At 41.2% G+C, this 144179-nt stretch overlaps 3 protein-coding genes across 5 annotated transcripts in view; 1 reads left to right on the top strand and 2 right to left on the bottom strand.

Moving 5' to 3' along the window:
- The window catches only part of POLA1 (DNA polymerase alpha 1, catalytic subunit), a 206134-nt gene extending 187549 nt beyond the window's left edge, over positions 1-18585 (bottom strand). Inside the window, exons 1-12 of one of the 3 annotated variants that reach the window (XM_082050694.1) lie at positions 18045-18585; positions 16099-16223; positions 15074-15170; positions 14511-14591; positions 13618-13733; positions 13301-13363; positions 12202-12300; positions 10078-10273; positions 9688-9856; positions 8615-8793; positions 5055-5167; positions 4484-4600 (exon numbers count right to left, since the gene is read on the bottom strand). In XM_082050694.1, coding sequence (XP_081906820.1) covers positions 4484-4600; positions 5055-5167; positions 8615-8793; positions 9688-9856; positions 10078-10273; positions 12202-12300; positions 13301-13363; positions 13618-13733; positions 14511-14591; positions 15074-15170; positions 16099-16223; positions 18045-18075 — 1386 coding nt within the window. In that variant the 5' untranslated portion in view covers positions 18076-18585. Of the gene's footprint in view, positions 1-4483; positions 4601-5054; positions 5168-8614; positions 8794-9687; positions 9857-10077; positions 10274-12201; positions 12301-13300; positions 13364-13617; positions 13734-14510; positions 14592-15073; positions 15171-16098; positions 16224-18044 lie in introns of those variants that run through there. The other 2 variants (XM_082050693.1, XM_082050695.1) reach the window with 2 other exon arrangements.
- A 15343-nt stretch (positions 18586-33928) lies between these two features.
- On the top strand, positions 33929-71272 carry PCYT1B (phosphate cytidylyltransferase 1B, choline; the record flags this gene model as incomplete). Its single annotated transcript, XM_082052965.1, has 8 exons — positions 33929-34045; positions 50947-51046; positions 52461-52577; positions 55026-55177; positions 56394-56472; positions 63103-63245; positions 65422-65610; positions 71066-71272. The coding sequence occupies 8 exons, from the start codon at positions 33929-33931 to the stop codon at positions 71270-71272; spliced, it is 1104 nt and encodes a 367-aa protein (XP_081909091.1).
- An 8976-nt stretch (positions 71273-80248) lies between these two features.
- PDK3 (pyruvate dehydrogenase kinase 3) lies at positions 80249-139182 on the bottom strand. The gene is made up of 11 exons (XM_082076121.1): positions 138899-139182; positions 119563-119704; positions 109449-109520; positions 102492-102676; positions 100787-100876; positions 96661-96738; positions 94326-94402; positions 93072-93173; positions 92375-92485; positions 86504-86617; positions 80249-85517 (listed from the first exon to the last, which is right to left on the bottom strand). The coding sequence occupies exons 1-11, from the start codon at positions 139002-139004 to the stop codon at positions 85374-85376; spliced, it is 1221 nt and encodes a 406-aa protein (XP_081932247.1). The 5' UTR covers positions 139005-139182; the 3' UTR covers positions 80249-85373.
- Positions 139183-144179: the final 4997 nt, after the last annotated feature.

Genomic DNA, 144179 nt, shown 5'->3' with positions numbered 1-144179 from the left:
AATAATCTGCACCACTGTTATATATTATTGTTATTTTGTTGCGCCTAACTATGCTAGAACATTTTTACTCTTACTACAATAATTCCTAGAGGCCTCTTAAGTTAAAAGTCATATTTTCACTGGACAGTGCACTAAGTTCACCACATTATACACGGAGTCAACATAATATACCACTGAAGTAAGCTTAATAAGAAAAAACAAAGTCACCATAGATTGGAATCAAATTTTGCAGAGCAATTAGATACATACACAGTTAGGTAAACTAAAAGTTATTTGGTTTAGGGGCTAGTTTGTGTTCATCTTTTTTTCTTAGTTTTGTTTGGTTTTTCCTTTAATTAAGAGCATCAGCTATAGCTCCATTGGAGCATTACAATGAGCAGTTAAGTTTGCTCCTGCTCATAACACTGCAGTCCTACTGGGGTGAGAAAAGAGAGGGCCCTCTGCTACCCACAGGAAGAAGGCAAATCCAGAAACAATTACAGCATCAACAGCTACATGGAAGCAGAAAAGAGTATGAGAGCACCACTGTGAAAGTCAGAACAGCATTACATATTAGCATGCAAATGTAGATCTGAACTGCTAAGCCAAAGCAGCACATCACACGAGTGCCACATCATAGCTGTAACATAACAGATGGCGATGCACTGCTTTTAGCACATATTACTGGTGCTTCCCCCTCCTTTTTTTTTTTAACTAAAAAAAACCTCTCTCAGGCTTCAAACAAGTCCTTGTCGCAAATGCAAGCCGAAGATCATGTAAAAATAGTATGCTGCAGTGATTCATCTGTGTTATTCCACAGAGCTCAGCTCAATTACACAAGCTTCTGGTCATAACTGCAGTGAATGAATGCTTTGCTGCCGAGTAATCTGCCCTTCAAGTGGCCCTTCACAGAGCAGAAATGAGCAGCAGTGATTAGCTGCTAAGTTCATAAGTGGAATAAGGCTGCTTTCAAATTGATTTGTGAAGACTTGCTAACTTGGCAGCAGTGCAACCCACTGAAGCTGCAATTAGCAGCAGGTGCAGGAGGAAGCGATAGGGCTTAAGTGTATCTGTTTGCAGGGACAAAGTTTGGTGCTGGCAAGGCCAAGATGCACGCACACATCCACAGAGAATAGCCTGTCTCAGGGTATAAATACTGCCCTCTCCACATCATCACAAAACTTGGTATTCTGAATGAAAGAATTGTCACTGCATGGCAGGTATGCCTTTCTGATTTCCAGCAAATGGTGGAAGAATAAAAGTTTCTTGGTTTCACAGTACTCTATCAAAACTGAGACATAACTGCTACATGTTACTCTGAATACACGACAGACAAGTGCTCTGCTCACACGAGCAATATTGCCGTTAGCCTTTGCAAAATCTTTTAAAACACCAATCCTTAGCAACACAGTAGTGGAACACTGGCTGCACATCACAGAACAGAGAAGTTCTTCTAAAGCAGGGGTGTCAAATTCATTTTCACCAGCTAAAGCATATTAGCTTTTAACCACATACAGTCACAAGTGCGTGGAGATGACTTTTTAGAAGCATTCACTCAGCTGAATGCCACCACCATTTCACTCTGAGAGCCCTGCACACCCCTATGGAAACACAGATTGAAGAGCTGTAAACTACACAACATCTCTGGTGGTACGCCTGCAAGGAAAAGAAAGATGACAACTCCTTATGAAAAACAGATTAACAAGGTACACAACCAAGCAAACTGAGGTCTCTCATACAGGAACAAAAGTAAAGGAGGGCCCAGTAATGGGACAACCCCACTACTTTCACAGTTATCTTGCAGGCAACAAAAGGCCAGGCTTACGGAGATGCAAGCCTGGCCAAATTTGGTTCACAGTATCCTGACACTTCGTTCACAGTCAATTTTGTGTTAAGCTGGAATACCTGAGTTACTCTAATATTTTCCTTGAATAGTTCTACAAAGGTCCCACCAACAGCTCTGCTCTCCAATACTATCTTTTCTCTTATTCCCCACATTACTAGTCCCATACCGTCCTGCCAGCTCCCGCTTCCACTAAACCCTTCCAGGAGGCTGTAACTATCAAAATCAGCAGAAAATTAGGCCAGAAAAATAAAGCTAGATAGCCTTTTACTATGCAACTAAAATTGAGTTTAGTGAAGAGTCTGATTAATTCAAAGATTATTTGAATTCTTACTGTTTAGAAACACTTTTGGTAGGTTATTCCAGAGCTGCTCTGCACTTCCAACTATCCTGCCTAATTTATTCACGAATTAAAATTTACAAACTTGTTCTTTTCCTAAAACTGTCCTTTAAATAGCTTTCTTGTTGCTCATCCCCTTTTAATGTTTTTAGAGAGCAAAAAGGTCTTATCATTATTCTTCACTAGGCTAAAAAAAATTCAAGTTCTTTCATAGTTATCTCTGATATAAATGATTCTCCTTTTGTCTCATCCTTCTAATTACCATCTTTTGTACCTGTTGTTGCTTCAGTTAATCTTTCTTCATCAGGGTGATCAAGTGTTACAATATTCTAAGTAAGATCTGAATGGTGCCTTATGGCTGTGACTTGCCTGTTCCTGCTAGGGATCACTCCTGTGTTACACCCAAGGACCTCAAATGTGCTGTAGTCATATCCAGACAAAAAAATTGGGCCTTTCATCTCAAGCTCTGTGTAAAGTTGGCAAAAAATAGACAACCTTCGAACTAACATCACAAATAACAGTTCCAATACTTCCTGTATACGGTTTACCTCGATTTCAAAAAGCCATCTTTGAAGGTTAAACTATATTACTCCATTACCTTACTCACACTGTCCTTTCTTAGTACAACGGAGCAGATGGAGGTTTCCTAAGATGCTGTTAGCAGATCTGCGTCTTTCCAAAGGCCTTTCCCCTCCTTCAATTTCTAGAGTACAGGTGGTGTTGGAATCCTCTCTTTTAATCAAGAATTTATTTGCCCTGAGTTTCCTTCCTCAGTCCTGAAAGCACCTTTGACCAGTGAGATATTATAAGCTTGTTTTTTTACCTATTGTTAAATTCATTCCTTTCCAATCCCCATACATAATTGACTAAGTTATAAACAAATACACAAGAGAAATAACACTGATACAACTGAAAAAAGCTAAATTTACATCAGTTTTGAGTGAAAATAAGCTAGAACAAAAAATATTTTTTTTACAAAGTTCTAATGAAGCATGCATTTTCCCTGAATGAGGCAAATGATGCTACATATTCATGAAAAGACGTCATTTCTTGCATGAATTTGTCATTTGAGAAACACTCCTCCCATTTTCACTTTAACACTGAAGTACTCTAGCTTTGGATTAGATGACCTCCTGAGGGTCTTTCCAACCTGAATTACCATACGAACTTCTTTTTATTTTCCCTCACTTATATACTGTTAAATTCCATTCTTCCTGCATTTTTACATGCCATCCCATTTCCTGATCAACTATTCAGGAACAAATCCTATGAAGTCACAAGACTGCCAGCCTGGGAAAAGTTACCACTAATTCCACACCACCCAGTAATTACAGTGAAAACTAGCTTTGCCAGACTAAAGACAACTTACTTCACAAAACCAAAAAGTTTCTGGGCACTTCACTCTGAACAGATCTTTTCCTCTAACTTGTATGTTAGCCATCTTTGCCCTCACATAAACTCTCACCCCCCCACCAAAAGACAAATGTTCTACGTAGATGAAGAAGAAGGCTTTCTCACACTAGCAAACTCATTCAGTCCAAATCTGCAACACCATCAGTGACATCAGCTTTTTTCCTGCAGATTTACAAGAGGTATTATATTACTGTGTGTGCAAATTTTCCATTTAAGCAATATTTTGCTTTTCCAAATGTTCTTTTAAGGATTTTCAAGCAAACAGAACACAGAAAAACAACACTATAAGACTATTGCCCATAACTGCAAGCCCACAACTGTTTAAGTTTCAAGACTGGTTGACAGTCCTCAACACTTGCTACCTCCTATATAAGCACACTGTGACAATTAATGCTCCGAACAGCATGCATTCTAAAAAGATATATCTGTAAGGATGAAACATGCCAAGAGATAAAGTTCAACACAATGTTTGGTCAAATGCAAAGACAGTCTAATCTCAGTGCACTGACCTACCTTCTGGACAATACAATCTTTCACTTTAAACTGACACCATGAGCCAATACCCAGGCTTTAGGTATTGGAACTTCTATCTGTTCTGTATTCTCAAAAACAGTTCAGCAAGCAAAGTCCAACATTCAACTCAGTTTCAAAGAAGCTAACGAACAAGTATTTTCAAACACAGTCTGTGTAAACTTCTGGTGGAGCAATCATGTCATAGATTTACTCTTCTGAAAGGAATATGGATATTTGGGAAGACACTGGCATGGCTTTTACAAGTAGGTACACTTACACACGTCAGGAGTTATATATTTGCATTTCAGCATTAACCTGGACAGTGTTTCAAGAGACTTCCTACCTTATAAACCAGAACAACAGAAAATGACCAAATAGTATGCTTGTAGACAAACCTTGGATTTGAACTTCATGATCTTATACTTTGGTGAAATGCAGTCATTAAATTCCTTGAAAACACTCATTATAGTTACCGGAGTCTCTGTCTCTTTGCCAGTGGACAGGTCGAATTCCTCAAAAACAGAAGTCAGGTTTTACAAATTAACAAAAAATGCAAGCAGACATGATTAATGAGTTGAATTTTGCTTTGCTCTTATGAATCAGGTATCTCTTATTTAAGGTAAAAACTACAATGCAATCAGCCACGAAACCCCAAATCTAAACAACATTATTTGAAACAGAGTGTATAAAAAGCACTAGGTTTTCTAATAACACCTCAAGACAACTTTATTTCCCAAGCAGCAAGTCTAAAGGTAACAATTTGTCTGCAGTTGTTAGGGTCAGAGAGAAGCAGCAATGCTCTACTCTGCATCTTGCATGTGATACACCATGTATACATTGTACTTCACCACCTACATCAGACAACACTGGCTTTAACAGTTCCCATAAACACACTACTAGAACTCATAACCTGCCATAGCAGAATGAAAGGTATTTACGTTTGACATGTTTAAAAGATATACTTACTGTCTCACGTGGCAGTAGGTAAACAGTTCTCTCAATATTTTTCACTGTCACACAACAGCTAACGTAGGTGTTCGCAGATTCAATCCAAACTTTGCCAAACAAAAACACCACACCTAAGGAAGAAGGGCAGAGCAAAGAATTCAAGATGCAATTCTTAAATTAATCACCGTTTATGTTGCTTAAAGCAGCTTGTTATGCATTCTTGCATAGAAACACAACCATTTCTCATTTAGGTCCTTGAACAGCAAATCTTCCTGATGTATCAGCATATTCTAAATTGTTTTAAACACCAGATTTACAAATAGGTAAGTTGTATAGTTCTTCATGCCCCTACCTCCATCACTATAGTAACACCTTGATACGTGAAATTCAAAATGGCATCACATGTCAATCTCAGAACTCTGTTCTAATATTCCATTTCTGCTTACATTAGTTCGATAATTCATGGGGAGAGGGAGAAAGGAGATAAATCAGTGAAAGCTGAAGATAATCAGAACGCCTGTGCTGTCAATCACTCCTGAAACGTGTTATCTAGAATTTTTCATTCTTCAGCTAGACCAGTACAATTAACTCATTTTTCCTACACTTCAATACCATGAGAGCAAGACTCTACTACTAATAAAACCTGTAGAAATACATTCTTAAGACAACAGCTAGAAGCTGATCAACTGTAAAAAGTTTTCAACTATTTTTAACAAATGAGGATGCCGAAAGATGCATGACATTGCAAGAAATCTTGGATGCCAAGACAGCAGTTGTAACCAAGGTAGACATTCAGAAAGCACATACAGAACAGGACTAGCATGACTGACTTCCCTGTGGACTACATCATCATTTTACATGCACACTTCTGAGCCATGGAGAAGACGGTGTTAGCACAAAATGCTGCAAACTGCTAATCAAGTGATGCTAAACTTTGAAGTAACACAGAACAAAGCTAGCTGACTTTCACATACAGTTTGTGAGTTACAAGTAAAATAAACTTTCAAGTACAACTCAAAAACCTGGCTTCACCAGAGTTCCCTTTGAATTCCAAATAATTTGGAATTTGATTACATGACAGACACTATTCCTACAGTACACTACTATTAATGAAATCAGAAGTATCAGAGCAGAGACTGGCTCTGAAACAGTGTTTCACATAAGGAAGATTTTGGAACCTGCGTTTCTCCTTGGTCTGACAATGCACAAACAAGTCCTTGGTTAAGAGTTATAATTTAACTTTACCACGCAATCTATCAGAAGGCACCTTTCTTACTCCATTAGACCAAAGATAAATCAGTGAAGATGCACTAAGATGGATGACAGACTTGGAGTGACAGGCTAAGAAAAATCATTTCTTGAGTGCTTGGAATAGGTGGTAACAAGACTGCTTTTGTCAAGGACAGAGAAGAGAATGCTGCAGTTTTGAAGATGATGAGAACAAGGATACAAGTGTCAGCTGCACAAAGTATCTTAGAGATTTTAACACAGAGGCAATCTTCAAGATTTAGACAGTTTGAATAAAAGGATCTAGAAAGAGTTCAAATTACAGACCTAAGTGACAGGGCAGATGAAGTTCTTCCCAGTAATCTTTTTTTTTTTTTCTTTTTTAAAGGGATAAAAAACTCAAATAGGTTTCTATACTACAGAAAGATGAAAGTATGGGAGAGACCACAAAACAGGAGTTGGTCGCTTGAACAGCTGGCAATATTAAGAGCATGGAGAAGTTAACCTGTCAGAGGTAAACATACAAGCTAGTGAGACAGAAGGATACATGAGCCAGTCAAAGACAGGGTAAAAGCTTGTCTGGATTGCAAAGACAATCTTCAATCAACTCTAGCATGGACAAATAAGTGGTCTTAATCCCCAGATTTCACAGAATCAGAGTAGTTTAGAATGGAAGGAACCTTTGGATGCCATCTAGTCCAACACCCGTACAGACAACACCTCCCCCTGGCACTCCACCCCACCACACCCCCTAAAAAAAAAAAGCAGAGTGAACTTCAAAAAGTTTTCTGAGACATTTCATATGTAAAACCAAGAAATGAGAGAAGAGATATCAGGACCTATTCCCTGTAAGCTTGATTATGAAAAGAAGAAAGAAAAAGTAGAAGTAAAGCTTATAAAACACAAAATCTGAAAAGAAAAAATACATTACCAATGAACCAAATTGCAAGCAAAGTCAAGAGACAGGGAAAATGTCTTGCAGAGGGGAAAGAAAGGGCAATTTTTATTCGTTATTTTTTTAACATGTTAATAGGATTACAATTCTCAAGTTCTCTGCCTAAGATAGTAAAGGGAGTTATGAAAACTAAGCCTCCAAAAAATCATTAACTTCCAAAGAGTCTTATGATCATGCTATAGTATTTACTCTTCTGGCAATGCATTTGATATCACAGCAAATGAGGCATAAAGATCATGAACATGTTAAACAAAAAGCAGTATCAGAATTTTCCCTTCTACACTACTAATTGAAAACAGGTGCAGTCTTTATTATTCAATCCTGAAAAAGTCATAATGAGAAAAGAACACTCCTTGCATACAAGGAACAGAAATCCTTTCAAAATTATGTTCCATTCAGCAACCACTGACTGAAAGACAAAAAAAAAAAAAAAGAAAACAATAGTGGAGTCTTTAAAAGTAGCAATTTTATATAAGAACCATTGATTTCATCAAGATATCTATGATCATTACCACCCCCATCACTAAGCTGTTCATCCCAGCACAGCCTCATATTTGTTTGGCATCCCAACTCACAACAAAAGGTGTAACAGAGAAATATATCTAGCTCAGTGCTTACAGCACCAACCCAAAGAACCTTCAACAACACCTGGAAGAACCTTCTGGTAAGTCTACACAAAGCACAAATTAGAAACTCAAGATCCTAAAGCTGCTGACAAAACAAGAGGATGGATGGGAAGCCCTTAGAACAGACGTGAACACAGCTTCTCTCACCAGGGCTGAGATCAGAATGCTGCAGTTTTGAAGACAATGAGACCCAGGATTCACTGCACAAAGTATCTTAGGGATGTTAATACAGAGATAACCCTCAAGATTTAGACAGTTTGAATAAAGGAATCTAGACAGAGCTTATATTTTTCAGGAAACCTTCCTCCCTTGATAGGCACACCTTTCTTTCATATAGAATCGTGCAACTGCTATCGTACAGGCTTTTTAATAATCCACCAGAATTTTAAGTTACATTTCCAGAAAGAAGAAAAAAACATGCTCAACTGTTGCAGTCCTGAGTAAGAAATTAACAATATCAGCTTATTCCTGAAGCACACAAGATTTCAAGGCCAGCGGGTCACCAACACTGAGAAGTGCCAGTAGCTCCCTTTGTACCTCCCTACTACTATCTCAGACCAAGAGACAACAGTGTAACTTTGCCCAGTCATAATGCTCTGCACTGGGGACAGAGGCACAGAAAGAAAACAAAACAAAAAAAAAGGAGATCAATGTACAAGTTATAGAGCACAGAGAGACACAGTATCTAGACATAATTTAGGGAAGTCAAAAAATCCCCGTTACACAAAAAGAATCAGAATGGCATTTTCTGCCTTTAACTGAATAGTTACCTGGCTGACTGTACTGATCTTCGTAAGCATCCAGCCAATAAAATCTTAAGACTTGATCATCATTTTCCCCATTCACAAGTGGAAGGAGATCAGGGTCCAGCTGAACTTCTGCCACTACTAGATCAGCTTCATCTTCATCAATTCTGTCCCAACATGAGATATCTGGGAGAGAACAACTTCTGCATGGTTTGCAGAAGAAAGGAACAATAAGTAAAACTGTGCCTTTTCTATAACCACCATTGTTTCTCTTTTTCCAGCCCTATACTCTCAGGCCTTTTGTTGCTCTTTCCCCTACCAAGCAACATTCCCAACAGGTGGGTTTCTTCAGATTTCTTCTGAAAAGAAGGATGGAGTGACAAAGAGAAAAACCCACATACAAGTATGGTGCTCAACAAAAAACACAAAGGTTTTAAAAGTCATTCACCTGGTATTTCAGCCTTGGTCATTCAAGCCTTCACATAACAAATATATTAATCTATCTGTACAAGTTGCTCAGTGGGAACAGATTTTTTTCAACAAAACTACCTTTTTAGTCATTAAACATTTAAGTCTTTTTGATCATTCAAATATTTCACAGTTTAAAGTTATGGAAACATGTTATTCAAGATTCTTCCAAAAAATTAAAAAAGGAGGAAAAACACCTTTTTTTTTTTTTCTATTTCCAAAGACACACTGTTCACCACATGAAATTACTTCTGGTGACAATACTTTTATCTACAACTAAAGTTATGAAATACCTTCATAGTTGCTTAGAATAAGCATTGTTAGAAATTTCTCCTTGCCATCAAAATTCATTGTTCAACACCCACACTGGGTCACCTCAATGTACTGAAATGTGTTACATTGTCATGTCCTAAATCCCCGAAACATCAAGGATTTTTCAATTAAGTAGCTACTAGCATGTTCAACATTACTATTTTTAACATCACTACAAAAACAAAAGTCACATAGCATTATCATAATTTTGTCTGTTTCATAATTATCTCATTGGCAAAGACAAATATGAATATAAATCTAAGGCTTGTTGGTGGAAGAAAAAACTAAAAAGAAAAAAAAATAAAAAAGATTCTTACAAGAGAGATGTCTCTTTCTTCTCTGATTCCAGCTGCTCTGTCTCCTTCTTTTCAATTTCCTTGTCTCTCTCTAAGCTTTCAGCAGTCTCAGGTATAGTTTCCACATGCTCTGCCTCCATAGGTTCATCAAAGTCCTCCTCATCAAAATCCATCATTCCCTGATCATCATCTGGAAGTGTTGCACACAGAACTAAAGGCTTAAGCCATTCAAATGACACAGTTTACTACAGCATACTATATGCATTAACGTAATATACAGTATTAATGTACAAACAAAATATCACATTTAAGCTGCTAAGCATCTGATCAGTATAAACTAAGAAGTGTTTTAACACTAATATGCCATATTTAAAGAGTTTCCAGAACTAGGTTTTGATTTCTCTTTGATACCTTCAATAGCTTTCTCTTCTATTGTTTTCACTGTTCCCCCATTTTCTGTAGCTTTTTGCACATACTTGATATCCTCATTTTCAGAGTCTATGGCAGATTTTGCTGTGTAATTTGGATGTTTAGGACGAAATGAAGCTGCAGGAACAGCTTCCTTTCTGAGATGAGCAGGAGCTTTCTTTGATATAGGGGTGATTGCCTGAAAGACATTTTAGCCATGAGTTTAAAACAAAACAAAACAAAACTCTTAAGAGCAAAAAAGGAAAAAAAAAAAAACAAACCACAACAAACCAAAAACAATCTAGCACTTGTTATTTGCAGAACTAGTAATCAGGGCTAGAGGAAAAGCTCCACATATTTCGCAGCATGATAGCTAAAACTCCTCAAAAGTAAATTTTTAATTCTATAGTATCAGTTCTGTTGTGATATATTTCTACTATAATTTTAAAAAGCCATTTACAATAGGCCATGATTGATACTTAATTAAGTTTGTGGTTACTTTCATTTTTTCCCACCATGTGGCACTACTCTATTCCTAAATGAAAACCTCTGTATCAACTGAGTATGTGACAACATATGTCAGGCAGGGATAGAACCTGGAACAACTGGGGAAAGCCAATATGGCACTTTACACCTGTTCATATCAGTAATGAGTTCAAGATGTCTACAGGACACCATAGGTCTAGAGAAGAAAGTGCTTCTCCATTGGATTTCTTCATGCTACACACTTTACAGGGAGAGGGAGGAAAACAAAGAAACAAAATTTCAGTGTGCCCTGCAAGCCTGAACTCTGAGGCAATAACTACATAGTTTGTTTTTCAGACAGGTACCACTGCAGCAGCAGGTACAGAACCTCTTAGGGATGGTGTATATGAAGTGGGCTCTACTATCACCAGCAATAGGTCTCTGCATCTACAGGCCCTTAAACCTGCAGCAAGGTCCAAAACCTTTCTTTGGGGAAAGCTGTTATTTACAGACACAGCATTTAGAGCTGCACACAATAATTTCAAGAGTTTTAATCTCAGTACAGCTACTTCTGCTGTGGTCAACACCAAACTCAGGCCTTCACTCACTTTAAACAGAAAGCAAACATTACTTAATCTACCTTCACCAGCCAAATTAATTTATCCAAACTTATATTTCTGCTCATCTCCTGATGTAGAAAGCCTCATTGCTTATATGCCCGTTTATTTTCTACGGTTGCACTCTTATCCTCTTCATCTGTTTCATTGCCTAAAATACCCAATTCTTCCTCCTAGGATCACAGAAGCTATCATCTGAACAGACTGTCTGGGAATTCATTTCATTCTCAGTGTTTCCTACTAAAAGTGACCAGTGTTTTGCACAATAAAGTCAAAGATTCTCTCTTACTATATCTCCCCCCCCTTTTTCTTTTTCAATTACTCCTAGGCTTCAACACAACTGTTGAAATGAGTGCCGCTAGTTATCATTTTCGACATAAGAGTTGATGTCAGTATTACACAAGGCTTCACAAATCAGATAAATCTACTTCATTTGCCCTCTACAAACTCTCATTATATAACAATAACTCATTATATTTCCAGCTATAGAGTCCTTCTCATTTACCAGAATTCTTTAACAAAATGCTAGCCTTCCATCCTTGGCAGCCCATCTCTCCTTTCACTCTAAAATCTTCCACTGGGGTAAATTTCTATCCATAGCTTTAATTTTACATTTGCTTTCCATTTCTGCAGAAGATGAGTTTATTATCCTTTTCCACACCCACAATTACTCTTTTGTCTGCTTATTTCAGTTCCCACCATCCTTTCCTTGCCACAAGGATCTTTTCTACTCTTGGGAAAAAAGAGACAAAGCAGAAGCTCACCTTCCTATGATGCACCTAACATTTTATAAAAACAGTTTCACCTGTCAAATATTAACAGCTATATACTACTATTGCACTAAAGATACAGAAAGAGTTGTAATCTGCTTATGTACTAACATGGAAGGGGAAGACAAAAAATGCATGAAGTTACACAGTAACATTGAAAGGAAGCTAATGAGAAAGGTAATTTCTAGAAGCAGAAATAAAAGACAACGGTATTCCAATCAACCAATACAGATTAATACTTCTTAACAAGAACTTTTTTGATTTTTTTCCTTTACCTTAGGATTTTGGGACTGCACAGAGAAAGGATTCAGTGGCACTCCAGCAGATCTTTTCCTTTTCAGTGTTATAATTGGTGGTGGACTTATTTGAACAGTCTGAATATAGAAAGGAAAGGGAAAGTGACAAAATGAAGAGGTGTTGTTTAGTGTTTTCTTTTGCCTTCATTAGTAACATTTTCCATCAAAGAGAAAGAAGGCCACCAGCACAACAGCATTAAAATGCATTTGCTTAATGATTTGCAGGTTTTTGATAGCCTAATGTATTATAAGTCTAAATGAAATGTCATAGGGAGGAGTAAAATAGTAAGTGCACAAGAACAAGATAACAAATTTATATTGGAACATCTATACCCCTCTTATTGATCTCTAAAAACACACTATGCTTTTTATGATACAACATATTTCAGTCCAGTATCTCACCACTACAGCAGTTTCACGGTTTACATGTAAGCAATCCTTTCAGTTTTAAGAAATCCTGCTAAGGCGCATTAACTCATTGAAAAGTCATTAATGATGAAGAATAGCTTCATTTGAGACAGCCCAACCCTGCTACAGCAGCCATCTTGCATTCCTAACTCAGAAGAAGGGTTAATCTGGTTCTCTGTAGCAAACTGTGGAAAGCTGGAGGAGGCAGACAGAAGTTCAGGCTACGTCATCTGCTGAAACAGTCCTCCCTCAGCTCTTCTCATGAATCCAAACACGCCAGATGGAAACATCCTACAGTACACTGGCTGGAGTGCAGTGGTACACATACCTGCATCTGAATCGTGTACAGCATATAAGTCCTATTCCACCCCAAGCTGACTAAAACCTAGAAGGCTGCAATAGCACAGGCTCTACATCACATTCATATAAACCATCTCCAATCAGGACACAGTAGTTTTGGCTTATCAAACCAACAGTCATGCAACTTCTGCACGGTGGAGATGACAGGTAGACTGCATACATATGTGGAATAAACCAAGCAGGTGTGCTACAGGAGGAACCAATCTTATATGGTCTAGTTTTAGGAAGAACTTTATTTTCTTGATATGTTCCACAGCAAGAAAAACGAATGGACTAAGGTTTTTCCAGCAGATTTTATTAATATACTTACTTCAGCATTAAGGTCTTGTAGAATATCGCCTAGTAAATCATCTTTTGACAGGTCCACAGTTTTCTGTAAAATAACAGATTAGCCAAACAGTTAAGTTAAATGTGCAAACCCAATCAGGAGACCAGCAGCAAATGAATAAAGGGTTCCTACAAAACACATACAACATTTTCAAGAATGATGCATACACAAGAGATTGTAATGGGAGTTTATGGCTTGCTAGACACAAGAAACTGAGATGAGCCCTTGCTTTATTCCATTCCCACTAAAACACTGCAAACAAGTTAGAAATCTTTAAATTCAAAAATGTAAAAACTTACATCTGTGCTTTTCTTCCCAGCACTGGCTATAAACATAGACTTAATTGTGTTTGGCTTTGACACCACAGATTTTTTCACATTCTTTTTATCAACTGTAGATATTTTGCCACCTTTTCCTACAGGAAAATATAAAATTGTGAATTCCACATTAGAAAAGCTTAATATTTTAGGGTCCAGTTATTAGCACGAATAGATAGTTCAGGTAGTCTATTTCTTCCACCTTTACACTGCCGGTTGAAACGAAGTCTAATCACCATTCATTTGCTGCCAGCTTTCTAGCAGCTGTCATGCACACACCAAAAAAGCAAAACCCTGTCAGCACCCCATCTTTCCTAGTCACGTCACAGATGATCTTTGCATACTCAAGTTCATTCTCCAGAAAAAGGACAAAGATGCTTTACATGGAAGCTTCTCCAGAAAAAAAAAAAAAAAAGCAGAGTATCCAGGAGTTTAGCACTAGGCTTGGATTCTCAACATCAGACTAAGTTTCTCAGTTTGCCACCAACTTCATAGAAGTTGGCAAAATCATCTGACCCCAGATCCCTAAAAGAATGCAAGAGATCACACATCCTTTAGACAGTGGCTTTGGAAAACAAGATCATTCCTAGATGTATTTGTTCTAGAAGTGAATATGTATCCCACAGAAGACCATAAGCAAAACTGCCCCAGTAGTGTTAAAGTAATCAGCAGTGATTTGACCTCAATTTGTGGACCTCTGTCTTCTGTATCATGGGATCCAAACAAAATCCACAGTCACAGGCATAGAACTACAGAGCTTCAAGTAACATATCATTTGGCCACACTCATCACATACTGATGCCAAGAACTTGTCCATTTTAGGTACCCTTTAAAAGCCACTGGAAGACATTCTACAATAGTCATGTTCAACCTACCTTTCTTATTGGAACCAAGAGCATCATCATCCAGATCTTCATCAAATATTTCCCTTCCATCTTCTACATAACCTATCCCATCTGTAGAAAACCAAATTGTTAACAATTTGTATTTTAAATTGTCTTCTGATATTTCTAAATATATTCATAATACGAAGTTTTATATATTTAAACACTTTCCCTCTTTAATATAGAGCAAAAGTTGTAAATACAAAAGTGTTAAAAATTACAGCACTCTCAGCTATGTCTTCTTTTAGACTAAATATATTATTACATGTTTAATTAGAAATTCTCAATTACAGTACTTTTAAAGTTACATCACTGATAACTGGAAATAAAATTTCAAAACCAGTTCTTAATGGAAAAATATTTTCATTACCAGCCTAATACTGCAAGAACAATGCAAAAGATTCATTTCCATATAAAAGCTTATTTTTCTTGTCTCCTAAAACAATTTGTAAGAACATACTAACTATAACTTAACTCAAATCCTGAACATTATGAAGCCTAATTAAGTTACAACACTATAATCAAAATAACCCGCGAAATTAATCTTAACTTACCATCATCAACAATCCAGTCATCATCCTGACGTTCTCTGACCCTCTTGGAGTATTCTTCCTCATCTATTTCATCATAAACACCTGTGAACTCCTCAACCTACAGTTAAGGTATACTGAGGATTAACAGCTCCCATACCATTACTTATTAATATAGATCATCACTAAGAACATAAAAGTTCCCAAGAAATGCACGGTTTCCTACACTGTTAGATTGTTCACAACTAGTAAGCGCAGTTATTCATTCAGCTTAAGTTTCATTTTTGGCAGTGACAAAAGACAAATTATAAATTTTTAATATCATCACAGTATACTGATAGTCAAAATCTACCAATGAAAAAAAAATCCTACCAATGGAAACTTATGACCTTTAGCCCTACTCTCAAACACCAAGATGAGTGATCAGTGAAAAGGAAGGTGATTTGATGTGCCTAAGCATAATGCTGAAGATGCTCTTCTGCGCCTCAGAGTACATTTGCATGTTAACAATCTACGCACTTCACACTTCTTTAGATTTATCCACCTCAATGTGGAAGTCACTTCCTGTTGGCATTACAATTAACTGGGCAGTATCAATGTTACACTGCCAGATTCCAGTTCTACCAGTTAAATACTTAAATTCTGGCTTCTGGAAAGAGCACATCAATATTAATGGATTTCAGTCACATAAACCTTTGAAATTAATTTTAAATTTTTTTTTAACTTCAAATGATTTTAAAAGTCCTTCCTACCATAACATTAATTATGCAATTAGATGTTAAAAGTTGGTCCTTCCCCAGTGGATAGTTCTCAAGCAATATCAAGCATTTGACTTACATTTACTAAAATTGTTTTTGCTTGGAAAACAGAAAGAAATAAATGATACTAGAAAGCAGCAAAACAACTACAATTACATTCTGAAAAAACATACACTTTAAAAACAAAAGCTGATCTGAAAGGCAGGTTTTGTTTCCTATACGTATAAAGGGTAGTTAAGCACCTTATCTCACATCCACTTTTTATTAAAAAGAAAGATGATTAATTTTCACCTCATATTTTATTTTTTCACCAGCTTTGGCTTTTTTCAGACGTTCCAGTGCTTCTTGCTGGCCTCTTTTAGACTTCCTCTCACGCCTAGAACGTGATGCTGCAAAATTTCCAGACTCATACATAGCTGCAATTAATTAAAAAGCAGGGAAATAGGCTTAGTAATGAGCTGCTGTTAGCTTTGGTACTTAGTGTTCAGTGACATCCTAATAGATGGTTGCAGTTTTGTTAAAATCGACATAGAGGAATACTTGGCTAAAACCACACATTCATGGGTGGCTCTTGATAAGCCAATTCTGGAATTATACTGAGGGCATAGTCTCAGACAGACACAGAGATCAAACAGGCTTCATGCCAGTTCACATTTAGTGAGAAGCTACCACCTAGATTTCCAAAGCATGGCTCAAATCTCACCACCCCTTATCTGAAAAAGATCCCCCCACTCCTTCCTTGGGAATTTCCAGCTCCTTTTATTTTGCATGTCTCCATGACAACTCAGGAACAGACTTAGAAAAGGCCTATATTGCTACAAAGCAGTAATTTTTTTAAGCCGTTTCACAATGTTTAAGAGTACAGCTAGACTGAGACAAACTAGTAATTTTTTGGCAGAAGACTGCCACCCTATTTCCTTGCACACTTTATTCCCTTTGCAACACTCCCCCAAGCAAGGTGGCCTCCACTTCTTTTTCTCTCTCGATTGGCGGGATGGTGCATTTATCTGACCACAAAGAACAAATGAGCTGAACCAAACTTACAAAAGCAGACAACACACAATTAGCCCAGGAACAAGACTAACGGTTTTACATGACAGCTGAATCCCCCAGCTGCAGGCAGAGGAGACCCAGGACGAATGCACGCATCCAAGCCAGGCAGCCAGAAGAGGCGGCCAGTCCCTTCCTGGTGACAGCCTCTACCAAGTCAGATGAAATCTGTCAAGGAGCTCAGAAATTGTTAGGAGGATCTGGGGCTGAAAAAGGCCAACAAAGCCTCACTAAAAATCTTGTTTCATGAGAATACAAAGATTTTATTTAGATGGGAGAGATGTTACCAAGATTCTAAAAGAGCAGAATCATAAAATGTCCTGAGTCGGAAGGGACCCACAAGGACCATCGAGTCCAACTCCTGTCCCTGCATATGACAACCCCACAGTTCACACCACGTGTCTGAGGGCCTTGTCCAGTCTCTTCTTGAACACTGCCAGGCTTGGGGCCGTGACACCTCCCTGGGGAGCCTGTTCCAGTGCTCCACCACCCTCTGGGGGAAGAACCTTTTCCTCATGTCCAACCTAAACCTCCCCTGGCACATCTTCCTTACTCTGGGTGTATTTATACAAGACTTTCTGTCAATTGTTTGCGTTTACCATGAGAAAGCACCTAAGGCAACATGTTCCTTCCGAAACAAACGTATTTCCCTTCCCGGCTGGGACCACCCGAGTGTATCGGTGCCCTCAGCAGCGAAACGCCAGGGAGTGCCCAGGCTGCAAGTGCCCAGGCCGGTGGCCGTGAGGGGGAGGTAGGGCTACAGCCTTTCCTCCCCTCCTGGGACAACCTGGCCTCACCGCCGTGAGAAAACCAGCTCCGGGGAGCAGCGTGGGGCAGCGGGGGCAGAGCAGAAACCGTCCTTCCCGGTGTGCACCCCCACCCCCCGCGGGGAGAGGGTCCCGACGCTTGGGCAGCGCAGCTACGGCCCCGCTCAGCGCCGGCCCCCGCAGGTGCGGGACCCTCTCGAAGGGCTGCCCAGAGACACGCGCGCACGCTCCCGCACCCGCGCGGACACCCGACGCGCGCGGGCTCTCCTCCTCTCCCCCCACAATCCCCGCACCGAGCGCCGCTGCCCCGTTGCACACACATTTCCCCCGCCCCGACCCCCTCCTAAAACCGAAACCACGGCAGCCGCCGCGGGGAGGGGGACGGGGACGCTGCCACCCCGGGCTCCCCGCGGGCCTCACCGTCCCGGCTCTGGGCGCCGCTCTCGGCCATGGCGCCCGCGCGCTCCGCTCGCGCCAAGGCTCCCGAAAGTGGCGCGAGACGGGAGTCCCGCGAGCCGCCGCCAGGGCGGCAGCCAATCAGCAGCCGCGGCGGCACCGGCCGCCCCCGCGCGGGGGCGGGCCCGGCGCCGCCGTCCGGGGCGGGGGACGAGCTGCGGCCGCCAGTGGGGCGGAGGGGGAGCGGGGGCCTGCACGGAGCTGCGGGGTGGGGCCTCAGTACACCTCCCCCCCCGCCAGGAGCCGAGCGCGGGAAGGAAGCCCCGGGCGAGGCGATGCCACTTCCTGGGCGAGGCCTGCGCCGCTTGTCGGGTCCGGCTGAGGCCTGGGGGGGCGTTTCCCGCCGGCCCGGGCAGTTTGCGGAGCCGGGGCCGGCCCCCGTCCCGCGCTACAGCCCCGGCTCTGCGGTGGCAGCCGTGGCGTTTTCCAAGGTGTTTAGCGCAGATGGGCTCGTTATTTCGCACCAAGGCCTCAGGGCAAGGGCGGCAGCAGGTCAGCGCCATCCCGTGAGCTGCGCCTTAGGGGTGTAACAAGCAATTCCGAGAAATGTTTGTTCATTAAAGCTCCTGGAGATGTTTGCTTGAGTTTTTTGTATGCTTACTTGCTTTGTCCTGCTTGATGTATTTACCTGACAAGGAGATGTTTGTTTGTATGTTTACTTGCTTTGTCCTGCTTGATGTAATTACCTAACCAGGAGATGTTTGTTTGAGTTCTGAGAAGTCTTTGCATGCTTGCTTGCTTTGTTCTGCTCGATGTATTTACCTAATAAGTAACCAAAGTAATGCGACCGAAACTGGCTACACAGCAGTCAACCTCACGTGATTGAAAAGGCACACCGTGAGCTGGAAAGTTACACCGGAAGCTATGGACCAGAGATGGACTATAAGAACCCAGAAAACTGAATTAGTGTGTGCGCGTGCCGTGAGAGAGACTGAGGTCTCTAGGCCGCACCCAGCGCTGTCTTTGCTTATTGCCAGATTCTAAATAAATTCTTGTTATTTACAAGATCGAGTCAAAATTTATTACAGGGGGCTCCAGCCGGGCTCCCACCTCTGCTGCGGGGATGTAGGGGCCCATAAACCGTAGTGGCACGGTGCCTTAATTAGAGCAAAATAGCGTAAGCGCACACTCCTGAAGTGGGAGAAGGTGGTGGTTGATTTCAACCGTCTGAAAACAAGCCAGGCTGCAGCATGAGGGTCAAGGACCATATGCAACAACATTGTCTGCAAATCAGTAGTTTCTGGTAGAAATGAGTATTTCCCACACTATTTTAAACAATATAACAATATATATAGGAGGCTGATCGTGGCAGACTATGAATAACATCCATAACAGCCATGGTTTTCTTCTTGTATATTTAGAGTACATAGCATTATGCTCTGTCACAAGTTTCACAAACTCCTTCAGTAAATTACTCCCTAGTCTTTCCAGAGACAGGTTGTGGTTGGTCAGCTTGGGGAAAAAATAGATAATGTGTTGGATGCCTTCCTGTTTCCCAAATCCTTTTACCTTTTCATCATGGTTTAACCCCAGCCAGCAACTAAGCCCCACACAGTTGCTTGCTCACTTGCCCCCCAACCTTCCCCACCCCGCGCCCCCCCACCCGTGGGATTGTGGAGAGAATTCGAAGGGTAAAAGTGAGATAAAGACAATTTAATAGGTAAGGCAAAAGCCGCACATGCAAGCAAAACAAAACAAGGAATTCATTCACTACTTCCCATGGGCAGGCAGGTGGTCAGCCATCTCCAGGAGAGCAGGGCTCCATCACAGCTAATGGTTACTTGGGAAGAAAAAGCCATCACTCCAAATGTCACCCTTCCTTCTTCCCCCAAAATATATGCTGAATACATCATAATATGGTATGGAATATCCCCTTGGTCAGTTGGGGTCAGCTGTCCCAGCCGTACCCCCTCCCAACCTTTTGTGCACTCCCCACCTTCTCCTTTGCAGACCAGTATGAGAAGGTGAAAAGTCCTCAACTGCTTAACAACAACTAAAACATCAGTGTGTTATCAACATTCTTCTCATATCCAATCCAAACCACAGCACTATACCAGCTACTAGGAAGAAAATTAACTCTATCCCAGCTGAAACCAGGACACATTTTTTCCCTTCCTTGCTAGACATGAAAAAAAAATATATATAGCCTCTTAAGAAATCTAGTCTGAATCTATGTGCACAGAGGGATCAGAGAAAAGACCGGTTAACTTTTTCCTTATGTACAGCTGATTGGGTGGTGAGGGGAAAGTGGGGTATGTTGTGCTCATCTGGATCCTACAGCAACACCTCATTCACGTAAGTCCAGAGTATTACATACCAGCCTTCAGCCAAGGAGCAAGAGCTGTGTCTGGAAAAGGGTACGTTCCAGTCTCAAGTGTAGTTGAAAAGGTTTCTAAAACTGTTGGTTAAGACAACTGGAGATTTACAACTCATCTTCTCTAAAATGGCTTAGGTCTGCTTAGAACCTTGATCTTTTTTTCAGATGTCATCAGTGTAGGCCAGTCTGTAGCTGTGGCAAACTCACGTCCTTTCAAACACTAACAGCAGTAGGAAGAAGCTTGTCTGACCTACAGACAGCTTTCATCTGTGTATCTACTGTTTTGTTTTGTTTTCTTTTTTTTTTTTTTAAACACGTGCAGAAAACAAGATCACACCACTGGGCATGATGTGCCGTTCAAATTCAGAAGCTACTCAAATTTTTAAACTATTGTAGAGAAACATTTATAAAACAACAATGCTTGGAATTTTGAAGTGACTTGATTTTAATACTGATTAAAAATAAAACAATACCCTTTGTGAGCTGTTAAACAAACAGTGGCATGTTTGTCATTCAGGTGATGCCATGATTTGAGCCGGTACACAGTGATACAGTTAATTTACCAAACTGAAGTTGTTGCCATAGCTCCACTGTGGGACAGCGCAGATCAAACAAAAGCCTTTTTCATGAATGCTAGTTCAGTCCTGACATTCATCTCTAGTCTTAACAAAAATGCATCTGTTTCCCACAGCACAGCATAACAAGCATATTTAAATGCTGCAGGGGGAAGAAAAAAGAGAGGGGAAGGTGACGCACTTTGCTTTGAAAAGAAAAATAACCCAGCACTTGCTCTTCTAACTGGCTTTATCACAGCAGATTACTTTGAGCTGATTTTCAACCTCCCTTGGGACAGACACACAAGAACAGTTTGGCGTGACCTTTGCTTAATTGTCTTTTAAGTACAAGAAGTGGGAATTCTGCTGTGCAGCTCAGGGCCACCCAAGGTTCTCTCAAGGAAAGTGTGGTAGCTGCAGAGAAAAGTGCGAGAGGTGCACAGTGGCGAAGATGGTGGGCAGCAAAACACACGGAACAGAGGAGGAAGCTCAGGAAACTGCCAGATTTCAACGAAAGGTGACAAAGATGTATTTTCCATGTTGTTTTCTTAGAGCTGTAATTTAAGTACATAAGTTATGAATAGAAAATATTGTAAACTCATTGCAAGAGCTCAAAGATAATATAAACAGTAGTATATATTAACATATGAAAGTACAAATGGACTATAGTATCAAACCTAAGTTGAATGGACGAAATAATTACTGTATTGGTGATTCTTCTTGTCTTCCTTTTTATGTCTATGGCATGCTTGATCTGTCTCAAAGACGGTGGTATTAGAAGCTAAAGCTCTCAGATTCAGACATTACACATGGAATTAAGGTTGGTAATTTTTGGATGATGGAAAAAAAATCCGTTGAAACTAAGAGGGGTGGTATAAAAAAACACAATGTGAGTAAACCATGACCTATAGCAAGGTAGCCAATTCATCTGTACTATGGCTGATGCAAAATGCCTAAACATTGTCATATCATCTTTGTGGAGAATTGTGTGTGTGTCTGTCGATGCTAGTGCTCAGGATATAAGTGTATATACTCTATGTGTATGTTTCCTACAAATATGGAGTATTAAATTCTCTTACTTTTAATCATTATATTGGTCTGTATGAATTCATGTTATCACTTAATTTTGTTTTTATGTCTAATATGATCCAGCTCTGACTAACTCATTTCAACAGCTGCTTACTAAGTCATGCTATTCACATGACATTTCAACATTAATTACTTAACTGTATGAGGGACTAAACTCCTAAAGGAGCACAGATTACATAAATTAAACATAAAAAAATCTCAAATTAGTACTTACCACAAGGCCTTTCTTTTCAAAACTCTTCAGAGGTAGTTAACTGATAGAAATGTGAAGAAATAGATGCTTCTCCATTTGTTTATCAATAAAGATAATGCAGAAATTTATGTTCAAAGGGCAGTTTCATTGCTTATCAGGCCTGAAAATGCCTTTTATTTCACCGCACAGTTCTTTTTCATTTCCTACCTGAGTTACCTGCTAACCTGAAGAAAATAAAGTTGCTATTAGGATGTTGAGGCTCTGAAATGCAAATGTGAAATAAAAACTGGAACAACACTATTTCCTTTCTGACAGAGAAAAAAGGTCTATGGAATGAACATCCAGACATACTTCTTTAAAATATATCTATATATATTTATTAAATTCTAACTGTAGTTATATTACACCAAATGTAGTAACTCAACCAGAATTGATGGAATTACAATAACCAGAACAGAGAGCAGAATCTCATCACCTGCTTGCCTAATACAATATTCCTATTCAAGCCTAGAAGAAAAGTACAAAATATTATAATCTAAATTAAATAGGGAAGACAAGCTAGAGCAAACTCACAGAGAATGAGCTCTCACGTAATTATAATGTCTAAAAATTAAGTCTGATGCCAATGGTATTCAAAAGCATACAGTTATTGCCACAGCATGAAAGTCTCTGTTTTAACTACTTTCAGCACTCTTGCTTTACAATTGCACAAAAATGAACAATTATTATATAAGCAGAACATTACTGCAGACAGGCTGTTACATTTCAAGACCTGGCTGAAGTTCAAATGTGCTTCCATTGGTGAATACTCTCAGCATCCACCATTTCATGTCTCTTGGGCAGAAAGGAGGAAAGCATCATTATATGCTGCTAAGTGTAGTTGTAATCCTGACAACTCTTTGTTCCTGGGTTGGTGCTGGTAAAGACTGTGCTCACAGATTGGGGGAACAGAAAGGGTCAACTGCTCCATATGAGCATGGTGAGGCTGGCAGGACAGTTGTGGCCCTGTTCCCCAGAACCTGAGGACCACAAGCAGGTTGGCCTGGGGATGGGAGTCAGCCCAAAGCAAACAAGTCCATGGAAATTAAGCAGGTCCAAGGCCAAACAGAAACTCAACTCAGGGTCAGATCCAGTGATGGTTATCTGGGTCAGACACAGCTCAGTGATCACTGAGAAGAGAAGGGAGAAGAGGAGGTTCCAGGGAAACCTTATTGCAGTCAGTGCTTAAAAGGGGCCTATAAGAAAGATGGGGATGGACTTTTTAGCAGGGTGTATCATGACAGGACAGGGGGTAATTATTTTAAAATAAAAGAGGGGAGATTCAGGCTAGATATAAGGAAGACTTCTTTTTATGATGAGGGTGGTAAAGTAATGGCACAGGGTGCCCAGAGAGGTGGTAGATGCCCCATCCCTGGAGACATTCCAGGCCAGGCTGGACAGGGCTCTGAGCAACCTGATCTAGTTGAAGATGTCCCTGCCCATTGCAGGGAGGTTGGACTAGATGACCTTTGAAGGTCTCTTCCAACCAAAACTATGATACAATGATCACCAGGCAAGTCCATGATGATAAGGCAGGTCCTAAGCCAGAGCAAGAAGTCAGTCAGTGAGTTGAGGTCAAGTCCAAGAGGGTCCATTGCCAGGCTCAGCTAGAGACACCCACTCTTACAGTATGGTTCAGGCACGGACTGAAGGCCAAAGGCTGAACTGAAGTGTGGCTCTTTGGTCCTTGGGCAGCAGGATATGGGAACACCCCAGCTGAGGGTGGTCAGGCTTATTAAAGCCTATTAATGCATTCAGGGCACTGACACAGAGCCCATGTCAACCTAATCTTATGGCTAAAGCCTTTCATTTATTATAACAAAATCTTACATACTGAATCACTTTCCATATTTATATTTATATATCATTAACATTTCACTGTACTAAGGCATCGAGACTACAGAAGTTTAGCTGTTACTAAGGATCATTCATTCTCTTGCTCTTACAGGTGCTTTTCAAAAACTCTTGACCTGCTTAGGAATTATTTAATCCACAAGTAATAATACAGAAACTGGGAAATTACTTTCCACTTTCCCTCCCATCTTTCAGCCATAACTACTTTCCCAATTTTTTCTGCCTCTCCCAGATTTACTGAGGCTTCTCTGCTCTATGCTGTTTCTTCACCTTAAGGCAACATAGGCATAAATAATTTTGCCACCTTGCTGTAGCTAGCTTGTCTAAGATCTTAGAATACCTCAGGTGGGAAAGGACCTCTGGAGATCTCTAGTCTTCCTCCTGCTCAAAGCAGGCCCAGATAGAGGAGACAGTCAAACGTTAACTGGACACAGGCTGAGCAGTCTTAAGGATGAAGACTTCACAGCATCCTGTTCCATGCCTCAGGACGATCTGTGGGATGGATTTACCTTCTACCTGTTCCCCTGTCTCTTTATGCTCCACAGGCCTTCTAGAAGGCCAGTCCTGAAAATAGTGAAGCCTCACTCCTTTGAGTTGTCTGAAGATGAAAAGAACATGCCACATGCCAGCCCATATCACCTTCTTTCAGATATGGCAGAGAGGCCACAGAAATGCCAGTGCTATCTTGTGCTTGAATATGAGAACAAATTACTGTAATCTCATTTCAGTATCGTATCTGACCAAAGTGTGAAAAATTAGTCCTAGGAAAAACCCATTTCCTTTCCCCCTTTTATTTAAATTAGTCTGTTAAAAAAGTAGCAAATGTAGCCTTTGGTTAAATGAGGTTTGAAGGGTTTTGTATTTGAAAAAAAGATGTTTTGTTGTCCTGTTTCCTAGTACTTTTTCTACAGCTTCACTCTACAAAGTGTGACCTAGTTTTTCTTTTACTGCATGCTACTCATGCCCCCACTTGAAGCAGAATGATTAGCCTCCTTATGTCTTATATCTTGGAAAGTATTGGTGCTTTTTTGTTTAAAAATCTCGTCACTACAGTGTACAAATGCCTCAGAAACAGCGTAACAGTTACCATAGTAAAGGAGGTGCTGAGATGATCTTTTCTCACAGGGAAGCGAAAGCAGAAAGTTTTTACAAATGGCAGATGACAAATTTGGGTTGTTTGTGCCTAATCTGCCTAATAGTTAGCATTCTGTTGTGCTTTTCAGGTGTCTTCCTGTTCCACTGGCATCTGATACTGCTTCCCAACACTAGACAGTCACAAATTTTTCCTTCCTTTCAAGTCCAACTAAGATGCTTTTGGTTATTCCTTGTGGACACTAGCAGGAAAGTAATTGTGAACATGAGAGAATAAGTCCTTCCAAGCAGTTCTGGTGCTTGGTTGCTGGTTGCAAAGTTATAAGCATCTGAAATGAGATCCTAGGGTCAAAAGATCTTAATAACTAGCAAAAGCTTCACTAGCAAGCAAATCATGATTTTATAGTGCATAAGTACATGCTTCGTTTTAAATCAAGTGTGTATCTCTACCCAGATTATGAAAAGCTCAAGTAATTAAGTTTTTGGTACCTAAAATATTAAATATTAACCCCCAAAAATCACTTGAATGCAGTTTACAGTACGATTTTTTGATGTTTTACTTGTCAGGTTTGTATTTGAGATAGTATGCAAAAAATACATGAAGGTATTTGCATGAAAAATTGACAAATGGGAAGATAAAGGTTGACAAGAACAGCAGAGGAAAGGAAAGTATTGGAGACTTATAATACTGGAAAAGGTAGTGCGACAGGGTACTGAAGATCAATGCAAGAAGTTTGAAATTGGGCTGGGGAAAAAGGAAGGCACCGGATAGACTGACATAGGGTAAAAGTGAGTGCAATACCAATATGTGCAAGAACAGCAGTGTCAGCTTAGTGTGGGTTTGAGGGGATTTGTGTCAAATCCAGAAAGCCAGAAGAGGAGAACAAGAGAAAGGAAAGTTAACAACATAGTTTAAATGTAAGTAGGAAAGATATTTTTTCTTAAATTATCTTTTATCTGTAACAATAATAAGAAGGACAGATAGAATATGAATCATTTAGGCAAAGTTTATACTGAGATACCCTCAGTTCAAGGACAGGGAACTGCTGGAGAGGGTCCAGCGTAGGGCAACAAAGATGATTAAGGGAGTGGAGCATCTGCCTTATGAGGAAAGGCTGAGCGAGCTGGGTCTCTTTAGTTTGGAGAAGAGGAGACTGAGGGGTGACCTTATTAATGCTTATAAATATATAAAGGGTGAGTGCCACGAGGATGGAGCCAGGCTCTTCTCGGTGGCAAACAATGATAGGACAAGGGGTAATGGGATCAAGCTGGAACACAAGAGGTTCCACTTAAATTTGAGAAGAAACTTCTTCTCAGTAAGGGTGACAGAGCACTGGAACAGGCTGCCCAGGGAGGTTGTGGAGTCTCCTTCCCTGGAGACATTCAAAACCTGCCTGGACATGTTCCTGTGCGACCTCACCTAGGCGTTCCTGCTCCAGCAGGGGGATTGGACTAGATGATCTTTTGAAGTCCCTTCCAATCCCAAACATACTGTGATACTGTGATATAAAGGAGTGAGAAGTAAGATCTGTAATACTCAGCATTATATTTCTTGGTAGCAGTAAAGTTGCAGCTGTAGGAATGTGCTTGCACCACTCAGCAAGAAATCTATAGAGAAAGATAACGAGAAGATCTGTAAAATATGACCTATGAGAAACTATTGGAACAACAGGGCAGTTTCATCTAGAAAAGTCACAAGAGACATGAAAAAAATACCAACCTACCTTCTGAATATTGGTTCTCTGCTCCAAATCATCAAACTATTGTTTCAAAATCTTAACTATACAAGTCATACAAAAAGCAAAAGAGAGTACATCTGTTCCCTGTGCCCAGTAGAAAAACAAACAGGGGCAACAGATTGCTGCAATGGAGGTTCAGGTTAGACATTAAGAAAAACTTTTGAATAAGAAGGAAAGAACAGGGCTGCATCAAAAGAAGCATGGCCAGTGGGTTGAGGGAGGTGATTCTGTCCCTCTGCTCTGCTCTGGTGAGATCCCACCTGGAGTCCTGCATCCAGCTCTGGGACCCACAACATAAGAAAGACATGGACCTGTTGGAGTGGGTACAGAGGAAGCCACAAAAATCATCAGAAGGAGGAAACACCTCTGCTATGAGGACAGGCTGAGAGTTGGGGTTGTTCAGCCTGGAGAAGAGAAGGCTCTGGAGAGACCTTACTGTGGCCTTTCAGTACTTAAAAGGGGCCTATAAGAAAGATGAGCACAAACTTTTTAGCAAGGCCTGCTGTGATAGGACAAGGGGTAATGGTTTTAAAATAAAAGAGGGGAGATTCATGCTAGATATAAAGGAAGAATTTTTTTACGAGGGTGGTGAGGCACTGGCACAGGTTGCTTAGAGAGGTGGTAGTTGACCCACCCCTGGAAACATTCAAGATCAGGTTGGACAGGGCTCTGATCATTGCAGGGTGGTTGGACCAGATGACTTTTAAAGGTGCCCTCCAACCCAAACTATTCTATGATTCTATGATTCTGTGACAAGAACGGATCATCTGGATAGTTGGGGTTCTGGGAAGGGAATGACCAACAGAGGTTAGCTGATCAAAGTGCTTCCTAACATCTGTGCATCTGGCAAGGAAGTCCAACTGCCAGAAATCTCTCATCCTCCTCTGACAACCCAATAATAAAAACTTAATTATTAAAATGGACAACAGAACAATCTAATAATGGGACAGACAGATCTAACTTTTCCCACACTAACTGACCATCTCTCTGACTGCGGAAAATAAAACTAAGACAGATAGCCTCTTGGTCAAAAACCAATCACAATTTCTCACTATCTTCTTCAAAAGTGCTTATAAAAGTAGTTAATGAAATAGAAAGAACACAAGAAAACTACCCAAAAGTGGATAGCCCCACTTGTTCAAAACAGTGCTATAAAGCATGGATGAATGGCATCATCAAAGGCCACTCTTAAAGAATTTATGGATTTCAGGTGATTCATCTATAAACCACACTGGAATTAACATGACGTTTTAAATTAAACTGTTATATAACAAATGATTAATTTGATTCTCTACAAGTATCCTGAGAATATAGCATTTATTAAAAAATCACATCTCCACAACTGAACTATGGAAAGAACCAGATGTAACACTATGTTATACCAAATCCTGAGGTTTTGCTTTTCATAACGTATGGACTGTCATTGAATATATATATTAAAAAAAAAAAAAAAACAAAAAACAAAAATCAACCTTGTGGATTTAATTATATATAATTCTGTAAGACTTTTTCATAAATAGGAAATATTTTGGATTTATTCTAAAAAAAATGAGTTAGTCTATAAGCACTGCGTGTTCCACTGGAATGATGAATTACAGCTTGAAAATGAATTAAAGCTACAGCATCAGACATTACATGGGAGCAGCAAAGCAATGATGCTGGAGGTGGTGAAAACCAATAGGGTGCTGTATGGGGATATAGCGGAAAATTTGGCAAGGAGGTTAGTTAAATGTAAATACGCTCAAGTGACTTGCACCTGTCTGTAGAAAAAGCACCTACTTCACACTAATTGTTTTACTGACCTTGTGTGCTTGATGAGTAGAACCTCTGTGTTGGATAACATAGGCCTGTGAGAAACTCCAGGCACCTTATCACCACGTCTGAGATTCCTGCTTTGTTGTGAGAAAGAGCGGGAGGCTACTCCTGCCTGAAGCCTTGAAATACAGGCGAGCTCAGCAGGCCCAGTGATCTTCCAGCAGGGCTGGACTGACCAGCGCCTGCATCCTCACTTGTGTCACCTCTTCCCGGGAGCTTAGGTGTGGCTTCAGAGATCCCCCAGTAGAGAGGTAACTAGAATAAAACTTGCTCTTTGCAAATGCATTCTTGGCCTCTGGCTTTTCTTGCGATGTGCCTGTGTATGTGTACACAGGTGTATTTAAATTTATACCTTTCATCCTCTCGTTTTTTCCCCCCACCAATGCAGGTAGGGAAGATATTCCACCATTACAGAGTTTTAATCTCAGTCTAAAATACGTGATTTAACTAATTGGTCATCTCAGCAATAATGTATTTTTTTCTCCTGTTCTTGTTTTTTTGTTATTTGTTTGTTTGGCTTTGGTTGGTTGGTTGGTTGGTTTTGGTGGTGTTGTTTTTATTTGTTTGTTTGTTTCCCCCTACTAATTCTAGCATGTCTATGATTATTATGACATAGATAGATAGATAGATAGATAGATAGATAGATAGATGATAGAGAGATAGAGAGATACATACATGCATAGAAACGTAGTGCTTTAACTAAAATGCTCCAGACAAAAGACATTTCTCCATCTTATAAAGTCTTGTAGTTGACAAACATTAAAACCTTCAGGATCCAAAATAGATACACTGAAGCAAAATTCAGCTTATCTGTTAAATGTTCAAGAATTTATTCTATTATATTTTCTGTAGATGTTTGACTTTGAAATCAAACACTATTTAGCTATACCACTCTCTGTTTTTCCATAGTTTCCTGCTGAATTTTGAGTAGAAAATACATGATTATTTAGTTATAAGTTAGAAGGCTCTTGCAGCCCCTCTCCTGTGAAGACCATTTTAAATACAACTTCTGCTGTGCTGACAGGTGCTTGAGATCCACTCTGGCACATCAGACACTTGAGAATATCCTCCAGGGGCTGCAATACATTCCAGTCCCTGCTTTTACAAAGGACATCAGAATAATGTAGTATCTTTGCTTTAATAAAGCAGATGTTGTGGTCCTTAGCCTGGAGACTTTGTTGAGTATTTACAGACTTCTGTGTAGTAGTAAGATCTCTGGACAACTGTGGCCACCTAAGCTAAAAAACCTTGTTAGTAAGTGGGTTGGATGTAAGTCATTATACTTTGCTGCAGATAGCAGGCTATACCATTGCTTCACCATTAGAAGGAGCAGAAAACACTCTTTGATAACTAGTGGTGAAATGCATATGATTTCCCTGCTCAAGCAGTTTGAGGCCTTTAATGGGGTTATTCACAATTTCCAAGTACGGGTTGCTCCTTCTAGGGATTTTGCCTTAAGATGAAGATGGAATTAGTGTACACTAAACAGCATAGCTATGAAGCTGGATGTAGTAACTCTGATGAAGTGTGCTTATTGCTTATCTTAATCCATCAAATACAGAGAAAATAACTCCTCTGAGGGAAGCAAACACATTGAATCATGTTCAGATTTCAGCCATGTTGGCCTACCAATGTTGCTCTCCCAGAATCATTTTAACATGCATAATATGGTAAAAGCACAACAGAGGTTTTATAGATGCTGGTGTCCACATGGAACTGAAGTATAGTTACAGCTGTGGGCAGTGATCCACACTAAAAGATTTTAAAAATACGAATGGCCAACTAGAAAAACAAAACAAAATGGGGAGATATTTAAAAATGAGGGCTTGCAGCTGTAGAAGAATCTCCACAGAATATTTGTCACTATAATGTTCAGCTGCCCACAAAGCTCACAGAGAGAGAATACTTTCAGTTTGAGAAAGGAGAGGATTTAAATGTAACACCTAAAAATATTATTTTAAAATATTTTTTATACTTTGAGAATTAATTATTTCAGCTTGCAAACTTAAATTCCCTAGAGAAAAATCCCCACCACGTATCAGAGGGAACCTTCCTAAGTGCTAAGATTTTTCGCTCTTTGCTGACTAATCAGTTCAGACATCAGAATTAGTGTTAAGAGGATTGGGATCATGGTTTCCTGGCTTGTTTGCATGTAACATTAATTTATGCACCCTGGGACAGGATTTTTATGCATCAGATGTCTATTCACACCCAAGCAGCTGTTTCCAAGAGCTCAGTCATTACAGGCAGTGGCTACACATCCCTGTTACTTCTGAAGGAATGGGAGGAGAATACCCAGGAGACTGTGCACAGCCTGGTGCAGGATATTTGGTTACATAAAAGAAATCAGATGGGTGAACCTTCCCACCCATCATTCTTGCTCCACTGTTCTTTTAAAAGTTGTCTGACTTGTAAGGATTTACAGAAGACCATCTGATGAGCTTCTCTAGTCAAACCTAATTTTTATTTATTTATTTTAGAGGCTAAAGAAGACACACACCAGCCTTTTGAAAGCCCATTTTGCCACTCCAGCTAGAAGAAAATGCAATTTAGGATATCTTATTAGAGATATCCAGTATGTTTAGTAAGATTATCAGAGCCAAGGTGGCATGTGAAAAATTCCATTTGGATAGACATGACAGACCCCACAGCCTTCCCTCTGCCGTTATTTCATCTGACGCTATTAATGAGGTACATGACATTTTTTAATCCTGATGTTCAAAAAGAAGGGGAAAAAAATTACAAAGTATTTCACAAAGCTGGAAATAAAATAAGCAGAAAGTGTTCCACTCCCTCTTTGAAATGCTGGCACAACTTAGGCGTTAAGCCCACTGCAAGAGAGATATCGTTCTTTAATGCTACTTGTATATGGAAAAACTTATCTCTAGAAAAGAAATCAAAATGCGGATGGAGTCAATAGCAAACTTGCAGCATGAAAGCAAAGATGAAATTCACTCTTTCATGCTCAAAATAAATAAAAGGCAAGGGAATTCACATTTCCAGTGTATTGGCAGTCACCCAGCTGCACAAAGGCCCATTTCCCTTTCACCTCTATTCCCATGCATCTGCCTGGTCAGGGAGGGCTGGACACTGACCTTGAATACATCTGTACCTCATGCCACTCCTTCAGCACACCGGCACCTGTCTCTGAGGAGCTGGTAGATGTGGTTGGGTTTATGAAAGGGCCACCTGCCTCCTCTGGCTGCTCAACTCCTAAGGCTGCTTAGCCATGCTGTCCAAACATTCCTCTAACAGCTCAACACTCCCGCAAATATTTTTCCTAAGAAAACAAGCTACAAATTTCAGGCAGAGTGCTGCATTAATCATGGTTTAATCATTTCCCTTGAGTATGCTTTCCTTAATGTGTGAGTAGTCCTCACAGAATAACTGATAAAGGGACTTAGTTATGAGAAAAAGAGTCAGCTGTGAGGTTTAGTTAGTTTGGCTACCTGTTTGCCTGTTCAGTCACCTGTTTTGGCATGTATTTTCCTTTTTTCTTGACTGCTGTCTCATTCTTGGTTTTTTGTTTTTGTTTTGTGTTTTGTTTTGTTGTTGTTGTTGGTTTTTTTTGGTTTTTGGGTTTTGGGTTTTTTTTTTAACATCCTGTTTTCTTTCTGCTTTCTCATCTCCTTACCCTTTCCCTTTCACATAGCTCATATATTTTTTGTATTGCACTCTACCTCCCTTACAGATGTGCAAAAAATAAGACATTCGAAATCAAGCTCTCAAGTCCTAGGGAATTACCCTGAAGCACAATTCTCTTGTAACTCCTCATGGCTTTGGACAGCCTTAAATGTTTGTGTCCATTGATGAAGTCTGATTTTTAAAAACAATGCTCACAGTGCCTACCACAGCTAAGTACTACAGGAATCCACTGTAACTGATCTATCAAGGTTAACAATAGCCAATGGAGTCTCTCTGCTCTAAAAAGCATTGGCTTTATATTCTCATGATTGTATTCTCATGCTCTTTAAGTGTAAGAAGACCAGGTATTTCACTTCAGCAGCGCAGAAGCCACGGCCACGTGTGGTGAAGGAGCCGCACAGCACAACTGAAGGTGTAATTGTGACTCCTGGGCAGGCATCAGCCAGGTTCCTCGCTAAGGACCTGGAAACTCTCTCATGTATTTGGCTGTGACAGAAACGCTTTGCTGCCTTTAGACGGAGCTGCTACCGTAACAACTACATCCCTTAGTCCATCTCTTGGCAGAAAAGAATGACATTTTTACAGAAACTGTTATAATTCCTTTCACAAAAGAGCAACTTTATGTCTTTAGTGCCACAGATTTGCAAAAGCGTTGCCCAGAAACTCAACCCAAGCCGAAGTGAATATGTGCTTCTGAAAGAAAAACACCCCTGTTCCCTGAATTCTTTTGACGTCACTAACTGAAAACCACGTAATACACGGCAACGCGTGGGGGGCGCGGGGCGCCCCGCGGCGCAGCAGGGGGCGGTGCGGCTCGGGCGGGAGCTGTCCGTTCAGCACCGCGCCCGCCCGCGCCGCCGCTGCTCCGGGCTCCCGCCGTCAGTTTTGAACGAGTCAAACCTCGCCGCAGGTCACCGTAAGGGTGTTGCCGAGGCCGACCACGGCCGGCGGGACCACTGGAGGTGTACGCTGAAGCGGCGCCCGGCCTGGCCAGAGAACGCTAGTGTGGCTCTTGGAGCGTCTCTGCCTCCCACGCCCCCACCCCGTTCCGGTACATCCCTGTGCGCGGCACTAAGCTGGGCCTGCCCGCGCTCAGGAGGGCACACCCCGCCCCGCCCCCCCCCGGCGCGGGGAGCACACGGTTGGGGGATCCTTTAGCGGGCACCCCGAGGGAGGTGTCCGGCGGCGGGATCCGCAGCTCGGCTGGACCCGCCGCTGCCGCGGGGGCCGGCACCGCCCGCGGAACCGCCGGGGGCCGCGGTGGCGCGGCGGAGCTGCAGCCAACCAGGAGGCCGCATGTAAATAAGCGCGGCGTCCCCAGCGCGGAGGGGGCGGTGGCGCGGCGGCCGCCCGGTTGCCATGGCGACGCGCGGCGGCAGTGCCCCCGGGCGGCTCCCGGGGAGACCCCCCGCGGGGAGGGCACACGCGTGACGGCGGAGCTCCGCGCCGGCGGGCCCGGGCGGTGGCGGCGGCGGCAGCGGCAGCAACGGCGGGCGAGGCTGCCGCCGGCCATGCCAGTGCTCGCGCCCGATGCTGAGTCAGAAACAGGTATCCCGAAATCCCCCTCTGAGGCGCGGCGCTCGGAGGCCATGGAGGAACTAGAGCACACCTGCCCCCAGCCTCGCCTGGTGAGTGGGGGCCGGCCCCGGGCCGGGGCTCGGCACCACCTCGGCACTCCCGGATGAGCCTCCCTCCCGGGCGCTGCGGGACGAGTGCGGGGTGGGGGGCGAGGGAGGGAGAGGCCGGTTCCGTCCTACGGCGGGTCCCTTTGTGTGGCGGCGCGGCTCCGCGGGGAGCGGAGAAGCCCAGGCTGCTGTGGGGGTGGGCTGTCCCCGGCCGGGTCCCGTCCGGGCTGCCCTTGCTGTGCTTTGTCGTTTGGGGACTTCGGGGAGTATAGTGACAGCGAGGCAGGATTCATATTTCCCTCTTGGAAAGGAAAAATAACCTCCCTAAGCCCCCGCGCAACCGAGGGTGCATTTGAATAATGGTGGGGCAGAGGCTGCCGCGTTTGGGAAGGGCTCGCACCGAGCGGCCGGAGTACAAAGCCCCAGTTTCAGCTCAGGTGATGGGAGGCATGTGACTCGGTAAAGCCGTATTACAATTGGAAAAAAAAAAAGCTGCATATCTTTAATAATGAATGCAGAGGAGCAGCGCACACTCAGAGGAGGCGGCAGCGGAGAGCGGTGTCCGGTCCCGGCCTCTCCCCGAGCCCCGGCCCCGGCTCACCGGCGCGTCCCGCCGCACCGGCAGCCGCCTCCGCTTCCCAGAGCCGCCCGCGTCCCGCCGAGCACTGCGGGCCGCCCCCCGGCCGGGTCCGGGGCACCCGGGAATGGGTAAATCACACTTCTCTCAACTTCAGAACACAGGGAGGAGTTTCCTATTCGATGGTGGTTGTGTGAGGAAGGCAGTCGTGGAAGGCTGTGTTTTTTGGGGGAATGGGAGCCTCAGGAAAGTGACAGTAAAAATGAACTCCTTTGGTGGTCTTTTTAAAGGTGAGGGAAGCCTCCTTCAGATCGTGCACGCAACTTTACAAGGCTGCTGCTCCCCTCGAGTTAAGGTTCTGAGAGCTGCCCTTGTTGGTTTTTTTTTTCATGTGCTAATTTAAAATAATTGGAATGTTTCCTTGCTTTTTATTGAAACCTTTTATTATTCCTGTCAGGAATGAGCACTCCTTCCCCCGGCCTGGTTTGCACCATTGGCAAGGTGGTAGAAAAATAATAACAATACCTGTTTGCATACACAGAAATGCAGAGACAGCATCAAAGTGTGAAAGTACATGACTGATGCAACAATTAGTACTGGAAATCAGATCATTTAGCGCTAGAATTCAGTCACAGTCCTAATTAAAACATATTTCAACATTAAACTTGAGTAATTAAATTCAACACTATAGTTGAGACATTGTTCTGGTATGACAAGAAATAGCAACAGTTGTTGGAGCTGACCTAAATTAACGTTTTCTACTTATAATTAGAATCAATTTTGAAGAAGACTGTTAATTTGTTTGTGGAATTAGCTCACGTGTTCTTACTGCAGTGTGTTCGTACAGGCTGTCTGAGATTTCCCTGTCAAAAGCTCAGATATAACAACCCGTTTGAATATATTACTCCATGTAGTCTGACATTTTAAAAGATTTTAAAGAAAGAAGTGACAATATGATGCCAGTATTTACAGTATCACGCATTCCAGTGTAATTTCTGTGGAAATCAAGGTGACAGCTAGAGTACACGAATTAAACAAGAATTCATTATGATATTTTAGATTTTCCTGAGTATCAGTAAATTAATAATGGACAATGGAGACATTTTGAATAAAGATTTATGGAAAATGTATTCTTATAAAGTGATATTTTGTCAGTCAGCAGATCTACATTATCTTCATAAAATCATAGCATTGTTTGGGTTGGAAATTACCTTAAAGATCATCTAGTTCCAAGCCCCTGCCATGGGCAGGGACACCTTCCACTAGACCAGTTTGCTCAAAGCCCCATCCAACCTGGCCTTGAATACTCCCAGGGATGGAGCATCCACAGCTTCTCTGGGCAGCCTGTGCCAGTGCCTCACCACCCTCATGGGGAAGAATTTCTTCCTTATATCTAATTCACATCTGCCCTCTTTCAGTTCAAAGCCATTACGCCTTGTCCTGTCACTACATGCCCTTGTAAAAAGTCCCCTCCCTTCTTGTGGGACTCCTTCAGGTACTGGAAGGTCTCCCCAGAGCCTTCCGTTCTCCAGGCTGAAGAAACCCAGCTCTCAGCCTGTCCTCATAGGAGAGGTGCTCCAGCCCTCTGATCATCTTTGTGGCCTCCTCTGGACTTGCTCCAACAGGTCCATGTCCTTCTTAAGCTGGGGACCACAGAACTGAACACAGGCAAAAAAAATTCAGTTGAAGTATAATGTAATACACTGTGCTTTGTTAAGGACATAAGGAGTGATGGAGGCAGGCAAAATCAAATCATGTATTAAGGGACAAGAATTCAGAGCTGGTGTCCTGAAGAGTTAATCGCCCCTCAACAGGTGATCTAATAACGTGGATTTTAAGTTCCTATCAGATCTTTTATGATCTTCAGTACTTTTTTTTCTGATTCCACTTCTTTGAAGGCAGCATGTACAGTGATAGGCCAGTAACCTATATTTTAGGCTGTGGAGTCTGCTAGTTTGGCAGGAAGTGTCACAGTAAGACTAAAGAAAACTCCTGTATCCTTCAAAAAGCAGGAAAACAGGGGACATTGAAGGCAATTCCCAGGTAAGCTTCAGTGAAATTTGATGTTTTCCAGTGCCTAGGACTGTTGTGATATAAATTGCCATTAATTTTTTCCCAAGACACTCTTTGGGTTTTCTTAACCAACTAGAGCATTAATGATCCATCATGCTCCAGTCAATTCCCCTGGTCCGTCTCACACTTAATCTTTTCCTTCTTTATGTTCTCAACTTCAACGTGTCCGAATGCCAGAAAAATATCTTTCAGATGACACACGTACTTTAGTCTCAATGCACAATGGAGAAACAAACCAATTACAGTTGTAGGCTTTATCTATAGTGGTGATTTTAGCAGTTCTGTAGTGAAGAAAAAAACCACAAATAATGTTTCTCCAATCCTGATTTGTCTATTTTTACATTTGTCTGTTTCTTATCCGGACCAAACTGCTGGGTTTGGCCACTTTCTGATTTACCACTGTCTCATACTCTAGGGTGTACCGCTGTACTGCTGCCCCTAAGATACCCATGGTTTGGTCATGGGGCACTTCATTGTTTGAAATGGGATAAACAGCGCTGTGGCTCATATCAGACCACACATTCAAGGTACAGCAGTTGACCCCAGGTAACTCCCAGCAAGCCGCAGAGCACTGCTGGGCAATGGAGCTCAGCCTGGCAACCCCAGTATTAGGATTTGCCTGGGGGCATCTGTACTACAAAGGTAAGTAAGCAGGCAAGTTCCTAGTTTAACTATATGGGAGAGATAACACAGGAGGAAATAGCAAGGAGTAAGTACAAAGCCTTGTGAAGCAATTAGCTTATTTTTTTGTAATTTATTTATGTCCCTTGGTTTCAAGAGTTTGTTTGATCCCACAAGACTTTGGTCCCGCATGTGGGCAGCTCCTTTGAGGGATCAGTGTGCACCTCGAGAATTACCAGTCCTCACTCTGAAAGGAGCAAATGAGCAGTTCGACACACTTTGTTCAGGAAGACAATTCCAGATAGTGTCTTTCATAAAAGGAAACTATGGCAATTTAAAAGGACAGTGCTGCTGATAAAGAAAAACCAAATACACATCGAAACTTACTTTCAAAACCTACTGCTTGGTCTCACCTTTCCCTTGAACACACTGACTTCTTCTCTTCCTTGCATTTCACATATCTGTCATCCAACACAGGCCTCAGTGGGAACATCTGGGAAAGTACTGTTGGGAGGTGGGTACCAATGTCTTGTTTTCAAAACTGGCTGAAACCCTTAGGCTTAGCTCAGCTAAGGGAATGCAGGGCAATGAAACGTATGCGTCCATTGCAGTTCCTATCTCGTTGTGCTTTGAGTCTAATGTGAGATTGAGCCCAAACCAGGAATACAGTCTCTTCTGCAACACACAGGCAAAATCAGGCACAGCTTGAGGAGCCTGATAGGCAGAAGAGCACCTGAATTAGCCAAGGTGAACTAGAGGGAAGGAGGGGGAGCAGACAAGTGAGGTGGTTGGTTTGACCTGTGCTTGTGGGGACGTTGGTGGGTACAGGGCCAGGCGGGAATTAAGCAGCAGTTTTCATGAATTTACAGTAATGTGAGTCTTATCTTTGAGGTGACGTAAAGAAGCAGATAGGTGCTTTTTGCTGTTTCTGCTCTGCCCTTGGCAATGCGATCCCAGGAATACCGGCCTGTTCCCAAGATTGCGGTAACGTGAAATCTGTGCTAGCAGTGGACGCCTGCTCTCAGGCAGCTCAAGCTGTGGCCAGATCCCATTTGCCTGTGCAGGAAGGAGCATCGGGACCCTGTGTGGAAAGTACCCAACTATTTTTTTCTGCTTAGCATCACCCTTGCAAGGACAGGCTGGCTGGAGGCTTAGGACCTATCCATATGGCAGATAAAACACATCCTGCCAAGGCACTGTAAGCATCAGGGCCATTTGAGGTTCACCCTGGCAATCCCAGTGCCAGCTCCCAAGCCCAGATTTACTTCTATTGCTTTTTGATTCAGCAGCTACAGACATTTACAGTTCAATAGGAATTAGGTATCAAATATCTTGGGGACACTGAATCTACAGTACTTTGGAGAATGAGACTCAGGTACAACTGAAGATCACAGCTCTCATGTCATTTTAGTTATCAGCAGCTTTAACCATTTTGTTTATTTTATCCAGTTTTTAGAAGAAATGAGAGTACCTGAATTCATTTTTTCAAATTATTCAAATACATTTGGAAAACACTGGATTCTTTTGGGAGTTTTGTTGTTGTTGTGTTGGGGTTTTTTGTGGGGGTTGTTTTTTGTTTGTTTGTTTGTTTGTTTGTTTTTATTGAAGGATAGAGGAGAACATTTCAGTACTTTCACTCACTGGAGCTCTATAAAGGTTTAAGGGGGCACTAGACTCCTTCAGACAATTTCCCTATTGCTGCTATTAAGCAATATAATCTTAAGCACAACATTTGAAATAATTGCAAGAAGAGTCTCCATGCCTTGGATTCCTTTATTTTAATCCCTGGATGCCTTACTCCCTTCATACTTGTGAGCAGTGTTTTGAGAGGTCTGCAACCTCTAGAATTATTTCAGATTGTTTTATTCCATGAACTTCCATAGACCTTCATCTGTATCTTTCCTGTATCACTGAAAAGTATACGTGATTTTAATAAGAGGTGCTAATGATGAGTTTAGGGCATTTTATTGTGGTTAAAAAGTGTCCCGTGCATCTGTTTCTCACTCACATGATGTTGTGACTTAGGGGATCTGCCATCTGTTTGCTTCAAAGTGGAACTAAGCATAAGTGTACATGTAAACAGCTTTACATTTGAGGAACCAAAAAATTTCATTTGACTCAATATCTTTTTGATCCTTTACAGGTTTGGTTTCTGTTCTGGATTAATTTTACTTTCCATAAATGTTGGCTATGACATAAAAGGACAAATCCATAAAAACATGCCAAATGTATTTGGCACTTGGGGATATGTAGCAATCTTTGCTAAACTAAAAATTGCCCATAGACACCAAAAATCTGCTGTGATTTCCCATTACTACATAAAGGACATATCGTTGGTATACGTTCTGAAATGCCACAGTCTCTGCAAAAACATGTTGCAATACTTATTCATCAGATATACAGAACTACAGATATTTTTTGCAGGCTTCACAAATGACACGTAAGTACAGGGAGCAAACATTACATTCCACGTGTTGTATTCCTTGCTTGCAAATGCATATGTGCAATGCTATTTTAGAAGCAGCTTTTATTAGAATATTACCAATTTCTTAAGCTGTGCTGTTGTCTTTACTATGTAGGTTTGTGCCATGTGTTTAAAAAAGGAGTGAAAAAACATTGTAAATAGATACTCTCTGCCCCCTCCTCAAAAACATATACAACATTATAACGTAACATGTATAAAACGTAAAAAGAAACCTAACACATGCATGGATGTAGTGCAGAAGAAATACAGAATTAGGAGCCAAATACTAGCTAGATGGGCAAGAAGTGCGTGTAGTGCATAACCGCGTATCCAGGATTGTGCACAGATACTCAGTGCAGCCGAACTGTCTGTCACAATATCGCCTTATACCTTTGTTACCACATAATCTGCTTTCCTTTCCTACACACATGAAGACAGACGGCCTAAGGTGAAGAGCTCTTGTGAAAGGCACTGGATGAATGAGGGATGTGGTGGAGAAGCCCAGAGCACTCCCTCTGGGAAAATAGTCCCTCCCAGGGAGCTTCTGGCTGCCAGCTGGGGAGCTGCTGCCAGCACGTGCCTCCTCTGCGGGAGGAAAAACTGGGGTTTCTTTTGCCTCAACATAGTTCTGAGTAATGATTTATACAAAATGCTGTCCTATGTCTGACAGGAAATAATTGACATACGTTAAGTATTTCTACATAGAGGTCAAATACTGGGCCAGATTCACCCAGTATCTTAGGTATAACTCACTTCATTTCAGTAGATTAACCCTTGCCTATGTTAAAGCTGAAGTTAGGTCTTTTTAGGCATACATCAGGCATGTATGCTAATGTACAAGTAAAAAGAAATGAGTATTAATCGTAAAGAAAAAAAGAAGAAAAGAGAAGAAGAAAAGAGAAGAAAAGAGAAGAAGAGAAGAAAAAATAGAAGAAAAGAGAAGAAAGGGAGAGGAGAGGAGAGGAGAGGAAAGGCAAAGGCAAAGGCAAAGGCAAAGGCAAAGGGAAAGGCAAAGGCAAAGGGAAAGGGAAAGGGAAAGGGGAAGGGAAGGGAAGGGAAGGGAAGGGAAGGGAAGGGAAGGGAAGGGAAGGGAAGGGAAGGGAAGGAAAGGAAAGGAAAGGAAAGGAAAGGAAAGGAAAGGAAAGGAAAGGAAAGGAAAGGAAAGGAAAGGAAAGGAAAGGAAAGGAAAGGAAAGGAAAGGAAAGGAAAGGAAAGGAAAGGAAAGGAAAGGAAAGGAAAGGAAAGGGAAAGGGAAAGGAAAAGGGAAAGGAAAGGAAAAGGAAAGGAAAGGAAAGGAAAGGAAAGGAAAGGAAAGGAAAGGAAAGGAAAGGAAAGGAAAGGAAAGGAAAGGAAAGGAAAGGAAAGGAAAGGAAAGGAAAGGAAAGGAAAGGAAAGGAAAGGAAAGGAAAGGAAAGGAAAAGGGAAAGGAAAGGAAAGGAAAGGAAAAGGGAAAGGAAAGGAAAGGAAAGGAAAGGAAAGGAAAGGAAAGGAAAGGAAAGGAAAGGAAAGGAAAGGAAAGGAAAGGAAAGGAAAGGAAAGGAAAGGAAAGGAAAGGAAAGGAAAGGAAAGGAAAGGAAAGGAAAGGAAAGGAAAGGAAAGGAAAGGAAAGGAAAGGAAAGGAAAGGAAAAGGGTAAGGGAAAGAACTGACATTTTCTCCAGTTTCTGAACTGATCAGTAAAACTCTGAGTGGCACTGGAGCGGTGGTGACGTTTGGTCTGTTGACCATGGCCAACCCTCAGCGTTACTTGTGGGACACCAAGCACCTGCCACTCAGCTTTTAATTGCCAGTGCACCATGGTTCTGCAGCCCTGTTACAACATCCTCGTTTTGTGATGGCATCTGCTGCTGCCACCTCGTCACCAGTGCCCTGCTGGAGGAGCCACACACTTTATTCTGAAGTACTGCATATCCCTCCTCAGTGCTGGGACCTCTGGCAGCTTGGCTAAGCCCCTAGCCATCAGGAGAGGAGGACACTGAGGCTGCATGCTGCCTTAGGTTGGTTCTGGTTTGTTCTTTCCATGAGCCCTTCCTGGGTCACCTGTAGGTGCTGCTCCTTCCAGCCGTGCCAGGAGAGTGGGCTCAGGCAGGGAAGCTGCCCAGGGTCACGTTTCTTTACCAGCTGATGTTCACGGAGATGAAAGTGCTTCCTCGGTGATTCTTCCACTTGAGCTCTGCTTGACTTGGGACCCATTCTACTCTAGGATGTATCTTATTTTCTAAATAACGTGTTCCAGTTCAGTCAAAAGTTATGGCTGTCATATAGGAATCTTGTAGTGAAATTCTTTGGCCCGTTGCAAATATTAGACTAGATTATATAATAGTTGTTCTACATTCATAACCTATGAATCTGTACATATGGACATCGTTGTGCTTCTTGAGAATGCCATGAAAGCTGCTTTTCTTCTGTTATTAATACATCTTCAGTTTGTAATTGCACCTTGCACTTAATCCTTACTGACTTAATACTAACGACAAGTGAAGTATGTTTGATTGAAGATAAAGCCCAGAAAAAGCAACTGAGAATAAGGCAATTTGGAATGGTTGCAAACAGATTTTGTTTTTAAGTTATTATTGTTAAAGTTAGTTTGCCCTATTTTTAGTTTACATCCACCTCACTGAGTCAGCAGAACTGTGGGAGGACGGGCTAGATTTATTTTAGAATCATAGAATCATTTTGGTTGGAAGAGACCTTCAGGATCATCAAGTCCAAGCATAACCTAACTCTGGCACTAAACCATGTCCCTAAGAACCTCATCTAAACGCCTTTTAAACACCTGCAAGGATGGTGACTCCACCACTTCCCTGGGCAGCCTGTTCCAATGCCTGAAAATCCTTTCCATGAAGAAATGTTTCCTCATATCCAATCTAAACCTTCCCTGGTGCAACTTGAGGCCATTTCCTCTTGTCCTGTCACTTGCTCCTTTGGAGAAGAGACCAACCCCCTCCATGCTACAACCTCCTTTCAGGTAGTTGCAGAGAGCGATCAGGTCTCCCCTCAGCCTCCTTTTCTCCAGGCTGAACAGCCTCAGTTCCCTCAGCTGCTCCTCGTCAGACTTGTGCTCCAGATTCTTTTGATATATACATTAATGTTGGAACTGTTTGTAAAAGGTTTACCTGAAGGTACCCAGCAGTAACATTCAATTACAATTTAATTGCTCATAAATTTATCTGTTTGTGTCAAGGTTACTAAAGGTAATACATGAGACAAGATTATTTTCATTTTTCACAACGTTCACTCCTTCAGCCTTTAAGAGAAGACCTTGATAGTCCTTAACACAGCCTTTCCACTTGTAAAGGGTATTCATACTTCAGAAACTCAGCATGTATTTTTAGCTACTTCTCAAGAGTTTTGATAGTGTTTTTCTCTTCAATGTTCCTTACAACTCAACTGTTTCCTGTTCTGTAATTATTGTTTGCCAACATCAGGAGCAGGTTCCCAAAATAATCTTTCCTCATATGAGTAGATCTTAGCCACGTGATTTGTTCCAGTGAAATCAGTTATCTGTTTTAAATACCGCCTCTGAGATAAAAGCAGATTACAGCATCAGACCTCCCACAGAATTTGCCTGCCAGCTTAATTGTTTTATAAGCACAGGCCCAGCCTGCTCTACCAGGTTTTGCTTGTGTAGCTGTACTGGTTCAAGATCTGCACATTTCTTAGAAATCTGTTGATGGCAAAATCTTAGATGACAATACAACTGTTTGCTCTACCAAGAGAACACTGGTTTTGTCTGCATCATGTTGTGAGGCAGGTAATGTAGCTATGCAAATAAAAAATATTAAAAAAGAATAACTCCTTCCATTAGCACATGTTGCATGCAATTACCCTGCAGGCAGAGTTAAAATGGCATAGATGGGTCTGTCTTCCCCTTTTCCAAAATATTTCTGTCTTCCTTGCTGCTGTGTAAAATACCCAAAACATAACCAAACAGAAAAAAAAACCAAACAAACAATAACACAATTAATTATTCCTATTACAGACTGTAAGGAAAAGAGATGGTGGGGAGCTACTAGTGCTTTTGTCCTGTTATTTCAGTTCCTCTACAAATTACCTACCACTTTCCTTTAAATCCATTGGAAACACAAGCTATGAATGTTTGTCTGCTGACTAGCAGCCTAGTTAAACGGCTAGGGTAGCTTAAGAGACTATGAAGAGTGATAATAAAAAGGCAGCAATGAGACACACCTGAAAATAAGCTGCTTTTAGCTGTTATGTAGGGTTTTGTCATAAAGTATAATATGCCCTTATCACACTGTGCTCTCCTCTCTGGGCTACTGTCTCACTAAGTATAGTTGGGGGTTACAAAGATGTTACTGGATGCAAATGGAGCTGAGAGGTATTTTCTAGGAAGCCTCCCTTTACTCACCTCCCATCTATTAGTTTCCTGAAGCGTATTGAGCACCATTTGGTTATTTTGCAAATTTGCGATAATGTAGATGTTTAAACTTGTAATTGAATGAGTTGCTTCGGATATGCTAGGGTTATTGGACATGATGTTTTCGCATTTTGAGGAAGTAAATTTAATTATAGCTGAATGCGATGTCTTCATTCCCAGGAAATAGGACTTGCATTGCAGGAGTTTTTTAACATTTCTGAAATAAATGTCAGTAATGAGTCCTAATATTACAATGATTTCTCCATTGGTGACATGTAAGAGGCTTTCTCTAGACACCACATATTAATAATACAGTAGTGATGTGGCATTTGGACTGCTTAAATGAAAGGTCTCCCTGCTGACACTGGCTATAAGGTGCTCATGTCATTGAAGATAACAGCAAAGTGTTGGCACCATGTAAATAATTTTCTGTCCCTACCTGTTAAAGCTCTGGAAATTGAAAAAGTTATCAGTTCAAACATTGTATAAGCAACCTTGCAGTTAACAGGGAAGGACAACAAAAATAACCAAAGGTGTGGACCAGCTTCCACATAAGGAACAAATGAATGAGGTAAAGCTCTTCAGCCTGGAAAAGGTGACTGAGAGGAGAAAAACCAGAGGACTATGAAATCACGGGACGCAGTGAATCAGTGACTGCAGATTAATTTACTGAAGCTTCCAGTACAAGAATATCAAACAGTACAAGGAGGAATCACACAGAATCACAGAGTGTTAGGGATTGGAAAGAACCTCTAAAGATCATCTAGTCCAATCCCCCTGCTGGAGCAGGAACACCTAGGTGAGGTCACACAGGAATGAGTCCAGGCGGGTTTTGAATGTCTCCAGAGAAGGAGACTCCACAACCTCCCTGGGCAGCCTGTTCCAGTGCTCTGTCACCCTTACTGAGAAGAGGTTTCTTCTCATATTTAAGTGGAACCTCCTGTGTTCCAGTTTGTACCCATTGCTCCTCGTCCTACCATTGGTTGTCACCAAGAAGAGCCTGGCTCCATCCTTGTGACACTCACCCTTTACATATGTATAAACATTAATAAGGTCACCCCTCAGTCTCCTCTTCTCCAAGCTAAAGAGACCCAGCTCCCTCAGCCTTTCTTCATAAGGGAGATGTTCCACTCCCTTAATCATCTTTGCTGCCCTGCACTGGACCCTCTCCAGCAGTTCCCTGTCCTTCTGGAACTGAGGGGCCCAGAACTGGACACAATACTCCAGATGTGGTCTCACCAGGGCGGAGTAGAGGGGAAGGAGAACCTCTCTGGACCTACTAACCACCCCCCTTCTAATACACCCCAGGATGCCATTGGCCTTCCTGGCCACAAGGGCACAGTGCTGGCTCATGGTATCCTGTTGTCCACCAGGACCCCCAGGTCTCTTTCCCCTGTGCTGCTCTCTAATAGGTCATTCCCCAACGTATACTGGAAGCTGGGGTTGTTCCTACCCATTTGCAAGACTCTACACTTGCCCTTGTTATATTTCATTAAATTTTTCCCTGCCTAACTCTCCAGCCTGTCCAGGTCTCGCTGGATGGCAGCACAGCCTTCTGGCGTGTCAGCCACTCCTCCCAAGTTTTGTGTCATCAGCAAACTTGTTGACAGTGCACTCTATTGCCTCATCCAAGTCACTGAGGAATATATTGAATAGTACTGATCCCAGTACTGACCCTTGAGTGACCCCACTAGATACAGACCTCCAACTAGAGTCTGCCCCACTGACCACAACTCTCTGGCTTCTTCCCTTCAGCCAGTTCACAGTCCACCTCACTACTTGATCATCCAGTCCAAACTTCCTCAGTTTAGCAGCAAGGATGCTGTGGGAGACTGTGTCAAATGCTTTACTGAAGTCAAGATAGATCACATCCACTGCTTTGCCATTATCTATCCACCTGGTTATGTCCTCATAAAAGGTGATGAGGTTGGTTTAGCATGACTCACCCTTGGTGAAGCTATGTTGGCTGCCCCTAATGACCCTCTTATTCTTGATATGCCTTGAGATGGCACCAAGGATAAGTTGTTCCATCACCTTTTCAGGGATGGAGGTGAGGCTGACCGGTCTATAGTTACCTGGGTCCTCCTTCTCGCCCTTTTTGAAGACTGGAGTGACCTTTGCTTTCCTCCAGTCCTCAGGCACCTCTCCCGTTTCCCAAGACTTAGCAAGGATGATGGGGAGTGGTCCAGCAATGACCTCAGCCAACACCCTCAGCACCCACAGGTGCATCCTGTCTGGACCCATGGATTTATGGATGTCCAGACTATTTAATTGCTCCCTAACCCAGTTCTCATCAACCAAGGCAAACTCCTCCATTTTCCTGACTTCCTCTGGGGCCTCAGGGATATGAGGCTCCTCAGGACAGCCTCTGGCAGAGTAGACAGAGACAAAGAAGGCATTCAGTAACTCTGCCTTCTCTGTATCTTCTGTCACCAGGGCACCCACCTCATTCATCAGTGGGCCTACATTGCCTCTGGTGTTAGTTTTATCTGCCACGTATTTGAAAAAGCTCTTTCTGTTGTCCTTGACCCCTCTCGCCAGTTTTAATTCTAAGGAGGCCTCAGCTTTCCTAGTTGCCTCCCTACATCCTCTGACAACAGCCTTATATTCTTCCCAAGTGGCCAGCCCCTGCTTCCATGACCTGGAAACTATCCTCTTCCACTTGAGCTTACCCAGCAGTTCCCTGTTTAACCACGCAGGTCTCCTGGCTCCCTTCCTTGACTTCCTACGTGTTGGGATGCTCTGATCTTGAGCCTGGTAGAAGCAGTGCCTGAACACTAACCAACTGTCTTGGGCCCCTTTACCTTCAATACCCTTGCCCATGGGATTTCCCCCAGCAATTGCTTGAAAAGGCCAAAGTTGTCCCTATTGCAGTCCAAGGTTGTGATCCTGCTAGGTATTCTGTTCCTGACACATGAGATCCTGAACTCCACCATTTAATGGTCGCTGCAACCAAGGCAGCCCACAACCTTTACTGCTTCAACCAGACCCTCCTTGTTAGTGAGGATGAGGTCCAGCAGTGCACCTCTTCCAGTTGGCTTCTCCACCATTTGCATGAGAAAGTTATTGTCAAGGCACTGGAGGAACCTTCTGGACTGTGTCTGGCTGGCTGAGTAGTCCTTCCAGCAAACATCAGGGAAGTTAAAATCCCCCAAAACAATCAGGGCCTGTGACTGTGAGGCTGCTCTCAGCTGCCTGTAGAAGGCTTCATCAGCTTCCTCACCCTTATCTGGTGGCCTGTAATAGACACTCACAACAGTATCACCCCTGCCAGCCTGCCCGTAGACTCACCCGTAGACTCTCAACTCGCTCCTCATCCGTGCCTGGACAGTACTCAATACGTTGTAGTTGCTCTCTCACGTAAAGAGCAACTCCACCACCACACCTGGCTGGCCTGTCTTTGCTGAGAAGGACATAACCATTCATGACCACGTTCCAGTCATGTGAGCTGTCCCACCATGTCTCCGTAATTGCCACCAGGTCATAATCTCCTGCCTGAAGACAGGTTTCTAACTCCTCCTGCTTATTCCCCATGCTGCGTGCATTGGTGTACAGGCATTTCAGGGAGCAAGCCAAGCACACTGATTTCACCCTAGGGGTATGGGAGGCCTCCCAGCCTTCATCAACTCTAGAGTGCTGCCCCACTGATGCAAGCCCAGCTACACCACCATCCCCCTTCGAGTCTAGTTTAAAGCTCTCCAAATGAGCCCTGCTAATTCCTGTCCCATCATCCTTTTGCCCCCGCGAGATAAACCTTTCCCACGTATCACTGTCTGGAATTGTGTCTTGTAAAACCAGCTGTTATCAAAGAAACCTAAGCCCTGCCTGTAGCACCAGTCTTGTAGCCAGTTGTTTATAGACTGAATTCTTCTATTCCATCCCACATTGTCACCTAAAAATGGAAGGAGGGAAGAGAAATAACTTGTGTTCCAGACTCTTTCACCAACCGTCCCAAGACCTTGAAATCTTTCTTCATTTCCCTCGGACTACGGGAAGCAGCTTCCTCCCCATCTGTCTGGAAGATAAGTCTTGTCTGGAAGAGGAGTCATGTGCTGAACAAACAGAATGAGATAATCCATCACTAAACTCACACTTTGGCCATAGAACATCCTGCTACAAGATGATGCAGATCTCAAGCGGCTTACCTTGGTCCAAAATATGAGGCTAATTTGACTTGCTTGACTAATCACAAAATGTAAATGCTTAGAAAATAATGAAGGCACAGATGAAGGGAAAAATGTGTCAGAGAAAGACAGAAGTACATTTGCAAAAAGTCTTTGTCAAGCTATCTGATTACTGGCAAAAGTATAGCAAGCTTCCAAAAGTACTTTAATGCATTAACTGAAAAGAAAAAGTTGCTATATAAATTACTTGCTCTCTTCTCCCAATTCTAGTTATTACTGACAAGAAACTGGAGCAACTGTAAGTAATTGTATATAAACTGAGAGAGGTTTGATAAATCACTTATGTTTTTTAATAATTTCTTGAAATATTTTATGCTATAATATGCAAACCGAATAGTCTCAATTTATTTTATTCATATTTTTGTTAAGCTCAGCAGCATTTTTTCTAGGCCAGATGAAATAATATTGGATACTCATTGGGAAGCTGTTGCCGTATTTCACTTGATCTGTCAGCACATGGTATTTATGCATTTTTCCATGTGGCTTTGATAGAATATTGCCAATTTTAATCTATCTTTTTAATGTATTTTCATATCCAGTGGCTGAGACATCACAGAGTAACAGAAATATTGACAAGTCTGGTTCTGATCCATCAGCCATAAGCTAAGCTTTAATGTGAGTGTTTAAAAAAGCTGGACCAGTGGGAAGCTAATAGAGGTGGTTCTCCATTGAGCAGGGACACAGAGAGAAATCTTGGTGTTGCAAAGGTGTTTACCTAGATAAAAAGCACCGCTGTGTTTGCCTAGGGGGGAAAAAAAGATAATCTTGCTGCAAACCAGGTCTGTTTTCTTCAAATAATCTCCAAGGGAACAGCCTCTGCCAAACTCAGATCTGATTACCCATTGCAGGCCTCAGACCAAGCCATTATTGTTTTAACTTTTCTGCCTTCCTCTTTATCCCAGCGGGAACCAGACTGTATGGGCTGCCGCGTAACCTGACCTTGCTTGGAGATAAAAAGACAGGTTAGCCCACAGTGATCGCAAAGCTGTAAGCAAAAAGATGGTATTTAGAAAATAAAGGAAGAAGCTGGCATGGTATGATTATGTGTAATGCTCTGTGTTGTGCGGCGTGGGTGGTCAGATGAACAGTTCCTGTCCACGAAACCCGGACAGAAACTTGGACTTGGACATAGTTTCTCCATTTTTAACCTTGTCTCTGCAGAGATGCTGTGATTTTCATCACAAAGATACTGACGATGATGATTTCCTGCAACATTTGAAATTACCAAAAAAAAGGAAATAAAAATGGAAGGAGAAAAAAATAAATTGACATAAAAATTTAGTGCTTTCAGTAAACAAAATGGATAGTAAATCAGCAGAAAGAGCTGGATATGCATCCTTAAGTCTTTGTTGCTGTTTTATTGCTGTCCTCTGAGCTTTCCATGCAATAGGCCCGTGAGCCCAGAGGTCAGTAGCAATTAGGCTTGGCATGTCTTCAAGTGTCTCAGGGACGCTAAAGAAAATAAATGCTCAGTGAGTAAGCATTCAGCATATAAAAAGTGAAAAATAGCGTAAAGGGAAAGATTCTGTTATGACCAACCACAGGTGATCCAACTGTCATGACAACTGCCCATGGTCACTGTCAAAACCCAACCAGGCTACAGCTGCAAGGCCATGAGGTGTCAGATAACTCATGGTGGAGGCATAGTAAGTGATAGATTTCCTTCAGCTTGTCTCAGCTACCACCTTATCTCACAAAACCAAAGCAACCCAAAACTCATCTTACAGTAGTTTGCTGTTTCTATGAAACAAGAGCAGTAGAAGCATGTTTTTTCATATCAGACCATATGGCAGATAATAAATATCTGACGTGCTGATGCCTGATAACTTCCTATGTAGGCATGGGCAGAAAATACAATTTTTGTAATCAAGTTTCCTGACAGATAATGCCACATCGTTCTTCACACATCTGCACTCTCTCTCTTTAGGTTATAAGCCCTTCAAAGCAAGTAACCTTGTAGTGCTCTGATCACAGACAGAGAATTTATACAGTATGTGTCAGACCAGAGGAAGGAGTTGCAGCTCAGTTATCTCCAGCTAGGTGGGACTTCTGGTTGCATTCTTGCTTTTATTCTGAATGGCTCCTCAAAATTGTACAAGATTCTGATTAAAAGCACAACAAGACAACCTGTAGGCCCAGTTATCTATACTGATGTTAGTGGAAGGAACTGGTGCTTGTGAAGAGGTGGCTCATTTGCAGCTTTCTAAATCCCAATTAGTTCTTCCAGCTGTTATTTACAGGTAGCAGAATATATCTTGCATCTTGGGCCTTTGGAGTCCTTGAAACCAAACCAAGAATTAAGCTGCTTGGACCATCAAACCTGATGTTGCCCTGCAAACAGAAAAAAAAGTACCTGCACCCACCTCAAAAATGCCTGAGCTTCTAAACAGAGACAAAGAATTAGGCTGTGTGATGTGTTTGGAAAGCTTATTTTCCTCATCGTTTTACCTTGTATGGATTGTGCTCAGAGGTGACCAAAGATCAAAAATCCCCAGAGAACAAACCAGCATTAAGCCTGGTTACAGCATCTTGCCACAGTTAAATGGTTCTTTTTTAATTACTTGATGGAAGAAACAAATTGACTTTGTCTTTTTTTCCCCTCTTCCAGACTCTGACAGCGCCTGCTCCATTTGCAGACGAAACAAGCTGCCAGTGCCGAGCCCCCCATGAGAAGTTAACCATTGCGCAAGCCCGTCTGGGAACACCAGGTATGTGTAGAGGTTCCATCAGCAGCACCCTGGGTGCTCCCGAGGCACAGGCTCTTCCTCACAAACATCTGTCAATCCTCACTTATGCCTTCCACCTGGAGGCACGAAGGCCAGCCTGTTATCTGGGGCTATCAGGTATTGGGGAAGAAACCAGCAGCTACAGGGTCATTATCTTCTGTTAGAGAAACAACAAGAGAAAACATCTGAAGTTAGAGTTGGATGTTTTAGTAGATGTCTGTGTGTTGGTTGGAAGGAAGGCTTGCCAGCCCACTCCAGCCAGCCTGAAAATTGTGTTGTGCAGTGGCTGCCTCCTCATTTCTCTTCCCATACTGCCTCTGTATGCTGGAAAACCTCTTGTTTCACCCACATTTTTTTGATCACATCAGACCTTAAGTGACCCTAAAGGCCATGTACCCTTTGCAAAGAAATCATGGCCGATTTCTGAACTCTTTATTTAGACATTTGATTTGGCTGGGGAAACACAATGATTTAACATAAAGTCCCAAATATATACTTTAGCCCCCTAACTTCCAAAAGATTATTTTTAAAAACTTCTGTTAACTTATTTTACTTCTTTGAAATAAGCTTTCAACGTAGGTACACTTTATAGGGGTAAGCCCCAGCTTTCCAATCAGCTCTGCTAAGAACAGTGTTCTCCCATGGACCCTTGGATGTCCTGACAACGGAGACATATCTCTGTAGCACCAAAGCACATTCCATGGAGGTTGAAGCTCTGTTGCTCTTATCTCCACTGTTATTTTGCTTGGAGGTGGCACAGCTGTCTGGTGTGTCATTTGGTAAATCAAGTCCTTTTTCTATCTGGAGACTGCTGCTGAAGATGTCGTATGGAAAGCACAGAGTTATAAGGGTGAAAGCAGGAGGATGGTGAGAAAAATAAATTATAGGCTCATTAGAGAAAGAGCTTGGGGGAAGTATGAAAAAAGGGAAGTGAAAGGTTTATGTGGAAGTGGTAAGCAATATGTTTTTACAGCAGTAAGCTGTGGAAAAAAGGAAGTCACAAACAAGGGGGGCAGAAAAGGGAGATGATGGAAAAAATAAGGAAAAAACAGAAAAAAATCCAGAAGGCAGAACTGACTAGAAAGGCAGAGAGAAAAGAACAAGACATATGGTGGAACTCCGAATGAGTCAGGAAGATGATGTTTTTGCCAAATTAGAATACGAGGATGATGGATGATAATAAATAGGCTACGTCTGCAAGAAAACAGCAGAGAGTAGAGAGAAGAACAAGTAGTGATTAGGACAAACACTGCAAGTTCACCCGTGGTGCTTTTGAATATCATAACTGGGGTAAATCTCTGCAATCACCTGGACTGGGAACAAAAAACTGTCCAGTAGAATTAAGTGCAACTTGCGTTGGGTCTGAAAAATCACTGTTGTGTTTCTTTCTCTGCAGTTGACAGACCTGTCAGAGTGTATGCAGATGGGATATTTGACCTCTTCCACTCTGGCCATGCTAGAGCTCTTATGCAAGCCAAAACTCTATTCCCAAATAGCTACTTATTAGTAGGAGGTAAGATCTGAGTTATTTATTGCGCTGAATTTTTGCTTCTATGCTTCAGTATCAGAGAATTATTGCTGTGCTCGCACCTCCAGCTGCTTATACACTATGACTTTGAATGCTGCTTTCACTCTGGGGGCCTTTCTATAGGTGATTTGTCTTGAATTATGTCTTACAATTGCATCAATTAAAGTAAAAGTCAAATTCTGCCCTCAGCAGCACAGGCACAATTCCCATTCTAGTTAAAGCAGGAGCCTGCATGACTCTGAGCTTAGAATAGCTCCATATGAATAATTTACCTTTTTCAGTTATTCACTCAAAATTGTTCAAAGATGGAGATGAGCAAATGAGATCAGCTGCTCATTTATTTCTGGCTCCTTGGTCCCTCCACCAGCCGGGCACAGCCCATGGCCCCTGGCTGCCAGGTCAGTGCTGTGTGTGCAGACCCAGCCTTCAACATCAGCAGAGAAGCTAAACCCGGCCTTTATTTTTGGAGTGAAGGACAAAGCAGCCAGCACTCATCAGCACCTTTTCCCAGGAAGGCACCGTGTCTTAGCATGCTTAAAAAATGGACACCTTTCCACACCCACATACAATTTGTGCTGCAAAAGCACTGCTGTCATGTGTCTTTGTGGGCACCACAACCAATCCCTTCTATTTCTCGGTGTGAAGACAACTACTTGGAGCTAAGGGTGTTTGGGGTTTTTTGTGTGGGGGTTGTTTTTTGTATTGTTTTTGGTGCCTTTTTTTTTTTAATAGACATTTATACATTCCCAAATCAGTTATTAGAGCAGGATGACAGAATCAAAAGGAGTTACAGAGATATTGTGTCTGCACTGTGCATGAATAAAGAGTAATCAAAAAATAAAATCAAACCTTTCTACAGAATTCAAGCAAAAATTACTATTTTCCAATAATTTTAGTAGACCCTTTCTTTCAGGAGCGGGTAGACTTAAGATGACATAAAGCTTGTAAATAAATGTAAATACAATCTCAGAAGGGATCTTTCTACTGAAAATGCTTTAATCTCCATTAAATTTCTTGTCAGCAGGCATCAAAAATGACATAATAGGATAGACTAGCATTTCACTAACTGAAATTCATATGTATATTATTATCTGGCTTTGAATTTTGCATGAACTCCAGGGCTATCTAAGCCTTCCTATATTTTTCCTACTTTAAAGGTCCTTAACAACCATCACAGCAAGAACATCCATTTTAGATCTCAAAAAAAGACTGCATCTTTGCCAGCACCTTACCTGATAGGTCGATGTTTTCAACTTAGAAAGAAGCAGCAGCTGTAGAGCTGCTCTCATTTCCTTGCAAAATTAATATTGTTGCATTTATCATTTGTCAAGTACATTGACTATTTCTCCCAGTGTCACAGACAAGTAAGATCCAAAGGCACAGGTCTGACCTGTGGTGAAGAACAACCACTGTCAAGTCAGTGATAAACGGATCTCACATTTTCCCATGGGAAGGGACTATTGTAGCTATGACATTTGACAGAGTTATGGTTGTGGGGACAGGCCACTGTGTTTTACACAACGTTATGTGGGTAGAAAGATAATACCTGATTTTTATAGTCCTTCGGTAACATGGGCGTTGCTTCCCCTCATTTTTAAAGCAATGTGACAAAGTATTTGTACATGCAGAGTTAAAGATGCAGGATTTTGGATGTGCTCGCTCCACTAGAGTGTACTGCTTCTCCCAGTCCTTTCTGTGGAGCTTCCTCCTGCCATTTCCCATTTGAACATGGCACAAGACTTCCTTCTCTTTCTATGAAACCTGCTGATCTCAAAGCTAAACTCAGAGACAGATTCCTATAAAATATGCCATGACTTGTTTTCTATCAGTGTTTATTTAGTGAGAAACTGTTCTGCTGTGATTTAGAGACACAAGAACAAAAAGCAGGAACAGGAGGCCCAGAGAGGCTGAGGGGTCTCCATCTTCAGAAACTCAACTGGACATGGTCCTGAGCAACCTGCTTTAGTTGACCCTGCTAGGGGGGTGGTGAGGGATGGATTAGGTGATGTCCCGTGGTGCCTTCCCACCTCAACTATTTTGTGATACATTAAGTTTGCGGGCACTCTGTGACTGCTGACACTACACTTTTTATTTGTTTTTAAAGCATTGGCCATAACCCCTGACAATTTACAGCCCTTGAAATCCCCACTTACAGTGGGATTGAGTTGCCTCAACGTGTGCATACTGTACCACCTGAGATGTCCTACAATATCTCAGCTGGGCTGTGGCTGCAGCTCCAGAAATTGAAAGACCTCTCAGAAGTCTATGGTTGTACCTGCGAACCCCGAACAGAACTCTTAGGTGCCCTGGAGCACCCCAAAATTAGCTAATCTAATAACTAAGTGCTTAATGGAATTATCAGGAAATATATAACTGCTGGTCGTGCTCATTCTACTAAGTGTGTAGCAATTTGTTGACACTTCCATATTTTAGTTTGCAGTGATGATTTAACTCATAAATTCAAAGGCTTCACTGTGATGAATGAAAATGAGCGATATGAAGCTCTCAGACACTGTCGCTATGTGGATGAAGTCATCAGAGATGCACCCTGGACACTGACACCTGAGTTCCTTGAAAAACATAAGGTACTTTTCTTCCCTTATCCCTCCCTTCTCCTGTATAGAACAACAGAGAATAAACTCATTACAGTTGGGTAATTGTTTTAAACTAAAAAAGGGGAGATTCAGACTAGATATAAGGAAGAAATTTTTTACAATGAGGGTGGTGAAACAGTGGCCCAGGTTGCCCAGAGAGGTGGTAGATGCCCCATCCCTGGAGACATTCCAGGCCAGGCTGGACGGGGCTCTGAGCAACCTGATCTGGTTGAAGATGTCCCTGCTCAGTGTGGGGGTTGGACTAGATGACCTCTGAAGGTCCCTTCCAACCCAAATTATTCTATGATAATTCTATAATTCTGTAAACAGCAATCTGTTAAACTCTACTAGCGGGAGTAAATTATTTAATTCAGTTAATTCCAGTCACTTAAATCAGGTACACAACATTTCTGGCTCCAGTCTTCATCAGAAAATGTTATATTTGTCTTGCCATTTTTTTCTCAGTATGCTAGGATGATTTCTGTAGTGGGATTTTTGAATGATAAAATAACACAGAAGAATCAGCCATAAATTGAGATATAGGAAAGGCGCTCAAGAACCAGGAAAGTTATCACATAGTGACTAAAGCCCTGCTAAAGGTCTGAATTAAAGGCTTGGTACTTATGAATGTCAACAGGTGCAACAATTGGCAAGAAATACATAAAAATGTCATGTGTCCTCTAAAAGGCAGCATATAATTGCTTATGTGCTATGGACTGTCTTGCAATACATATAAATCTTAAAAAAAGCACAGTTAATGAAGATTTATTTTAGTGTCCACATCCCTGAGTGATGAATGGACAGCATGTATATGTGCATATGCACAGCCCTAAGGAGGTAGAATCAATAATCCTGCCTCCACGGTTTTGAAAGTCAAGGCTTTGCCACTTGGCTTAGCTCTTCCAGTAGCAATAAAAGCAGGAATGGCTGTCCTAGGTTTTCTACAGAATATCATAAAGTTCCAGTCAGAGTGACGTGTTAATGGCAGTGCTTCTGGAGACAAGCTTTCTGTTCTTTCATAACTGATCATACAACGCAGCAGCTGTAGGCCTAAATCTAGTGCAATATTCTAGGTGATGGCTTTAGGATGAGAATGCCCAAAGCAATTCAGCTGAAGTCGAGAAAAGAGATGATCCTCCACAACGACCCCCCACTGAACCAAAATTCAGTGATGGTGGTATGTGATTCTTCTTCTGTTCACTGGCAGATCGACTTTGTAGCCCATGATGACATCCCGTACTCCTCCGCTGGCTCGGATGATGTATATAAACACATAAAGGAGGCAGGTAAGAGCAACTTTAAATTTTTAGCACCTTCCTTTTGAGCCTCAGCTCAAATTCTTTAGTGCCTTTTAACCACAACTGCTGAGACAGAAGCAGTAGAGATAATATCATGTTCTCTTACACCCTAACAGTAGGTACTGGTGACTTCAGCAGAAAGATTCACTTTGGCGGAATTCCTGCCTAACCCCCAGGAAACCATTCTGATCTGTCACAAAAGAGTCCCATCTGGGTTTTTAAAACAATTTTATGGTGCTTGACTAAGAGCTTTGAGTGGTTGAAAATTAGTCTATTTCCCACAAAAGCCCAGCCAGCTTTGGTGGTATGTCGATAAACACAAACTGTTGACTGCTTGACACAGCCCAATCCTGAATAGGGGCAAGCATGGGCAGCCTTCAGGAACCATTTAGATCCACTTCTGATTTGCACTAAGGGTTCTTTTCACTGCACTGGCAGGGAGTTTAAATCTGTAACAGAGTAATCGATTTGCTATGGCCATTTAACAGTTTGGTTGACTACCATATTACACACTGAACACAAACATGCTGAAGTAATCAGGAATTTGTATCACTTTAGTTTGAGGAAGATGAATTAAATCTGAGGAGATGATGTTTAGCTACTGTTGGCCAGTGGCAGCTATCCAAACACAATGAACTGATCACACCTTTCTTCTCCTGTTCCCTGGAGATGTTTGGACCCTGGCAGATCCATCCTCTTCCTAGTCCATATAAACATGTTTACTGGAGGCTTAAAAAAATTCCAGAGCAAAGCTGCCTGATGGCAATTTGTTGTGTGAAGTGACCTTCTCAAGCTATACAAATGACAACAGTAGACTAGCTATTGACCTGAGTTGAAAGAATAAGCTTTTATAGCAGCAGTTCTTGATCTTTTTCCACTTGTAAACCTCACCGTGGTGTCAGACTCACAATCCTCCTTTGGCAACTGCTGTTCTACAGTTTCAGAACCAGAACTAACTTACTTCACTAGGCAGTGTAACAAATGTACCTCTGGTAAGGACAGGTCACTGAGGAACACACAGCATATGTGCTGGCCAGACAGCTATTTTGCCGTTCTTCTATAAGGTGCTGAGTGCACAGGACATTGTGACAGGAGCCCTTGGTGTCACAGCATCGTTACCAGCCTGAGCTGGAGAGTGCCCAGACCTGGCATGTCCTTCTCTACTGTTGTTGGGCATGGGTGCAGTGCACACATGTCCTGATGAGAAATTCAGACTGCTTGCAGACCAGAGTATGGACGTAGAGCTTCAGGGACTTGTGGTCTGTCCCGTGTCTCTCACTGCGAGATGCTGGAGAAGTGACTTCAGTCTTGTATGGCTGAATTTCGTTACCTATAAACTGGGAATAATGTTACCTTATTTGTGAAGAGTTTTGTGATCTAGTGCTGTAATAGTCCCAACACTCCAGAACAGCATTACTATGATAATGAATTTCCCTTTTCTCCTAGGGCGTTTTGACTTAAATAGACCAATGCTGTGGATGCACTTGTGCATTTTCCTTTGTTCCAGTACTCCCATTTTCCCACATCAGGTTGCTGGGGAGGAGAGAAGCAGATGGGAACTCTGGAGCCCCTTGCGTTAATGTCCGTGGGCTCCCATTTCCCCACTCCCTGCTGTGGGTGGGGGGGCATATGGATGATGGTGAGCTGGGTCACAGTGCACTGACTAAGCCTCTGCACATCTGTGAACAATTAGTGTGGAAAACATGAATCACATGAAGCAAATGAAAACAAAATCAATGACTAAAGGTAATATTCTCATACATGGCTTTGTGTATCTATTCGAAAACAATTAAGCTTTTGGCTTAGCAAGGGTAGGGTTTGGATTTTGTTAATGTATTCTTGTAGCTGCTATCTATAAAGGCTTCTGGTTCAAAAGTGATTTTCGCTTTTTTCCAAAAATAATTTCCTGACTGCTGCAAGCCTGAAAAAGCATGATCAGGGAAACCTCTCTGATTGCGATTAAAATAATCTGTTTCTTAGCAGAGTATTAATTAGAAATCAGAAAGAAAAAATATCACATAGCATTTAGTCACAAGAGGCTGCTAAGCTTCTTGATTCCTTCTCCAGATCTTTCTCTAACCCTGTGAAATTAGCTAGCAATGCCTGCCTACTTCAAGTAGCATTAATTTGCCAGTAGCTATAGCACTCTTTCAAGACAAAGCAGTACTTTTTTGCAAAACCATTTCCAGACTTATCTCACAGCTCTCTCTCATCAGCAGCTTGCTGTTGTAATTATGTATAAGTGATAGTAGTGATTTTTGTAGCCCCAAATAACTGCTAAACCAAGGTGTGCTAGCATTCTGCTGTTATATTATTGCCTTTGTGACTTGCGTGAACAGTTCAAGAGATCCTGTACCCCTGAGACCCCGGATGAAGCCAGGTCAATGGAGGAGTTTGCTTTAGTTGATGAGGACTGGGTTAGGGAGCAATTAAATAGTCTGGACATCCATAAATCCATGGGTCCAGATGGGATGCATCCGCGGGTGCTGAGGGAGCTGGCTGAAGTCATTGCTGGACTGCTCTCCATCATCTTTGCTAAGTCTTGGGAAATGGGAGAGGTGCCCGAGGATTGGAGGAAAGCAAATGTCACTCCAGTCTTCAAAAAGGGCAAGAAGGAGGACCCGGGTAATTATAGACCGGTCAGCCTCACCTCTGTCCCTGGGAAAGTAATGGAACAGCTTCTCCTTGGTGCCATCTCAAGGCATATCAGGGATAAGAGGGTTATTAGGGGCAGTCAGCATGGCTTTACCAAGGGTAAGTCATGCTTGACCAACCTCATAGCCTTTTATGAGAACGTAACAAGGTGGATGGATGATGACAGAGCGGTGGATGTGGTCTACCTTGACTTCAGTAAAGCCTTTGACACAGTCTCCTCACAGCTAAGTTGAGGAGGTGTGGTCTGGACAATAGAGTAGTGAGGTGGGTTGCAAACTGGCTTAAGTAGAGAAGCCAGAGAGTGGTAGTCAATGGTGCGGAGTCTAGTTGGAGGCCAGTATCTAGCGGAGTGCCTCAGGGGTCAGTACTGGGGCCAATATTATTCAATATATTCATTAATGATTTGGACGAGGGAACTGAGTGTACTATCAGCAAGTTTGCTGATGACACCAAGCTGGGAGGAGTGGCTGACACGCCAGAAGGCTGTGCTGCCATCCAGCGGGACCTGGACAGGCTGGAGAGTTGGGCAGGGAATAACCTAATGAAATAAAACAAGGGCAAGTGTAGAGTCCTGCATCTGGGCAGGAACAACCCCAGGTTCCAGTATAGGTTGGGAAATTACATATTAGAGAGCAGTGTAGGGGAAAGGGACCTGGGGGTCCTGGTGGACAACAGGATGACCATGAGCCAGCACTGTGCTCTTGTGGCCAGGAAGGCCAATGGCATCCTGGGGTGTATTAGAAGGTGGGTGGTTAGTAGATTGAGAGAGGTCCTCCTTCCCCTCTACTCCGCCCTGGTGAGACCCCATCTGGAATATTGTGTCCAGTTCTGGGCCCCTCAGTTCAAGAAGGACAGGGAACTGCTGGAGAGGGTCCAGCGTAGGGCAACGAAGATGATTAAGGGAGTGGAGCATCTCCCTTATGAAGAAAGGCTGAGGGAGCTGGGTCTCTTTAGTTTGGAGAAGAGGAGACTGAGGGGGGACCTTATTAATGTTTATAAATATATAAAGGGTGAGTGTCATGAGGATGGAGCCAGGCTCTTCTCGGTGGCAAACAATGATAGGACAAGGGGTAATGGGATCAAGCTGGAACACAAGAGGTTCCACTTAAATTTGAGAAAAAGCTTCTTCTCAGTGAGGCTGCCAGAGCACTGGAACAGGCTGCTCCGGGGGGTTGTGGAGTCTCCTTCGATGGAGACATTCAAAACCCGCCTGGACATGTTCCTGTGCGACCTCACCTAGGCGTTCCTACTCCAGCAGGGGGATTGGGCTAGATGATCTTTTGAGGTCCCTTCCAATCCCAAACATACTGTGATACTGTGATCCTGTCTGGATGCAGAGCAATTCAAAAGCAATATACACCTCAGCTGTGTTGAGGAAAATAGAAGCAGGATTAATAAAAGGCCAGTTTTCTTAGGGACTGATCTGTCAGAGCAGGGAAGGTGGTTACGCGGCCACTGTCATGGCCAGGTGGACATCAAACGGGGGCTGTGGTGACTGATAGCCTCAGTGCCCACAGTATACTGGTGTTTGTTCACACCACCACTAGGCTTCACCTTCCTACTACAAGCTACCAGCACCTCCGGGGTGTTTTCCAGTTATTGTTACACATCTTTTAACTGAAGGCACTTCCTGGTTTTGGCGAAGGCCAGAGGCTGGTCTGTCTTAGTATAACAAAGACCATCAGTTCTTGCAGCACAGGAGTGGAGAGTGGAAATATGTAGGAGAGCAGCAAATGGCCTTTCAGCAGCAGGAGTGGAAGCGAACACCCCTGCTCCCTTACCTGACATTAAATAAGGGCTGCTTTTATGGAAGGAACTGCTCAGTGAGTTGCCACAGCTGCAAGGTTTAGCCTGCTTGGCTTGGGAGCCCCTGACCCTCAAAGCCTCACCTGGAGCACTGTGTGCAGTTCTGGGTGTCACAGGATAAAAAGGATATAAAGCTACTGGAGAGTGTCCAGAAGAGGGCTACAAAGTTGGTGAAGGGTTTGGAGGGGAAACCGTGTGAGGAGCAGCTAAAGTTGCTTGTTTTTTTCAGCCTGGAGAAGAGGGGACTGAGGACACTGTACTCAGTGCTGGTGAGCCCCCACCTCAAATCCCGTATTCAGTTTTGGGCCCCTCACTACAAGAAAGACACTGAGGTGCTGGAGAGAGTTCAGAGAAGGGCAATGAAGCTGGTGAAGGGTCTGGAGCACAAGTCTGATGAGGAACAGCTGAGGGAACTGGGGCTGTTTGGCCTAGAGAAAAGGAAGCTGAAGGGAGACTTTATTGCTGTCTACAACTACCTGAAAGGAGGTTGTAGCATGGAGGGGGTTGGTCTCTTCTCCAAAGTAGCGAGTGATAGGATGAGAGGAATGGCCTCAAGTTTTACCAGGGCAGGTTCAGATTTGATATTAGGAAACATTTATTCATGGAGAGGGTTGTGAAGCACTGGAAAATGGTGGAGTCATCATCCCTGGAGACGTACAGATCTGTACGTCCTCAAAGAGGTACAGATGGGGTCCTTAAGGACATGGTTTAGTGCTAGAGCTAAGTTGTAGTTGAACTTGGTGATCTTGAGTGTCTCTGCCAACCAAAATGATTCTGTGATTCTATGAGGGGAGACCTCACGGTGGCTACAGCTTCCTCACAAGGGGAGGAGGAGGGGCAGGCGCTGATCTCTTCTCTCTGGTGACCAGTGACAGAACCCAAGGGAATGTCAGGAAGATGTGCCAGGGGAGGTTCAGGTTGGACATGAGGAAAAGGTTCTTCCCCAGAGGGTGGTGGAGCACTGGAACAGGCTCCCCAGGGAGGTGTCACGGCCCCAAGCCTGGCAGTGTTCAAGAAGAGACTGGACAAGGCCCTCAGACACATGGTGTGAACTGTGGGGTTGTCATATGCAGGGACAGGAGTTGGACCCAATGACCCTTTGTCAAGGTTTAAAGCAAGGTGACAATAAACTGTGGCAGATGCTCTCTGTTAATCCCACCCCCACTCTCTCCTTAGATAGGAAAAAGTGATAAGAGGGAAAAAGGAAGAGAGGCTTCAAGTTGGAAAGGTTTAAAAGGCTTTACTAATGCTACTAATAAAGAGAGAAAATATACAAAATATACAAAGCCAATCTTGAATGTCCTGGGGTAGAGCAGCTTTGCCCGATATGGAGTTGGCATTGCTCCGGTGGTGGCAGAACTGGGAGCTGTTGTGGCTCCAGCAGCTGCAAGGCAGGCACCCAGAAGTCCTGGGCGGGACTTCACAGCAAACCAGCAACTGGATTCAGGGATGCAGGTACGACAGGCAGGGTCCTCTTCAGATGCCGGCCATGGTTGAAGAGAGTGAGACCCTTGTGATCTCCCTCTTTTGTAGGGTGTATGATGCATGTGGGATGGAATACTCAGCTAGTCAGTTTTAGTCACCTGTTCTCCCCTCCTCGCAAATACGCCCCTCTCAGTTATGTGATGTGTGGAATCTTACCAGTCTTCTTGGTCGTTACAGCAATAAATCTAAACATGGGGCTGCTTCTGCATTCCACTGGTCACCCTTGTCAGCTTTGGGGAACAGTGTCCAACAAACATGTAGCTAAATTCGAAAAGTGCAGTTACTTAGAAAGTACTTAGAAGAACTTAGCTGAAAGGAACAATTCACTAAAAGAGAACTGGTCTTGTTTTTAACAAAACCAGGACACCCTTGTGGGTTCCTTCCAACTCAGGACATTCTATGATTCTATAATAAGTTTTACATCACAACTGACATTGTGAAGAGGGCAAGTTTTAGCCTTTCTGAAGACTTGAGAAAAAATGACTGGTACAGCAACCTAGCATCTTCCCTAAGCTCACACAAGAACAGCAGGAAAGAACTGGGAATAGGGCAGGCAGAACTGCAAGTCTCTTACGTCTGGTGAAGCGTTTCTATGTTTATCCTCAGCTACTTGCTGCAGTGCCTGGTCCTGCCATGCTTTCTCAGCAGGCTTTCTTTTCCCACTTTGCTCAGGAATGTTTGTACCAACACAGAGAACCGAAGGTATCTCGACATCGGATATCATCACAAGGATCGTACGGGACTACGATGTGTATGCCCGGCGCAATCTCCAACGAGGATACACCGCCAAAGAGCTGAATGTTAGTTTTATAAATGTAAGTACACCAATCTGCAATTGCTTCTGAGACATTCTCTTCTAGGACCTTGAACGTAGCGTAAAGGCTTAGAAAGGGTATCATCCTTCTGCTGCTTTTAAAATAGCTGGGAATAACTTGATCTAAAAGAAACTGGTAATCTGAGGGTAGTTTCAATTGCTCCTATTAATTAGCAGCTTCATTTCCATCTTATGCTTTCACATTTGGAGCAAAGCTGTTGCTCTCCCTTCCTCCTTAAGCAGTAGGTGACTTAATGACACGCTAGGAAAGAGCCCACCCCTCATTCCCCCGGAGGCTTCCCAGCCTCTCACTCAAGACACTATTTCTTCCTTTATTCCCACTGTGGGAAGGCAGCACAGAGAGCAAAGATTTTGATGCCCAAACTTTCTCTACAATGTGACAGGATAAAAAAAAAAAAAAAAAAAAAGGCAAGCTGAGCACTAAGTTTACTAGAGGAAGCTAAAATAGTTTTTAAAAACAAGGCCCTGTGTTAGGAAGCTCATACACAAATGATGCTGAAGAGACCAGAAGCCACAAGAGGCAGGGCAAGAGGACCATTGGAAAGGATGGCTCAAATTATTCAACTACTACATACAGAACTGCACCGTACCCTCCAGTGAGGAGTTAAACACTTAACAGAAATGAAAGTTTACTTTCCTTCATTTGCTGTTTCAAGTCATAACTTAAGGCCTTGAGATGACCTACATAACTGAAATGTTCCCTGTGGTTGAGCTGGCTCACAGAAGACTTCCCACCCTCCTACCCTGCAGCTGGGAAACCCCTTTGTGAAGGACTGAATTGTGTAATTTCGTGAGGGCTTTGTTTACTTGTTTCTTATTTTGAAGTCTCATAGATAAATCACAGATCACAGGGAATAAATATTTAATTCAGTGTGCTTTTTTTTCAGCCCTCTATACCTCTAAAAAATCCTGCTTTTAAGTACTCCACCCGGAAGTATCACTGTTGCAAATATCCCTTAAATTAAAGCATGCTGTATGCCTTTGGGGGTTCTCAGATTTATCCTGTAGCAGCTCTGAGGTTAAGATATTGTTGCGTAAGGTATGCTTCCCCCGGTTTCAAGACACTGATGTATCCTGAAGTCCCTCCCGGCATTTGGTTATTTAGCTTATAGTAATTTAAATGCAGAAATACTAATTTGCACTAGAGGCTGTTTGTGTTTCAAAAATAATAAAAACCAAAACAAAACAGAATTTTGCCAAGACAGAAGAGCTCTGGTTTCCTTGTTAAAGTCACCTAGTAGGTGCAAAGTGAGTTTGGTTTCTTTGGACCCTGAGGATTTTTTTTGGCCTCATGGCCTGCAAAGACTGTTCTTCATGCGCTTGAATAAAGTCCACCTCAGCACTAAACAGTATTTGTTTTAAGAGCACATTAATATGCCCATTAAATGAAGCTCACAGGAAATTAAAAGCCAGTAGTGATCTGTGCTTCTGCTGACACATTCCACCTTCAAGGGCACAGCACTGGGTGTCCTGTATATTTGCAAAACACAGAAGCATTTCAAGACAAAAGCCCTTTAACCCTGAAGTATTTTAGAAGCGTGGCCCAACATTGGCCCCCAAACACTATCTTCTCCATCCCTCTCTTTTGCTGTGTGACTTGGCAATTGGGAGTTTGCTCTCTCTTCTGTCAAGTTTGTTGGCCACAAGCCACTGGCCTGTGCACATTTTTGTTGCAGCCACAAGCTCCTATATTAGCCAGGCTTGGAGGTGAAGGGAATCTTCCTTCTGCTCTGCAGAAATCCAACCAAAGAGACATTTTTGGTCCGAGATAACATCCAGGCTGTAAAGTCAGCAGTGGGCTGCATTTGCTAGAAAACCCAGGAAGATTTGCCTTTTGCTTACTGCAAAGTTTGAGCTGTTAATTCCTCACTTGTATCCTTCAGAAGATTAATGTAATTTTCAAAGTGCATTCAGTATGGAAAGATTAATGTAGTGGATTAAACAAAGTAATCACACAAGACAGTATTTTCCATATGTACCTTCTGCAATTCGTTCCACAAATGTTAAATTTGCATTTATAAAAATAACATGGGAATAGTTAACCGATGTCATATATATTAGGATACATTAATGCGGTTTTTTTCTTCTTCTCATCTGTCAGAGGCTAATTATTTCCAAGTCCCTATATATTAATCTCTGTCCACACTTTTAAACAGGAGAAGAAATACCGCTTTCAAAACCAAGTGGACAAAATGAAAGAAAAAGTCAAGAATGTGGAGGAAAAATCAAAAGAATTTGTTTACAAGGTGGAAGAGAAGAGCCATGACCTCATTCAGAAATGGGAAGAAAAGTCCAGGGAATTTATTGGCAACTTTTTAGAGCTGTTTGGACCTGACGGAGCCTGGGTAGGTATTTTGCCATTCCAGGAAGTCTGAGTGGTTTTTATTTCTCCCCTGTATCACGGGTAGAGAGCAGATGCTTTTGCTACGGTCTCTGTTTTGAAAGCCAGCACAGTAGGATAACACCAAACCCGCTTGCTGAACCCAATAATGTGTGCCAGCGCTGCAGGAGGGGGATTTGCCGCTTCTGGCTGTTGCTTCTTTGGGATAATTTCTGTCTTTTGCACAGGTGTGATGCTGAATGTGACACCACATTCAGTAGAGCTGCATAATAGCAACACAAGAGCAAACAGGCTCATACTGTCTGTGCTCCCCATTAGCACTGAATAAGATCACACAGACATCAGAGAGGAACTACACACTGGAGGTCGTGAGGTCCCTTCGCTAGACTGAAACCGGTAGCAAAGTTTAATTTGAAGGGAAAAGTTACCATTTGTTTGAACAGGCCGTCCTAGGCCTTCCTGTTGGGAGTCAGTCCTTTTCCAACATGCTCTCCACACAGCTGGGTTCTGGTGAGAGCCCAGGCCCTTGCCAGACCCTCCAGTACAGGCATCATTTCAGATTTCATGCTGCTGGTTGCAAGCTCCAAGCAAAGCTAGTTCTCAGTGCGAGGAAACGTGAGCAAGCAGGGAGGAGAGCAGCAAGCAGCGCAAGCTGAACGGACAGGAACAGAGTAAGAGCTTGTCAAATAATCCTGCAGAACAGCAGGACGCTTCAGAGGAACATTTTCAGACGGCAGCATGCAGGCTGTCAGGCTGCTCCCTCCTCACTTGAAAGCAAACCCTTTGCAGGAGGCTTGTGCAGGGCTTTAACTGCTCAGTTTGGATGGATCAGTTTGAGGCAAAATATCAATAGAGGCAGCAAGCCAGAAAAAAAAAAGAACAGTTTAGGAGTAGCATGAAGCAGATACTATTGGAAGGAGCCAACACGCACATAATATTCTCTCAGGTCACTTATCAGTTCATACCTGAACAGCTTCCCATGGTGAACGGCACCTTCTCTTGAAAGGATCTCAGCACAGTTTTTGTTCATGAACAAATCCTCAGGAAGATTCACAGACCACCGGTGAATTAAGTAGCCCACACCACAGCCATGTCACCACTCAGTGCCACCAAAGCACAGAGAACCTGTCTCTTACTGGAGTTCTCATCTCTCCTCTGCCATGGCTTGCCATGCTGATTAGCACACATTTTTGAGAAAGGCTAAAATTAGGCTGTGAAGGCTTCAGAACAGAGACTACATGTTGATAATCTCCTTACAGCTATGTCTGTCCCATGCAAAGGTGGGTGTTCTCTGGATAACCTCAGTTCCAGCCATACAAACAGCTTATTTTGCAATCTGTTCATAGACAGTATCATTTTCCTTGGGGAGTAGAGCAGGGTGAACTCTCCTGATGAAAAGCCCGGGTTGACCTGCATTGACCACATCCACATAAAGCTTCTGCTGGAAGTGAATCTCCACAGAGCTTGGTGAATGTTCCCCGTGAGGGATGGTCCTGTGGCCATAGGTGCTGAATACACAAAACTAATGCAAACAGAGCACATGAAGCCCACAGGAGGTGAGATGAGTTTGGCTGTGTGGAGACAGGAAAATAACTTCAAAGCCTCAGTCCCATTCCATGGCTCTACCCACTCAACACTGCACACTGATGATATTTTCAAAAACCCTTTGCTGATGAAACATTTTACCCAGTTCGATTAGAGAGAGGCTGCTCTGCAAAGGTCTTTGGAGGTGGCCTCCTGTTTACTGAGTTAGTGTCCCAGCCCCAGAACAGGAAATCTGGTGCAATCACAGAGGCCTTTGCTAAGAACAAGAGTGAAACCTCCTTGCAGTGTTGTAGGAACAGCATCAGTGACAGCGAGCTGAGAGGTGCTCTGGCTTTTTAAAAATCAGTTTGAGCCTTGCAACAGGAAAGACTTTTAAAATAATGATAACTTGCTATTAGTGTCAAAACTATTATTAACATTAATTTGCCTTATCACAGTTAGATGTTGTTCTTAATGTTGACATTAAAAGTGCAGGAATGGTTATGGGCATGCTAGATTACTAGATCAGTAATTTGCATGCCATTAATATGCTATTATTATTACTTCATAAATAATTATTATAACATGCCTTATGCTAGCATCAATTTTCTAAAAGTAAGGGCCATGTAACCCACAAAAAAGCGCCTGTTTGTGAAAAAGGTCAAAATGTCCATTTTCAGACATCAAGATGTCTGTAACTCGTTGCCAATTTTGCCCACCTGTGCAATCCCTTGCATGTGTTTTTTCTGTGAGAGAGTCACAGAGCTGTCAGAAAAAAGAAATATTAATGTGACACGAAACTTTTGTTCTGGCATGAGAGGGGAGCCCCCTGCAGCCCCACACAGGGGCACTAATGGCAGAGATGCCGCTCCACAGATGTGGGAAGCAGCGAGGCTCATTCCACCTCCTCGCAGACACGTAGGAGCCAGGCCCCTGTACTTCAGCAAGGCTCCCTGAGCAGGGCTTCCCTGCTCCTCTCCATCAGAAGGGTCCTGTCAGACAAGGCGTCCCTTCAAAGGGCTGCTGCCCTCTGCTCAGTGCACAGAGGGAGTCAGGGATGTTTGCACTGGGAAACGGCTGCATCACCTCAGGTCAATCTTACAGGTTGCAACTAGAATGCACAGAGGGTGTTCAGGCCACGCTATGCATTTACAGCCTGGACAACAGCACAGCCTTGAAAGCCTGCAGAAAGCAGCAGTGCACTGCGAGGCCCAGCTGGCACTTGTTTTGTGAAACAAAGAAATATTAACATGTAGCAATAAAATTCAGAAATAGGCACTTCACGGAAAGGGTTGTCAGGCACTGGAACAGGCTGCCCAGGGAAGTGGCTGAGTTGCCATCCCTGGAGGTGTTTAAAAGATGTGTAGAGATGAGGCTGTTTGGGCCATGGTTTAGTGGTGGACTTGGCAGTGCTAGGTTAGTGGTTGAACTTGATGATCTTAAATGTCTTTTCCAACCAAAACTATTCCAGGATTCTGTGAAAATGCTTTTGTCCAGTAGCAAGTTTGCCAAAAGCATAGCATATTCTCCCTAATCTGGCTGGGTGTACCTGAACTTGTTTGAACCAAAGCTTTGAAATTATTTTCCTGCCTCAGGTGAAGGTCCAGAGCCTGCCCGGCCTTATCTAATCCTCCAGCACTTCAAGGGAAGCAGTAACACATGCTCTACTCTTTTAGCACCCCATGGCCCCAGGAGCAGCCCATTAGGAAGACCTTGCCTGCGAAGGGCACAACTTACTGACCTTGCTAGAGCAAAGCTGGAGGGGAAGAGTCATTCTGGAGGCAGGTGAATTACACCTGCTCCTCCTGCAGCAGTGGTGGCTTGAGCCAACACCACGGTGGTCACAGCACTAATGGAGGCAGGAGGCAATTCAGACCAGCCGGGCACTTACACTGCTGAAGGTGTGAGTGCACCAGCTTCTTCAAACTCCAGCTCTTTGCTGAAGCAGGGACCAGGAAGCAGGTGTGTCCTCCAGCATGGCTGAGACCCTTCACAGGAAGGTGGGATTCTCTGTTCCCTCCCTGACCCCTGTGACCCAAGAGACAGCCAACCAGCCCCTGCCACCTGCGTTACCAGCCAAGCTGGGCCACTTGGGTCTCCCCCAGCACTGGTACCACAACAGCATGAGGCACCACAGTGTCACTGAGCTGTTTGAAGTGGCTGGTAAGGTGCCAGGGGGACAAGGGAATCAAAATATTTTGCTTGGCCAGGAAAAAGATATCTCCTATCAAATACCATTTTTTTAAGTTATTTTCAGTGAGAGGATGAAAGAGACTAAATCATATAAACAAAACCTCTATTTCTTTGATCTAAAAAAACCCACTTAGCATTCCTACCACTGAATTTGACTGGGCTCCGGGGCTTTGCCAGCCCTGGTGACATCCTCACAGCTCTCAGCAGTAGAAACCCTCCCCCATCCGAATGCTTCCTGGCACCACTTATCAGGAGCAACCACCATCTGCTAACTATGGAGATTCTAGGCAGTCTTGACTATTCTGGAGCTAGCAGGAGTGCAGGGGTAGGTCACAGACCGTGGGTCTTCATGTATGAGAGCGTGGTGAAGCGTGGCTCCAGGCAGGAACTGTTCCATCATTCTGCACTGCAGCAACATCCAGGCTCCAAAACTAAGTTAATAAAGGCCAATGTGATAAAAATATAAATGGGGTGAGGGAGCTCACAGAGGAATAGTTAAACTTGGTATTTGTGCTCAATCATTACTCCCTGGGATTAGCAAACACCAGAAACTTGATGGGAACACCTAGCATTTGCCCCTCTGCTGGGTGGGAATACCGAGGTTTGGAGATTTGGAGAGGGGGAGCACATGCTCTTTTGGTGGGAGGAAGGTTATTGCAGAGCAGAGTCGCTGCAGGAGGAAAGGGAGGAGGAACAAAACAAAAACTCAGGCTGAGAAAGCCTGTGGGCTGCAGCTGCCCAAGCAGGCAAACCCAGAATACGTTCTGCAGAAGCATTTTTCTCGCAGACCTGGGCAGCAACTTAACTTTGTCTGGGCTGGCTCTTCTGTTCCAGCCGAGCATCGCCTGCGAGACGAACCCCAGTGCTCCCGCCAAGGTTGAGCCTTCTTGTTCCTCATCCCCAGGAGGAGCAGCAGGGCGCTCGCATGTGGCATTTCCCACATGAAGCCTGCGGCAGCCATGCAGAACGTGCCAGATTTCCTGTAAGCCAGCCCAGCAGCCTAACGCAAGGCCATGTAGGCACTTAAAAGTAGCAGCATTTGCCTTAGTGTAGCGGATTCCTTGACTGAGCAGGTGGCCTCTTCAACCCCACCAGCTCCAGCAAGTCTCCACTCAGCTTTACAAAGCAAAAATGACAATAAAGCCCAAAGCAGAACGCAGAGCCTGCACGTGTTTCTCTTTTTGACACAGACACCTGCATTCTGACCTTCCTACCACCTAATGTAAGGGTTTGGGTGGCGCCTGCTCCAGGAAAGTGTCTGCCAGTACTTGTCAGGCATCACTGCCTCCCATGAGAAGGGAAGGAGGAAAAAAGGCTGGGCCGGCCAGGGAGCTCAGCAGAAGATGGGTGGTCTGTCCCAGCATGCTAAAAGGAAAAAGTCCTGGGAAGAAGGAATGTTGGGAGTTCAGGCACAAAACTGACTTTCTGAGACAGTGACCAACATATACAAAAAAATCCCCAAAGAGAGTTCCTCCTGGCTGGCTTAGGACAACACACACAGTATTCTCACACTAGGATGTCCAATCTAAGGAAAAACCTTGTCATATAAAAACCAGGTTATTACAATCACAGTAGAAGAGGCAGAGGCGACGTGTGGGCTGAATTGGCCCCGCTTCAGCGCAGAACTCCTGTCTCCCTGCTCTCTCTGAGGCGAGAGGCACAGCGCAGCCCCTGCCTCCCCATAGGCTTACCTGCCCCTCTGCACATTCCTCAAAGAGCATCTTTTCATTTTGCTTTTGCAGAAGCAGATGTTCCAGGAACGAAGCGGCCGAATGCTCCAGGCTTTCTCTCCCCGGCAGAGCCCCAACAGCAGCCCTACACGAGGCCGCTCTCCATCCCGCTCTCCATCTCCACCCTGGGTCTTCAATAAAGCCTCCCCACCCTCCTCTCCAAAAGCTGCCTCTGCCTCCCTCAGCAGCATGAGCGAGGGAGACGAGGATGAAAAGTAAAAACAAAGTTAGATTTTTTTAACCATGAGACAGAAGAACAAGCTATGAACTCAACCGCTGGATGGGGAGAAGCATGGGGAACATCAGGGGTATCTCTGACAGCAGGGAATGTGCTCTGGGAGGTGTTGAAAACAGACTGGAGCGCAACAGCAAAGGAGATCTCAGGAAGACCTTATCCCATCCCCACTCCCTCGTGGCACCTGGAGGCCCGGCCGGCAGCGCTTGCCAGACACAATGCCAGGGACTGGCCAAAAAACCAAACACCTTTGTGCAAGGTCCTGTCCACGTGTTGCTGCTTGTGGCTGCTGCAGCCGGGCCAGGCCAGCAGGGAACTCTGCAGCGAATGGGGCTGGGGGCAGGAGCCCGGTCAGCTCCCGATCCAGACCTGGCACCTAGACAGATGATGGTTGCAGCCTGTGGATGGAGAAGATGCAGTTGTACGGGACCCTGCTAACCCTGAGCTCTTCTTGGCACGTCAAGGAACGGCATTGCTGCTGCAAAAACATCCAGAAGCGGGAAATCAACTTGGACTTTTTTCCTTTTTGAATGAAATCTGCCCCAAACCCCAAATCATGCCAGTGAAAGAGACAGCTCTCCAGCTGAGCTGGTGGAAATCCATTTGATATATTCCAGCTATTGAATGCTGCTTGTTGACCAAGCCTATGTATGGGGTGTATGTAAAGAGTCAGGCTGTATCTGCTTTATCAAATCGCTCGCCATGTTCCTAGTGCCTGAACAGCAACCTGGTAACTTCTGTTTTTCTCCCTGGTTTTGCACTTCGGAGGCGAGAAAGTAAATGAAGACAGCCCTAGCTGGAATGTGGTGTTGTAGGAAATGGTTAGTTTGAAGACATTGGTGATTATTACTGGTGAATTCACACACATGGGATCCCAAGGCCTTGGTACATGGCCTCCTAGGAAACCCTGCTGCTCCCAGCTACATATCGCCAACCAACGAGCACAGCCATGCTGCTGTCCTCATGTGCTACTCAGCTGGTTAAACAAACTTCTCATCAAACTCTAAACAAGATGTGTTCACAGTCACCCTGCCCCTGCAGGGGTCCTGAGGCCATTCCTCTACCCTAACATGGGAAGAAAGTTGGAAAAAAAACAATGGAAACCTTTTAAATGGAATTAGGCATGGGGATTTCCTTTTTCCATCCATGACACCCATACAGCCCCAAGCAGAACCACAGAAGGGTAGCAGGAATGAAGCTTTCCCCGCCCCTCGATGCACTAAACTGATCTCACCCCAGCCTGGCAAAGCCCGACCTGCCTGAAGTCCAGCTCCCCCATCCAGCCCCTCAGCAGGCACCTGGTGAGGGGGCTGCAGACTCGCAGGATTTCTGAGCGTGAGGGGCCCCCAGTCCCCAAAGCTGCCCTGCCCCACAGCTCAGAGAGCCACAGGAGACACCCAGCCCACATCACTGCTGTTGGGCTGTGAAGCAACAATGTGATTTTGCTCCCAGGCCTGCCTGGTGAAGCTGCCTCAGCGCACATAGGAGGCTCTGCCAGGCCCGCACAGCACAGGGCAGCCTGGGCAGGGGGTCACGGCAGCGACATCACCGCTGTGACACAGCTCCCTGGAGCTGCAAACCCATCACAACACGCAGGCAGCACCAGCCAGTGCTTTGCTGGCTCTCTGCACAGGCAGCGCAGGAAAGGCTGGGAGAGGGAGGGCTCCGAATAGCTCTTGGACAAGAACTGAGGGAACAAGATACCCGAGTGCCTGAGCACAGGGGGGTAGTACCAGCCAACAGCAGTTTCCCCCAGGCGACCATCCCTACCTCCTCAAGTGACCTAGTAGGTAAACTCCTTTCACTTCTTCCCTTCCAGATACTTCTTCAGGCAGGTACATTACAGACCCTTGTACCAGGCACCAAATAAGCCCCACACTCTGTTCATTCCCCACAGCTTTTATCTGTTCTCCACTATAGGGTAACTTTTTCCTTTGGGAATATTTTGCCAAACACTCCTTGAAGTACCATGAGACTGAGTATGTACTATCTCATGGCACGCTTTGTCCTCTGGAGTAGAGTTCCTTCTTCACAGAGCTGCAAAACGAGATGAGCAGGGAACAGGGTGGAAGGTGCAAGGGAAGAGCCGCAGGCAGTTCAGCTGCCACCAGCTGTGCACCCACTGGGACGATGCAATTAAGACCTTTCTCAGCCTTAGGCAACCTGTTACTGTAATTTCATACCTGGGATGCACTTGTTAAGCTTTTCTTATCCTTTGCAACTCTTAAGTCTTCCCACCACAAACCACTCCTCCACCATGGGAACCATCTGCTTTCTACTGGTGCTGTTTATACCATGACCCATCTCCAAATGTAACGGGGGTTTTTGTTGTTCTTGGCTTTTACAGTTCTTGTTGTTTTAATTTCATAACACCATTCAGCAGCCCTTGTTCAGTGGTTTGAGTGGAAGACAGCACCACAACTTGTAAATAGGAATGGGAGGAAAAATTCACCCGTGACCTCTTCTTAACAGAAGCTGTTTCTCAGAGTTACAGGTGGCCACCCAGTGACAAAGCCATACACTGTACCAGACATCCTTTCACATTTTGGATATCAATAAGCTGAAGCCTTTGCCCTGCTGGTACAGACACCAATATCCATGTGCTGTCTCCAGCAAACCATAACCTCACTGTCTCTGGACAGGTGGAAGACAATTTTGCACTTCTGAGTCATGGTTGGGTTTTATTTTTCATAAGCGTTGCTTTAGTTCAGTCCTATTTATCAGCCAAGCTCCACATGAAAAATAAACAGTGTACAACAGATACTCCTGCCTCTCACCTTCATTTTATAGCACCTTCGGACACAACCCCCTGCATAAGCCCCTTGTGACCCCACAAATACCACTAGAGCAGCTTTGCCAACCTACCCAAAATCCTGCCACTCAAGTTACCACTACTAGTCTCTGTTCCCACGGGATCACCGCTCTCCTTGCCTTCACCTGCATTTTCCTGGCTGCAAGGTCAGGGCAGGAAATGCTGCCCCAGGCAGCTGGTGAGGCGCAGCATTGGACACCAGCAGGCCTGGGACCTCCCTAACCCTCCAGGCCAGCACAGTGGAACCAGGAGCCACTACTCCAATCCTTACTTTTAAGTGGAAGGAAGAGTTGGTGCTTTTGCGGCCACCCTGATTCTGCTTCTGAAAACCATCCCCAGCAGCAGCTGTGCTGCTCCTGCGTGTGCCAGGACAGTTTGCGGCTGTGCCAGATTTGTGCAAAACTGCCGCAAACAGTAGCCACAGGGACAACTGCTGACCCCAGCCTTTGGACTTGATGACAACTCCACCTAAGTCAGTCTGATGCCAGAATGCTCCTGCTGCACACTTTCCCTTTTGTCTTTTCTGTAAGAAAGAAATTATTACTGCACTATCTGTAGAAGATATTTTCTCCTTTAGTTAGTTATTTACTGTCAGTCCTGCCTCAGGCAGGGAAGAAGCTGAACCAGCAGGCAGGGATTTAGAACTTCCCAGCTAAGGTATTTTTAACTGCAGAATAAGAATTAATTCCAAAGTCATCCAGCACGGCAGAGAAACTGTTTAAAGGCACAGAGTCCAAACCAAAATGCCCCCTGGTAATACAAGCTTTAATACTTAAGATGGGTTTGGGGCTGTTTTGAGCAGTGTCTTCCATCACTTGGGATACACGAGACATCCTCGTATGCTCCCAGGCCCAGAAAAGCCAGCCCAGTCGCAGTCACACTTCTCTTTTGCCTCTGAGTTCCCTCCGCCACCCCACGAAGAAGAACCACGTCCAACAGACGCCTCTCTGCGAACTCACTGCCTTTGAGGAGCCTGTTCTGTGCACACAGACACCCATGCAGCCCACAGCGCTCTGGGAAGGGACAATGGGGACTCTCGTTCACTCATGTCTGATCTAAACCCAGGGACAACATGAGCCACCACCTAGTTGGGTCCTCCCAGGTGAGGTGACATAAAGCAAGAGCTGCAGCACCCTGTGGGAGCATCTCCCTCTCATGCAAAACAAGCACTGAGATTTGGAACAAGCTTTCAATCCAGTGGTCTGAACTGAAAAGCATTTTCAATTAACTGGGATTTCATTGCACCACAGAAACCCTGAAAACAATACCAAAAGCATGACTGGAAGCAGTCAAAGTCTCTGCTGTAAATTCATGAGTTTATATGAAACAGGTAGGAGAATGTTTGAGATGTGGCTGCAGCAGCAGAGACGATTTGTGCAGTACAAGGCAGAGCTCTTGTGCCAGCACTTGTGAAACATCTACAGTATTTCCTTAATTTTCAATCCTTCCATCATTTAGGCATGACATATAACACTGCGTAAGCTCACTCTCAGGGATTATTTAACTCACAAGGCTCAAGAAAGAAACATTTAAAAACCAATTTTTTGTGTGTATTTTAAAAATTATTTCCAAATACTGCAGGAACAGAATTCTCAAAAGAATTACAATATTTAGAATAGCACAAAGCAGTACTAGCAGCTGGAAGGTGGACAAAGTTAACAACAGGAAACAGACATCTCAAAGCCACAAGAAAACAAGGTGTTTTTTCAAGAAGAGGAATCCTGACTTCCTAAGGGGACCAGCTCAGGGCATGGACCACTAATCAAGGAGGATACATCCCCAGCATTTCCCATTCTGGTCTCTCCTGAATGCTGCTGCTCTGCTTGTCTGCTTAGCTTTCCCTTTTACATCTACAAGTCACCCTCTTGGAACTGCTGCTATTCACTGTCACCTTCTTTGCCCTGAAATAACAGGCAGAGGTGATTTTGGCCTGGAGGGTGAACAGGCTTCACACCTCTCTTGGCTACTGGCCACAAACACACAATGGAAGAGTAACTATGAGAAGATTAAAACAACCCTAGAGAGCTCAACATCAGTGGCAGATCCTGTACCTCTTTCCCTGCCCCAAAGCCTTCATTCAACAAGGTGAAGCTGTTTAAATTCCCCTTGGCTTGTGGCTTTGTTTCCTCAGCTGCAATCCTTGCTTTTCCACTCCAGAATCTCAGGGGAATGACTTTTGCCAAGGGAAGCGGCTTGTTGGGTCCCCAGTGTTGCATCCCCATGGACCCTCATGGGAACAAGAAGGTCCCCTGAACCAACAGAAGGGCTACCAACTCAACTCAGCAGAAAGGAAGGGTTTGACACAACATTGAGTTTGCTTGTAGAATAGGCTAACAATAAATCATCAGGGAAGAATGCCCTAGGTAATAGCACATAATTAAGCAGCAGTTTCACTTGAGCCTGGTCCAGACCTCTGACCTCAATCAGAGCTGAAAACAGACCAGAAAACAGACCTGAAAACAGACCTGTCCTGTGTGGTGACCCTGTCAGGCACCAGGCTATCTTAAGTACTCCTGTTCTGATCTTATTTTGAAGAGAGATTTTCTTTTCCCCTCTCAAAATACAACGCACACACACACAGATATTTTCTGCCCTTCTCTTTCCGAAGGGAAGGCCCTTTCCTGGTGTGCCCAAGGTGGCATAAGCATTTCCAGTCCAAATGGAAATCAATGCCACTGCCTCACAGCTCAGCCTGAGGGAGAGGAGGCAGATGCAAACCAAAGCAAAAATAGCTCAGAGCCTCTGGAAATGCATCTTTGCCGTGCTAATCAGGGAACGTGGGCAAGGACTCCAGCAAGAATCTTCCTATGATGGATCACTCTGCCAGATCTTCCAGCTACAGGCAGTAGGCTCGCAGGTTAAAACCAGTTCCTCAAATAAGAGTCTTGAATTCCCCTGCCCCAGCAGTTACTCATGGGCCAATACTGTTCTTCACAGAATCACAGAATAGTTTTGGTTGGAAAAGACCTTTAAGATCAAGTTCAACCGTTAACCCAGCACTGCCAAGTCCACCACTAAATCATGTCCCCAAGAACCTCGTCTAAACACCTTTTAAACCCCTCCAGGGATGGTGACTCAACCACTTCCCTGGGCAGCCGGTTCCAATGCTTGACTAATATCCAACAGTTCTTTCATGCTTGGCATCTCCAACCCTTTCTAGATATTCTCTCCAACAGCATCCATCCTTCCTTCAATGAAAAACCATGAACTGCAAGTTGATAAGCCAGGTAAGGCAAATTTGCAGACAAAAGAGCTAGTACGTATACTGGAGTATGGCAAAATACAATCCTAAAACAAACAGGCAAAACAAATTTGAGGAGTAAATGATGCCTTCAGAACTACCACCTCTTTTAATCCCTCTCAAAAAGCAGTTTCACCCTATGAAAAGACAACTGTTCCCTAAAAGGCTTAAAAAGGTTACAGGGCTTGGTCCCAAATTTCTCTGGTAATACTTCATAGTCTCTGCTACACAGGAAATACCATAAAGACTCTGTGTAGTCACCAGGATTTTTGAGTACTTCCAACATTTTCCTCTTGTCATTTTGGTAGTTCAGCTTTTCATGTATGTTTAGCTTTTGGATAGAAGTCTCATCTCCACCGGCAGGAGGAATTCCTTTTGCTGCCCAGCAAACCATGTTAAATAACCACAGCACAGCAGTAAATACCTGGAAGAGCCCAGACATGCATTTGAGGGGAAACACCACCACAAACCCTTACTCAACCTGATTCTCTGCCATTAACTGACTTCACCGAGCACACGGGAAAGAATCTTTTTTAAAGCAGCCTGAAATCCCCCGACCTGCAGAGGAGGCACTTGCTGGCACAGCAGAGCTCATGACCAGGAGCACATCTGGGGGGGGAGGGGCAGGTGAACCCAAGTGTTTGGGGCTACACACCGGTGCCTGCACCCCAAACTGCTCCTCCTCTGCAGCAATGAGCCCATGGGCTGGAAGCACCTTGTTGGGGTCGGCAGGCACTGCCTCGGGATCCGGCTGGTCAGTCTGGTTCTCAGGGATCAAACAGCGCAGCAACCCCTGTGACTGACGGCTCCTGTTGGCAGAAAGGCCACAAACAAAACTGCTGGCAAGGGAAACCTGAGGGATCCAAGAATCTAAAGACTTTTTTTGGCCTTTTTGATTGTAAATGACCGTGGTAAATAGAAGTGAAAATGCGGTTGCAAGGCACGGATTTCACAAGTACGAAACTTAGCAAAAAATTTCTTAAAAAAATGTTTAACCAGACTGATCAAGAAAAGGGTCCATTACCTCAAAACAATTATTCCCGTGCCTAAGCACCTGAAGGCAGAAACACTCAAAGGGAAAAATCCCCCACAGCAGCACTACCCAGGCTGCATTCACATGTCAAGTCTCACACGTATATCACTAGAAACGGCTTTGTTACAATAACGTATAGCCTCTTCAGCACACCATGGAATTTTTTAACCCTATTCTATCATTCTCTAATAATATTTCCCTATAAAGAAACCCTGGTTTTCCATAAAATAAAGTAACTGTGAACTGCAAAGCCACCATCCATTCAGGAAAAGTGGATTAATTAATTATAACCCACTCTTCACAACTGACTAGCTTTGAATATCAACAGGGTTGTGTTACTTTAATGTACAACATGCCATACTAGTCTCTAGATTTTTCATCTAAAAATTAATGCATAAAAAGAAGTAGGAACTCAGTTACTTTGCTGCTTGGCCATCCTTAAGTTATTTTGTATCATCAGTCTAAAAGTTAACTACTACATTTTGTTTTTAACAGTGTCCTAAGTTTGAACTGCTACAAATATGATTAAAATCCAAATGTTAAAACAAAATACAAACCTATCCCTTGGAGAAAATGTGTTTTTTATTCCTTTGGTTATCTAAAAGGTGTCTCCCACATGCGCACTTTTATTCCATCAAAGAATGAGAAGGACATTGTAAATATTCATATTGTTCACATGCAAATAGAAAAGCGCATAAGGCATATCCTATGTAAGAACTAATAAGATTCCCCCCAGACCAGCATGTTCCAAACTAAACAGAATCACAGGATCACAGAATGTTAGGGATTGGAAGGGACCTCAAAAGATCATCCAGTCCAATCCCCCTGCCAGAGCAGGAACGCCTAGATGAGGTTACACAGGAAGGTCTCCAGGCGGGTTTTGAATGTCTCCAGAGTAGGAGACTCCACAATCCAAAAAACATGGCAAATCTTGGGTGGTTTAAGTTTTTTTTCTCCCCTCATGAGTACCTTTTCTTCAAGCCATCCCACGGCATATACTTGTATCACAGACACACAGGGAACGTGCAGAACTGTCAGAAAGCACCAGCAAGCTCAAGGTCTGGATCTTTTAAAGAAATGCAAGAAAATGCCATGACGCGAAGTGCATCTGTTCTGACACCTTTTGACTTCCAGTTTCTGGGAATTCAAGTCAATTTGTCATTAAGAACATAGAGAAAAACTACACGGAAGCGAATTAAAATGTGGTTAGTCATTATGCAAAGAGCAGTAGTACTACCATGCCATCCACAGAATTGACTTCACCCATTAACTGAATGAAACTCTATCTACAGGCAGTGCCCAAGGTGATCTTTTTGCCCGTTTTACCCAACTGTTCCACTGTTTATTGAAAAACAAAAAGTTAGTGCTCAAATATATAATTAATATCTACCAGTTGTGTATCAAGCACCATCATACAATAATTTCATATGGCATTAAAGATCTAGCAACTTCCATTCTCTTGCTGTAAAATGTTTAGCAAACGATCATTCTCCATCATTAAGTGCACAGAATAACAGCAAGACAAAATGTATTTAAATATGCGGGAAGAAATCAGGAATCCAACCTCTTCCTCCATCACATGCAGCTATTTGTAAAATATTTTGTAAAGCTGGTCAAATTGTACATTATCATGTACAGGACCTGGCCATTTTAGTGAGTGCAGAAGGTAGCAGGCAGTATCCAAGTGTCCTACATTGTACCGACAGACACCCATTTACTGAAATGGACACTTCCGTTTAAAATTGCTCTGAGCTCCCAACTGCAGCTCTCTGAGGGTGCCCTCTGCAGGCATCTGGGTTACCATGAGCTACCAAATCACAAACTAAGCTCCACAGAGCGTGAAACCAAATCAGCCCCTTAAAAATGTCATCATGTAGATTTTACATATTTTTATTTGTCAGCAATGGAAAAAAAGGGAAAAGTATACACAAATTATATACACGAGTATTGGACTAGAAACAATTCCAACACAAGTTACAGAAGACACAAAATTAAATATAAAACATCACCGAGAGGTCTCATGAAAAAACAGCTTCCTACTCCTCCATTAGAGGTTCAGTTGGTTCAAACAATGCCACCTCAGAGGAAAGGCCACACAAGACCTTGTTCCCTCTTAGGTGCCAGGTGAACACAGGCCAGCCCACCCAGGAACCCATGTTGGGAACAAATTGACTCAATTTCCACCCGCATCAGAAGCTCAGTCATAAAACCCACTACACATTTAGCAACTGTGAACAGTTCAGCAGGGACTGTGAGAATGGAAGAACCAGCAGGTCACTCGTGCAAGGACAGTCCTTGCTGGACAGCTGGGAGCTCAGAGGGCACATCTTGGGAGAAACATGTCCTGCCACTGCCTGACACAGCCTACAGAGGGAAGGGATTTCAAAGGACTGTCAATCTGGCACCTCTCAGCATCATGGAATTCAAAGCAAAAATGCTTATAAAGCAATTAATACTAGTTTGACCACATCAGAATCGTAAGAAACACATCAGTCCTACTGATACTACATTAAAAAGTCTCCAGGTTTAAGAAACAGACAAGTTCTCTGCCAACTTCTGAGATCTTTTAAGGCAACATAATACTGCAATTAAAGCACGTGAACTTCAAATTTTCTTATTTATTTTTAATTAGAAAGCCACTTCAGTTACATAAATCGTCATTGTTTCAAATCAATGTCAACAGCTTAAGCCCTGATCCTGAGAAGATTCCTTTAAGTGAGATTACTCTCATACACTGTTTACTTGTGCAAGTATTTGCAAGATTCGACCTGAAGTTGCTACACAATTTGTAACTATTAACTAATTCCTCATTTATGAATAAACTCACCTTTAAGCTCAGTAATACATCGCTCTGTCACGTGCCATCATATTCTCCTAAGTTCTACAAAACCATGTTTATATGTATTAATCCATAGGCAGGTGAGGATGTCAGGAAGAAGAGATGAACCGCTATTAGAAACCACGGCATCTGTTAATAGATGGCAACTGAGGAAACGTGCAAGGAAACTGAACACCGCATGACTGGACGTGGTTATCCTCAAGAGATAAATATTAATAATAAATCTTTAAGCCACTTCTACAAAATTATTTATATCAATCAAGACCACTTTGCAGCACCTACCACATAAGGATCTAGAAGTATTTATTAAAGGGGAGAGAGGGGAAAATGTCTTCCATGTCAATGAGGACAAGATTTCATCCTAAACACTCAGTTTGGATGGAGGTGAATAGGAGATTGCACTACACTGAAAGATCATTCTTGCTCACTTTTTGGAGAACGTGAACAGCCGTTTCAAAGCAAACTCTAAATGCCACTGAGGAGAAAGAAAAGTATGTTATCCAGCTGGAACAGCAAGTGTAGTTTACACTGCCAAAAGACAGCTTGAGTTTTCCAAGAAGACTACAATTAATCTCCATATTTTTTCAGCATGTGTCAGGGGACCTGCTATAAACACTGCCTGAGACGGAGCACGAGCTGCAGCAGGACAAAGACCTTCTCAGTACCATCCTGGGCCATGACAGTCGAGCAGAGAGGCAAAGACACTGCAGCTGAGTTGTAAAAGAAGTATTTCAGTATCTTCTGAATATTTCTCATCAAGTGTGACTCTGAAAGACCCCTTGTTGGCCTCAAAACAAAGCCCAGAAAAACAGGGAGCACAAATATACTGAACTAGGCAGAGGATTAATAGATTACATTCAAGGTACATACATCAGAAAAAATGCACTCTGGACAAAAAAGTAAAATTATTTCTTACACTACAACACACATAAGTTGTTTGTAAATTCTCAGGAAGAATCAAGGAGGAAACATCTCTTGCTCAGTTTGTTTCTGTTGATCACTAAACACAGAGAAGAAGCATTTTCACTGAAAACATTTTTTTTTTTTCTATTTATGTGCCTGTAACTCAAGACAAAGCAGGTTGCAGTAACATTGTCAGGCCATACATCTGAAAGTCATAAAAACAAAATATACTTTTATATCACCAGAAACTTTGCATTAACAACCCCAAGATATTAAAACAGATACTTATAACAGACTCCAATCAAAGGTAGAAGTAGTGAAAAAACATCAGTACCTGTAGTTAAACTAGCCATATTAAAAATCCATCCACCCTCATTTTTCACACATACTCAACAAAAACCCCTCTCTTCTAATCGAAGGTCTCCTGCTGTTATTTTTTAAGACAGTTTTCAGACTAATACCCTTATATAGAAGTATGGGATGAGGACAACGAGTGAAGAACAGTTTAAGGGCATACCTGGGATCTCCCCTAAAGAACAGGCTGCCTAGACAAGGTTGGAGAGGAGAAAAGTTGCTTCTCACTTATATTGACTGTAATGCCCATGAACAGACCTTGGGAAATGGGAAGAAAACGCATTCCTCATGCTCCACCTCTTGCTTTGAGCTGCTTGTACATGCTCAGGGTTCTTGGAAATCGGTGCTGTTTCAAGGGACTTCAGTTTTCAAGTACTAGAGCACTTCAGTCCTGAAAGTCAGCCAGTTGCTTTTGTGAATAAAAAAAGTGAAATGACTAATATACCATTAACATCCTCCACAGTATCTTCACCTTTCATTCACTGACTTCCACGGTTTACATTCACTTCATGAAAACAAGTTCAATATGCCTGTAACCTTTCTTTTCTTTCTGTTCCCTCTCCCCTCCATGTACAAGGAGACAGACAAAAATAGGCACTAGGTCAGGATTTACTACTTCAAAATACAATTGCTAATAAAAGCTGAAACTCCGCCTCTTAAACTATATGCTTCCTTGGAATGTTTTACGTAATATTCTGGGAAAAACTGACCACATGCAACTGCGAAAATAGTTTCATCACAAATTTCTGTTTTTAAGCAAGCCCTCCTCTGCGATTACTAGAAAACACATACAGCTTGAAAGGAATTTAAAAAACAGTAGGAAGTTATGGGTGAGGGCAGAAGTTAAATGTTTAAATTTTAGTAGATCTGACTTCCAACTGGTGTTTCAGTCAACCTATTACTCCAATTTCACCCCAGCAGCACAGCTATGTCGCTTGAATAGCAATTTGCCTTCTCTGCAGCAGTGCCTGCAGTTGTAGGAAATTATTGCTCTGGAGGCCACAAGGCGTTTCACCCTCACCCTGCCACCTAAAGACGCCCCAGCCAGGGCCAAATGAGTCTAGTCTGGGACCAGAAGAGCACATCCCCATCGGCACATTCCCCCTGCCTCCTTGCTGGCAGAGAGGGCTGGGGATGCCCCCGCGGACCAGCTCTGCAGAGACCTGTGCCACAATCAACCTGGAGCTCCAACATGACTTATCTGTAGGGTTCAGTGAACCCCATCAAACCTCAAGCCCTGCAAACTCCTGAACTGTTCACGTACAAATTGTTTGCCTGGAAGGTAAGGACTCCAACTCTTCAGAAACAGGGCTACATCAAGTTTATTGCTCTAAGCACTTTGTAATCCTTTGATGAAATGTGCTATGGAAGTGCAAAGTACTATTGTTAAGTCAAACTAAGATTTTATTTTTTCTAAAAATACCTAGGAATTTCTCAGCATATCCCTGTTTACCTAACAGAGCAGTTCTTTATAAAAATAAATACTGGGATGACAAAAGGGACACTTCTTCCACAATTTTAGTAAACAAGTTTCATTTTTCCATGCTAAAATCTGCATTACCTTTCAAAAAATATGAAAACACCTAGGAGAAACTGAGGGTGCAGAGTTGCTTACAACTCATCTACTTTATTCTCGTAGCTAGGATATCACCAGAAGTTCTAAACTTCACACATTTTTCATAGTATCAGAAACAGTATTTGGCAAAGACTTGGTGAAGAACAGTTTCCTAATAGTCAGTAGTAACCCTCTTACAATACATTTAAGGGGAAAATACTTAGGTTTTTTTCTCTTTGATTTTTTTTTTCCTTAAATCAGGTACTAGCTATGGTTTGTTCCTCTCATTTCTAAGATATTTCCAGTTTCATGTATTTAGAGCAATGACACTTTTCAAAAGATGGTGTACAACATCTTTATATACACTACAAATTCAATTACCAGACTATAGTCAGACATTGAATATATAAATAACTTTGCAAACTATTTACAGGTTTTAAACTAATCAGGTTCCAAGCAACCAACACTCTTAAGGCAAATTCATTTGTATGACTGGCTGTCTGGCGTTTTGGCGTTTCTCTCCCCTTCCCAACCCCCCAGAAATGATGGGAAATAAAAATGAATTGTAATTACCCCCCTACCCCATATTGACAGAATTTCTTGCATGGAGAGATGATCTAACTACTTACAATCTTTCCCCCAGGCAAGGAAAAACGTACAGAAATGCATTTCTGTGTTTGCGTGCCAAGAAAATCATTAAAGTGCATACCAGGAAGTGGAAGTCCCAATGTCTGATAACCACATAATGTTTGGATGCACTTGACGAATGGATTTGGGAATTGGAGAAAGCATCAGTTTAAAGCTGCACAACCCTTTTTAGAACTATGCATTTATAAGCTCATTATCTGAAGAGCTCAAAGGGATTTTCTGTAAAAGGTGACACTGTGCAATACAAAATGCAGTGAAGAGTGGGTTTTCAAAGCGTATGTTTAACTACATTAGAATTTTTATCTTACACCATATTGCTGTGCAAGATACTATTCACCATTTAAAGGGATTCTGCACATCTTGCCAATCCTTATATTGGAATAAAAATTGGCCATTTCCAATAGTATCTTTTTGCTACAACGTTGTATTCTTAAGTGCAATCACAGTGCGATCCCTGTTGCCAATGCATGACTGAAGCAACCAAGCATATTCTGGTGAAGTAGATAGGATTCACATACCAAACGTGCTTAGTGCCTTCTTTTAAGTCCCAATCATCACTTTGTTCTTAGTATTTTTCAATGCCCTGATTAGGTCTTTGTTTGGAAGTAACTAGCTATTGTGGTTTGAAGGATCTTGGAACAAAGCAGAGACTTTTTACTGAATGTAGAGGTCATCTCCAACAGAGACAAAAGGCGGCAACTTATCGATTAGCTTTATATTTAGAAGCATCTCTTGGTTCACTGCTGGGATTGCTCCAGTCATCTGCTTCAGGTGTGGTCTTGTAGTGTCGCCATGCTGACTTATTAAAAACAGGAAGTCTTTCAAATGATTCACTTGAAAGGGCCTACGGAAAAACAAAAGCAACGGTAAGATAACCTCAGAGATACCAAGAGCAAGATCTTACTCTGCAGAGTTCTATAGTCACAACTTCTGCATCGAACAACTGTCTCAATTAACCGAATGTTACATGTCACAACAGTATTTTGAAAACACTTTTACTATGACTAGAGCAATTAGGAATAGCTAAAGTTAAAAGAAAATAATAACACTTTAAAATATTTCCCTTCTTTCCAGGGAGTGGTGCCTACAAAGACAGTAAGAAAAAACGTTTTGGTCAAAAACATCTTAGGGAGATTTGTCATTGACACGGGGCAGCCAACTACTTTACTGAAACATTTCACTTCTCCAGCAGACTCTGACTCTGTCAGCACACTGATCTGTGAGGACCGATCCGGGTCAGTCCATTACCATGTCTCTGAGAAAGACCACACCTTTTTCCTGTGCGCGCACACACACACAGGATTAAACGCATCAGAAACTGAAGTTTGCACAGGATGCCACAACTCACGACACACAGCAAGGCACAGTAACAATGCTAAGCCAGTGACTTGCACGTGAGCTACACGTTACATTCAGAACCCTGAGTGGCCTGGGATCTCCCCAAAATTGACAACAGGATCAATACAGTCTATTGCACAGAGGTCAACAGCTGCATAGAAAAAAAATAGCATTTGTGCTAGTTAGGAGTTAGTCAATAATCTTATCAGTTTTCAGCACTTATGATGGATTAACAAAATGTAAAGATCCAGCACAGGGCACTGGGAAAAAAAAAAAAAAATCAAAGCAAACTAAGTAGTATTAGTGCCACATTAATATTTATAACCTTGATTTTTAGGGTTCTGTGTAACTGATTTAGACAAAATATAACAAACATAGCAATTAAAATTTTGAAAACAAGTTGAAGAGTGAAAAGAGAGAAAGGTCACTTATTCAGCCTACTATGAACAAACTGCACTGCATTACTAGTCTATAAAAGGGTCAGACTCATACCTTCAAATAAATTACAGCATCCGAACCAACGCCTTCCATTGAGTAGAGTTTAAGGTCACCTTGAAAGTACCTCGCATACAGACGAGAAATTGGCAAGCCATAGCCAAACCCAGCCTACAAAAACAAGAAACAAAAGAAAAATCATGACAGAAAGTTAAAAAACATGCAATCACTTATAAAAAACAGAAGATGCCTAAATATTAGATTTGCATCAAATTACCTTTCAAGCTTTCCTTCATTACTCAGCCAACACTATAAGTTGGTATTCAGCCCTTTGGGCAATCTCTTTTTTTTTTTCTCCTAGGCATAATTTTTAAGTACAGAAAAGTGAAAAATGTCAGTCCTTTGCTAGGACTACCTTGTCCATTTCATATTTTCTCAAAGAGGCAGGTAGGTGTGACATACAGTACATGGTGCCACCAATCACCAAAGCAAACCGATATTCGCTGCTGCTTCCTCACTATGATTACCATTGCTGTAATATTCCATTCTTTCATTGGTAAAAATCATATTTTGACAGCATGTTTTTTCTACCCTAAGCCCAGGATTATTATTCTCAAACATCTCCACACCTAGGAGACTACATAAGAAAGCCAGAGACAACTGTGTTTACTTCATCTAGGTCCCACTATTAAGTGATTGCTGATGCCACACTGTAATAGAGATCAGCAGGCTACTGCAGAAGACTACATACAAAGCAATACAAGGCAAATAATCCTTGCAGTTATTTATCCATTTAACAAAATATGAGGATTCCAAAGCACTAAATGACCTGAGGACTGAGACCCCCTTTACAGACCACACAGTTTTCAAAGCACAGAAGACTTGGCAGGTACAAATTTTAGATTTTAATTTTACAACACTGATATTCATAACCATGGCTGCAACAAAGTCAATATTTGGCATCTTTTCCAACCCACTCTTGTCAGAAAAAGTTATAACTCCCAAGTCTCTCACTGCAGCCAGGGAGTAAGATTTTGGTCTGCACATCTTTCAGATGACTGGGTATGCGCTGAGAATCACCGTAGTTGATTATTCACCTGGACCACCCCTTAATTTTTCAGGGCTATCCAGAGCAATAAAGGAAGGATTCCAGACACACAAGCATTTGAAAAGAAGGACACACAAGCCAATGGAGTAATACAACTTTTCCATAAGGGTGGATTACAAGCAGAATTAGACACCTGAAGTTTTCAGAAAACCAATAAACTCAATTCCACGATAATATTTCTACAAAAGCACCCTGACAGATAACTGAGAATCATGCCCTGAATCTTAAAAACAAAGTCTCAAAACAATACAATAGAGAGAAGGCCTTGTGAGCATTACACACAGCTAATATATGGTATCACTTTATAGGAAATCTCTTGAGGGAGGGGTGAACATTTGGATGGATACTGTAGTACAAAGTTCTTAAAACTCTCTTGCTGTCATCTATTATCTCTACAGTATCATTTGACCTATTTGCCTTGTTTTTACAGAAGTCTAAATTTAGTGATCTTAAATGGGTTAGTTCCTCACTCAGATTTTCTGAGCAAAATGAGAAACAAATGCTAGAGATGCCCTTCTCAACTCACACCATTTATCATAGTTGTTAGTGCCCCTTTCCACAGTTAAAACAGTTGCTTAGCTGAACTTTTTTGAACAGTATGCTTTAAAAATGTCAAAGATTCCCATTAGAGACACATGCACCACTTTTAAACATGTGGTCTTGAAGGCAGATGCATTTTTTTCTTAACCTCTAAATAACAAATTATTTGACTATCTTAGAAAGAAGAAAAAAAATACCAAAAGCTGACTTGTATCTTTTCTGGAGACCAGACAAAAAAATACGTTACAGAAATTAAAAAGCACAGCAACAATAAGACAAATTGTAGATAGTACATACCCCCAGGAACAGCTCAAGTAAAGGGCAATATCAAGCAAACCCGAAAAAACATTATACTTTCCTCTCTCCAGAATTACACCTCCTTAAAACCCATGCTCAACTTGTGTTTGCTTCCTGCTCCTTTCAGGAAAATCTTTTAATGCTCTGTGCTAGCCCACGTAATTATTTCATACAGCCCTCTTCCAAAAATTTCCTGTCAGTCTCTTCTCTACATTATCTTCAGAGTATTTTCCAAAGCAGATAACTTATGAGAAGTATGAAGACAACAGATACAGGATGAGAGGCAAAACCTTGCAAAAGGTCTATTTTGCAAAAGACTAACAAGAAGTGATCACTACATAGGTCTGTGCTTGCCCTAGAGGACAGAATATAGTCAGTGACAGCACATCTACTTTGAGAAGGGAAAACTTTTTAGAGCAAATTTCTCATTAAATATTATCGTATGCATTGTATGAATAGGAAATTATTAAATTTGTGTGTTACTAGTGTGTACAGGTTTAATTACACCCAATTTAAGCCATGTTTCTCCCTCTATAAACAAATGCTGCCAGAGAGAATCACTAAATTCTCTAAGAAAACCTAATCAACATGAAACATTACCATGTGTTTCTAATGTTTCCACTATGGGTATAGCAGTATAGATGAACACAAGACCTGCTAGAATCCAAATGCTGCCATGGTAACAAGGGTTTTCAACAGTTTGTAAACAACATTTTCAATGACACTGAGAAAGAATTTTCACCAGTCAACAAAAAGATCTCTCTCTTCCACTCCCCAAATCCATGAATGTTTCATAAACTAGACAGGGGATCATATAACAAAGGGAAGAAGCGTTAGAACAGAAAAATGTCTTATTTACACGGCACTGCAATTCAGTTTAGAATACCATCAAAGTCAAGAATGACACAAGCTACCTTCTGGAGCACCATAATTATTAAGTGGTTTGGTCTTTGGCACTAAGCAATAAAGAATCTCTCTTTCTGTATGGGCTTTGAAGAGGATTTTCATGGAACCTTTCTGCTGAAGGAGTTTTATTTCCAGACTGACATACAAAGTATAGCATAGTTGTTTTTATAACTGGATCTGGGCCATAATACATAATGTGTCAAGCTTCAATGCTAAATCCTCTTTCCTCTTAGTGAAAAGATATGCCACGGACTCCCAGTTCTTGACTTTTTCTGCACACACATACAAGTAACAGAGTTTAAAAACTCTGTGACATTCAGTCATGTACAGGCACCAGTCAGACTCACAGGGCAAAAGCTGACAGGTTCACAAGAGAGGCGGATATTTTGCCGGTCTGACCGCAGTGACTTTTAGACTGAAGAGAAAAACAAGGCCTGAAAACGGGGTACAATAGAAGAATACTAAGCATAAATGCCACAGAATCAAAACAAGCGGTCTTGAAGATGAAGAAATAAACACAGGAATGCATAGCTACAGATGTACAGTGGGAAAAAAAAATAGCATCAATCCTAAAGTGAACACATTTTACAATCAGAGAGTCACAAAGGAAGAGACATTTTAATAGTGAATACAACTGGTAATCAAGGTATAAGTTTATAGTGAGAACAAGTTTCAGGAAATCCTTGTAGGCTGATATACTAAATTGCTGATAAAAAGTGAGACAGAATAAAGGCAGATTATGAATCAAGAAAGATTTTACCCTTCTTGACATAAAGAAAAAAACTTATATTAGAATTAAGGCATGTTCTCTATCACTCATCCTGTTCAAGAATATCTTTTTAAGAAAAAACAAAGTTTGAAACATATTCCTAAGATGTGTTGTAGAGAGAGTTAGGAGCTGTGAACAATTGGACGAGGGAATTGAGTGTACTATCAGCAAGTTTGCTGATGACACCAAGCTGGGAGGAGTGGCTGACACGCCAGAAGGCTGTGCTGCCATCCAGCGAGACCTGGACAGGCTGGAGAGTTGGGCAGGGAAAAATTTAATGGAATATAACTATAACAAGGGCAAGTGTAGAGTCTTGCACCTGGGCAGGAACAACCCCAGGTTCCAGTATAGGTTGGGAAATTACATATTAGAGAGCAGTGTAGGGGAAAGGGACCTGGGGGTCCTGGTGGACAACAGGATGACCATGAGCCAGCACTGGGCCCTTGTGGCCAGGAAGGCCAATGGCATCCTGGGGTGGATTAGAAGGGGGGTGGTTAGTAGGTCAGAGAGGTCCTCCTCCCTCTCTACTCTGCCCTGGTGAAACCACACCTGGAATATTGTGTCTAGTTCTGGGCCCCTCAGTTCAAGAAGGACAGGGAACTGCTGGAGAGGGTCCAGCGTAGGGCAACAAAGATGATTAAAGGAGTGGAGCACCTCCCTTATGAAGAAAGGGTGAGGGAGCTGGGTCTCTTTAGTTTGGAGGAGACTGAGGGGTGACCTTATTAATGTTTATAAATATATAAAGGGTGAGTGCCACGAGGATGGAGCCAGGCTCTTCTCGGTGGCAAACAACGATGGGACAAGGGGTAATGGGATCAAGCTGGAACACAAGAAGTTCCACTTAAATTTGAGAAAAAACTTCTTCTCAGTAAGGGTGACAGAGCACTGGAACAGGCTGCCCAGGGGGGTTGTGGAGTCTCCTTCCCTGGAGACATTCAAAACCCGCCTGGACATGTTCCTGTGTGACCTCACCTAAGCGTTCCTGCTCCAGCGGGGGGATTGGACTAGATGATCTTCCGAGGTCCCTTCCAATCCCAAACATACTGTGATACTGTGATTCATATCAAGTCAATGCAGACACAGAACTGGGTTTCATACCCACCACAATGACATTAAATATTGATAAAAACAATGCAATACACTTACCGGTCACTATGTTCTGAACTGTGGACTAAGACAGTAACATGAAGACTTTCTGCTAAAAATGTAAAAGGAATTGTACTATCTCTGAACCATTCTGAACTTGTTTCACCCGAAGTCCACTGAATTATTTTATATCAGAAATAATCCCATACTCTCTGTGCCACATTTTCTTAGCTGCCTGAAAGCACTGCAAGCACAGAAGTATCACAGCAGGAAAAAAAGTTAATAAATCACCCAAGAACAAGCTAGAGGAGAGTGTTCCTAAATAGGGAAAGGAAATTTCTCAAAGAATTAACTTTTTCTCTACATACTTGAAGATAAAGGATTGCATCAGAAGCAACAGAGAACAAAGCTAAGAGGTAAGAACACAGTATCAGTATTAATACACTTATTGAAAGCTAGTCAAATGGAACAGTAGCTATATAATTTTTATCACAAAGAGCTAATATGTAATTTAATAAAATAATTTTTACATAATTTAAATTACAACTTTAAAACCCATACTTGCTAAAACAATCTACGCATTCAACACTGAAATAATTCTCTGCTCAGAAGAAACTGGGGGAAATTTTGTTTGTTTGAAATCTGACCCCAATACATCTCGAAAGGGAATATCACAAGAGGTATTTCCAACTGAACAGGAATATACCAGAAGTGTTCATATCACATACAAGTTTGGCAATTTTTTCTCATGTGTTTTTATAGTCCATAACTTATATAAAAACAATTTTCAAAGTTCAATATAAGCTTCTGCATTACCAGGAGGTTCCTCAAGTGCTGTAATTCTGTCAGTGTGGCTCAAATTTATTGTAGGAAACTCAGATAAACAGTAATTTACAGACCAAAGAGGAGCTCATCAGGTTACCCACCTTCTCAGTAATATGACACTAAAAATCCTGTCCATTAACCTGTGAAAATATTGTGCTTATGCAGATATGCCTGTTTCCAAGAATACAATGTCAAGACAAAGAAAAGCAATTTTCTGTTCCAAAGACTAAGTGATGACAACAGAATCCATTTTCTCCTGATATGTTTTACCTGCACAGAATTGCTAATGATAAACAACTTCTTCAATGAAAAACCTGATCCAGTATATTGCAGTAAAGAGAAACGTACAACCAGAGTAGTGCAAAGGGACACTTAAGTACATACTGCAATTGCTTACCAAAGGCACAGCTCTCGAGGGCTCCAAACTAGGCCTGGGTGCTGTTGAGTACATGTAGTTAAACAATCTGTCTATTTTTCTTAAAGGTACACCTCCACCTTGATCACTTATCTAAGGAATGAAAAGTTAAGAGCTTTAAACATTAGGTTCTGAAAAAAAAAACTGGAAAATTCAAGCAGCATTATCTAAGTAACTTTAGAAATACTAAAGGAACGGCTGAGGACTTTGGGTTTGTCTAGTTTGGAATAAAGGAGGTTGAGGGGGGAAGTGGAGAGGGAGGTGCTGAGCTCTTCTCCCTGGTATCCAGTGACAGGTTGTGTGGGAATGGCTCAAAGCTGTACCAGGGGAGGTTCAAACTCAACATTATGAAGTATTTCTTTAGCTAAAGGGTGGTCAAACACTGGAACAGGCTCCCTAGAGAGGTGGTTGATGCCCCATGCACATCAGTGTTGGGCATTTGGACAAAGCCCTTAATAACATGCTCTGAATTTTGGTCAGCCCTGAAGTGGTCTAGTATTTGGACTAGATGGTCATTGCAGGTCCCTCCCAACTGGAAAAATTCTATTCTAATTAATACCAAACAAGTGTCAGAAGTGATACAGTAACTAATATACCTTTCCAACAAAATTTGCCTTACAATTCATACTATCCTAAACCTAGCAGGTGTGTAAACTGCGTATTATTTTTAGGCATTTACCTTAATAGATAGATCTTCTTTCCCCAAAGTGACTAAGGTTTTGATCGATGGATAGCCTTCTTTCTTACCTTCATGTAATTCCACTGTAGCCCTCATTGAATTCTGAAGATAAAAGAAAAAAAAGCGTCTTTGATTCTAACTTCATCATACATGCTTTTTGCTACAACTCAGAACTAGCTTTTATTTTCTTAAATCTAGATACTTTGTCCTACATTTTACACAAGACAGAAAGGGCGTAATTTATAATCAATTCAAGAAGTGCTTTCAAGCCTATGAATTGTCCAGTTAAACTGTTACATCAGAACTCCATTACACATACTTTTATCTATTTGACGTAGAGCCAGAGAACTTCATTGTGAAATCAAGTAGTTATATCTAAGGGATGACAACATCCTTCACCTTCACCTTGCAGAATACCAATAATGATGTTCGCCACAGAGAGCAAGCTTTGATTTTCTCAACCTGGGTCACATAACTGGTAGATTTCTATTTATCAACCTGGCTTTATAATATCTATTAACAGTTTCCACTGCCAATCTGTCGTGGATTACCATTACTTACAGCTACAATTTACTGGTTTCATACTGTTTGATGACTCGTACCAAAACACACCTACAAAGTAGTGTACAAATTCTCACCTGCTCTGTCCTAGAACTAATATTACAAATAGCAAAATACAAGGAAGATTTAAATGAACATACTTGACAAATAACAGAAATCAAACCCAAAATACCATTACTTGGGAAAAGTTCCTCTCAGACCAAATGCATTTTTTTCCCCCAAAATTTCTAGTGTTCAATTGCACCACCTAGAGACAGCCTATCTTATCAGAAAGCATACAATAGCTCTCACATGTTCCCTTTTCACTGCCATTCCCTATGGGCCATTTCCACAATAAACAAAAGACACTGATCCTAACCAGTCCTCAAATATCCAATAAAGAAGCAAGCTCATGAAAACTGCAAGCTAGAATATATCATCCTTGCAAAAATAGACTATCATGAGAGGTTTCAGTTTATCAGCTGCAGAAGCACAAAAGGAGTAGGAATACAGAACATTTTTTTAAGTACACAAGGGCATAAGAGAGGGTTGTAAGCATAGCTTTTAAGTTTCAAACCTTCTTCACTTGTTTAGGAATAAACTTAAGAAAGGAAAACTGAAATAATATTTAAGAGCTGTAACTGAAAACAATCTCAAGTTCAACAGTAATGTTAATATTTGGAAGGGTTTAGTGAACTTACAAGTGCAACCTACCTTAAATAATTCAAATAACATATGAAACAAATGAGAGGGTACATAGACTACTTGAATAGGCTTGTTTGGAGCTTTAGCTAAGGAAAAAAGAGATAAAAGATTTTTTTTCAAAACAATGTTTTGTACCATTTCTGTTTACAAGAATAACATGAAACTGTAGGTAGACAAGTATGTAAGCATGTTCTAATTTTCCAAGTGCAAGAATAGCTCCATGAGTAAAAACAAATTTCAGTTACTGCTATCACCTGAAATAACACATTCTAATCATAGAATCATTTCAGTTGGAAGAGACTAAGACATCTATGTCAGTAGACTTCACTTAGATATGAAACTTCACAAAGCTGTAGTTGGTTTAGTACTAAAAATGTATGTTAAACTAAGAACTTTCCCACTTACGTGGGAAACTTTATTTTTCTTTAACACATGTAGTATTTAAGCATAATATTTGCTGCACAAAAAGATTAAAAAAAAATAACTGTTTAAATAGTCTAAAAACAACTACATATTTTCCCTTAATTAAAACATATAAAATGTAAAGTATTCATAAAAATTGTCAAAATATATTTCAAACAATATCACAGTTTTCTTATTCCAAATCATAACTGAATTGTTTGTCCACTGTTGTCCTGCTGTTAGTGTTTCAGCAGAGGCATATGGCTTGGCACAGCTCTGAGTGCCACAGTGCTAATTGATTTTACAAGAAATAATAGAGCTGCATTTAACACATTCCAGGACAGTTTTGCTGCTGAAGATGCAGTGATCCCTAAACAAATACCAAATACAAAATATCTGCATGCATAAATTATATAGTCACAGCTTGTGAGACTCAGCAGCAGCTGAGATTGAAGAAAAGTCTCTAAATGTTTGCTTCATAAATTGCAGGAAGATTCAACATGCATACAAAATGTGACTGGAGTCAACTTCACCCTTTTTGGCACTGAGGGCTGAGAATAATACCAGTTATTACTTTAAGATACACAGTCGTGAAAACTCCTAGGAAAAAGAGAAGCCCAAAACAATGCTCTGCATAATTAGTTGCAAGGCAACTTGCTGTTTTATGTTAATTTTGTCAGAGCCCATGCTCCAATTCTCTTATGCATCACCAAAACCAAGGCAGGCTGATTCACACTTATTTGAGGCAGAGTACAAGTAGAAAACATGTTATTGTTGCTCTAGTGAGGTAATGTGCAAAGTCATTTTCCTCATGTTGATAATAAGCTACTTTAAAGGAAACAAGCAATTCTTTCCTTGGTTGTTTGTTTTTGTGGGTTTTTTTTTTTTTTGGTGTGTGTGGTTTTTTGTTTGGTTGGTTGGGGTTTTTTGTGTTGGTGTTGTTGTTCCATTTGTTTTGTTTTTAAATGAGATCCAGCAGCTTGTTTTCTCTACTATTGGATCTTTTTGCTTAAGCCTTCAAATGAATTTTGCATTGATTCCTCTGTTGCACTCAGTACTTCTAGCTCTAAAAATCATGCAGTTTTGGAGGGAGGAAGGTTGGGTCCTTTGGTTTTGCAGAGGGGGCTGGTAGGAATGCACCAGTGTTGACAATATCACTTTGTGTAGAGAAGTATTTCTACAATATTAAATAGCACTTAGAGCAACATATGTTCTCATATGTCACACTCTCCATTTTGAGTGTTACCCATTTCTGAGACTTTCGTAATTCTTCTGCTGAAGTTTAGAAACACTTTAGTCTTATGTTTGGACAGCTGTCCCAAACATGTGAGAGGATCACTTAAGATAACTTATTTTTTTAACTTGAAAAAAAATCATCTAGCTTTTGTCAATATAAATGATGAACAACAAAAAAAAAGTCAATACACTGACAAGTACTGTCTTATCAGATTCATAGCATCCAATTTTCATCTTTACAACTGACTTGAAACAGATTTTCATGTGAGAAGTTTGACAGGACTTAAGACATAGACTATGCAAAAAAAATTCTATTTTTGTCATCTCACACAGAAGAGCTCACCACTGGTACAGAGACTGGCAGTGGAATTTATAAGCATATTTCAAAATGAAACAAATTAAAAGATTACTTAGAAGGCAGGCATATTTCCTTCCCAGTTATGAGGATTCTTGATCACTTTATCTTCCTTAAAGTGATAGCACATTCAACAGATAGCACTCTGCAATCATCATCAAAAGTAAACATGTCATGATGATAAACTATAATTCAGGTGCCCATGTATACACATTAGAAGAAGAAAAGTAACTCTGCATATAGAACTGCGGAGTTCAAATGATAACTTACAATTCATTAACAAAACTAGAAATCACAGATATGAGAAATGCTTTTTCTTATGTACATCAGTTAAATTAACTTCACCATTACCATTGAATTCTTCAACTTCCAGATCGGGTGCCACCTGATAGTACTGTTGACATAACATCTTTGCCGTTTCATAGGCATCTACAAGACAACAGAACAGAGCACGGACTTAGCAAAATCATCTAGAGAAAACTAGCCAAGTTCATCCTCTAAGTAAAAGACTACAAGCAGAACACTCATTTTAGTAACTAGTTTACAAGTGTGAAACTAGTATTCATTCAAATCCCTTTTTCTCTGTATGCTTATAGCCCATTTGTCAAAAAAGGGCAAATTCTATTTAAAGCTCTACAAACAAAAGCAAATTACTAGAGACAAGCTATTTTTTGTCTTTGTTCAGGGTCTGAAAACCAGAAGGGTATAATTTTAGGCTGGCCATAATATCTACTTATTTGTCATGTCCCAATCACAATTTAATGCTTGTTCTTTCCATCTCAAATAAAAAAGGACAACATTGCAACCATAAATTCAGTTTTTCCAAACACAATACTGTTCACAATACTTCATTTTCACAGTCTTTTGGGGGAAAAGCTGGAACCTTTAAGATTCTTCATTCTTTCCTACTGAACAAAAATAAAAACCCTCCCCATAATCCAAATCAGGCTTTATATGTTGTCAAGTTACAGCACAAAAGTTTAAGTCCTCTTTTCTTTGAAAGATTTCTTAGTGGTTCTAAATATTCATTGGCATCTCATTTGCAATAATGTGTGGAGAACGAAGAATTTGCACAGTAAGTCTCTTTGAGGGCAACAGCGGACCAGCAAGGACACAGACTCAGCCTCAAAATGAGTTTAACATCAATGCCCTTTAATGAACGTTTTAACAACACGCTGAATATCAATGTCCCCCAATACACGTTTTAACAACCCATATATACTCTTTACTTAGTGGTCACGCCACAAGCACAGGCTACAATTGGTCACTCTCTGCAGTCATGCATCCCGCCCCCCGCACGGTGACAAGCTGCAGGGCACTGTCCATGAGCTGTTCACGCGCAGTGATGACAGCGCCCCTCCTGCAGCCTGGGTTGAGGACAGACCAGCTTCTGTTTACTTAAGCGACTTCCGTTCTGTCTTTGGTGCCTCCAGATAACCCTCCGTGCAGGTCCTGGCCTACACCTCAGCCACATCAAGCTCTGGCTTGTTCTCAGCACACAGCCGATGTCCTCTTTCTTCCAAAAACTCTCCACAATAATGTTTCAGAAACAAGCAGCGTTAAAGAGAAAACACAAAGATGTTTTAACTACAATGCTTAAGCTACCTTAGCAGAAGTAGCTTCTCTGTAGCAATGTGGGCTAACAGCAAACACAGACGGGCAGTTCTGCCGACAGAAAAATTTGCTCAGATACCATAATAATTGCATTTGACCTCACCCTACATGGACCTTCTTCCTCCTGCCCCAAGTGACACTATGAAAGAAAACAGTCCCTGCCCAGACTCAGGGCTATGTGACAAGCACAAAACATAAAATCACTAGTCTCCAGAAAGTGTTGATTACCTATAATTGTCCTCCTTTAAGATGGCTACAGAGACATAATGTGCCCTGTTATCTGAAAAATATTTCTATCAGTTTTTCTGACATCTGCAAGGCTGGACACATCACACAAGGCTGACACAAATGCTGTTTGAGGTCTAATAAAATGGAGCTAATCAACACTGGAAATATTCTTCATCAAGTTCCAGGAACGTCTCACAAAATCAGCTATCCAGTAGGAATCTTTTGTGCCAGGATGACCAGCTCCAAAGACTTTCTAAAAGGGTCCTGTCATTAACACAATAAAATGTATTCTTGTAAAAAGATCAAAATCTGATTTGATTTCCAAGCTGTACAGATAACCTCAGCTTGGGGTGTGCATAATCCAGGAAAAAAAATGTGAAGGAATACCTACACTTACACCATATTATAAGATCATCTCAGAACTTGATGGTCTTGGGAATGATCCTGTGCTTTAGAAAAAAAGTAGTATAAGCACAGGCACAATCTTGACTCAGTCATCAAAAGCTGAAGATAGCAATATAGCTAGTATGACCATAAGGCTATCTACATGAAGAAACGAATATGTCAAGGACATTTCAAAGAGTTTCCACATCATAGATGTGAAAATTATATATGGATCCAGGGGGTAGGAGTTGAATTCTTGTTGTAGAGAAAAACTTCAAGGCCTCTAAAGAGCAAATCAATAACTGTGTGGGAATAAACCAGAAGTCCTCAATACACAGATGTGGAGCAGACACAGCCACTATGCAAAACTTGAGAGAACAAAAAGGCTCTGAATAAATCCATTTAGCCTTCCTAAATTATATATTATATATAATTCTCACCTGTTTTCAAGGAGTAGCCACCTTAACATCCTCAAGATGAACAGGAAGGTACTATCATTTCATGATCCAGTAAAATATCCAGCCCCTAGCAAAACTGCATCAAACAGAGGCTAAGTGCAGTCTTACATTTTACCTTCCTCTAAAAGCCACCTCTTTGGCAGAGTCCTAAGACTGTAAAAGAGACTGCAAAGTTTGAAGCACGCTTCGTGTTGTGGCTGGAGGTAAGCAGCAACAAGAGCGAAGGATCTACCAGTACATATAAAAATCCTGGCTTCAGGAACAAGGCAGGATTTGCCGTAAGCTCAAAAAGCTTATTGTAGGACAGTCAGTGAGCTACAGAGACCTACCTCAGGCAGTTACAGACACAATGCTTGATGAAGCTGCTTGAAGTAAGAAGTGGCTGTTTAAATAATTTATTTTATGTCTGAAGGGCATACAGAGCTTGTAGTTGCCACACACAGTGCCAAAATCAACATCTTAACTTTGACAAATTGCTCAGAATGCTGCCTGCGAAGCAGGGCATTTTGGACCTAGCAGAGTGCACAGAATGTACATAAACCCCTCCAACATTTCCTCAATCATCTTGACACCAGACAGGCTTGTTTCTTGGAAAGACAACACTGGGTACTGTTTACAATGCCCTTGTTTTGTTAGTGATTATTTCTTCAATGTGGAAGATGTATTTTAGCTACTGGCTTGAACTAGACTGAATACTTTCTGACACTATGCACTCCTCTGTCCAAGGCAGCAACTATGAATTTGATAAACAAAAGAGATTCAAACATTGTATTAGAATGAACATCTAAATAAACAACATGACTGTAACATATACAACATTGAGGTGAAAGTGGAGTAAGATGAACCAAAAGAAAAAGCTGCTGAAAAAAGGCCACCTTTGAGCAAAAGAGAGCTAGAATACAAGAAGCCTTCATAATGGCAAAAAGCACCTACATTATAGAACAAGCTACCAGGCACAAAGTCTGACATAAGAATGGTTTCCCTCTTACTTCACTCAAAGGCTGAAAGTGAAGGGGAAAAAACACATTCATCCCCTCTGGCAGCTGCACAAACAGCAGAGGACAGAGGGTGGAATTCACTCCTACAGCAAGACCTGTATTTGTAAACAGATACAGGCAGAGTGTGAACCTTCAATACACAAGTTCTTGAAGCAGGCAGCATTGCCTCATGCCTACATTACGCAAAATGGATTTATTAAGCAAACAGGATTTCTAATGGGGCTGTGCGAGATCATTGAGGTACAACCATGACATATGTCCGCTGCACAGGGAGACTGTGATGTGATCAGACACGCATAGTAATGGGGAGTTGCACTGGAATATCTGTACACCTGAAGACATTTTATTGAAAGGCCTAACTAAACAAATCATAAACTTTCACTTGCTCTCCATTTTCTTTAGTGTCAGCATCAGATACAGAAGCAGTTCCTGAGAATATGCTAAATATTTTAGAGAATAAAGCATCTAATGTTTAACAAAACACTTAGATACTTAATCTGATACTTGAAAGGACAGATAAAACTTATTAAAAAATTCAAATATTTTCTTAGTTCTGTTAACATACCAAAGGATTATCCATTCTTAATAATAAATACATTAGTAAGCCTCAGTAAGCCCATGGCTTTATTGTAACTGTAGAACTTCCATTTCTTCCTTTTTCCTTTTTTTTTTTTCCTTTCTCATTTCATTGAATTAATGTAAATAACTTTCAGTCTTGTGTATTTCAATAACATATTTAAGCATATTCTAAGTTGTGGAGTTTTTTAATCAACAAAAGTATTAACTTCAACTTACCTTTAACCACCTCTGCCACATCACAATTAGGATCAATACTTCCAATATGTTTGGGATGAGCAGGATTAATATCTCCACCAAAAAGAAGTGCTAAAAGGAAAAAGAAATGGCAGTGAATTGTTTATTACACTTGAGGCAGCACAGAAAGTTTAAATTTGACTGTATCTGAAACTTACTGGATAACGCATAATTTTGTAAAAAAAGATACACTAGTAAATTGCCAGAATCCTTGCCTCTCTCCTCTCTTTTTTTTTTCCTTTCTCCTTTTTTTTTTTTTTTTACATAGCTATGACTAATTAAAACAGAAATAGTGGTGTAGGAGGGTTAAGGTGAAAACCTACATTCTGAAGTGGACTATCAAAAAATTAGATAAAACTAAAATGCAACCTGTTTAATTCATACCATTATGTCAGAACAGAAGCACTCACAACAATGAAAATATTACAGTAGAAAGGACTGACGAACTCCAAGACAGCATTAAAAGCCTTTTACACTCACCTAAGCTGCAATTTCACGGCTGGCACAGAGATCTCACTCACTTAACTTTCTCCCTGACTCTCAGCAGTTTGCTCCCCACTCCCTCCTTTGCACAAGGGTCTGGCACTCACCAGATCCTTCATGGAGAGTTTAGCTCTCCAAGAAGCAGAAAGGTTTCACACTTTTTCTCAGAAGTAATTTTCTGCTCTTTTAACAAGCCAGTCAGCTCTGGTATGAAGCAGATGCAGTAAAAAGTGCATATTTATTATATTTTGTATGCTCTGCCACATTAAACTTATTTGTACACACACTGCAAGGCATTTGTTGGTCACATAAAAAGTTACTGGAAAGACGCACAACTTGTAGTAAAGTACCTTACGCTACGGTACTCTATGCATTATCTGTGGTGTACTACAGTTTCTAATAGCTCACAAAAGCGGAACACTGAAGCTCTAAAGCTAAAAGGCACAAGATACGCTAAAAGAGATCGCAAGACTGTCCTTAACTTTATAGAGATCCCTTTCTGCATGGTTGCACATACTGGATAATACGACCTGTGCAAGTAACTCCTTTCACTCTGTGATACGAATATAAAAATGTAAGTCTATTAGTAACAACAAATGAAAGAGCACCTAATGACAAACTATGACTAATTCTAGCATTTATTCATAAATAGGAAATAAGAAGCAGGAGACAAGCGATATGATTTAAAACATAATCTAGAAATACTGAACCTCTTTATAAGGTGAGAAAGTCTAGATAACTTGCTGAAAAAAACAATAAAAATACATACAGTGCATAACCTATCAAAAATTTATGGCATCCTTGCATTTCATTAGGAAATAAATGTCAGTTCTATAAACTACGTTGAGAGACTTGTGAGAAGATACATACAGCTACTCTACTACTACCTAAAAATACCTCGTGTATCACTATACAAGTTGTCTCCACCAACAAGACTAAAGAGTGATAGCCACGCTGACAAAGTCTGACGATTCTAAAAGAAAGTGTGCCAGTGGCTTGGATTCATTTCTGGTAACTGTGAAGTACCAAATTAACCAGTTGTCAGCACATCTTTTACCATAATGAGCACAGAATATTAAGAATTAGTCACAAGTATTAAAAAAAATCCCACACGCACAGAAAACAAAAACCCCACAAGCCTATAGCTTCAGGTTTATAAGCAATAACTAATGAATTCTCAAAGATGAAAAAAGGAGTTACTTACTGTGCTGGTTAATAAGCATACGGAAAGAGATGCGGTTGGTGTAGAATCTATCTAGAAAATACTGGATGTTACTGCTAACAAATGGATCAAAGCCATATTTTTCCTTGTATTCAATCACTCCTTGTGCCATGGTTGGAACCACATCATTGTGTCTGTTCCTGACTTTAATTAAAACATCTAAAAAGCTAGAGGAAACAAAATTAGAAACAGCTTGTTAAAAGTATAATTAACCTCAACCTCTCACTTGTTTTCAACTTCCCACAGCATAACCATTTTAGCTGTTTACTATCCCTCCCAGTTAACAAAAAAATATCAGAAGATAAAAATATAGCAGTACCTAAACAAACCTATTGAAAGAGAAATATTTGGTCAACCTCTCACTGATGAGATCTGTGAAATATTTAGGGCCTCAAATTAAGTTATTCCTCCCCAAAACATTCCTTTAAATTAAATTTCTCTTTGCCATGAACAGAGAACAAAAGATTTTTTTATTGCAGTAATATGCACCACGGTAACTCTCATTCTCTGCAAACATAAGTAGCTGGGAGATTGCAAAACAAACTCAGGAAAAACAACCTGACTGCCCTTCATAATTCCCTGAGAAATTTTACACCTCATATTTTCTTTCCAATACCTCAGCCAGCGCAGTGTAACTTTTGAATACATTTTCTTTACCTGGCATCTATTTGGGCTGAGTGTTAGGGTATGTAACTATTATCATCAGTGGGACTACTGTTCAGTTTCCCTTTACACCGCTGGATGGCAGAGTGCACACAATGCTGCTCGGACAGGCTCTTCCCTCTGGTAACTCAAATATCCCTCTGGTAGTTTTAGAATATCACTTTCATGGCTTTTAACAAGCACCTGGTAACAAGCACTTACTTTGAATCTGCTTGGAGGATTTTTGTTTCTCCTCCCAATGCAGCTTAACACCTGTGACCTTCAAAGTGCTCATCCTTTCCCCCCACACACATGCAGACTCATGCACACTTGAAATGTTTATTATTAGCTTTCTGGAGCATAGATATGGAAAATCAGTACTAGTCAACTCCGCTACATTCTTTAATATTAATGAATATTAACACCACAATCACTACATGATCTTGTTTAAAAAAGTGCACACAGTGAAATGCAGCTTTCAAAAGAAAGCACAGCTGGGAAACTCATTCAGCTATGCCTGTATCTGCAAATCTACAGATCCTTTAAAAAGCAAACAAACAAAAAAAAAACTCAAAACAAAACAAAAAAAAACACCAAAACATTCTCAGTAGATTTATAATGAACATGGAAAAGAGATGTATTAATTACTTTTATCAAAAGTAGAATATACACCAACTAAGGAAGGAAACAACATTAAGACCACCAAAACTAAAAAAGACGACCAGTTAGTCACCACATTTAAAACAGATGCTTCCTTCCTTTTCATAACCACTTGGCCAAGACAATCATTTGATTGTGCATCATACCTCTCTTACCAAGTGATATGCTTTAAAATTTATTTCTGCCACTCTACAGTGCCAGCTCCAAAGGAATGTAGGACTCATTTTTAATAGCTTTTTTCATCACCCTCAGTCTGAACACCAGTTTTTGCCTATGTGTTAACATCAGCCTTTCAACACTATTTTGTTGCATAGAAAAGGGGAAGTTTTAACTCTCCAATTCCCCAATCTAAAGAGTATCACAGTACAGAACGACTGTTCTCTTACTTACTGATCTTGCTGACTGGACAGCTTAAAATATTTTAACGTTTAAAAGGTTTGTAGACTCTTTTCATGACTATTAAGTCTTGATTCTGTGTGACCTGTAACCACCAAGACTTGCTGTTAGTTTTCGAGACAAGGCTCATGCCTGGCTGTACTCACGCTGCTTCTCTGTGTCAGAGCAACAAGATGCCACCTAAAACCAGAGCTGAGAAGCAACATTTACAGTCACATCTGACAGACAGCTGACAACACTCTACTAACTGCTATTTGCTGGCAGCTTTGCTATTTGTTTTTAAATACCTCCACTATCCACAACATAAAACAGGATGCCTGCATGCTCCACAAGGGCAAACTGTTCACTGGCATCTCACTACCAAAGTGCCTGAAAGCGCAGAGCATGCTAAGGGGCAAACCAAGGGCTAAAAGGTTTATCTGCTACAGACCAGCAAATCAGAGCTGAAGTTTAGCGTGCAAATACACAAAATAAAGGAATTCTTCATTATTACAGTGCTATGACAAGCCTCCAGTTCCATCTTCAAAGATAACTGAGTTCATTTCACATGTTTCCATAAAGCAGCCACTTTTAAAGGACCAAATACATGAAAGTACATAGGCACGCTTCAAAGCAGCAGGGCAGAAATCAAGACACATTTCCTTAATCTTACCACTCATTTCTTACCACTCCTCACACACCCGAAAGATACAAAACTTTTACTGTGCTCAGAAAGTGGGAGACCATATCAAGGAATTTTTAAAATGTTTTTGGGATTAGCTGAGGGGGCAGTACTCCAGAATAGCTCTGAAAATTTTATTTAGCAATGACTCTTTTTTTCAAAATTCAGTAAATTGTATTTGCAAAACCACAATGAATAAATAATGTCGCTGGTTTGACAGATGAGAAATTATTAATATGAAACCATTATAGTCAAGTGAGCTTCAGTGGCTTGTGTATTAAGAATATTCAAGGCCTTACCATTGCTGTTGAATAAATTAAGCCTTTAGACTTCTGCGAAGACAATTAATGAATGTCTCGAGTTATTATTTAACTCCATAATGACTGTATACATTATTCTGTTTTGATCTATCATCACAGCGCAAGAAAGCAAGTAATAAGAAAACCAATAGAAAAACAGGGGGAATTTTTGCTATGTCTCTTTTATGGGTAGTAGCATTTGAAAGACTAAAGACAAGAAAGTCATAAGTAGACTGAAAAAAAATCCTTTTAAATGGAACAGACATGCAATGGAGTTTTTTCAACTGGCTGCTCTTTTTTAAAGAAGTGCTAGCTGGTAGCTGAAGATCACCAGAAAGACAAGTACAAGTTCACACTCTGAAAGATTTCTCTACTAGAAAGCATAGCTACTTTTGAAGTGCAAATCTAACTGAAATAGCATTTCGCATTACTTGAAAGTAACAAAATGGCATCTTCTTAATCAAATTTACTCGAATATTTACTTATTTCAAATTGCTAACAGAATCACTATTTTAATCTTCATGCTGCAGACAGGAAAGTTACTTCTTATTTACTAAGTTTCTCGTGTGTGTGTTATCTCTAGACATACTGGCAGCTCACTACTTCAGTTGCTCTCAGTTCCGGGACACTCCCCCCCACACCCTCCCTCCCACGAGAGTGCCACAAAGAGAAAAATCAGCAAAGAAACTCACATGTATAGGGGATGGAGTAAGTGGTCTTTGAAAGTACATGTGAACAGCACATTTTACAAACCCTTCCACTTTTAACAAACATCATCTGCCTCTGTGTGTTTATCCATATGCATATTGACACAATGGGAAATTTCCAACTCTTCTGCCAGAAAACAGTCTCTACCAAACATGGACACTTTATCTTAACACTCCTGCAATCATACTGTTTAACAGAACTGTGGACTTTCACTTGACCACCCTGCAGCTTGAGGAAAGATATTTGTGTTATCGAAAATGCAAAAGTAACCTGACCTTTTGGCAGGTGCCCATGCTACTGGCAGCGACAGTAATCTGGCAATGTTGTAGTAAGTCTTCACAAGGTCTGCTAAGCAATATAACATAATAACATAACTGAAAACTGAAGCACCTTTGAACCTCTTCATCACAGAAATACTGAGACAAAAAAATCCCCCAAAATAATTTTGTCCAATGTTCAAAGTAACACTTATGAATGCACATCTGTCCTCAAAGTCACACACTAAGAGCAGAGATGAGTTAGACCACTCTCAAAAACATCAGCTTTAGTTTAGTCTCTGCACTTACTCCTAACCACTCAGCCTCTCTACTGTGTTGGCACTGCTGTCATTGTGTAACACAATAGTCAGGGGACAGACAGTATGGTGTTCAACTGACCAACCCAGACGAACACTGTAGAAAGCATTAACTCAAGAACTGCTGCCAACATTGCTATATCATATCTGTGGATACTGAACCTTTTTATAAGATCATTTTTGTTCATCTTCTCTCCTGTGCTACTGTTACCTGGATTAGTCATAACAGAAACTGAAATCCACCTCAACTAACAGAAAGACCAGGAAGGTACTAATTCAGTATCCAAAAAAAAAAAAAAATCAACTGCCCTGTAAGTCTTCCTTTTTTTGAGCGTGTTTTTTTTTTTTTCCCCACTGAAAAAATAGTGTGTTTACTATTAATACTAGAGTTCCTGGTATTTTTCCTCTTACCATAAGGCATAAAGGTAGGATAGGGCTGGACAGCAGCAACATGGAACACTGGTACAGAAGCTGAGACATTTTTTCTTAGATAATTACAAATGTAGTTAAGATTATTCTTGAAAGACATAGTTTGCCAATAATATTAAAATAATAGCTAATTACAGCTCAATATACAGGTTAAACAGCATAGCCTTCAGAAAGTTAGACACAGATAACATGTAAAAAGGAGGAAAGTAAATCTGACTTTCTAACCTTAGGTGGCCTACCCTATACTGTCAAGAAGAATAAATTTCATATTTAAACAAATAATGCAGCTTTTGTCTCTTTTCACAGTCCAAACTTTGCATAAAAGATGACTCTTACTGTCTAAGTCCCTAACTGGACTTCTTCCCAGTAGGCAGCAAAAAATTTCCAACATCCTTATTATTTGTACTTAATTACATATGATACAATAATTGCAAGATTTCAAAGATTTTAACAAACATTTATAGTGGTTCATCAAATATTTGGTATCTCATACTAATATAGAGCACCTCAAACAATATTTCTCATTGCCATGAAACAATGTCAAGAATGCCTGTTACCCATATGACAGAATCAGGTAATTCACGTGATAATTATGAACAGACTCTAAAAACAGATCTCCAAGAAAAAAGCTGATCAACCTTTTTAAAAAAAAATATTTAGATAGATAGATATAGTGATCTACCCTGAACCTCTGAAGTCCATAAAAAGCTGAAATTCAGTTACTTAAATATGCAACATCTAAGATGGTACCAGAAGCTACACGACCACCTTGCCTCCACTTGCACACCCAGGATGTTACAGGCTTAACAGGACCTGGGTTACACTTGTCAGGCTTGCTCAGAGGTCTAGGACAGCTTATGCCACCTTAAAAGGCAACAAACACCTAAATTCTGGTAACTTAACCTCACTCAAAAATGTTTTGGATTTTTTTTTTTTTTTTAAGTCAATCAGTAAGAAAACTTTGCTACATTAGTCACAAACAGAATTCTTGTCCCATCAGCAAACAGGCTGTAAATACAGAATCACAAAATATAACAAAATAGAAGCAGTTAAAAAGTTAATCTTTCTTACCCACTACAGAATGCCACTGAAAACTACCTAGTCTGTTCTTAAAAGCTTTTAAAATGGGATGCTCTACAGCCTTCTGAAATATTTTTTTCAGTCTGTTCTCACTTCATACTTTTTGCTCTGTATCAAATCTCAACTTCAACAGAAATTGACCATTTTTTCATTCTACACTTCTTCACTTAGAGCAACCAATCATCCTTTACTACAGGGACGTTTTTTGGCACACTCAGACTTCCAGTGTCTCGCACCTTGATCTCTTTTTGCCAGTCTTAACAAATGCCTTCAACATTATTCATAAGTGGAACTCTCCAAGTCTCTAATTCTTGTTCCTTTCACACCAAGACTGCCCATGTGTGTTTTCAGTTCTGGGTACTACCTATTAAGAAATTAAGACAATATTCCATCCTAGGGCTCACACTGAGAAAATAATTACTTCCCCCTTGTTCAAGAACACTACAATTCAGTCAGTCTATAACCCCTACAGCTCCTCCTACAGTTCTGCCACACAGGGAATTTGGTACTCACGCACTTGAGCTTCTCTTGCATGTATTGCTTCACACTTAAAAAACAAAGTATAAAGATCTCAGACAACATGCTCACAACCAGAAGAGCATAACATCTAAAATGCATTACCTGATAAAACCCTTATTTAACATAACATAGCAGTTAATATATCTAAAACTAACTGAAGGCAAAACACCATTTTTGCACAGCACAGGCCACATCTTGCACAAACAGAGCATCTGCTGGACTACAAGATGTTTTATGAAACGCTTCCTACAAAGCACTGCTTGATCAGGCAGGATTTCCAGAGCTTAAAAAAATAAATAAATAAATTCAAGTTTAACAAACTACCCTAAGAAACCAATCAATGGAACAAAAAAAACCTGCAACAAGTAATCTCCTGAAACAAAGTTGACTGTTACACAGTACAGGGTAACCATAGACTTTAGTGTCGTGGTGCAAGTCTCTGTGTGCATGTTCCATTTTAGTATGGTTTTATTAATAAAGAAAAATGGCAAAGCTTTCCTACCTTCTCAAAACATAAGTAATATTAAATGAGGCAGCTGAGCACCAATAATTGAAGTCCATTAAAAAAATCTTTTAGATAAAAACAATGACTTACACAAATTGGAAAAACTCAAATTATTAATGTGTAATACACATTACATACAGAGCACTAAGCTCAATGTCTACTAAAATGACATTTTAGTCCTAAGTATTTGATATGCAAGTATATTCTCATGTGTATGTTGTCTTCTCAATACCACCTTGGAGGAAGCATTTCATGTCATTTCTTACACTATCAGACTGTATAAATGAAAACTATATTGCTCAAAAGCACTTAGATTCTTACATTCTGCTCCAGATAACAATTCTGGCTTTTGTTGAACAAATTTTACCTTCGAAATAAGATGACTGCTATACTACAGAACAAAAACACTTGTTCTTTGAGACAGATTATTTTTAAATGAACTATCACAAGAAAACAAATTACTCACTCATCCAGAACATGAGGATCCTCAGGGCTTTTATTTTCATATTCTAAAAGCTCAAGGAAACTCTGCATGTACCTGAAATAAGCAAAACAGTAAAGAAGGAATTAAAACACTTAAATATAAATTACTAAAATTTTTTTTTAATATATTAAAACTACAACCTTGTCTGAAACAACAGAAGCATAGTACAGAGTTCTCTGCAGAGGCAAAAATGAAGTTGGATGCTGCAATAAAGGGAAAGAAAGCAGGTATAATACAATATATTATATTGAGTTCAGAAGCATTATTTATGACATTACAGTCCACGATTCAGGAAAACTGCTATATAAATCAAGCTGAAGTTAACAGGAGCAAACCCTCTCTTCGGGTAGGTCTGTAATTTCAGGTAACTTAGTTAATCTCTGGGTCTTGATTTCCTGGTCATCCACTTTGTATAGATATTAGTTTGCTCCCGTGTTCCTCAGAGAGCCATCCAATCTGCCTTTCAAAATAAAGCTCCAGGGCACACCCCCAAAAGCCATGCTAACAAAAGTGCACCAAGATGGTCCTACCACAGCACTCCAGAAGAGTATGTCCCTTCACACTCCCACATCTCCTCATATGTTGTATAATACCTCAGGGCTACATAACACAACTCTCCGTTTTTTAAACACACCGCTGTTACACAACACCGCTCTCTCTCTAGTTCAGACATTTTGGCACATGTGAGATATTAACTAAGGCTTAGAGCCACAGAGGTCCCACACAGGACCCAAAAAACGTTTGAGGCAAAGTACCACTCAATATGAACATGGCCAGCCCGCTCTGTAGGAAACGAGCCCAACACCAGCATAAATGCTACCACCTCACACTACTGGGCGTGCAGACCAGGTTTCAACCCCTGAAGCAGGTGCATTTAGCAGTATAGATGTAGCATTAAAGATTACAGAATTGGAGCCTATTTCTTGAAGTAAATAACACAAGGTGCCAATCACACACATAAAAGACAGGGTTTCATCCTCTCCAGAAGGAGCCGTCATTCCTCTCCCTTTTGCCCTCCCTTCACTCCTGAGGAGCACTGCCACTTACACTATGATAACATCACTGCTAACCAGATGTGTGCGCCAACAGCTGTAATCCCTTGCAATGGCAAAACAGCCAGACAGGTCCGTTTGTTTTCTTCAATCACTCTTGCACCTGAAAATAACTCACAGAATCACAGAACATTAGGGGTTGGAAGGGATTTCGAAAGATCATCTAGTCCAATCCCCCTGATGGAGCAGAAACACTTAGATGAGGTTACACAGGAAGGCATCCAGGTGGATTTTGAATGTCTCCAGAGAAGGAGACTCCACAACCTCCCTGGGCAGCCTGTTCCAGTGCTCTGTCACCCTTACTGAGAAGAAGTTTCTTCTCATATTTAAGTGGAACCTTTTGTGTTCCAGTTTATACCCACTGCCCATTGTCCTATCATCGGGTGTCACTGAGAAGAGCCTGGCTCCATCCTCGTGACACTCACCCTTTATATATCTGTAAACATTAATGAGGTCACCTCTCAGTCTCCTCCAAGCTAAGGAGCCCCAGCTCCCTCAGCCTTTCCTCATAAGGGAGATGCTCCACTCCATCATCTTCGTGGCTCTGCGCCAGACTCTCTCCAGCAGTTCCCTGTCCTTCTTGAACTGAGGGGCCCAGAACTGGACACAATATTCCAGGTGTGGTTTCACCAGGGCAGAGTAGAGAGGGAGGAGAACCTCTCTGACCTACTGACCACCCCCCTTCTAATCCACCCCAGGATGCCATTGGCCTTCCTGGCCACAAGGGCACAGTGCTGGCTCATGGTCATCCTGCTGCCCACCAGCTAAAGCTAGCACAAGAGAGAAAAGATAACTGTAGAGCCTACATAAGAAAAAAAAACAAAACAAAACACCAACAAGTGACCAAGCCTTTCCCCTTTCAGTGGCAGCAACGCATTAGATCAGCTCAACAGAATGGTCTGTGCATAAGCTCAGTGCCTACAAGGCTGACCCCAGTCACTGAGGCTTGGACAACCTCACATTACAACAAAATTGCTTTTGGTAGCAGTTTTACCTTAGGATCAGTTTAAGCATGCTGTGAAACTTCAGCCTACATCTCCAACCTACAGCAAAGCCTGAGACAGCATGCTCTCTACATGACTACCTCCAGAACCACATGCTGCCCCTCCACCATCCATTTCAGATGCAGCCACCACAGGTCACGACGTCACTTCTCCAGGGAGACTGACATTTTCAACGTGGTCAGCACAGTAACACTGGCTCCTGTCCCTCTGTGCATTTTTGCTCCACTGCAACTGTGACAAATGGTTACAGAAATACCCCCAATGTTTGTCAGTTACAAGTTTGGGAAGTAGCTGGTGTCTCTAGTACTGCTTATTTTAAAACATGTGCTTTTACACTGCTAAGAGACAGTAAGAGTTTAGAACAATCCTCACATCATACTCCCAGGAATTCAAGAAATTGCCTAGGGTCACTTCAGGGAACTTAAGGAGCCACAACCCACTATCTACTAAAGATGAATTCCTGATAAATGTAACATCCAGCAATTAGATACTGAAGAAGTTCTAACTATGCAGGGACATGATGTAGAGGATAGAGAGGCACAGGAAAAATCATCAGGACAATCAGCTGGAGAAGGAACTGACATTCTGAAACAGTGAGTAAGAAGTAACCTCCTTAAACACACTGCCCTTTTATTAATTCTCACTGGAAAAAACAGCTTCACTCTCTGAACTCAGCTGATTCACCTGCAAGACTTAACATGTAACAAACTGTGATCACTCTTACTCCTTTGCTTCAAAGAGGTACATGTTCTTCAACATCACCTGCCTTATATGAATCAATGTCTATCAAGTTAATCATAGGTACAGGATGGGAAAAAAGGTGCCATTATTACAGCAAGCAAAACACAGGAATAAACAATCAGCAAATGAACTCCAAGATGAAAGATGGCAACTCCAAGATACTAAGGCAATTTAGGGTGTCATAAGTTTGGCTCTATGGAGGCAGTAAGACTAGCTTTTGACTTCTTGTCAAACCAGGCAATCTCATGCAGAAGCAATGCTTAAGACTCTTTCCTGTGTCCAATTTTGCTCTGATTCTAGTGAATATGTGACACTCCACAAGCCTGTGCTACCGCCTTCACCATTTCCTCGATGGTTGATGAGAACATATTTAAGGCATTCAACCTCTAATGATCTAAAAAGAGGAAACTAACTTCCTAGACTGTTTCTGTGAACAGAAAAAGATGTATCATTCATGTGGTGTCCTTTTCTTGCAAATACATCCATGCATGAAAAAAGCCATGTAACTTAAAACCACCAGTATTGTCAGATTGGATTAGTTCCTTCACCCTGCAGGTTCTAATATAACAAGAAAGCCAAGATCTTCCTTGGTAATTAAATAAATATTTGCCTTCTCAAATTTGTGTGGTAAAAGGAAACCAGGCAAAATATTTGATTCCACAGAGAAAAACAACCTATCAAAAAAAAAAACCCGCATGATTTCTGTGGAACATTATCCTATTCCTCACATACACGTTCATCTCTTGCCATTCAATGACTCTGTCTACATTAGCATTTTTATTTTCAAATCTAAACCTGTGGTATGGTTCTGAAATACGCTAATCATCTTCACTTAATCCACACGGCTTATGTTTGCAAAGTTGTTTTGGCACTTCTCAGTAGATCAGATTCTTCTCAGAAGAAATTAAATGGGAAGCTACTGTAGATGTGCAGCAAACGTGAAATTCAAGGCAGCCACCACGACTGAAGCCAATGAGTGGGTCAAAACACTATGATTTCTCCAGCACAGGCACAATCCAGGCCAGGAGGTGGACTATGGACTGTCACAAGTACCCTCCACAAATACTGCACATAAAAGACCAAATGCTGTTCATGCCAGCAGGTTTGCCAACAGCTGCTCCTCTATTCTTTATGGTCCCCTCTCTCACCCTTTCAAGCCTTCAGCATGGTTTGAAATGCTTTCCCTTCCTACTTTATGTTGCCATCCTCTCTGTTTTGCAGAGGCCTTTACTTTTTTTTCCTTGCCCTCCTCCTGTTTTTCCACCACACACACCCAGCTCACTCTTCTACACCCATTGTCATAAACGCAGCAACAGCCCTTTCTGCCTCCCAGAACACCCAAGACCGCAAAACAGCTTTCCAAGGAAATTCAGAGTCACAGAACCATTTAGGTTGGAAGAGATCTCTTGAAATCATCTAGTGCAACCTCCCTGCTCAAGCAGGGTCAGCTAGAGCAGGCTTGTCCAGGACCACATCCAGTTGGGCTTGGAATATCTCCACAGATGGAGACTCCACAGCCTCTCTGGGCAAACCTTCTTGAGGTGTTTGATCACTCTCACTGTAAAAAAGTTTTTTTCTTATGTTCAAATGGAGTTTCATGTGCTTTAATTTGTATTCATTGCCTCTTGCCTTGTCACTGACCACTACTGAAAAAAGTCTGGCTCCCTCATCTTTATTCTCCACCATTAGGTATTTATACACAATTATTCAACTTCCCCTACCCCACAAGCCTTCTCTTCTTCAGGCTGAACAGTCCAGACAGCTCTCTCAGCTTCTTCCCATACAAAAGATGCATCAATAAATCTCTGTCATGACAGAGTGACAGCTTCTCTCATAGCAAAGTAAGCCAGAGGAGGTTATTAGGAAGATGCTCATCTCCATCTGTCATGATATAATATCACGAGAGTCCTGTTTCTGAGGATGAAGGACAACCACTACACTTGAGAAACAACACAGCAGGTGCTTCTTACTACAGACCTCCTACCAGAAATCTTGAACATCAGCAACCCTGTGCTGAAGCAGACGACAGAACAGCAATGAGTATTTCTGGTACTGAAGGCAGCTGATACCTGATTTTTGTGCTGTCTGGACTTGACTGAGATTCATACTCTCCATTAGCTTATTTGGACATTTGGCCTAAGAGTGCAGCCCCTGGAATAATCAAACATCACCACTCAGGTGCTGAAGGATCAGAACTTTTACTAAATTATCAGGTAGGGGTAAATCCAGTGTTTCATCTAATGTAGGAAGTAATTGTGCAGAAAACTCTGTCAGAAAAAGACTAAACCAGGCATCAAGCAGAGAAAAGCTGACAAACATGGTCACCAGTCTTCAGAAGAGCCAGCAGGTAGAACAGCTTCTGAAGTCACAGCACCAATGAAGAACTTAAAGTTTCTGAAACAAAGGAAAATTACACAAAAAATACTCTAAGGATATTTATAAATGTGCTAAAGTAATTTCCCTTTAACCTGTGATAATGGGGAAATGATGAAACAGGCAATGCTTTTCCTTTAGAGTTATCAAAAATATTTAGATGTCTGATTCTAAAGTAAGTTAATATTACTTTAGAAATGAAGTTCATTAGCACAAGCAGAACATTCAGTAAGTTAGAAGGGCCAGCTCAGAGAAAAGCTTATTAACTTCAAATTTAAGTTGCTCAAATTTCTTCCATTACTTTTACTGTTTCTTCTAAACCCTTGACTAAATGAAGCTATAAAAAAAAAGTAACCTTATGTTAAACAACTCCAACCTGCTGTCCAATGGCTACCATCAAATGTCAGCAAACCTGGGATGTTGTAATACCCTGTATATTATCCCAAGTCTCTAATTAAAAACTCAGAGCTGCAAAGGCTGTACATATTTTTCTTTTATCCTATTGTGATTTCCAGTTTTCACACAAAATTTATCTCCCTCACTGCCTCCTAAGCAGCTCAAAATTAAATAAATTAAGTAACAACAACCAAAAAAAGTGTTTAAAAGGAAATTTATAACTCTGGTTAGCTGTAACAAATAATTCGCAACATTGTTTTAACCATCACAAACATTACAATCTCTCTAATGGTGAGCAGTCAGCAACGAAGCTCCATCTGGTAATAGCCAGGATGTGTAAAAAAAGGTCATTCCCCTTTCACACAATTTAGCTACTTCCTTGAATTTTCTTTTTATTTGAGCTGTGGGTGCAGATATGGATAAATAAAGGTGGTAACTGCAGGGATTTATCAAGCACTGAAAAGACCTTGTGATGTTTTAAACACACCAATTACCAGCCAGCCAGAATAAACAAGAAAAATACCAGAATAATGGTGGACTTGCTATATTATAGTAAATGAGTGCAACTATACAGGACTCAAATCTACACACACACACACAAACAAAAAAAACCCACAACATAGATTAAAAAAAAAAACAAAAACCACAGTTATATTTTGCTGTCTTTGGTGAGTCATCAAAAGCAGAAATCAAATCCTACGTCCTTCAAATCTGTTGCCTTCTCGGTGTTCAATTTTTTATCACAATATACTACAATTCATTGGGCAAGTTCTTTGGTTTCAAGCACCCTTTAGCCCTGTTCTTTTGTTCATTACTACCACAGGTAGATTGATTTCTTTTTAGTCTGCCAAATGCAATAATTCGAGAACGGTAGATTTCATACATTATATCACTGTAAATGCGCATATGTCAACTCCAGATTATTTTTTTCAGCTCATGCAAGATACCTTTGCTTTTTTCCCTATGTGTACTTCACAAAGATTTTCCGTTAGAACCTCTTTAACACCAAAGCACTGAAAAGATAAAACATATCTCCATGGTAACACAACCTTGTTAGCATAATCTGAATGTAAAAAATAAGAGGAAAAATAATTATTCATCCCCAAGCTGTATTTATTTCTCCAATGGGTCTTTCCAAGGAGATAAACAGAAATTTGTAGTCTTTTTCAGGGAAAAGTACTAGAAAAAAGTAAAGAAATTTGGTCAGACTTAATTAAAATGTGAATTTTAGATATGACTGAGTAGCATATTGTGCAAACCTCACACTTCAGATACTTTACAAGCCCTGACCTTATGCAATGTAAGGTTTTATTGTAACTATTTTCCCTTATCACACAACATTAGCGATGATATCCTTTATTATGCAATTCTGCCACATGTTCAATATCCTACTTACAGTGCACTTTAGCTAGAGAGTGCCCTCTCAAAGCTGAGCTAAAAAAGGCCACTTCTTTTGAACAACGCACTTGCTCACTAATTTTGAAAAATTGAAAATAAGTTGCTGAACCCTAGCACACTGATTGTTGATCTGTCTGTTATTTAGAATTGCCGTAGTTCACAGCTAGAACACATTAACTGTGTTATTCTTTTCATTCACTTTATTCCTTCCCTTGCTACTCCATGCAAAACATACACATAAACCAAGTTATAAACCTGAACTGGGACAGAGCTAGTGTTTTACCTTTGCACAGTCCGAAATGCGAAACTTTGTGGTTTTTTTTGTTCACAATTCACTCTGTAGGTTATGCCAGTTTTATTCAGAAAAGCACAGCTGAGCAGCACAAAGGAAGGACAGCTGTCTTGCATGTCCTTATTGCGGTACACATCAAGCTAAGGAACCCAGAAAGGAAGGAGAACAAACAAAATGCACCTTTCCTGAGAGCAATCAAGCAATCAGTTGTAAAACCTGCCAGGCAGCGCAGCACAGTCAAGGAGGGGAGCGCGGGGTGCCGGAAACAAAGTGCCTGCAGCGTGAGCATGAAGACAGATTAGAAAATGGAGAGCAGAACAGGGCTTGCCTGCCCCGGGGAGAAAATTCTCAGAAGTGACAAGATGAGGTTGCTTCCCAAGGGACCTATAAGGGACTGGGAAATTCATGCAATCCAGAATCTCACTGCTTGGCTGGACAGAGAACCGACAGGAAAGGATCTATGCTGTACAGTAGGCAGCATTAATTTGTTTTCCTACTCCACCAAACCAAAGTTCAATTTATTCATAGAGCCACCTTACTCCTAATTTAAAAGTTTAATAAAACCAACTTTAAAGATTAGGAGCTTCCTGTAATTTTTTGCATGCTGACATTAACAAATAGACCGGGTCCTCAAATTTTAAAACTTCAGCTAATTTTGAATATCACTAAAAGCACATAAAAACATAGGCTTCTATGACAATGTGGTAGAATAAATAAATGAAAAATGCTGGTGATCACAAAAATTACTGAAAAATCAGCAAATAAACAGTTTAAGGTGAATAATGCATTCAATTATGTCTTTGGCCACTTGTGGTAAATGGATGTTAAAGTTTTTGTTTGCATATTAATAAATTGTCAAGCTTCCACAGTCTACAGCATAGTAGCAGCAAGGATCACAAAATCTGATCCAAAGAAAAATTTCCTGAAGCATCAAACAAGTGCATCAAGAAGAGGTTTCTTCATTTTACAAGTTCACAAAACAGCTGAACAGCTAAATTGATATTTATTTTTCTAACACATAAAATTCAGAAATCTCTCGATATATCTAAACTTCAGGTTAAGAAATTATTAATATGTTTCAAAACCTGCTATCAGTACAGCTGCACAACACTCGAGGTCATTCACACTGAAGTTAATAAAACTTTTGTCTTGGAAGCTAACTGATATATTAAATTTTGTCCAAGGTTCATCATGAGTCTATCACTAGGATGTATAATCTACTGGCAAAAGTTTAAAAAAGCAATGAAAAAAACGCAAAACAGAAAAATAAGAAATAAACTCTTTAAAGTCCATATCTATAATCAGGAAAACAACACACTACTGTTACTTTTATAACTTCTGACATCGGATCACAAAAATACTCATACATAAACTCAGTGAAGATATCCCTTCCAACAAAAACTGTTAGTTAACTGAGGAACAACATTAGAAGGACACTACAACAAACATTTTCATTTCAAACTTCTGTCTCTGGGCTGGATGTACACTTGAACTTCTTCATCATGTTAAAGTCCCATATTGTGGTCCATTTAACAGAAAGCTAACAGTCGACAGCTGTGATAGTGCAAATCACATTATCACATAAAACATGCAATTTGGACAACTATTTTACAGGCATTATATATTCCAATACACTCAAGACTGATAGTCTTTCTTTAAACTGGTAGTATCTGCTGTAGTCATAAATGTATTCCATGAGTTCTTAAACCTAAGTAACAATTCTGAAGGGGGCATCTATTCTAAGCCCCCATTCAGTTCCTTGCCAGAAGTGATCCAAATGTTGCTTGACTATGTATTAGTAGGGCAGAAGCATATGCCACAGAACATATATTTGGACTAGAAGAATTATGCCACAAAGTCACTAAAGAAAAGTTATTCCATATTTTTCATTCACCTATCTGTCTACATTTCTCTAAAGACAGCTTCAAGTCATCTAGATTAGAAAAGCCTAAATGGCCTGCATATTATCACCTCTTTCCTATTAGGCTTATAAGAGCTTCTGGCGATACCAGACAGACGACAGAAGCCTTCAAAGCTTGCAAGCTGCCGCTTAACCACAAAGTAATCGTCATTGTGTGGCTCCACAGCATTTTTATTTCAAGCACGTAATCACTACATTCAAAGTGGTCATCAAGACTGCTAGTGTTACCTATCATGGACAATATCACATATCCTAATTTATATTTTTTAAGTCTGAAGCTTGATAAATATGAGACCAAACGCAGCAGTCAATGTACAGGCTCTTGGCTCAAGAGCTATGACTGAACTTAATAGAAGCCTACAACATTAGCTGCTGTTACAGTTGGATCAACTATTATTCGCAATAAGTCTGTTGGACACTGCAAAGATATTTTTACATAAATTGTTTCGATTAAGTATTTGCAGCTAGAGAGGCAATAAATATCCCATGAACAACAATTTTTTAGACTTTAATACATACAAGGCAGTTGTCTCCAAACCTTACTGAACATGTAAGTAGGCTAGAAATTAATTACTGTGGAAAATATGTCAGGACTTTGAATCACAAACAGTAAGGAATATTTTAAAAGCTCACTCTTGGAAGTTATTGACTGATTCTAACTATCTGGGAGACAACAGTATGCTTCTACTAATTTACAAGACTAACTTCAAAATTCTTATACCTAAGATCAATAACAGAATATTTACTTAACATTAGACAGAAGAAAATTAAACTGTTTGACAAGAAAAACTCATTATAAAGAATTCAAGACAGAAACCAGATTTCAGCTCAAGACAATTCAAGCTGAGCTGCAAGTAAAGCAACACGAAGTGTTAGTTTTACATTAATTTTTCAATCCACTTTTTTTTTGTAAACTTACCAACTCTGTACTAGTCCAACTGAAGGCCTGTTAAGTAAGTTATCAGGCAACAAATTGACTTCTCTCATGGTGTTAGCTAGTCGCACAGGAAGTTCTTTTCGCAGAAACATGTATGAAGTCTTCTCACATGCATTGTCACGACCTGTTTGTAGGGAAAAAAAATGACCATTGCAGCAGACCAAATTTTAGACTTCCTATTGCTTAAAAAAAACTCCAAACTTGTGAAAATAAAACCAGTTTTAAAATAATTTATTTCACTCGCCACCTTCACTTCCATCTCGTTCTGAAGGCAGGTATTATGCTTTTACCTTCTAGAGCTTAACCCCCTTTATCTGACATTCTTCTTTTCACATCATCTCATCCTCTCTCCTATAAACAAAAATCTCTTGCCCTATAAATAAAAATCAAATACCAAAGATTTGATATTAGCTGGAAATAAGGTTCCAAAATACTAGCCTTTATGACTCTTCTACAAAAGTGAGCTTTCAAAAAGTGTGTGCTGCACACATAACCAAGGCTAAGAAGTGAAAAAAAAGGGGCAAACCAGAATGGCAACAGCTGACTGATGTTTCACATCACAAGCTCTTCAAACCTACTAAGTACTTAAACATTTCAGCAGCACCAGGAACGAGCAGCAAAGGTCATCATCCCTCCTATGACTAGCCCACAAAATGCTCACTTGTCACCTGGAAGGAAAGTGCAGTGCTTGTCAACACATTCCGATTTGGAACAGCTGCAGCTGGGATTATCTTGGACTTCCACTTCTAAAACAGGGGGGCAAGAAGTCAGAAAGCAAATGAAAGGGATCCAGCAAAAACCCAATATTTTGCTGTGGACATAGTTGGAACAGTAATAATTCTCTGGTGCTACACTACACAAACCAGAAGACAAACATGACAAACAACATTCTTAAGCTAAACTAATTACTGGAGATAACCTATAAAATTCAACTACAAATACTTGAAAGGATAAGAAGTTAAGTCTCTTTCCCGAGTAATTCAGATAGGAGATCAAACATGACTTCACATACTTTTCTGTATTTTGCAGTGTTTCACAGGTGGGGAACTCCCCACCATAACTAATTTCTAAAGAGTCCAGGTAAATTAAAAGGAAAAAAAAAAAAAAAAATCCATATTTTACTTGTAATGGTCAGTATCCTACTTTAATCTAGAAATACAGCAAATGTCTTTTGTGATGATAACCAGTACAATAGCCTGCAAAATTTGTGAGTGAAGGCATAATACAAATTATGTACAAGCAAACGAGAAAGTGTTAAAAGCACTACTAGGCACACAATCACTGAGATTTGCAATTTGAAAGACTCGAGTATAATGCAACCAAGCACAATCAAGGTGATACTTTTAAAGACAGTCCCATTATAATCAGCTGAACAGCAGAGTTTTCACCTTTTTTGCATAGGTAACATGCATTGATGGATTAGTTTCCAAATGGTAACACAAGCTTGGGGGAATATGCAGGAAGGATTATGTTTCCCTTTTTTCTTGCTCATTTAGGTATCATCAATCAGCAGATCATTACATTCTATTAGTGTCAGCAATTCTATTCTTTTTCTTCCAGCAAACATTTGGACCTATTTTACTTAACTGCATTTTCACATCTTCAATTACACTAACAGACATCCTGTCAAAATTAGACAAAGAAAACAAGACATTACACGGTTGTTTTCTGTGAAGCACAGAAATTATTTCAGAGTTCAGTCCTCCAATGAAGTTAGATACCAATTCACCTACAATAGAGGACAGACACTTGTTTGTTCACAAGTCACTGTATCTAGTAGGTATTTTGGAAGGCTATGGCTAGACAGGAAGAAAGACACTCCAACTAGTGCACCTTACACCCTCTGAGCTGGAGAAACCTTCAGGAACAAAGAGAATGACTGTTTCTTCCTAAGAGCAACTGAGAGCAAGTGTAGTTATTTGACCCTTTCCTTAAGTATGCAAATAATCTCTAGAATTAATTACACTTCATAAAAACTCATTCTGCCCAACTTGATAATCTATGTTTAATGCAGGCAGAACAGCCAAAAAAGGACATTCTAGTGAACAGTATCCATTTTATTTCATATATATACATTTATTAATATATACTCAGAAACACACAAAGCAAATAGACCCCTCTAAAAGCACGCATTTAAAAAATTGAAAACGGAAACATTAGAAGATTCACTCAAAGCAAAACACTTCTTATCCAGAAAGTCAATGAGAAAGCAAAGTAAGACATCACATGATACATGGGGTTCATAATCTTATACACTCCATCAATATTTATTTCCCCATACAGCAATACTTTATTTTGGTTGAACAATAATTCAGGTCTGTTGCTTTAAGTGGAAAAAATGTGCAGACCAAATTCTTAAGTCAGGCACTGAAACAGGTTTCCTTCAATGAGGAGTATCACACTAAGGCAATATACAGAACAAGCCACACAGCATACTACCTCCTTGCTATAGGTCTACTCTGCTGCAGGGAACAAAGCAGCCCTGTACTGCTCTTCAAGGTAGAAAATAACCCTACAAAATAGTTCTGTTTTCTAAGGGACTAGATTTTAATTCAGGCTCCAGACGCTAGATTATCTTCAAATTTTTACTTTTATTAATGAAATTATTATTTCAAGCTGATTAAGGAACTCCCAGATCACACCTATGGTGCTTACAACTTAACCCAGAATTTCACCAAAGAGGATGAATAAAAAGCACATGTGGAATAACCTACTCTGCTCAACACTGGCAAATTACCTCTGTTTTTGAGCATCTTCTAAAACAGTAGATGGACCAAGCAGAAACACAGATGACCACAACAGTTAAAACAGTCTGTGACAAAGGAGTTGATGAATCAGACTGGATTTACCCAAGAAGAGATAAAGAATACAGCAACACTCCTCAGAGCCTTACAGTTCGCTACAGAGGAAGAAGCAGTAACCTATAGTCCATCAAGGACCAAACAAGTAGCAGACCCAAACTGCACAATATTCAAGTAATAATTTGTTAGAAACTTCCTGATGGTAAACACTGTAAAAGATAGCAGCCTGCTCTGATTATTTGCCACCTCTTCCACTAGTTAAGTCAGACATCTGTCCAAATCTAGCAGACTCAGTCTCTGAACTGGAGATTAGACTGAACACTGCCCAACATTCTTTATAGCCCTAATTTTCCCATGACCTCTTGTGAAGAAGAAGGTGATCACCAACCACCTGCAAAAAGAAACAGTGCAATTTTGCACAGGGACAGAAACAAGCAAAAAGTGAGAACTCTGACGCAAGGCAGAATTAGTAAAAACGCAACACAGATGGCGTAAATCAAGTTAGACAATAGAAGTTACTTTGACAGGAAAATTGCAATAAGAAGCAAGATATTTGTGAAGGAAGTAATCTTCAAATTATTTCAAACCATTACTACTGCATGCATACCTAGCGTAAAAACTGAAAGAAATGTCAAGCACCACCACAGCAGATGTTTAAAAACATTTTAAAAAAAGAGGTAAAGAGAGGTTCTCCTCCCCTCTACTCTGCCCTGGTGAGGTCGCATCTGGAATACTGAGTCCATTTCTGGGCTTCCCAGTTTAAGAAGGACATGGAATTACTGGAGGGAGTCCAGCAGCAGGCTACAAAAATGATGAGGGGCGTAGAGCATCTTTCTTACGAGGAGAGACTGAGAAAGCTGGGTCTGCTCAGCCTGGGGAAGGCTGAGAGGGGATCTTATCAATGTTTATAAATATCTCAAGGGTGGGTGTCAAGAGGATGGGACCAGACTCTTTTTAGTCATGCCCAGCGGAAGAATGAGGGGCAACGGGTACAAACTGAAGCACAGGAGGTTTCCTCTGAATATGAAGAGAAACTTCTTTACTTCGATGGTACCAGAGTACTGGAACAGGCTGCCCAGAGAGGGTGTGGAGTCTCCTCTAGAGACATTCAAAACCTGCCTGGACACATTCCTGTGCAATCTGCTCTGGTGAACCTGCTTTAGCAGGTGGGTTGGACTAGATAATCTCCAGAGGTCCCTTCCAACCCCAACCATTCTGTGATTCTGTAATAAATGCTGTACCATCTGCAGTTTTCTGAGCAAACTTCTCTGTCTGGGCTAGTCAGTCACCCTATACAAAAGTCATATAGAAAAGCATACTCATGGCCTCCTCTCTGCCACCTTCAAATGTTCAGTCCAAAACTAGTACCAAAGAGAGACTGTGATAGCAATCTTGAGAGTTTTTTGTTCAAGGGCAATATAACAGACTGACAACATATACAACCTTCAACATATTGAAAAGAAGATACATTAGTCAAACAAGGATCTAAGCAGTGATCTCCCAGACTTTACACCAAACTAAGGTCAGTGAAGAATATTCTATGGACAACCTTCCACACAACAACCTTACAGATGATTGAAAGAAGCCAGGGTTTGTAACCATACAGGCTGAATGGTAGATACACAAACTTTGCTGCATTTGGAATAGTCACCATCCACAAGGGAGAGAGTGTCTCAGTGATGGTGGATTTGCTTATGGAGTGAAGTATTGCACATCTGAAGAACTGTTTTGACTGTACTTGTTCAAGTTTAAGTTGAGAATACAAATAAACTTATTTAAATAACCCAGTAAAAGATTAAGTTTTTATTAAAAGTTCACCCAGAAGTTGGCATTTAGTATCAAAATCAATTTTCTTAGATGTGATAAGGTGTTAGACATTTCGACTAAAAATAAATCATACCATTTATTCAATTGGACAGGTATCAGAGGGGGAGAAAAAAAAAGTATAAGAAAACATACATAAAACATGATCCAGAAGTTTCAAGGTAACACAGGTCACAAAAGCAGGTTTGAGTGTATCAGGTCTTCTAAATGCAACACCATCAGATGGGAAAAGATTAAAAGTGGAATGTTTCAAGGTTATACATCAGTATTATCACTGGAGGACCTCCAATCTAAAGGAAATTCAGGAAGCAGAGTTCTACTTTCAGACAGTTTTCTCTAGTAATCTATTTTCCCCCTCTCTGGGATTCAACTCTTCTCTGAACTTTTACTCATCTCTTTCTTGTTTTCCTCTTTCACCTTTTACCCTATAGTGCTAAGAAATGGAAAACAAAGGTAACATTGACAACAAGGCCCACTCAGGCTCTAGGATCATATCCCTGTAGCATGTAAGAGGAGAAAAAAAAAAAAAATTCAACTGGAAGGAATAAACATTCATCACAGTGCTCCCCCTGAACCAGTATCTTTTCAGTTCCTTCTGTTGCAATGATGCAACTAGACAACCGTTACAAAGCTGGACCTAGAGAAAAAACTTTTGTTCTGTGTCCTGCAACAAGCATCACAATGTAGTGGCTGTTCACACACATGCAGCAGACCCTGATTCAATTCTGGCCAATTCTACAAATTGCCAGAGCAATACTACACTGTCCAAGAATCAGAGTACAAAACGATTAGTTCCAGACAGAAGGCTGTACACAAACATCAATTTTCCTGCAGATGAGAGGAAAAAACTCCACATGAGAACGTGAACTCTCGTTCCTCCAGAACATTATCAAACGCTCTTAGTTTAGCTGCCAGATTCTCACTTTCATGAAGTATCCATTTGAGAACAGATGACAGTAGTAGTCCTTCATCAGTGACAATCAAAGTCACCTGCATCAAAAGCCTAATATGGCTGTCCCATCCCCAGCACGTACGGTACTGTCAGAGTCGCATCATAAAAGCATCAGTAGTTACTGAGTATTTAAACTTAACCATCAGAAAAGACGGGACAAAAAAGTGCTCCTTTTAGCCTTTTCACTGCACCCAGAGGTCTAGTTCTCTGCATTAACTACATATCTAACACAGAGCTGAGACATTAGATACCACATTACTTTAAGATGCAAAAGCAGCAAAATCCCACCTGCTGTATGTCTGAGAGGAGGGACTCCATGAAGAATCCATAAAAACAACATGAGAAGCCTTACACCTCCTATCCCTCTGAAACTATTATTGATTTTATCTAGGGCAAAATAAAGGAAGACAGAAAGGCAGGAATGATCAACCGTATCTGCTCTCTTCTCTGGAACTTCCAAAATACTTTTTAGCTCCAACAGGCAAACAAAACAAAAAATGAAGCAGAGTGACAGGACAAATCTTCAAAAGAACACATAAAAAGATCAAGGCATCAGAGCAGACTGACTAAAGGCTAAAACTTAATAACTTGCTGCCAAAGCTAAGAAAACAGAACTAAAGAAGGATCAATTAATTCCACTGATTCTACACTACTTCAGGAGCATGGGATATATATTAAAAGGCAAACAAGCTATGCTTGCAGAGCCCAAATAAATGCAGCCACAAAAACAAACACCACCACAACACGCACAGAAAAAATAATTAAAAAAACACCACAAAACAAACAAAAAAGCACAACCAAAAAACAACAACAACAAAAACAATCACACCACACACCAATACAAAACCAAAACAACCCCCAAAGCATTCCTATTCCCCAACAGAAATAAAGACATTTTCAGCATACTCTCTAGCTATTTATCTCGCCAATCACTAAAAACACCATTCCCACAAAAAGCATACAGTGCTTGTTTGTTTGGTAAAATACATGACTTTGAAAAACCCAATGAAGATGACGAAGCAAAGGGAAAAAGAACACACACAACATTAACTGGAGATGCTGACTCTTGCTGACCCTCACTCTGTACCACAGGCTGCCTCCAAGAAAGCCATATATTGAAATTGGATTCCCTTTTCTGACATACCACGTTGTGCTACAGGAAAGCACCCACTGCCTGTACAGCTGTTCCAACACAGGTAGCCAGCAGATGGCCAAACTTAAGGATCCAGCCTAGACCAGCCTGTTTTTACAGAGCTCAGACCTAAGCTTCAGCCCAAGTTCCTTTACTGCTCTCTGAGGCTACTTCCACCAACAGCTACAACTATTTCATTCAAGTGGCCTTTTTTAAGGACATGCTTTCACTTGGCACATATGATTAGCACATTAAGAGACTGGAGAAACTGAAGTTTCAAAAAAATAAAACTTGGAGAATTAAGGACAGGAAAATATTTTTAGATCTTACTCAACTTTAATAAATATATCACTTCCATGAAGTCTGAACAATTAAGTTTTGTTAAATAGCTACTGCCAGAAAAACAGCTAAAGCCAAAGGAATTAGTCTGCAAGTAAGCTTTCCCACCTAACTTGTTTCTGTTCTTCAGCCCAATTCCCATTACTAGTTGTACCTCTGCAGTCCAAGGGAAAGCACACTGATAGAGGTGCTCAGGTCTTCTCTACCTAAATTATTTATGCTCATAGATGAGAATTTAGGTAATGCTGTACAACCATTGATTTCCACTTTGTGCTATTTCATTGCTAAGTGCAATCCAAACTAGGAAGCTCACATGCCAGTTAGCTTTCCAGTTACACTTTCTAACACTCATGTGACACAGCATATGGATAAATTACCAGAGCTGAAGTAAGTACAGAAATAGTTGAGCTTAATAAACCATTTCTGATTTATGCAATTGAACTGACAACAGATTCAAGTGTTCTTTGACTGTCAAGCCAACTACAGCACTTTCTATCCCAAAGGAAAATTTCAGGATACCATTCTAGAATCTATTAGCCTATTGTCACGGAGGCACCTCCAAGTCAGTTTCAGGCAGACAACAAGTTCCAAAATAGTCTTTAATCTAGCCGGAAAAGTGCAGCCAATAAACCAACTAAAACCAGGGTTTATACAATTATTTAGCACTTCAATAATATAAAATACAGGTTCGGATATCAGTTGAGGAGATTACTGGGGTACAGCAAAATAAGAATAATGAGGATCCACAGCATGCATGCACACACAAGAAACAAAAGCAGAGCCCTCTGACTCCAGGGTACCCACAAGAAACAATCACTCGCCTGGGTTAGGCAAGGATTCACGCTTGCCTTGTTAGGAGAGGACTCATTCAAGGATATATCCAGTAGATAACTACTCACTCAAACAAGGAGGTGGGGCGCTCTCAATCCCAGAAAGTCTCCTTAGATGGCATCCTAGTCTAAGGAGAGGGCTTCTTAGACAGACTCGCTGCTCCAGGAAGACCACTCCAAGGGGGCCTTCGGCATGAGCCCCATTTTATAGTCTTGTCAGATCTGGCTGTGGGCATTACAACATAGTCCAGAAGCTTTGCAGCTACTCTGGGCACCTCCTCTGCTAATGACCCTGTCAATTGACTCAGGGTCTCGTTAAGGACCCTGTCAATTGATCAAGGGTCCCACTCCTCCTGCCCCACCAGCTGGTGGAGGTGAAGTCACCCTGTCCCGGGGTTGCAGCGAAGGAACTTGGGCTGAAGCTCAGGTCTCACTGGTGAGATAAATACCTAGAGATCATGCTGAAAATGTCCTTATTTCTGTTGGGGAATAGGAATGCTTTGGGAGTTTGGGTTGTTTTGGTTTTGTATTGGTGTGTACGTGGAGACAGGCACAGTGGAGCACAAAAGGTGCTAAAAGAGCCATCCACTGCCCCATTGAAGGCTCCACATCTCAGGGGGATGTGCAACTGCCACACCTATACTGTGTTGTCTAAATTACCAGTCCAAGTCCTATTCACAATCACAGGTCTAGACTTCAACTTAAGAAGTTCAAAATTAAGTAAGAACAACTACAATTTGTATACAGAAAAATAGATACTTATTTCAAAAATCTCTGAAAGAGTCAACTTGTTTATGTCTTACACATCTTAATTACTATGGCCATATAGGTGATTAACACTGGTGCCAAAAGAAAGTTAACATTTTCATGTAAATGCAGGTTAAGGGCAAAATGTCAGATAGCTGTCATTAACACAACTGGACAGCTCAACATGGATGAAATCATTACATTTATTATTATATTAGCTGTATACTAATGTAATAATAATGATATATAATTTGCGAACTGCAGTAGACCTGTTTCAAGTAAATGGTCCTCCAAATGAAACTGTGCTGGAAAGCAGCTTAACTTACTACTGAACCGGAACAGATAAACAGAAGGAATTAACAGATGCACACAACACCGCAGATCTATCGAAGTCTTAGTCAAACTGCCATAATTAATTTTAACTCTTAAAGACACAGCCTTCCTGTCACAGAAAATACTCAAGGGAATGTACATGTTTCTCTCTCAAGAGCAATGGGTTATCAGATATTCACTTGTGAAAGCTGTAAACCAGTGCCATGTATTATATAGTACAACCCAACTTAAAATAAGAGCATAAATTTTTAAAATAAGCTTCCCCGCTCTAAAACTAATGTTCAACTGCCTACCACTCAGTTCTATTAATAATGAAATAACTTTCTGAGCATTTTAAAGCATTTGCCAAGAAAGCACAGTAATAAAAAGGATCAATAAAGTTTAATGCAGAGGCACTCAAGCAATTACCCACAGTCTGTATTATTTTTTAGACACAGGCCCAAAGTCATCTTTCCCTAGGGAATTTGAGTAGGTTGAAAGTCAGATGAATCATTTTATAGCAGCTAAGCTTTGTCTTGCTCGTATCACAAGCACTCCCCATAGCACGCGACAGGCAAAGAGCCAAAATGCTCTTGAGAGAAACCATGGCCCAGATCAGGTTCCTGATCCTAGAACTATTCAAGTCAACCCAAAGACTCCCTCCCTAACCAAGCACAAGCAGCCTCTTAAAAACAAACAAACAAACAAAAAAATAGTGTCTCTTCAGCCTCCACCAGCTCCTTTTCTACAAACACTAAGACCTAAGCAGGGAAAAGTCCAAGAGCAGGAAAGGGGTGTGCACACTGTGCAGCACATTAGTCCTGGCCCACATGGCAAAAGGGCTCTACAGCTTTCAAACAGGAGATCCTGGACAAAAGACATTTAGTGTTTTGTTCTGGTCAGACTCAAGATTTTAAACCAAAGTTAACTTTTTTCTTCTAAATGTAGATGAGGCTTAAAACAGCAAGCCAAAGAAACCTGTTTGTTGCTCTCTGATCAGATTCTGTTACAGTAAACTGACCAGAAAAGACTGAATTTTGCCCCTCTGACTTTATTATTACCTTTTCCTCTCATAAAGGGTGAAGTTCTATTTCATATTGAAGGTTATAACTAAATATTCTGATTTTTTAAACACTTTCCCTAGCTCTCACAGGTTTGACAACTTCCTTGCTGACCTTTATGGAAAACTTCTGTAATTCCCACTAACTGTTCCAGCCAAGTACAAATCTCTACTTTATCCTTTAGTCTCTGTCAATGTGCCAAAGGGAAACATATTCCAGATCTCCGGTATAAATAAAATTAATGTTTATGAGCAAAAACTCACACAGGTAATACCAATTACATACAAATACTGTCAGTACCACATGGTCCAGTTTCCCCTTCAGACTCAGTGAGGTGAAATGTATTAGACTGTTAAACATCTTGTTACAAAATGCTTTTGATGATTAACAAACCACATTGCAAAAAGGATTAGAGGATTCCTCTATGCCACTGCTACTTGCCAAGGTTCAAATGTATTTGTTCAGTCTACAAAATCTTTAAGAAAACAATAAACAAGGACCAAATCAAAGAAGTAGCCATTAAAATGTAAATTATTTTTCTATCAAAAAGTCATGTTGTAACTTCTTAACTTTACCTCTTTCTCCATTTACACAGTCTTAAACCTGATTCTGAAAAATATCAACTAAAATTTGCACATGCATTATTTTAAGGAGTTAAGTCAGTTAAAGTATTTATAATACTCTGTTACTTATTTTATATTGAGTACAAACTTATGTGCCAGTTTTTATATACACACACACACACATATACACACATACACACACACACTCGGTCTCCCACAACAGCCATGACCACCATGACTGGCTGGGCATTGCTCTGCCTGTGGGAGGTGGCAAGTGACTGCCTTTGCACCACTGGTTTCTCTTCCTCTTTCCTTCCTTATTAAACTGGCTTTATCTTGATCCATGAGTCATCTCGCTTATGCCCTCCCTGTTCTCTTGCCCCCATGCCAGCAGGGAGTGGAAGGAGGGGAAAAAGTACCTGTGTGGGTGCTCAGCTGCTGGACAAGGTCAACCCACCAGAATGCTGGACATCTATTATGTAGCAATCTCATCTTAAAGTTATTCCTTTTTTTTTTTCCTTGGTGGTGTTTGTCTGTTTTAAATTACCAATTTCACACAAACTGTGCCAAAACTTGACAAAAAGCCAGTACAGTATCTACTGCTACTGCATTAGCAAACATCAAATTAACCTGGAAATCCAACTGCATCAACACAATTTATTCTTTCTTTACCACCCTATTATCTCTTGGTGCTTACCTATGCATTACTTCATTCTTAGCTCTACCATTTTCTCAGCTACTTCAGTCAACCTGACTTACTCTAATGTCCTCCTCTTCCTTTTCTTTAACAGTCAAATGGCATATTTTTCCCACTTCCACAGCCCTGGGGCCATTACCATCAGTTATTTCCACGAAGCCCATAAGCAACAGCTGTGCTGCAACAGGCCATTCACATTTGCAGAAGAAATTGGTCAGCTACTCACAAAACAATATTGGCTTAGTTCTGCTGGCACCCACTAAACTAAGAGGATCTAGACGTATTTCAGCTTATCTAAAATTTGTATTTGGGACCAGTGAGAGTTGGGATTTCCTATAAGTTTCGGGGAACTATTTATCTTTTTCTGAAGATCAAAGCAAAGATGAATTCAACAGTCTTTATCGTTACGTACTTATTTTAATCAAGTAAACACTGTGCTTCAGCATTCTCCCCAATTACTATAAATTATCTTAGCACCTTTGTCTCTGCTTTTCTATCCCCTGACTTTTCACCTTAGCTGTTATTTGTACCTGAACCTGAAATATAGGTCCTTGCTTCCAGTTTTCCCATTATTCCTTTTTAACAAACAGTATTTCTGGAATTCCTACCACTGCTCTACCACACTCTTATTTTTGCCTGCATCAGAGTTTCTCCAGAAACTTACAGATCATCTTAAAATCCTTATATCTTAGGAGAGACTCTGCCTATCTATTTCCTTAGCCCGTAAATGTTACACTACTTTAAAATCACTACCTGTCATTTCTTCCATTCCTGAGGGGAAGGAATGCTATCAATTCATGATCATTTTCATCAAAATTTAATTATGTCTCAGATTTTCAAGCACCTCCTCATCAGTTCAAATCTAGACTAAAGCAGGCACTTCAATAATTTCTACCAGTTTCTGGAAGAAAAAGGTGTCCCAAACATTCTTAAATCTTCAAGAACTATAAATCCTACCTTTTTGTCCTTCCAGAAAGGAGTTTTGCCAAGCCCTCAATTTCTGTCAAGCTGTATTCTCTATCACTTCTGTTACTTGCTAAAAAAACAAACAAACAAAAACACCCACACCAACTAGCACTGTTTACTGCTTTGTGCAGATTAGGTGTTCTTGTCCTCTTTCTTTCACCAAAAGGCCATCTGACCATCTGTTTCAATGCCATATGGGCTTCAGCAAGAAAATGTAGGAGTGTGCACAGATGTATGTATACAGCATAACATCATCTCCTTTTTCTGATTACCTGAAGGCAGAGGATTGCAACGGTACCTTTGGACAGTCCAAAGACAACAAGAATTCAGACTACATTTTTTTCTGTTATTTAGGGAAGCAAAACACAATCAACTCCATCAGTTGGAGGATGTTCACTTGCAGACTGTAAGTCTGTGCTTACAAACAAGAAGTAGCCAGTCAAATCACTGAAGGCAGAATTTCCAACGTCTAGGCATCGTAAGAGCCAAAAATTAAAAAAATCTACTGCCTTATGTCAATCATCCACAGCAATTTATGGAATTTGTACTATAACTACACTAAAATACTGAATTCAGAATCTCTGAAGTCTCAATTACTCATAGAAATGAAGTGTTCCTTTATCACATAATCAAAATAGTTAAAAAACTAAACGAAAGCTAAAATTTTTCTTGAGATGTTTGCAGAACTGCACTAGTAACATAAAATTTGAAAACAAACCTTTTTTTAAAAAAGAAAAAGGTGAGTATCAAACAAGCACATTTAATTCCTGCAACAACCTCCAAAAGTGACTGATACAGATAATTCTGTAAATGAAATGCACCATTATCTGATATGATATAAAGGTAGTTGTGTGTGAGTACTATCATATCACAGTTCAATAGTGGCTACGAAACAAAGTTATCTAACCACAATGACTCTTCCAGACCTTCACAACAATCAATATTAGGCCCTATAAAAACCTTCTGTATTATATATAGCATTGGAATATCACTGCCTGCCAGAGACTGGCAGAGTTGTAAATAGTAACAAGTTATAAATAAGTTACATCTAACAAAGCCTTCTAGCTACTTGCTGTGCTACAGCCCATTCAAACAAAACCCTTTTTAATATTAGGAAATGCAAACTTTATCCATGCTCAGATCTAGAGAATGAAGGACTGAATACAGAATAGCAATAACCCCCAAATAATTCAAGACCAAAAGCAGACACACAATCCAGCTTGCACATCCAGCTTTTACTGTGACAAGAACATAGCCTTGCAAGGTAAAAACAAAACAGCAGTAAAATTATTCTATTCCAGTGTTAGGCAAAACTCATATTTGGATTCTATTTAAAGCTCTAACAGATATATTTGAAGAATAATATTGAAAATCCTGGAAAAGCCAAACAAAATAATTTCATTTTTTTTTCCTTAAGGCTTGAAATAACTCATTTAACAAATGTGTTTACCTTTACCAAATCTAGACAAATTACTCCACCACAATGTACGAATACCTCATAATGCAAAAATTCCAGGCACCAAAGGATCCCAGCCTACCAATGAAAGCTACAACAAAATTGCTAGTTGAAAGCTGAAGCCAGTCAGGTGAAAATAAGCAACAGTAATGTTTGACTAGCATTCATCTTTCTGATCCAATTCAGTGGATAGAATACCAATGGTTAACATCCATGTTAAATGCATCTTCAAAAAAAGTTTCCTCTTAAATCAAACATAAGGCTTTAAGGTCAATGCACAGATAGCAGCATTAAAAACACACAGCTGCAGGCAATAAATGGGAGGTAATTATGTAGTAGTATCTTTTAGCCCTAAACTTTGTGAATGTCTTTGATACAGTCTCTCCACCAACACTGCATTAAAAACAAACAAACATAACTTCTAATATCTTTTCATATTAAAAAATAAAATCTTCTAACAGTCATCTTCCATCAGAAGATTAATAATCATGTTTAGAAACATAAGGCTGCTTTCAATCTCTGCTTACCTACCCCCACATCTTATTGTTCAATTTGTGTCTGCTAGCTACCGTTTCAATGCCAGGTTTTCAGTTCCAGCCCTGATACATGCCTGCTGCCAACAAGACAACATGCAGTGTGCACACTCTTGCAGAAACCTGATCTAATACTGCACATACAACTGACAGCAATGCCAATACCTCGTTTATTCTTTACGTCAGTTTTGGAAGAGGTCGACAAATTTCCCCAAGATAGATAAGCTTCATAGGTACAACATAAATTAAACAATTTCATACTAAAAATTACATTTAAAAATGGGGCGGATCCATTGCTCATGTTTTCCTTCAGATATGCCCCATGACACAAGATTTCCAAACTGGATGCACTCACTGTAATTATCTGCTGCATGCTCAGCTGTTCACAGTACAGTAAAATTACTAAATTACAACCTTTGTGATATTTTTCAATGCCAGCAGCTGTAGCAGTTGCCACAGATATTTTTATTATAACCTGCAAAATCAGGATCTACCAAGCCACATTCCACAACAAGAATTGACTATGATCCACTGTCTTCTATCTTAGGTATACACACAACTTTTTCGTCCAAACTTACTAGTAACTATATGGTACATGAATGCTAACATATGACAAACAAGGAAGGGTGCCATTTTGTTAAGTTTTACCTACATATGCAAAGAGCTAAACAAAAGCAAAGTTTAACCCCAGTGGTACAAAATTAATCCACATTTCGTTTAAGACTTAAAACAGAGAAGGCTAGAATATAGCTAAGTACAACTGGCCAAGATAGCTTTAGAAGTAGACAAGCTGCAAAAGCACATGGCACATGTTTTAGATGAAACCAACCTCAGACTCACAAAAGCCTTAGGCGCTTCATCAGCTTAAAAGTAGTAATGCAAGTATTAGATGAGTATAATATACTGGCATACATTCACAATATAGCACTAGCACAACTTCAAATGACTTTTCTTGTGTGATCAAAGCATTACATAATGCATATTTCACACGTCTTTATTTGTGCTTAATTATTTTATATGTAACCTTTTTAGTAGAACAATTCCTTTCATGAAACATTCATTAATATCTTTACTGTCAACTGAGGTACCCCAACATGACCCAAAACAAGTATTATTAGTTGCATGGAGCTCACTAGCTCAGGCATTAGCATGGCTGTAAGGGTTTTGCCCTTATCAACCCAGCCTGTAGCACAGGCAGAATGAGCTCAAATCTCCTTTGTGTCTTTTTTTAAATGCTAGGATACTCCCAGACATAGAAACTCTACTTTACTGAAGCAGACCTGTCTGACTGATGGGTTATTTACTTTCCCCAGGCATACATGACTGATGAGTTACCTATCTATGTGGCTGACAATGAAGATTATTGGGTATTTTGGATTAACCTGTCATCCTCTAAGGCCCACCTTACACAGCTGAAGCAAATCTAAATTGAGATACTGTATCAAAGCTGACAAAAAAGATAGATCTCCAGTAGGGGCATTTTTTTCCCAAACAGTCTAGGCCCAAAAGCGTACAAAGATTCTTGTACCTCAATGTTAAACTATACCTCTACTTACAAGTTTATTTCAGAAAAGACATTTTAGTAGTTATAGTAGACTGGGTCATTTAGGAATGCCCACACTTGGAAATCTACCAAAATAACTTCCACAGCTGAATCCAGTCAGTTGGTTTTGGTTTGTTTTCCAGACCAGAATAATTATGGAGGCCTGGATAAACCTAAAATGACATTCTAACATTAAACAAGGTCAAAACTTATTTATATTAAAACACACTTTGGGAAGGTCATTCTTTTGCAACGGAATGAGATTGCACAAGAATCTTGGGACCTGCACTTCGTAAGAAAGCAATTGAATGAACAGTATTCAAGAAGAATGTACAAACAGCACAGACAATCTGAGTACTCATACTTTGTGACACAGAGGCCCCAAGCCCATGACACAGTAACCTCTTACACAGTTGTGGCAGTTACAAAGATAGTTGCAAGCTCAACATAAAGTATAATAAATCACATACAACAGAATATGGTACGTAGACACAAACAGGCCTCAGCTATAAAAGCCAACAGAGAATCACTGCTTCGAGTATTGCTTTCTGTTTTGTTTCACAGGTTTTTAGTACTAGTGAGTTGGCTTAAACAGCCAAATTGTCTTTTATAGTGGTTTAATTAACTGAGTTACCTGAGAAAGTTTCAAAGTAAACATCAATAATTTAGATAATTGGAAAGGAATAGAGACTCTACAGCCCCACTATGCACACAACTGTATTCCATACAACCCACACTGTTATTCAGTAATTTTAAAATGTGTAAGCTGTATGTCAGTATACATTGCCATCACTGTGTCTAAAGAGACTCTTCAGCCCACAAGAAATATAGTTTCCCTCCCTGTTCTCGTCAGGATTTTGCAAAATTTAGAAGTCAGTTTAGTCTAAACCAATGAAATCAATATAAATAAAAGACAATATAAAGACAATATTCTAGTTTCACTATTGTCAGAAATTAAAAAAAAAAACCCACACCTTTCTCCAATAAATTTGAATTACAGTTAATGCAAATTCCTCCTTTACACACACACACACACACATATATATGTACAACAAACACACATCAGACAACAAAATCACAGACTGCCATTTCCTTTGGGCTTATTCTTCCTTAACATTTGTCAAAAATTTAGTCCTGTTTTTGTAACACAAGCACTACACTTACATAGCTCAACAGAAGTGTCACTTCTTTTTAAGTGAGACATTAGATAGCCTCTGAAGCCAATTACAAAGTGGCATCTTCTCATCAAATATTCAGCCTAGGTAAACACAACTGAACTGTACCTTTAGTATCGCACTTCTTATGCTTAGCACATTCTGTCTCTTCAATACTTGTGTCCTGTGCCACCAGCAAATTATTTTTTCAGTAATTCAGGTATAAGTAACATAGCTCCCTGATAAAATGTTTATTGTCCAGGCCTCCCACGCCTCCAGTAGTAAAATTCTTGCACCAATATCTTATGTTTTGTTGCCAATTTCTCCTCTAGGCCTCTGAAGTCTCCAACGGAACTTGAAATTACCCAAAGCCATCAACACCTAGGATCACACAAGTAACTACATTGTTTTTAATCTACTTGATTAAATTGCAGGAATCTTCCTACTCAGGGTTTCCTAAGAAAACAGAGGCACTGAAATGGAAGTAGTAAGTGGAGATACTAAGTGGCCCACAAGACTTATTAAGATCAAGCTGATAGTTTTAACAAGACTGATGCAACATAAGACCTCTAATCTTAGATACTGTTGGTGATCTTCAAAGCCTAAACTGTGGGCATTTTTTTCTTCAGAGGTTTTAAGTGTCAAAGACTACATAGTTTCCCGTCAGACTTAAGATATGAACACACTTAAATACATAGCCTGCACGCACACAAGATTCCATAGACACATACAGTGACAACATACTGGAGAACATCCAAAGCACAGGGCTGGCCAGGCTGTAACATACCGTTCTTCCATTTCCACTAACGTAAACCATGCTTAAAACCATAAGAGTACTCCTTCCTGGAGAAACATTAGATGCTTTTCAAACCATAAAATAATACAGATACTACAAGGTTAATAATAAGCATTACTAAAAGTCTGACCCACAGGAGATGTCCAAAAGTAATCAGTAATGCATGGACAATGCAGAAGAGTAGAAATCCTTACCAAAAAGCAAAGATCTGCCTGAACAACAACTAAAGGCTGAAATCTTCACACCTCCCTAGTCACGAATGAAAAGCCTCATGAACACTAATAACTCCCCAGCAAAAATTTACAAACTCAACTTTCAAACAATGGTGAAATGATTTGTTTATTGCCAGGCCTAAAATAAAGACAGTTTAAGTTTTAAGCCATTGCTCTTGTCAGTACAGAAAGACATAGCATAAGGAGCACAACTACCAGAGTAGGGGAACCACAGCAGCAAAGGAAAGGCTGGGGAAGTGAGAACAGACTCATGTGAGCAGCGACCAGGGAAGAAAAGCCTGGGTTCTAGTCAGGTTCTCATTTTAATGTCACATGGGATAAGGTGTAATGTTTTTTTCAAAATGGTAGAAAACCCTGTCTCACTGAGATACAGTCACAAGCTCTTTGTGTTTATAGCATTCTTCCACTAGTACCACTGCCATAAATCTGCAACTGCTTCCACTTTTAATCACCTTCTGGCTTAACACGACTGGCCCATTTTTCTTCTTCTACCTTTAGTATAATACTAGAATGAAGGAACACTATTAAGCTTGACTGTGTTATACACAGCCTTTATATTTACCAGCAACATTGACAGGATAATAAAATCCAAACAACTGCTGTGTCAGAGAACAGGAGCTCTGATACTGATATAAGAAGTTTATTGTTATCTAGACCAAAATGTCAGTTTTCTAATAGGAACGGAAGTAATTCCTGGGTTTCAGTCCAGTGCTCCTGAAAAGAAAGTGCTATTTATTCATCAACAACACTTTCTAAAGTGCATGAATTTTCCATAACAGGTCTCCTACACAAGTACTACCAGAGCTCACACCTGAGGTTTAACTAAGCCAACCTCTGCATGGCACATTAAAAACTTCACATTCAAGACCAGTAACTTACTCTCTCCTTCAGTCGCTAAGCTCACAAATTTCACAGTCAGAAACCCTTATTTGGACCCACTTTCCCACGGAGCTTGCAGTCTAGGAACAACGCGAGGAGAGCCCGGCACCTCGCCTCCGGAGGCCGGGGCGGCCCAGCAGAGCAGCGGCGCTGGTTACCGCCGGCTGCCGCCTACCACGCACTAGTCGCCGCAGGGCCCCGCCTGGCACGCAGCCGGCACACGACGGCCTCCACCAGCCTGCGGGGCCTCCCAGCGCAGGGGAGCCGCGGCCAGGCCGCCCTCCCCCTCCCCGCAGCAGCGCGCACGGCCCGGCCGCCGGCACGGCGCCCCCCGGGCTCCCCAGGCCGCACACAGGGGCAGGCCCCACCGTGCAGATGCTCGGCTCGGAGCCGAGGCCTAGGCAGCCAGCCTCCGCCACCGCTCCTCCCGCCGCTCCTACGCGGCGGGAGAGCCGGGGTGACCGCCACCCCCACCCCGCTCCCGCGGCCCTGTCACTCACCGAAGTCGAGGAACTGCTTGATGGAGAGGGGCGAAGGAGAGAAGCGGGAGTAGTACTCGATCTGCTTGGGGATGGGGCTCTTCAGCAGCGCCCCGCACAGCCGCATGGCGCGGCCCGCCCGGCTCCTTCTCCGCTGCTCTCCCCTCCCCGGCAGCGGCACTAAGGCGCTGGGGGCGCAGCGGGGGAGGTACCCGCTCTCATGCCAGGGGAGAGGGAGGGAGCGAGCTACCACCCCGGCCCGGCGGCGCCCGTCTCCCTCTGCAGCCCGGCCCGGCGGGAGGGGCCAGCGGAGGGATCCGCCCCTCTACTGCCCGTCCCGCACGGCTGCGGCTGGAACGCTGCCGCGACGTCGTGTGCGTCCGCCAGCGTTTCCGAACGTCCGGGGCGCACTGGGGCGCAGGCGTGTCGCCGCCAGGGGCGGCTGGCGGGGGGGGCAGCGACCTCTCGGCGGGTAGCGGGGGGGGCTGGGGACTTGTCCCCAAACGGTGTCCCGGAGTCCCCTCGGCACAGCCCGTTTCTGCCGTGTGACGTTCGTTCAGCTGCAGGCGTTGATAGCGTGTTCAGAATCGATCTGCTGCAGTTGAGTTAATGTCTCGGGGCGCGAGGCCGGCAGAAGAAGGGCTTTCGTTTTACGCAACAAAGCGAGTTTTAAGTGATGGAGAGAACAAGGTTTCAAGGTGGAAGACTCCACCATATCATGACATGGGGCCTGCTCTGGAAGGGGCCCTACTAAATCTCTTAAAACCCTGTACTCCCTGTGAAGACATTTCATGCCCAGGGCCTGGCAAGTGTCATTTCTTAATAATGATTTCTTGATAAGTCCTTTTTTTTTTTTAATCTGAGAAAGCATCAGAATGCACTTAAATTAATTTTGATGGGTAAAATCAAAAGTGAAGCCCAGTATTTGAGAGCTCAAATGTAGCGCGTAGTGAAACCACTGTTCATTTTTTCCTGCTTTGCTACGATGCAGTTTAGGTACATTTATAACAAATGCATCTGATTACAAGTAACCCATCACAAATTCCTTTATTTTTTCTTCAATGAGTTCAATATAAACCAGCACATACAAGATAATATCACTCCAATTTTATAACTGACTCACAAAAGAAACAGGTACTCTTCTCTACTGAGAGTCTCTCTCCATCCTTCCTATTGTGATTGTCCTTGCAGACTTTGAGATTGAGGAATCCTGACCTGATGTACAAAATAACTTCTAATAGCTGGAAAACATTTTAAAATCACTTCTATTGCAGGTTATAGAAATGACCATCTTGAAGAGGCATGCCATGTAATCAAGGCTGACAAAACATCTGTAATTCTGAAGCTTTTTTAGAAGTCGAGGAAAAGTGTTTTAGAACTTTTGTTATATACTCTTCAGGATTTGATCCTGATTTATCTATAGCATAACTCTGAAATGAGTTGCAGAATTCTCTGGCAGAAAACAATATCATTTTGTGTTAAAGATAGAACAATATTTCCCCAAATTAGGATGAAATTAGCAACTTCAAAGGATGATACACTGTAAAAATTTAAGCCATTTGATTTCATAAACCTTTCATGTTTTTAAATAATCCGAGCAAACCTAGTTCTTAAACAATCTACCTAAATAAAAAGAAGTTAGTGGCATAAACCATGCTAAATAGAAAAAGTCACTGGGATCAATAGACTTAAAGTATAAGCTGAGTTTTGCTGAGAGCAGGTTTTTGGACCATTTGCATTCTTGTACCTCATCCCTGCCTCCTTTACATATTTCAGCACACATCTGGCACGGACATGCTTCCTGCAGCTCGTTCTGCAAGTGCCTCCCTCAATTTTTGTTTGTGTGATAAAGAGCCTCTACTGGTGTGCTGGGAAGAAAGGATTTGCCTCTCAGCAAAAGTTAATTATAACATGGATAACACACCTAACACTGCTGAGCTTCATGGGTGCTTAACATTTCCCTGTTATCAAGGCTATTATTTTCATATTTCCCAGTTAAATTCAAAACCGGAATAACCAGAAGTAGGCTGGGGGTCAAAGATGCCCCAGTTTTATGTGGTCCTTTAGTAGCCAGAACATCTTAGTCCCCGTTCAGTTTAAAAGTGTTGGGTGAGCAGGCAACTGGAAACCTCAGCACCTGTTAAGTGAAGTAGGTTCTTGGTAGGGACACTTGCCAGAACCCTGCATTGAGGACGAGATGATCAGGGTGTCCTGGCCCAAGGGCACCACCCAGCCCCACTGCCCCTGCCAGTGCCCCCCTGGGGATCTCTCTGGCAGCCCCAGCCTTCACAGCACCCTTACACATCAGATTAGATCTTGTTGGGTCATTGCTGTGACAGAGGAGATGGGTAATTTGATCTGAGTAGCCAGTCTTGTCTTAATTATTTTTCTGAGTTTTCTGTATTGGAGTTGGCATAAAATCAATGCTTCTGACCCACAAGCCACAGACACTTTGAAAGGGAAAAGCAGCAGTGTCAGGTTTTGCTGCAGAGTGATTCCCTAAAAGAAGGGATCTGTTGTAGAGCTTATTTACATAACCAAAAGCTTTTTGGTGTTTCCTACTCTCAGAAAATCTAAATCCTGACTGCTTCCCACTGAATTCAGTGCTGGTATTTTAAAAACTGGCTTCCCCTAGTTTTGTGTTTTGGCTCTGATGGGCAGGGGTTTGTATACCCTAATGGCAGAGTGTACATGGAAGAGCCTTTGCTGCTCTATGTATGGGACTATGTATGGGAGCCACAGGGATAAATAAGCAACACTTCTATGACTAGTAGTCAGAAAATTAAGTTACTGGAAAAGAAAGGTCATCCTAAGTTTGAGTTTTCTTAGCGCTTGGTTATGATTAAAGATACACTCCTATAGAAATTTGTAACAAAACTTAATCTGGACAATTTAGAAGACACATTTCTGTTACATTTTCAGATCTTGTTCTTTCCTGACCTTTATGTTACCTGCACTTCTGTTTTCAGGAATCAAAGCTTTTGCATTTAATATTTCATCCAATTAAGATTTATTCACAATGAAAATTTCAGATTGTTAAAAACACCAGAGCCATAATCTCCTTAACAAAGCTTGTTTTTCTTCACTGCAGAACACTTGGTAGGTCTATAAAATAGCTGCAGGGGATTCAGCATAATGAACCTCTTTGTATGGATGTCAGAGGAGGGGAAAAGGAATGTTAAACTGTAAACCAAGAAAACATGGTTATTAGTGTTTTCTAGACACATTGACTTTGTGAAATCCATAGTAATTTTTTTAACCAAAAAAACCCCTGTATTGAAGTTATTGTAACCTCCATATCTTAAAGTTCAGAAGCACTCATTGAGAATGGGTGTAATACAATTGAAACACTAACAATAACAGGAACCAATAACAGTTATTTGGGATAAATTCACACAGAGAATTACAGTCCCAAAGTACATTTTACAAGATGACAGAAAAAAACAGCACCGAACAGGAGAAACTAGCATAGGGTAGTGTGAAGTTTCATACAAATTTCTTTTGTTCATAGTATTAATTTTTCTCAATAACACCACTGTATTTTCCCACATGCTGTTATTTGCTTTCAAGGGTAGATTAAAGTAGTGGATCATGTAAATCCCCATTGGGAACACATGGAGTTACAAAGGGATAAGGTTTCTTAATGAAGCTTTTGTAAACTTCAAAAAAGACCTGTTTTTATTTTTAATAATTCATATTTTCCTAGTATTTATGCACTCAGATGGGTAAGAAGACTGATAACACTCAAAGGCATGAGTTTAAATTAAATATGGTCATTACATTTGAGAATGTACATATAGTATTAGATTCTGTTATTATTGTAGTCAGCATTTCCAGCCATTCTTGTCTATTACACAAGAAAACAAAGCTTCTTTACCAAGGTTTTTTTTTTTGCCAGCAAAAGCTGTTAGTTATTGCATACCCTCATCCTAGTTAGTTGACCAGCAAAGTTCAGCAGTCTTTCTAAAGTCTTTCTTTTCATCAGGGACTCTCAAAATATACCTTCAGCAAATCTAAGAGTTAGGAAACTAAAGAAATCCTTTACTCTCTTTGTTAATTAAAATCCTGTGGCTTGTCAAACTGTTTATAATTAGCTTGCTCAGATGTGTTAGAATTGTCTAGAATATATACTCCATGACTCCTGCAATTACACAGCTATCCTCAGTAATTTGCTTTAGAGTAAGTAGAACTGGTGCCACTGTGGTGGTGATGTCGGCTGTCTCTCGGGTTACACCATCTGTGTGTCCAGTATTAATGGACAGAGCTACGTTATTCTTTAGTAGCCCATAAAATGTCATCTCTAAGGAAAAACAAATATGTGATTCTATTTTGAAATTAAGGCACACAGGAGAGAAAATCCTTGCCACTGAGATAACAAAGTAAATGCAAAGAAGAAGAGTTTACTCACACCTCTTGGCAGTGCGGAAAACTCACTTTATGAGTTTACCCACTCTTACTTAATGCTACACCATTAGCCAGGCTTTTTCCTTTTGTTTCATGGATGTTCCTCTCTCTTTCTTTCCCCAACAGATTTTCACATCTGGACCTTTCTCAAATGCATTTTGGGGGAAGAAAGACAAGTATTCGTGGACTCCAGGCAGGAGCCAGTCTTTGTGGTTGTCCAAGTGCCCCGCCAGAACCCGAAAGACATGAGCAGGGTTCTGAACCCAGCACTCCTGTGGCAGGAGGCTGTTCTCCCAGCAGGCAGGTAAAAATGTCGGTGAGGTGGAATCTCTCATTTTAACCTAACAGACAGAACTAAGCTCAGTAACCGTTGTCATAAAGAAACAAGGGAACTGTCTAGGAGGAGTATTTTGCCGTGGTATTTTGTCCTACCTGTGCCATAAGAGGGACCATTGGAACAAATGAGTTAGAGCTAAGACTGGGTGGCATAAAACCATACCAGAACAACCTCTTCCCTCTAACACTATGTCTTGATGCTTCTTTTACCATTCAAATGAACAAAAATTCCCACAGCCAGGTCCTAACTCACATCTAAAATGTGCAAACCTGAATCTAACCAGCAGTCAGTACAATTATTCCGAGGATCTACATTTAATCTTCTCTTCCAGAAACAGCTTGCGAGAACACCAGCTGAGGAAGAGTCACTAGATATATGTAAGAAATACGTCATTGGGTTTTGTACTAGATCCTTTAAAATGGGGTTGTCAGCCTACTTTGAGGAGGAAGACAGCACTAGTCTGGCATTAGTAGGACAGGAGTGCCCCTGAAATAAATTCCATCTCATGATTTTTTTTCTTCCTTTGCTAAGGAGTGTGCTAGGGGAAAATTCAAAACTTTA

This window comes from Streptopelia decaocto, assembly GCF_964273445.1.
Source record: "Streptopelia decaocto genome assembly, chromosome: 1".
Lineage (NCBI taxonomy): Eukaryota > Metazoa > Chordata > Aves > Columbiformes > Columbidae > Streptopelia > Streptopelia decaocto.
The sequence above is the reverse complement of the archived record's forward strand: the minus strand, read 5'-3'. Positions and strand labels throughout refer to the sequence as shown.

Excerpts from the sequence above, each read along its gene's own strand:
- PDK3 (XM_082076121.1), bottom strand. The coding sequence starts at position 139,004 with ATGCGGCTGTGCGGGGCGCTGCTGAAGAGCCCCATCCCCAAGCAGATC. Across the intron at positions 100,877-102,491 it reads TATGCTTATTAACCAGCACA|CACTTCTTTTTGGTGGAGAT; the intron begins GTAAGTAACTCC and ends TTTTCCTTTTAG. Across the intron at positions 92,486-93,071 it reads AAGAAGATCTATCTATTAAG|ATAAGTGATCAAGGTGGAGG; the intron begins GTAAATGCCTAA and ends TTCATTCCTTAG.